Source organism: Furipterus horrens, unplaced genomic scaffold (genome assembly GCF_987537825.1).
Source record: "Furipterus horrens unplaced genomic scaffold, mFurHor1.1.pri manual_scaffold_4, whole genome shotgun sequence".
Lineage (NCBI taxonomy): Eukaryota > Metazoa > Chordata > Mammalia > Chiroptera > Furipteridae > Furipterus > Furipterus horrens.
This window is the reverse complement of record NW_028327174.1, coordinates 8,733,796-8,869,427: the sequence shown is the minus strand read 5'-3', so window position 1 is coordinate 8,869,427 and position 135,632 is coordinate 8,733,796. Positions and strand designations below refer to the sequence as shown.

The following is a 135,632-nucleotide window of genomic DNA, read 5'->3' as shown; positions in this document are numbered from 1 at the left end:
CCTTCCCCCCACCTCACTCCCCCAGGCAGGTGTCTCCTAAACTCCAAGGCGATGGGCAGCGGGCAGCTTCTCCGAGGCTGATCCCTTATCCCCTGGACGTGTCCCTAAAGCCCCCTTTCCCTGACTTCCCAGTGAGCTGAGGCAGCCCAGCCTAGGATCCCTTGTTGCTTCTTCTGTGCTAAACCCTTCCTTATTTCATTGTCCCCAGGTTTAATAAACATACCCTCACAGTCACCTGGACTCGAGCTGTGAAATCTTTCCTGTACACACCCTACAGGTGGCTCTAGGCAGGGCCGCTCAGGGCAGGACCCTGTCTGGTAACACTGTGGCTTGCCAGCTGTCAGCTAAAGACCCGTGCAAGTAAGGATGTTCGGTCTCCCCCCTCCAAGTTCACGGGTCCCTGAAGTCTACCCGGGACCCAGGGCTGAAAGCTCTGGGCTGGAGAGGACAGGAGCTCCTAAGGTAGGGCGACCAGCACAGGTAGGCATGGGCGGACCCAGCTTGCAGAATCCCACCCGTGTCCCCAAGTCGCCCGGCAGCCCGGATGTCCTGTGGCGGAGCCGCACCAAACCTGGGCATGCAGGGTGGCGATCTGCTTCTCCAGGTTGTGCTTGGCCTCCTCCTCCTCCTCCTCCAGCTGCTCCTTCGGGGGGGTTCTTCTCGTCTTCCACCTGCTTCAGCTTGGTGCTCAGGCCCAGCTTCTGCCGGGTCTCTTCCTGCAGCAGCTCCTACTCCGAGGACAAGAGGGACTCAGGGATCAGCAGGTGGCCTCTTGAGCTGAGACTTGCCCCCCGGGTTTCTGTCCAGGTTCCACATTCTCCTTCCTCATCCCTTGGCCTGACTGACTGGTCCAAGAATCTAGTCACCTGACCCGAGCAATTCTGTCTGCTGAGAATTTGAAACTTTTCAGAGACACTAGGATTCTAGGTGTCTAGATCTAAGACATCTGATGGCAGGGACCTCAGGGGACAGACACAAGCTCCTGAAGTTGGACCTGCCCTGGTTCCTGTCCTGCCTGACTTGTGTATTTTGGGCTTTTTTTCGTCCCCTGAACTGCCCTAGCTCCCTTCCAATGGACACTCTTTTCTGTGTCTGTTAGCCGGACTCAGTTTCTGGTGCTTATAACCAAAGGGATCTCAACTGCACAAGTAATCCAGCGGAATCGCAACAAATGCGCATTTAGCAGAGTGAATTTCAACGGTAAGGGCTGAAGGGGGAGGGGTTGACGGATTGCTGAATGACTCCTTTTCTCAGCGCCTGAAACGGAATGCCCAAGTGAAATCCATGCACACATGTGGATTATCCAGGAACTGATGAGGAATGACAAAGAAAGGACACATCGTTGGGGTGATCAGGCCACTGGGCGGCCATGACTCCCTTGACTTCAGGAAGAAGTGGAAGGTTCGATTGGAGGCCTCAGGGAAACATTGGCTGACAGAGAGCTGGGGGGCTGAGAAAAGTCTTCCGTAAGGTGGTATATCTAGAGGAATAAAAGGCACAGGATGCCCTTTGTGAGTGACTTCGAAGGATTTCTGGGGTGATTTTGCGTGTCCCCAGTCTCTAGCTTCCTGCCGGGGGCTCCAGTCATGGAAGCTGGTTTGGCCCTCACACATTCCAGAGACTCAGGGCCCAGGGCAGCAGCCCAAGGGCGACGGGACATTGGTCAGACGCTGCTCCCTTCTCTCCCCAGAGAAGGTGAATCTGAGGCCGTTCCAAGAAGGCTCCTCAGGTCGCAGACTCAGTCAGTCACATGCTTGACCAAAGTAAGATCATGTCTCATATGGATTCTCCCTCCCTCTGGGCTTTGCTTTCCCGGTCCCCCAGGGTGAGCTTGGCCTCCAGCGCTGCCCTCAGGGACCCCCCAGCTAACACAGGCTATTTCCGCTGCGAGGAGGTGTTACAGTTGAATGAGTAGCAGCGGGAGACATTTCTCACCCGCTGACTCAGCAGCCCTGGTTGCGGTCCCATAATAGTGCCCGGTGTTCCAACATCACGGGAAACACTGTGTGAGGGTCGGGGGAGGAAGGAATTCCGTGCGTCCTTTCCACCACCTGAGAAGGAAAGCCTTTGACACTGTTTGCATCCCAAGGCCTGGAAGGTGGGAAAGGGCCCACGCTGCCTAAGGGAAGACGCCCATTCCCACCTTTAGGTGTCCACGCCCAGTGCAGGGAAGCAGGCTGCACCTTCCCCTGTCAATCACTGTGGAACCCCCTCGCCCGCAGCCCACAGACTACAGACGTCCTCAGAACAAAGGCCCGGCTCATGTCTCCCTTGGCGCCCTTGGCCTTCTGGCCGCAGGGTCCCTGGCCACCCTAGGGCGCGCTTCCCACCCCGGTCTCTGGCTCCCCTGGCGTTTGCTCTCCCACTCCCTAGGAAACCCTGCACGCAGGCCCCTAACAGGCCCGCTGATCTGCAATACTTCACGGCACCGGCGAGAGGAACCAGGGTTTCCCGGATAACAGAGGCTCCACTTCTGTGTGGCAGGATGCATTTGAAAAGGTGGAAGCAGCTGCTGATAAGATCGATATTCTAAGGGTTGTACCGGCTCAGCATGGAGAGTGGGCTGGGGGGCAGGGCCCCACAGCGGCAAACACAAGAAGATTCTTCTGGGAGCTCTTGCAAGAGGCAGCTTGGGAGAGGATGTTTGCTGTGTGGCTGTCCCTCTCTGTCCCTCTGCCATTTCACAGCCCTCCCTCACACCTGCAAACAACGCCTTCTGATGTCAATCCCCTCATGCGCCACAGGCCCTCCTAGGACCCAGCTGCTGCGTGAGGAACGCACCTGTGCCCAGTCCAAGCCAGCTGTGCACAACTTCCCCAGGTGTCCCAGTGGGGCTCATGGGGCACCGAGGTCTCAGGGACACGACTGGATGGGAGAGTGGGAGCTCAGTGAGTGAGCAGGAGATCACGGGGGACAGGCTCAGGGGGTGGCGGCAAGCCTGGCATCCAGGGTCCAGAGGAGGCCACCAGTCAGCACACAAAGGCTCAGTGTGTCAGTCCACGTTTATTCAACTGCGGTCGACAGAACACAAGATGGGGTGAGCCAGACGGATCAAAAATATCATCTTGTCCAGCCCACAACCCCCTCCCACACAGCTGATGAGAAAACTGAGGCTCAGAGAGGCTGTGTCCCTGGCCCCAAGCTGGGAGATTTCCTTGGGCTGTTGCTGGCATCTGGTTTCACTTTTCTTTCTTTCTTAAAAAAAAAAAATCAGCCACTGTTCCAACACAGCATTTGGAGTTTCACTGGAACTTCCTTGGTCTTCCTGAACATCCTGGCCCCAAAAAGCACCAGCAACTTGTCAAATGTTCCACCCATTCTGCTGTCATTGCCACCACTGCCATCATCATCATCATCATCATCATGATCAAGAAGTCAGTGTCTACAATGAACAATACTGTAAGAACTACATATGGTGTCAGATGGGTTTAGATTTATCAGAGGATCACTGTAAGGTATATGAATGTTTAATCACTACCTTGTACCCCTGAAACCAATATCATGTGCTATGTCACTTATCACTGAGGAATAAAATGGAATGTTTTTTAAAAACAAAGTCGCTGCCTGACTAAGCCACCCAGACCTGCTAGAAGACAAAAGTGAGTTGATACTGGAAAGCAGGGCTAGAGACCCCTGCCCCTCCCCCGGGGAAAGACTCCATTCCTGCAGGACAGCAAACCACGGGGCGGGACAAGAGAGGAACCTCTGTTACTTCCATGTTCCAACAATTCCCACTCTTTTGCTTTCTCCCATTTTCAACTTTCTGGTATTTCTGGCCTTCTCATTCCTCAGTCCTCCACTCCTCTCTCTTCATTCATGACCCCAATTTCTTTTTCAATCCAAAGTAAAGTCTCTCCTGATTCCCTGACTCTCTTGTCCCTCTCTTCCCCGGTTCCAGGCTCCACGTTCCTTCCTTCTCCGTGACCCACGGCCATCTGCATGAACCTCTGCCCTGCTGGGCTCAGGTAGAGAGATACTGAATTCCCTAACAGCCAGTTCCCTAAAATTTATCTCGCCTCTTCTTTCCTCTAACAAGGTACCTCCACGTCTCTGTCCCGCATACGCACCTGCGCCCTGCGCTCTCTGGAGGTCACGGAGTCAGGCCTCCTGCAGAATCCTGTGAATCTCGGTGAGATCCTCCAACCTCCGCTCCAGCTCCTGGGCCTGCTGCCTCAGCTGCTTACCCGACTCCGCCTCTGCCCCCTGATGCAAGTGCACTGACTCCTTCACAAGGCTGACCACGTCCATCAGAAGGGAGACGCCTGCAGTGGCCACACCAAGGGCCCTGGTTCCTTTGGACATTGCCAGAGCAGTGCCCCCAAACGCTTTCTGTAGCTGCTTGCTGCTTCGGGCTGACGTTACCCCAGTGGTCATGGAAGCTTTGGCCTTGGCTGCTAAGCGAGGGTTGACCTTGGTCAGCTGGAAGGCACGGACATTCTTCACGATGTCTTCCAGGGACTGGGTGCACTTCCCTGCTAAGGGACCGATTTGGGGTGTGCTGTGACGGAGAATCTCCATGACCACGTCTCCTTTGTTGCTGTCAGTTTCCACGAGGTGACGGGCTTTGGCTTCCGCTGAGGCGTTGTCTGAGTGTTCCACAATGCCGGAGACCACACCGGTCACTGCAGCAGCTCCTCCCAGTCCTGCCCCAGTTGCCATAAGCACCAGACTGGCCCCGGCTGTCACAGGGGCCAGGGCCAGGCCAGAAATGGTAAGAATGCCAGACACAGCACCGGTGGAACTGGCCACTATGTTTGCGATGGTACAGCCCCTGTGTACCTTGTCTGCCCTCTTTGCCAGTGCGTACAGCTTTTCTATGCGCGCCTCGATCTCCCGCTTCACCTGAGGGAACTCCTTCATGAATCTCTCCTTATACAGCTGGTCTTCCTCCTGCGTGGCCATGAGTCTTTTCAGCTGGTTCCAGTCTTCATATAACACATCGTCAGCCTTATCCCTGTAAGAATGAAGGTCAAGTGATCAAGAAAGTCAGTTTGCTTATCTGTACAATGGGCTCAGTACTATCTTTATTGTTTAATTACGAAACCAGACCAGCCAGGACACTTCGGTGTTTGGACAAGTCCTCACTGAGGGAGAGAAAGCCCTCCAGCCGAAATCCCCAGGGACACAGACTGTGCGAGGATGTTTCTGGCTGGTCCCCAAGGAAGCCCTGCTTGCCTCTCACCTCCAGGAAGAAGGCTCTTGGCCCTGTCTTTTCCCAACAATCTTTTTCACAGCTCACGTTAATTGAGCACCTCCTGGGTGTCAGTCATTATGCTACACAGGTTACAGGCATTATCCTAGTCTCCTCACAGTAACGTGAGCAGAAGAGGCAGACACAGAGTGGTTAAGTAACCCTCCTCCTGCAGGTTCGTCTCTTCTCAACCGAGGGCCATTCTCTGCCAGCAAATGATAGGAAGGAAATATCGTTCGTGGGTCCTGCCTGGAGGAGGTGTGACTGTCAGAGGAAACTCGGTCAGGGGGAGATCGGGGAGACAACACAGGGCCCGTGGAGGTTACCCGGGCAAATTGGCCGCAGCGACAAATCTCCCCCAGGCTTCCCCACTCAGCAGGCCTTGCAGTTTCTCTGTGTTTGTTGGGTCCTGCAAAAACTCATTGTCAGCAGGAAAGCCTTTGCTCTCTAGATGGAAGGAAAAAAGAACAAGGTTAGAAGAAATCATGGTGCAACGTAGCTGGTACTGGGTATGAATCAGGTGCTCAAACGTTAACCTTCCTGAGCAGCTGTCACCTGGGGTACTTTTGATGGCGTCACGTGGTGTTAAGGACTGAACTCTGTTCCCCAAAATCCATATATTGAAGCATTTATCACGCGTTTGACTTATTTTAAAGGGGGTAACTAAGGCTAAATGAGGTCACATGTGTGAGGCCCTAATCCAATGTGACGAGTGTCCTTAGGGGAAGAAGGAGAGACACCAGATCTATCTCCCCCACCCCCACCCCCACCCCCACGCACAGAGGAGAAGCCGTGGGAGGACAGAGCACGAAAGCAGCCATCTGCAAACCAGGAAGGCAGCTCCCCAGCAAACACCCTGCCAGCACCTTGATCTGGCACTTCCAGCCTCCAGGACCGCGATCTAACTGCTGGGACCTACATGTGTCTGGGAATTCAGACTTGTCGGTCTTTAGAAAGAGTGTGCAGGGCCCATGAGGGGTACTGCTCACCACCTGCAGCAGGGGGCGGTGTGGGCCCGGGGTGCTCCTAACAGGGAAGGTTTCCATGTGGAAACAGCAGGTTCCAGCAGAGAGGACAGGGGACTCCCACCTCCCTGAGGGCTGCCCTGGCCTCTTCTGGGTCATGGACGAGTGGAAGGGGAGGGAGCAGTGAGCACCAGGGAGAGAACCGGGAAGGAGGTGCCCCATAGACACTGGGATGAGAACACTCCCTTTGGGCCACCTTGGAGGTCGAGGACCCTATTCGTCCCCTTCGAGGGTGTTGATTCCTGGAGGCCCCACCCTCCATTCCAGGGCACAAGCAGGAACCAGCCAGGGAGCAGGAAGCTGACTACCTGCGCTGATCTCACCTGCTCCTGAGGTCATGGTGTCAGCAGTGGGATCTCTGAGCTTGTCGCTTCAGTCACAGGTCTGTTCCCGGCAGGAAGGAGGTGCCGCTTCACCCCTGGGGAAGAGGAAACAGGGGTGGGGTGACGTGAGGCAGCTGCAGCAATGGGGAGCAGTAGGGTGCCGGGTCTCTGTGACTCCCTCCGGGAGATGTCTGCTGTGACAAGTGGACCGAACCCAAGGTGCTTCTCTGTCTGCCGGGCGCTGCCTGCTGCCTTAAGAGAAGCTACTCACCTCTCTCCTGCTCACTCCTGTTGGGCACAAGGAGAAGACCTCAGACAAGGTCACAGATATCTGAGAAGTAATAAAACCTCAGAAGCAATAAAACCAAACACAGGAGAAAGGATGGCAGGAATGTTTTGGAGACAACTTCAGTTTGGGAACATTGTGTTTACTAATCAATAATGTTAATACTGATCGTGTGTCTAAGGCAGAGCACCTGACATGTTCCCTCTTCAAATACTCACACACATTCATGGGGTGGGTGCCGGTGTGGCTCCCGTTTGAAACTGGAGGGAACCATCACGAAGTCCAGGTTTTCACCTAAACTCAGGGTAGCCCAGGTTTTCCCCGTAGTGCTGGGGCCCGCCCTTGAACCCGGCTTTCTGACCCAATTCCCGTGCTTGTGAGGACTACGCCCTACGCTTCATATGCCAAAAATGCTTATTAATGTGCCCATGTTTGTCAGTTACTCTTCTCATTCCAGAACAAGGCCTTGCGCCCTCTGCCCACGTCTCTGTCTTGATCAATTTCTGGTGCCGTCACTCCCCAAAGCCTGCACCCTCCTTGCTTCTGCAAGACCCTCATGTGCTACAGCAGTGGTCCCCACCTTTTTGTCACCAGGGACGGGTTTGGTGGAAGACAGTTTTTCCCGAGACCGGTTTTGTGGAAGACAACGTTTCCAGGTACCAGGTTTAGATGTTGGTTTCTGGAAGGACCAAGTGCATTACATTTATTGTGCACTTTATTTCTATTATTATTACATTGCGATAAATAATGAAATAATTATACAACTCCCCACGTGCTGGAGTCAGAAGGGGGGCTCACCAGAGCTGACGGGGCCAAGCGCACAGCTCAGAAAGAGGCACAGACAGAGGGATAAAGACTGGGTGGCCCTGCGAGGACTAAAATAAGCGTCGGATTCTGACTTAAAACCCGGCTACCAGAGGTGGCTTTGTTAGGATGATGACGCTGGGGTCATAAAACACGCCCTTCTCACTCCCGTCTGGGACCACCTCTGGATTCTCCATCACCCCCTGGCCCTGACGGAGGGCCCGCCAGGGGCAGGGGAGCAAAGCCCGGCCATCTGCCCGCTCAGTGTCCCCTCATGGCACCAGGGCAAGTCCCTCCGCTCAGGGCCTGAGTGCACCCACAGGGCCCAGTACTGAGCAGACAGGCTGGGAGAAACCACCCCTCAGATTCCCCAAATCTCAAAAGCAATCATTTGCCCGCTTCCCCTCAGCAGCAGCCTCGGGGTGCCAGGCCCCGAGGAACAGAGGCTCTGGCTCTCCCGCCCTCCTCCACTTCCTCTGTTTTCTCCAAGTCACCCCAACATCCACCTTCTTTCTGGGGTCCCTGGCTCAGGTCTCAGGCAGCCCAGCTCCTGATTTGTGCTGGTAGGAGTTTTGTGGACCCGTCTGGGCCATTTCTGCTCCCTTTCCACCGTTCAGGGCCACAGGGGGACGGAGGAAGCCGGCAGACACACCCGGGGTCAGACCCGGGCTCTGAGCTCAGGTTTGCCCTCATCGACACAACAGTGACCATCATCCTTGTCTCCGGGAGTTGTGAGGGTGACAAGCTTACCGAGGAGGCGTCCTCTGGCTGACTTGGAACAAGAGCCACTTGTCCTTGGCGGTGCAGGCCCACTCGCCAGCAGAGTCTGTGCACAAACCAACACCTGTTCGGAGTTCAGCAGTTCTGGGAAGTAAAAGTGAAAGCAAATGCTCAATATCTAAGGTCGCCACCAAAAATAAACACATGACCCAAATGGCACCACCCTAGGCGGGTCCCATCCTCCTTGCTGACCCCCTTAGAGGAGCAACCCCACACCTGATACCCGGGGCCTCCTCGGCCCAGCCCGTCCTCCCTCCGGCTTCTGGAGGGAAGACCTGCCGCTGACAGACTGTGGGACCCTGGGAAACCCACTCCCTCCACCCCACAGGCCTGTTCCAAGACCCCTCCTCTCTCATCCTCCCCCACTCTCCCCAAAATGCCCGCCTTGTTCACCTTCTGTCACCAGCAATTAGCACAGTCCCTGAACGTCCCAGATGCTCATTGCAATGTGTTGCGTTGCATTGTGTACCTGCTGCTGTTGAAGGCCATGCCCAGGCAGCTCCCAGACATTTGCTCACATAGGTCCTTCTGCCAGGAGCACCTGCTTCTGCCACCTGGAAAATCCATGCCCACCCTTCAAAGTCCAAATCAGGTATCACCTCCTCTGAGGAGCCCTCCAGCATCTTAGCCCACAGAGTCCATCGCCCTCTAGTACCTCTGCTCCCACGGCGCCTGGACGAGGGGCCTGAGCCCACTGCTCGGCCCCTGTGTAGACGTCACCCCTGACCACTGCTGATCGGGTCTCTCTTTAGGCTTGTCCCTGGTGGCAGGGACAGTGCCTTGGGGTCTTGGCGCCCGTCCCTGGTGGTCAGTGCTGTTTGGGAGCTTGCAGAAGTTAGGGGGAGCGGCAGAAGGGCCGCTGTTGCTTTCTCTCCTGGCTCGTTTCCTCTTGATGACAGATCTTCTCCTCTCCACAGGGAAGACTTTTATAGGAAGGCCAGTGTCAAGGTGACACAGAAAAGTCTGAAGACAGGAAGTACGCCTTGTTTCCTGCGTGGCTCCCGAGCAGAGCGGCCACCATGGACGAAGCGCTGAGGACGCGCCAGGTACTGTGCAGGCACCTCCACGCCTTTCCTATTTAATTCTCACGCCAGCTCTAGGATTAGCGACCCGACTTCACAGGTACAGGAACAGGAAGGAAAACGGCCCATGGCCTGGCCTGTAGGCCGTGCAGATGTTGGGCTTGTCTGCTTTGCCCCAGGCGGGCGCCGCTGGGAAAGGACCTCAGAGGCCAACCTGGCCCTTCATCGGGCCTGTGCATTCGGGGCAAATGTCTGTGGGGCTCCGTGGCCACTTGTCCCCAGCGTTTTAGGGAAGGCGGCCGAGTGATGGATAGTGCTGCCTAAGGCCCACACCGAGCAGTTTGCTCTCATACTCACCCCAGAGACCGGCCGGGAACGAGGCCGTGTTGCAGAAGAGGAAGCCAAGGGGAGGGGAGGGGCCGTGGCTCTCATCAGGCAGCACAGGGGAGGAGCCAAGACTCAAACCAAGTGTCACATTTGACCTTTGACATCTGTTTACGATTACTCTCGTCATGTTTTCCCTGTAACCTTCCTTCCCCCCCGATTCTTCTTCGTTTCGGAGCGTGGGTTCAGCTTGATGTCCAAACGATAGTGCTGTGAGATGCAGAAGCCAATTAAACACTCGTAGGAGCTGTGGTCCCATTATCGGAATGATCTTCTGATGAGAATGCAGAATGGACACCAGAGGGACACCAGTGGCCTCGATGGACAGTCTCCTGGAGAACAACCGGAACGGGGGCTACAAAGCCAAACTGAGGTGAGAATTAGGCATCTGTTGACTCCAGGGACATGAGCGCAGATCACCCCATGTAGGGACTCAAAAGATCCAGTGACTATTAAATGGGACTCAGCTGGACATTCAACATCACAAGAAGGGCACCCAGGATGACTACACCCTCAGAGTCGGGGTCTTAGCCAAAAACTCCGGTCAGGAAGCAGTTTCAGCCCACTGTGAAGAAAATCCCAACTCTGTGGAGAAGTAACCCCAAAACCGCTCAGAAAGGTGTCCAGCATGTGCCACCAGCATCACCTGGTGGAGGCCGGAGGAGTCGCCCAGCCAGAGGCACACAGCACCCTCACCCTACCCCATCCCATCCCAGTCTCTTGACACATGGGGAGGGACGCTTGGCTCAGACACTCTGGACATTGTAAGTTTTGTGTCCCAGTACAGGGACCCCATCTCCCTGTCGCCCTCCCTTTTACTGGGATGCTGGGAGTGGGCAGGGAGCCTAAGCTGAGCATGTGACCGAGGGGTCTTGCAGCCGTCCGAGTAGCCAGCAGAGACAGGCATCCTGGGCTACAGAGCACAGGCCCTGCCCTCCATGCCAGCAGCGCCTGATGACCTCGCGGGGAGTAGCCACTGGTCTCAGCCACTCGTCTGCCAGCGTCATCTGAGGGACAATTCTACTTGTCTTTCGCCAGGTCATAAAATTGGGCTCCTAGTGAGTAATAGTTGTCCATTTAGGAAAGATTAGGACTAAATATTAATATGACAAAACTAAAACCCATAATCTTAGTATTTTTATGTTTAAGTCAAGACAAATACAATAGTCCCTCTCTATATTGCAGCCTCACTGTATCGCGCGATTTTTAAAAATATTATATTGAATTATTTATCGCGGACTTTTCGCTATATTGCGGGATTTTGCAGTACTGTACGGTAAGTACTAAAATAAATGTAAGGTTCCTGCTTCGTGGATTTTCACCTATCGGGGGGAGGGGATCTAGAATGTAATACCTGCGATAAGTGAGGGATCACTGTCGGCAGCCGTCCATCTCGAGAGACGATGGTGTAGCTTCTTAAGAGTCTATCTGCACCGCCGAAAATGGCTGTGCAGTCCAACTCGGGAGTGACACGGTATCTGTCTCCTCCCGTGTTGAATCGACATCTTACGATGACGCTGGAGTGTCCTCTCCAGTGAAGCTGAAGCTACAGAGCCTGGGCAGGGTGATATGGAGGGTCTGCTGTTGCCCATGCAACAGACCCCCCCTCTCTTCGCAGCTGAAGGGTCCAAGGGAAAGACGGAGTCAATACAGCTTGGCTTCAGGTGCGCCGCAGGAGTTGCCGGTGTTGACTACAACGTCAAACCGCCTTAGGGACTCCGGCTCCGGATTTTCTGTCGGGGTTTACTCCCTTAGCCTTTCCCCTGAAGAGGTATGCCGCAAGGCAGCGGAGGTTTTTTGGAGTCAGAGTTTTCCTTCTCTGTACTATGTGTTTAATTTTATATTTTTTTAAAAGTTTTAATTTATTTTTAGAGAGAAGGGGAGGAAGGGAGAAAGAGAGAAACATCGATGTGTGAGAGATACATCAATCGGTTGCTTCTTACAAACCCCCAACCAGGGACCTGGCCCACAACGCAGGCATGTACCCTCACTGGGAATCAAACCAGTGACTTTTCGGTTCACAGGCATGTAGATGATCAATCCACTGAGCCACCCCAGCCAGGCCTATGTGTTTAACTTTAATGTACATATATGTTCAAGAGACCTGGGCACTGTCAGGTTGAAGCCCGCCATTCCAACCAAAAGCCTGCCCTGAGGTAGCTCACCTCCCCCTGCCCGTAGCTGCCCTACCCTCAGGCGACCATCAGGAGATGGCAACTGTCCAACCGCCACCCTGCTGGCTGTACGGGGCAGGGGGGCAGCTTAGCCTGTCCTGCGTGGCTAACCTGCCCCAAGCCTCAGGACTCCCCGCCCTGCCCCTCGCTGCCGGCATCTGCCCCGACCAGCCCGCCATGGCGCGTGCTCAGGGAACCATCTTGCTCAGCATTTGCCTGCTGGCCTTCTCTACCTCCGCCGAACCCCAAAACCTAACAGGCGCGTTCTCAGAGTTAACAGATTTTGGATTCCAATTTAAAACAGGTATTATAATTGAGTAACTTACTTAAATCAATGGTTTTAACTTGAAAGGCATTCTGCTAAGTACTAAGGATGTTGCAAAGGAGCATCCTTAGTCCGAAGGGAGGAAGCAGCCTCAAGTTCAACAGACCCCACACAGGAGGGGTGAGGAGGGGCTGTGAAAGCCACACCACCAGACACCTCCAACGCCTGCACCAGCCTCTGCTCTCCCAGCAGTCAGGCGACCCGGGAAACTGTCTGGCATCGCTGCTGTGCTCCAGTACAGCCTTAAAAATAATGGCGTCTTGTCACTGAGGAAAACAGTATAGCAGTTCCTCAAAAAAACTAAAACAGAACTACATTATGATCCAGCAATTCCACTTCTGGGTATCTACCCCCCAAAACTGAAAGCAGGGTCTTGAAGAGTTATCTGTACGTTCATGTTCACAGCAGCATGATTCACAGAAGCCAGGAGGTGGAAGCAGCCCGCGTCCACTGTGATATATACACACAATGGAATATTATTCACATAAAAAGGCAATTCTGACTCGTGCCACCACAGGGGTGGACCCCGAGGACACTATGCGTAAGTGCAATAATCCAGTCACCAAAAGACAAATGCTATATGATTCCAATTATGTGCAGAACCTGGAGTAGTCAAATTCATTGAGACGGACAGTTGCCAGGGGCCGGAAGGGGAGGGGACCTGGGGAGTTAGTGTTTAATGCGGACAGATTTCCACTTTTGCGAGAGAAAAGGGCTGTGTGGGAGGATGGAGGTGATGGTGGCACCACAGTGTGAATGAACTTCGTGCCACTAAGCTGGGCACGTAAAATGGTTCAGATGGTAAATTTTGTTACGTATCTTATCATGATTTTTAAAAATTTAAATAAATCCTTAAAAAGCCCAACCTTTGTGGAAAAAAATAACCTGAGTCCTTTACGCTTCAGAAAGCATTTTCACACACATACCCTAACGGTCTCAACAGCCCTGTGATGAGAACAGGTATTACTTGTTGCAGAGAAGAAAACTAAGGTTCCAAGGAGAAATGACTTGCCCAAAAAGTGGGGAAGCGGGCAAGGTCTGATTTCTTCTTTTGTTTTGTTTTCTGGACCATGCCATTTTCCCAGAGCGAGAAAAATCCTTAAAACCCTCAAGTATTTTAAAAACATAATTTTCTTCCTGAAACTCCCTTGTTGGCTCCGATGGGTCAGAACACGTCCACACCCTCAGTTCAAGGTTGCAATGAGGTGGTGAAGCTGGACCCCAACCCAGGGCTTGAGATGTGACAGTGTGGACGAATTTCGCAGCCCAGAAAACCCGCTGTTACTGAATGGAAGAACAATCCCCACCCCTCCAGCGCCTGGCCCCACCTGCTGCTTCCTGCCAGGGGAGGGAATGCTGGATGGGTAGCGGTCGGAGGCCTGGAAAATGTCCTGTCCAGAGGTGCGCAGCTTTCCTTAGCAACCATGCTGGTCAAATGGTGGCCCAGGGCTTGCTGCCTGAGTCCACACCTTGTGTCCAGTGGGTGATACGTGCCTTCTCTAAGGAAAAACTCCTGTCCCTCCCCCAACACCCTGCAACTGCAGGGACATCAGTCTTCCTTCATTGTCCTTGTTCTCCTGGTAAGCAAGGGGCCCGGCTTATTTATGCTCAGCTTTTGTTGAAAGAAAGAATGAGCCCTGGCTGGTGTGGCTCAGTGGACTGAGCACCTACCTTTGAACCATAAGGTCGCTGGTGTGATTCCCCGTCACGGCACAAGCCTGGGTTGCGGGCCAGGTCCCCGGTTGGAGGCATACGAGAGGCCCCCAGTCGATGTTTCTCTACCTTTCTCCCTCCCTCCCCTCTTATTAAAAAAATTTTTTTTTAAAGAAATAATGAACAAAAGCCTACTACTGCTCCAACACCCACAGGCTGACTTACCAAGTCCCTCATTCCTGCTTCCACAACAGGGGACTTGGGAGGACCTTCTGTAGGGCCAACTTTGCATTATTTGATGACCAAGGATGCCTGTGGAAGTCAGTGCCTGGGCTGTGTCTCATCTTGTGCCAGCTCAGTGTCAAGCACATAGTAGATACTCAGTAAATAATGAACCAAGGTTTGCAGGAGACACTCAGCATCCTTGCCCCGACCCGGTCTGCCGTTCCAGCTTACTCCGCACTTAGGCCTGTGCCCCAGCCACACCGCACGACTGCAGGCTTCCGAGATGCGCAAAGCAGGTGCCTGCAGCAGAAACAAAGCCCAGTCCCTTCCGGGCCGCCCACTCCGGCAGACAGACACCGCAAGACATGTGGCTCATAGCTCATGGTACTCTTTATTGTGACGCTCAGTGGAAAATATCTGTAAACCAGCTTCCTGTAGTGGTGACAACTGCAACACACGCTAAGGCACTTTTCTTCTATAAAAAAGGGGTGAGGCTGGGAGCTCCATTCACTCCTTTGTGACAGCAACTGGGACCTGAATTCAGAGCTTTGTAGGCACATGCAGCTTTTATACAGCTTCATGATTTGTTGAGTTTGTTCCTTTTAAAAAAAAAATGCCTTCTTTGCCATAGTAAGTCTAAATGCAGCATATACAAAACAGTTAGGAATACAGGTAAATTCAGCAACCAGTGTAGACCAGTGTAGGACACGCTACTCTCTTCTAAACATGGTTCCAAAGGAAAGGCAGTGATAAAGACTGGGAATTTTATCATTTATTACAAGAAGGGGAGAAGGGGAAGAAAACCTTTTTTTCCTCCTTTCCGAAACATCTGTGCAGGTGGCGGGTTTTTCAGCTATACTGAGCCAACGGCGCAGATAAAATACCCGCGGGCCCCAGTCCTGGAGCAGGTGCCAGGTTGTGTCAGAGGGCCACTGGCCCTGTCTGATGGGCTGGCTGTCAGACCTGGGACAAGTCCCTTAACCATTAAATATATTTGGTCCCCAAGAGTGTTTGGGAGAAGCCACTGCTGGCCTTTCCAGCTTGGCCCCTAGGCCCTGTCTGCTTGGCCCAACAACCTGGCTATGACAGGGCCGGCTGCCCTCGGCAAAGGAGGGAAGGGGTCATCATTGCACTTGAGACGTTTGAGAATCAGGAAAGGAACGGGGCGCTGCCCAATGGGAGTGGAGAGGAGCTACCTCCCTCCCCACCCCCAGCATTCTGTGCCCTGCACAGAGGTGGTGTCCCTGGGCCTGCTCATGCCAGACCACCCAGAGACCACGAGTGGGAGGCCGATGGGGCAGAGGGTGTGAGGTCACCGCGTGTGATTGCCAACAGCAAAGATGGGGGTGGGGAGGAGCTGGTGGCCGAGACGGGGAAGGTGACGACTCTTCTGGGGTGTTGGGCTATCAAAACTCCTTAGTCTGAATAAAAATAGATTCATAGAAAACACTCTTGCCCGTCCCTGGTGGTCTCCCTTCTTGCTTCACCAGCTTGTGCTTTGGCAAGAGAAGGCCTAAGATCCTGCAGGCCACTCCGTTCCTGAGCCGGGGGCCCAGGACCCTGACTCTTTGGTATCAGATTCTGGGGGGCGTGGGAGGGGAGCGGTAGGGGCTGCAGCAGAGAAGCCGAAGGCCCACAACAAGGCCTGGGAGGCAGAGGGGGGCGCAGGCCTGAGGTCCCCTGGCCGGGTCGGACAGGGTGGGAGTCATAGTCTCAGCAGTCCCAAGAAGGTGCGAGGTGGGGTGCCGCAAAGGTAGGAAGGGGAGGCGGAGTCATCCGTTGGTCGGTCGGTCAATCGGTCTGTCCTTCTTGGGCAGCAGGAAGAGAGGTTATTCGGCAGCTTTGGCTTCAGCCCCGTCAGCTTTGCCATCGACCTCCTCATCTGAACACTCGCCAGCGCCTTTCCGAGCCATTCGGCGCGGCACGACAAACGGCAGGTCCCCACGCCTGGGGGCAGAGGCAGAGGTCAGAGGGCCTGCCCGGGTGGCCCAAGCACAGCTCACACGTCCCACAGCGACCCCTAGAGGGGAACTGGGTGCCTAACGCCCCACGGGAGAAACAGTGCAGCAGGGCCTCTGGGGCCGCTGCCTCCAGACAGGACAGGGCAGCTCAGCTATCAGAGCAGGCCTGTGATTCAAGCTTCCGCTTTTACCCAAAACACAAGCAAAAACCTCCAGGAAATCGGGACTGATGAAAAGGGGGAAGGCACAAGAACAGGTGGAGTCGCGCCTGCAAAATGCCACTCTTCGCTCAAACTCAGTATAAAACGGGAAACTGAGAGCTACAGGAACGCAGTGTGTGAAGACCGGCATTGTTCTCCAATCACGTGTAAGGAAATTAATATTAAATACTGACTAGAATGCCTGCTCTTGTTGATTTCATGCTTTAAAAAGGGATTGTCGTGAAAAGGAGGCAAGAAATGAGCAGGGGGTCGTGGAGACCCTCTGCCTCAGCCATTTCGTGCGTCTTGAATGTAACACATCCTTCAGAAACACAAAGAAGCCTCTGGCCTGCAGGCCCGGAGTGAGGACGGCGGCTTCTGTTGGCAAACGCGCACTGGGCATGAGGACGGGCCGGGGCTGCCTCGGCATCTTCTAGTTCAAAACACCCAGCACGGACCTGTCCTCATCGGGGGAGCAGCCCACGCGCAGACAGCCCACACAGGACGGCATCAATTACCCAGAGCTTACTGTTTATCAGAAGCTCGGGCCGTAGCCGGGAGGCAAGAGCCCCGGAGGGCAGCGGCCCGGACCCAGCACTTGCTCGTCCTCACGCGCTGCGCTCCCTGACGTCTAGCTGGGGAAGGGAACCGACTGCACGGGAGCTTCGTCGCCTGAACTGTGCTTTGCAGAACGGACTCACCTCTGGAAGGAGAAATAACCGCCAAGGGGCTGGGGGGAGGCAGGGCTCACCTGAGCTTGTTCTTGAGGGAGCTGACCTCGCGGTTCATGGCGTCGGCGGTCTCGGTGGCGTCCTCCAGCTCCCGCTGCAGCTTCCGGCGGGAGGCGTTGGCCCGCTGGGCCTCCTCCTCGGCCTCCTCCAGCTGCCGCTTGAGCTGCTTCAGGCGCGTGGACGCCTTGTCGGCCTAGGGAGAGGTGTGGCCCGCGGCCCAGGTTGTGAACTCTGGGAGAGCGGGGCCCGGCCAGCCCCCCGCCTGCCTGGGGCCCCCCCGCTCTGCCTGCAAACGCACCTGGTCCTTGAACTGCTCGGCGTTCCTGCGCTCATCGTCCACCTGCAGCAACACGTCCTTCAGCCTCTTCTCGGCCCGACGCACCTGCTTGCTCGCTGCCTGGCGCTCCCTGCCCGGTACAGACAGAGCTGCTCAGGGCACACCCTCCTTCGGAGGGCTGCGCCGACGAAGCGCAGGCTGGACCGCCCATCGCGGGGCCTCGCTGGTATTTTCCCTACAGGGAGGCCTTGATGCTAAGGCGGCCCCTCTTTACCGAGCACCCACTATGAGCTTTGTCTCTCCTGGGAGGCACTTGAATCAGCCCCACTTCTCAGACGGGAAAGAGGCTCCGGGAAGGGAAGTGACACACCTCAGAGCATATATGCAGCTGGGAAAAAGGGGAAACTGAGATTGCGCACCCAGTGTGACCCGTTACCTACACACAGGTCTCTGTCTTGCTGGGCCCAGATTATCTGCCCATGTGGTTGTGAACCCCACACCTCTCTCTGATGTAGCCCTCAGAGATGGTCACCGAAACCCCCAACTTGAAAGGTGGGCTGTGGACAGCTACTCCAACTCCATAAGGACCCAGAGAATCAGAGGACAGCCCATCAGGACTGGGGCAAACAGACCCTGGGACTAGGGGACACAAAGTTGGTTCCTGACTGGACTCAGGGACAGCACTGCAGATGGATTTGAAGATCGTTTCAGGTGACAGGAGAAGGGTACCTACTTGGTCTCATTGTCCAGCTGCTCTTCCAGCTGTGCGATCTTGGCCTCCAGGGCCGTGATGGAGGCCTTGTACTTGGATTTGACGGTGCCCTCCATCTCCTGCAGCTTGACCTTGAGCTCCTTGTTCTGGCGCTCTAGCTGCTGCCTGGCATTCTCGTTCTTCTGCGCATGGCTGCGTTCAAGGTTCAAGTCAGTGTTGATCTGGTCGATCTGTGGGAAGAAGGGCTGATGACCTTGAGAAAGGCTGGGGATCCTGCTGGGGACAGAGTTGGGGCAGCAGGATCCTGCAGAGCCCCTGATAATACCAGGTCCCCCAAACTTAACAATAGCTAGGATATCCTCCCCTAAGCCATCCAGAAGCTGCTGGCTTTGCCGAGATGGTGCCCAGAACCTGCAGCCCTGAGCATGGGGCAGAGGGCGTGCCCAGGATGCCCAGCCCTGCCCACCTGCAGGTTGGCCTTCTTTAGCCGGTCGTTCACCAGCTCCGTGTTCCCCTGCTCCTCCTCCAGCTCCTCCTCCAGCTGGGCGATGCGAGCCTCCAGGCGCCGCTTCTCCTCCAACGCCAGGGCTCTGGGGAAGGCCGGAGGAGTAAGAGGGGGCCAGTCCCAGAGGTGGGGCTCCCCCACAACACCCGCCTTTACTCAGTGGCTCTCACCCTTTGCCGCTGCTGTTGGCAATCTCATCGGCCAACTCATCCCGCTCCTGCTGGGCCTGACGCTTGGCACGCTCAGCAGCTGCCAGTTCCTGCCATGAGAACCCAGAGTGTGACCCGATGGGCAGCCCACAGCCCTGAAGGCCACCTCTTCCATGCCAGGTCCTCTGCACTGCCACCTTCCTCAAGCCCCTGGCTCTCTCCTTTAACCCTTCCTGGGCCTGCCTCCTCCATCAAGTCCTCTCTCATGAGTCCCTCCAGCTCACAGGGCTGACTCCTCCCTCTGGGGGTCAAAACTAGGGCACCACGGGCTTACAAAGGCCCCACAGCTAAGTGCTGGGGGCGAGGCCTGGGGCCAGGGATGCAGAGATGAGTAAGAAACAGTCCTGGCCGAGTGGGGCATTATGGTCCTTCTTCATCACCGGATGACCAGTTACTGGGAGTGACCAGAAAGAGATGTGAGTTAGGACCTAGGCGTGATGTTCCTGAAACCCAGGTGGAAGAGAGGGGCTTCACCCCAGGGTGAGGCATCATGGACAAAACCCAAACGTGACCAAAGAGGGAAGGATCACACGGAGGCTCAGGCAGGAGGGCACAATCAACCAGGCAAGAGCGGACAAGGACATGCCTGGATGTCTGGCCCAGTGAGAAGCAGAATGCTTCCATGTGTGCCTTATGTGACAGACACGGGGGAGCAGCTCAGGCACAATGGGAGGGACCCCTCCATGCCAGGTGGCAATGACGGCAGGAGGCGGTGATTACACACAGTCTCCTCTCACTGCAGGGAGCCTTGCTACTGAATGAAGCCCTGCAGAGAATTTTCATAAAGAACCATCCCCAGCGCATCCCCGGAGGTCCCTATATTGTTTCAGCCCAGCCCAACGCTGGCCCCGGGGAGGCCCTGAGCTGACCCCGCTGGCCAGAGGGCAGTGCCCCTCAGCGCCCCTTGGCCCCGGACCACCTCCTGCAGCTGAATCATCTCGGCCTCCATGCTCTTCAGCTTCTTCTCGTTCTCCTTGGCCTGCGCCAGGATGTCCTCGCGGGAGGTGCGCGTGTCATCCAGCTCGCGCATGTAGTCCTTCATCTGGGCCTGGGGTGGGGAGGAGACACTTGGCACCACCACCCCAGCGGACACCCACCTGCCCCTGCCCCACCATCTGCCCTCTGACCCCTCCAGGGGCGACCAAGAGCAGGAGCTTGTGGCTGCTTTTCACCCTGACACCACCATTAACCAGCTGACGGGAAGGGCTAAATAGTAACCAGAGCAAAACGTCTCTTTGACCTCCACCATTAGTGCACTTTCGGCCATCAGGGTCCACAAGGCACGCTCTGGGCACGTCAGTCACCGAGCACTGCAGCTCGAGTCGATGGCTTTCCCTGTCTATGGCTCCCTGTGGAGGAGCCCGAGCTGCTGACCGGGTCCCAGCACAGCCACTGCCCCGCCGGGGCACGCCCACCAGGGGGCGGGACTCGGTTCCCTTGTTAGTCTCCCACCACGCGCTTCCCTTTCAAAGATCTTTGTCAAGTAGCTTTTCCTCTGCTTTTGCCGAAAACCCCAAATTGAAACTCCCATGTCAAAGGGTGAGACTCTTGCTGGTTCAGGCAGATGGCAGGAGGAGAATGCCACCGGCCAGCAGGACATCTGGGCCCTGTGACCTCACCAACCACAAACAGTTAAAAGCATTCTCATTGCTACTGATTCGCTGGGTAGGACGTGGCCTCTCACAGATCTTTCCACTTGGTTATTCTTCAAGTGCGGGTCAGGTCAAATTTCCCAGGTACGTGACCCTGCTCCGGGTGCTCCTCTGAACCTTCAGCCCCAGCCTCCCATCATGGCCCATTAGGCTGCACTGGGCCGCATGTGGGCCATGGCCCGTTTACTCTGCAAATGTGCCCCTAAGTGACTGTCTCCGTACTCCCTTGCATAGCTTGGTGGAGACACTCTGTTCTTTAATGCACTCAACGGCGTCGGTCTCATGCACGTTTGCTTTCACGCGTCTCCCACTCAACCTCGGGGCCTGAGCCTCCATCTGTAAGGCGGGCTGAGGGCACCAAGACCTTCCCCGGCCAGGGGAGGGCGGCAATTCCCAGCATTCTCGGCCACCCCATCGTGTCCCAGCCCCACGCTGAGCAGAGTGGGGCCGGATCTGGTTTGGTCCGGCCTGACCTCACCTGAAGCTTGCGTAGCTGTTTGATGGCTTCGTCGCGGCTCTTGTTGGCCGAGTCGATGTGGGCCTCCAGGTCCTTCAGGTCCATCTCCAGCTTCTTTCGAGCGGCCACCGCCAATGAGCGCTGCTTCCTCTCATCTTCCAGCTCTGCCTCCATCTCCCGCACCTGGGGGAGACGCCAGCCGCTCAGGAGGGACCCACACACAGATCCTGCTGCAGCTCTGAGCCCAGGAGGCTTTGGCCCAGTTCTGTGGGATCCGCGGGGCCTCCAGTGGCCAGTGAGAGTTACCGAATAGAAACCCCGGACAGGATCCCTGCCTCCCCTGCACATCCTGAGGAAAGGGCTGGAAGAAATGGTCACGGAGCCTTCGAAAATCCAGGAAGAGGAAGGGGAGAAAGGATGCCTGCCAGAAACATGAAGGTCCCCGTTCATGGGGAGCAGGAGGGACATACACACCTGTCTGACCAGCTGCTTCTTCTTCTCCTCGCTCTGCTCATCCCGGCCCTGAAGGTCCCGCTCAAACTGAGCTTTCAGGGCCTGCAGGTTCACCTCCAGTCGCAGCTTGGCATCCTCGGTGGCCTGAAGCTCGTCCTCCAGCTCCTCGAGCTGGGTCTTCATCTCTTCTACCTGCTGCTCCAAGGCCCGCTTAGACTTCTCCAGCTCATGGACCTGTCACCCAAGGGAACCCAAGTCAGGAACAGAGGGACAGGAGATCCCCGAGGTCCCTGCCTCAGTGTCCACTCACCCACTAGTCCCCTGTACTGTCCCCTCAGCCCCTCCCAGTACTCACACTCTTGCCCACGTCATCCTTAGAGCTCATGAGGTCCTCCATCTCCGTGCGGAACTGCTTGTTGAGCCGCTCCAGCTCTGCCTTCTGCTCCACGGCCTCTTCCAGGGCCCTGGCCAGTGACAGTGCCTTGGTCTCCTTCTCACGGGCCTCCGCCTCAGCCCGGTCGCGCTCCTCCGCATACTTAGCAGAGATGGTTTTCTCCTCAGCCAGGAGCTGGGAAAGATATGGGCGCCATGAAGCTCAAGCGACAAATTCCGCAGGCGCTCAGAACCTGCTGCCCGCACGCAGGCAGAACAGTGAAGGGCCCAGGGCTGGGTCTGAGGGTTGGGGACTAAGAAGAGCAAACACCAGGCTGCTGCCTAGAGAACCCAGCTGGTTCCAAGGCGCAAGCACTGTTCAGTATGTCTCTGTAACCAGACGAGGGGACATACCAGCTCTGCCACCATGCTTTAAAGTCTTTCATTTTTATCACGTAATGACTTTTTATGTCACACAGCACCCATTCCATGAGAACCCACAGGAAATACTACACGGTCACAACCTGGAAAGGCTTTGGTTCTCCTGAACAACTGGTTGGTGTTTACCTTGAAGCGTGTGACCCTGGCTGCTTAGAAGCCCAAGGCCCATGTGTGGCCTTCTCTAAGGATTTAAGTTTAAACCCCCGTGGTCCTTTCTCTGCATGGGCCTAACCCCGCCAGGCCTTGTATTCCAACCTTCCCATTCCCTTTGCTGGACCTATTTCTGAAAGGACCAGGGAGCAAATGCTTTAGACTTTGCAGGCTGTGCCTGCGGAGCAACTACCTGCCTCGGCTCTGACAGCGTGGTAACAGCCAGACAACAGCCAACGGCCGCAGCGTGGCGAAGCCCAAGACACCTTCGTCCACAGCGACAGGTGACAGCGGGCCCAAACCTGGGAGCTGAGTTCGGATTCACTCTCTTTTTCTACCCAGCTCACTGTCTGCGCCTCTGTAAGCTGCCTCAGGTCCTTTACAATAAGGACGAGGTATGAACACATAACTAAAAGTTCAAAGTAATTAAAATCACATCATTATGAAAAATGTGAAAGTGTAAAAAACAGAAAGTGGAAAACTCGCTCTAAAACCTTTCCTATGAAGGCGCCCTGTTCCCAGCACTTCCTTGCCAGGCCCCTCAGCAAGGGGACACCCACAGTGGGACCTGAGCGCCTGCCGGTAGTGATGGGACCCCAGGGCCACTCCACACCCATGGCCTTGGCCTGAGGCCGCCGTCTTTGAAGAAGAGAGGAAATGAGGAAGAGAGTGTGCACAGCACACACCTGGTCAAACTTCTTCTGCTTCTTCTCCAGGTTGGAGACGCTCTGCCGCTGGTGGTCGAGGTCCACCAGCAGGTCGTCCAGCTCCTGCTGCAGCCGCGTCTTGGTCTTCTCCAGCTTGTCGTAGGCGGCCACCTTCTCCTCGTAGCGCTGGCTCAGCCCCTCCAGGTCCTTCTGGAGCTTCCTCTTGGCTTCCTCAGCAGTCTCCAGGCACCCCACGCCATCCTCCATCTTCTTCTTCATGTCGGTCACCTGGCCAGGAGCAAGGGATAAGGGTATGACACCCACAATGGCACCTGCTCCGGGAACACACCTGCGCCTGAGGCAGCCGGGAGCTGGCCTGCTCCTCACGGACACAGACCAGGAAGCCAGCCCAGGCACGGAGACCTCCCTCTTCCACCGGGCGACGGAAACAAACTTCCTGCCGAGGGTGTCTGCGCAGTGCACGCAGCCGAGGCGCGGGTCAGCCTTGGAGGGCCTCTCTGTTGTGACCCACCCACTCCAGGCTTCTGGTTTAGAAAGACCGCGGCCGAGAGGGCAGCAACCTGCAGTCAGCTCTCCCCCGGGGGCAGGGCCGGTGCCCTCTGGGGAATGTGTCTGCTGGAGGCAGGAGGACACCAGGCACCTGCCCTGCAGCCTCCTCCTTGCACCGGGACAAAAGCTGCCACCACTCGCACATACTGACTGCTCCTGCCCAGACCGTGGAGCAGACTGAGCCTGTCCTGGGCTTAGGGCATATCTGGCCTGGAGCATTTAAGTCCCAAGACAGGATCTAGAACGGTGCTCATGGTCTATTTTTGGCCAGATCCTTTGAAAGTCCAGAGCAGACTAGGACTCCTTCACATAACATCTTGATACACATAAAATATACAGGACTATCAAGGAAGTCAATACAGAAGAATGTGGTTGTCAGGTGTCATAAAACACTGGCGCAGTAACCCATGTGCTTAGCATATCAGACAGCAGCCTCTGGAAGCGCAAGGAGCACGGTGACATCCCCAAAGCCCTGCCGTGGCTGGGACACGGTGACTGGTGGTTTCTAGTGAATAAGGGGACAGGTACTGCGACTGCCCTGGCTTGTGGTCTACATTTGTAAGGAAGGAAATGCCAGCTGCCAGCTAGAGACCCGTGCAAGAAAGAATGTTCGGTCTCCTCCCTCCAAGTTCACGGGTCCCTGAAGTCTACCCGGGACCCAGGGCTGAAAGCTCTGGGCTGGAGAGGACAGGAGCTCCTAAGGTAGGGCAACCAGCTCAGGCAGGCCTGGGTGGACCCAGCCTGCAGAATCCCACCCGTGTCCCCAAGCCGCCCGGCAGCCTGGATGTCCTGTGGCGGAGCCGCACCGAACCTGGGCGTGCAGGGTGGCGATCTGCTTCTCCAGGTTGTGCTTGGCCTCCTCCTCCTCCTCCAGCTGCTCCTTCAGGGAGTTTTTCTCGTCCTCCACCTGCTTCAGCTTGGTGCTCAGGCCCAGCTTCTGCCGGGTCTCCTCCTGCAGCAGCTCCTACTCCGAGGACAAGAAGGACTCAGGGCTCAGTAGGTGCCGTGTCAGAGTCTCGGAGTCCCCACACCCTTGGCGGGAGAGAGCAGCTGGGCCCTCTGACTCAGGGAGCCGGGCGAACCCAGAGACCCCATGGATGCAGGTCATCAGAGGAGCCCTGGGACGAACACCCAAAGGTCTGGCAGGGGATGCCATGTGGGCACCACGTCCTCCCAGGAAAGGTCCAGCTGCAGAGCCCTGCTGCCACCCTTACCTGCGTGTCCTGCAGCTGGGACTCCAGAGTGGAGAAGTCCTTGGTGAGCTTGCTGGACTTGGTGTCAGACTGGGTGAGAAGACCCGTGACATTGTCCAGCTCGACCTACACAAGGATGGGAGAGACAAAGGCCCACGAGCTCGACCATGACCACTCTGGCCCCACCTCAGCGCTTCTAGGCTAAGCTGGACCCGAGTCACAGGCTGAACCCAGCAGCCTCATTGAGGAGCCAGTTTGAAGCATGAAAAAGAGCAGGAGCCCTGGCTGTTGTGACTCCACGGATTGAGTGCCAGCCTGTGGTCCGAAGGGTTGCTGGTTCAGTTCCCAGTCAGGGCACATGCCTGGGTTGTGGGCCAGGTCCCCAGCTGGGTACGTGAGACAGGCAACCAATTGCTGTTTCTTTCACACATCATGTTTTTCTCTCTCTTTCCCTCTCCCTCCCCTCTCTCTAAAAATAAGTAAATTCTTAAAAAAAAATAATAAAAGGCACTGACATCCTAGAGAACTGGGCAAAGTGCTGAAGGGAGCACTGCCCAGGCCCGGGCCCCAGCAAAGGCCTCACCTGCAGCTTGGCGACCTTGTCGGCCAGCTCCGTGCGTGCTCGCTCTGCCTCGGTGAACTTCACCTGCGCCTCCTGTAGCTGGGCCTCCACTTTCTTCCGCTTGTGCTCTGAGTCGCCCTTGCCCTGCAGTAGGGCTTTCACCTCATTGGCCAGCTCCCCTCGCTCGCTCTCCAGGGTCTGCTTGGCCTTCTCAAGGTTGGCTTTTACCTGGTAGGAAGGGAGCAAAGGTGTGAAGAGGGGCATCGTGCCCCGTCAGGAAGCTGGTCTCTCCAGTGTCACAGGAAGAGCCACCAGGTTCACATCCAAACCGCTGCCTCTGAAGCAGAGGCGATGTTGGTCAGTTTGGGAGGTGGCCTGCTAGCAAGGGTTCTCGTCTCGGAAGGCTCACACCTGCTCTGTCCTCATCACTCAACTGGCCGTAACGCCTGCCTCGTGTCCTCCTCTCTGAGGGCCTCAGCATTCCCATCTTTAAAACAGTTCCTGCCCAGCCTCCTCAAAGGTAGAGGAACCATTCAAGGATAAGGTATCGTAATTGCTTATCCACTACAATTAGACACGTTTATTATACATAATTATACAATTATCCATTGTATGATTTTAGTGATGACATTACAGAACGAGGGAAATTATAATTGTTCATCATCAGACACCCACTCAAGCCTCTTTGAAACTTGATGTTCAAATTAATAATGTAATGTTCTTCAAAAAAAATAAAGTGGAGTTTACAGAACAACATGACTATCCCATTCTAGTCTGCACCAAGCTGGCCACAGGGTCATGGGCAAGTTCAAGGGTAAACTGTGAGTGTAAAGGAATGCTGGGCAAAAACTGCTAAAGAACAAAGAAAGGTTTCAACCTGCGCAGAACTGAGTGGAAGTTGAAAGGAGATGAACAAGGCTTGTTTCTAAACTATTTTATAGGCTGCCACATGGAAGAGCCTTTGACCTCTAGAGCTGCCACTAAGAGTGGCTGGGAGCCTGCTGAGGGTGTTCTAGAGAGGACCCAGGCTTCAGAAAAGGGACCCTAAGGCCCTGTGAAACTCAGTTTCAGGGGGGCTCCAATTCCTTGAAGCTTCCTGAGCTGTATTTGATCAAGTAACTAATAAGCCTTACTATCTAAGTGCTTTACATGCCAACTCAAACTCGATTCACAGACCTATCATGAACTCCTTTCAGATGGGGAAACTGATGCACAGACATAGCTATCTGTCAAAGTCACTCAGCCACTAAGGGCTGGAGCTGGGCTCCAACCCAGGCAGTCCGGCTCTGGAGCTGCTCTGTTCTACAGGATGGGCCCAGAGTGGCAGCTGGGCTCCAGGAGGGCCCCGCCCCTCTGGAAGGGGCAAGACCCACCCCCAGCCACCCACAACCTGAAGCCACAGAGCAAGTCCCTGGGGAAAGCCCACACACCCGTTTTGTCTGTTCCAGCTGCTCAGCCAGCTCCTCTACAGCCTGGGAGTGCTTCTGTCTCATCTCCTGGATCTGGGCCTCATGGGTCTTGGCCTCATCATCAAGGGTCTTCTTCAGGATATTTACTTCCTGTTCACGTTTGGACCTGGAGAGAAATGCCCTCAGAATAGAGGCTAGGGACCCTGGAGCGATGCTCCCCTGGGGCTCTTCCCCAGCTACAGCGAGGCCAGCAAGGTCCACTGGCCACCTCAGGCAGCTCTTCTGCCTAGGGTCCCCTCCTCAGCTGTCCACCCTATAGCCCAGGCTCAAAGACACCATGGAGGTTTCTGTACCCTTCCAGCCTTAAAGCCCATCCTATTTCACCCAGACTTCAAGCCAGGCTCTTGAATAGTTCTTTTCAGTAGAGACAAGATGCTGAGAAACTTCAGTTTCCATGCCGCCTGGTACATGACAACAAGGCCACGTGTGTGTTCAGAGGCCTAAGGCCCACCCCTCCCAGGCCATGGCCGCCTCTCCCCGTCTGTGACCTGGCCAGTCCACCCCATGGCACACCTGAGCTCCTGCTGGGCAGCCGTTGAATCCAGGGTGTCCTCCAACTCTGTTTTCAGGGCCTCCAGCTCCTCCCCAAGGTCCCGCTTCTGCTTCTCAGCTTTATTCCGAGCAGCACGCTCAGACTCCAGGTCTTCCTGGAGTTCAGAGATCTGAGATTCCAGCTCACGGATCTTCTTTAGCGCCATGTTCTTATGGCTGGCTTCTTCCTCCACTCTGCCAAAGAAACAAACTCAGGATGACGCCATTTTACCTCTAAGGAATAGAGTTCGCAGAAAAGGTTTTAGAAAGAGGCAACCAAAGCCACTTCCGGCAGCCACAGTCACGTCCCTTAGGAGCCTCGCTCGGCTGAAGTCGCATCTGAGGCACAGCGTACAGAAGAGTTAAGGGCAGCGTGGCCTGGAGAACTGGAAAACCTCAGACGGAAATCGCTTCATTTTCCAACTGAAAATTCAGTGCTTTCAACATAGAAAGAAGTTCAAATGTAAAATAAACTAATAAAAAGGAAATAAAATGTTACAGTCCACCAAGACTGCAACAAAATAAAAATACAAATGTGCCATAGATTTTGGGTGATAATGATGTATCAATGTACTTTATCCGTTGTAACCAATGTACCGCTCTGGTGCAGGATGTTGATAAAGTTGGAGGAGACTGTGGGAGAGGCGGAGGAGATTTATCAAAATTCTCCATCCTGTCCCCTCAATTTTGCTGTGAACCTAAACTGCCCTCGGGAACAGTCTACTGAAAAGAGAATAAAGGAAAGCATGACAACCATAGCAGCGCTAATGCTCCGGCTCACTGAGGCAGCGAGAACCACAGCGGGAAGCCGCAGGGGAGCACTGGCTCTGGCCCTCACCTGGCCAGGGCAGCCTGAAGTTCCTCCTCCTTCTTGGCCAGCTGCATTTTGAGCTCAGCAATCTGAGCCTGGAGCTCGGCAATCTGGTCATTGAGGTCTGTGGAGTCTCCCTCCAGCTTCCGGCGGGTCTTCTCCAGCTCCTGCCGCTGCTTTTCCTCCCTTCGGAGGCGCTCTGAGAAGGGAAGGTGGGGAAAAGCCCATAGAGCCACCAGTGGCCACAGACTTTGCCGTCTTTGTTTTTAATTCTTACATAAATACTACATACTTACTATAAAATATACATGGGGTTTAAAGGTTCAAAATACACAGATACTCATACCAACCCCGGATTAAGGAAAAGAACACCAGGAGCTGCCAGGTCCAGTGTCTCTCTGACCCCATCTGCTGCCCTGGACACATCAGCTGCCCCACGCCCCCACAGAGGGCACGGTGGTTTCCAGCATGAGCTCAGAGCTCTAGGATTTCCCCTATCCCCCTTGCACTTCTCTCAAGGGGCAGAGGCAAGGGGTCCACAGACAACCGCAGGCCTGCACGTCTATCCCAGCCTCCTCTCCACAGATCCCCAGAGCACAGGGACACGAAGACATGATCTGTCACCCCGTCCCAAGACAAGCAATGACCTTGCAATACCAGTCTAGCATTTTACAGAACGCGCAGCATGTCCACAAGCATTAGATAGTTTAAGTCCTCACAAGTGCCCTTTTGCTGTGTCCCCTTGGAGGTAGGAGAAACTAAAGCTCACAGAGGGGAAGAGGTACAAGATGACACGGCGAATAAGTGGCAGAGCTAGGTTCTAACCTAGAGCCTCTTAGGAAGTCTCAAAAGCTTGTGAAATGCATGCTGGGTAACAACAGAGAAACACGGGGGCTTTTCTCCGAACGTCCTTCACTTTGGGGAGCCCCCGCCAGCCCCACAGCACCAGTGCCTGGCGGCCCAGTCCTGAACCGGAGGTCCTGAGGGCAGCAGCTGGCTGCTATGGACCCCGAGCCTCAGCTGTGTGGGGTGAGCGGGACGCCTCCCTGCTGCTCCCGCTCCGGGCAGTGACGGCCAGACTGGCCCTGAGAGGTGTTTGCCTCAGGCTCCTGCCCATGACGCTCTTACCCTCCAGGTCGGTGATCATGGCCTCGTGCTTGTTCTTGAGCTTGGCGAGGCTCTTCGATTTCTCCTCCTCTTCCGTGAGGTTGGTGGTGAACTCGGCTATCCTGTCTTCCAGCAGCTTCTTCTCCTGCAGGGGCGTGGGGTGTGCGCACGGCTGGGTCAGAGCTCAGAGGTGGCTGAGCAGGCACTTTAGCTCTTCAAAGTACGACTCACCCAGAAATTTCCACCGAATGGAGGGACAAGGACTTAAATACTTGATTCATTAGGACTTCCTGGGTCAAAGGGGCCACTTTGTAAGGCCACTAACTCCCCTTCAAGAGCAGGATCAGCTTCCCAGACGTGGGTACCGAAGCCCTTGCTGGACCTATATTACCCCTTTGGGCCCAGGTAAGGAAGGCTTCCAGCGGCAGCGAGTGTTGGTGGGGAATTCCAGCCCCGTCTCCTCCATGCCCCGGGCTTGTCCGCGGGAAGCCTAGGACCTCCACCTCCTCAAGCCCGCGGAGCGCCTGGGCTGCTCGCCCCGCTGGAGTCCTAACCTAGTAGGCGCCCCCATGACAGCACAGCCAGCGTAATATACGCACACCATCGCCAGCAGGAGCCTCTCACTCCCTGAGTCACAGAGCTCCGCTTCAACCCTCACCCTGCCCTTGGGATCGAGGCTGGCATTCTGACTGGTGTCCTTCCTGCTCCTCTAACACGCTTGCCAGCTTCTATTTGCTCGCTTAGCTGCCAGGGACTCAACTTGGTTCTCAAAAGAAACAGCTGCCACCTTGGAGAAGGCTGAAGGAGAAGCACCCACACCTCAACCCCAAGCCCCCGAGGTGTCCGAACCCCTCCGGTGACTAACATGCGATGTCACACAGATGGTTTGGCTCTACCAAGTCCTGGGTCTCCAGAGCTTATGAAGAACTTTCTTGACAAGAAATGTCAGACCTTTCCCTTGGGCCCCACTCAGTTGTGAGAAATAGCCTTTCAAACAGGACCCTGGTGCCCAGAGGCCATGGGACACTGGGAAGGAGAACCTGCTACTGAGCAGAAGTCACAGAGCCTCAGGCAGCAGAGGTGAGAGGGCACACCGGGAGCCGGGGCCTGGCTCGCCCTCCACAGCCCACAGCCCCACACGCCGAGGGCCTCACCTTGGACAGCTTGCAGTTCTGATCCTCCAAGATGATTTGGTCTTCCTCCAGCTTCTTCAGCTTGGCCTCGGTGGTCACCTTCTCCAGCTGCAGCTTCTGGCGGGCGCTCTCCTCCTCCTCCAGCTGCTCCTCCAGTTCCTGTCACGAAGCCAGAGGGGACTGTGAGGAGCATAGGATGCTCAAGCCCAGCGGGGGGGCTGACATGTGACCCAGCCCCCGCTTGTGGGGTCGCATATTTAAAACTGGGGAAAGGAGCCCTGGTTGCTGTGGGTCAGTGAGTTGAGCACAGGCCTATGAACCAAGTGTCACTGGTTCAATTCCCAGTCAGGGCACATGCCTTGGTTGCAGGCCAGGTCCCCAGTTGGGGGCATGCGAGAGGCAACCACATATTGATGTTTCTCTCCCTCTCTTTCTCCCTCCCTTCCCCTCTCTCTAAAAATAAATAAAATCTTTTTAAAAAAAATTCACCAATTAAAAAACAACAACAACAAATATCGGGGTGTGGGGACAAGAGCCCTGGTCCAGTCACGTGGTTGCTTGTTCTGAGGTGCTTCCTTTAGAGCAAGCTTCCGGCCAGGGGCGACGGGGGCAGAAAGCAGAGCTGATCGCCCTCCGCTCCTCAGACCAGCAGGAGCAGGACCAAGGGAGGGAGTTGAAACCGACCTCGATGCTCATCTGGGCAGCGCCCATAGAGAGCTGAGAACATGGTGGGGAGACAACCTCTCAAAGGCTGCCCCCAAGTGGACAAAGGGGAGAAGAGCTGGCCTACCCAGGCACCTCCGTTTCTGGGTTCGCTCCAGTCCCTGCATCCTTGTTCCTCACGGCTCCCCGTGTCTGGAGCCCAGCCCTGCCCCTTTCTCCAGAAGAGGAAGCTGGGTTACCTGGATGTTCTGCTGCATTTTCTTCTTCTCCGCCTGCAGGTGCTGGCAGCGCTCCTCCTCCTCCTCCACCCTGGCCTCAAGGTCATGGCAAATCTCCTCCAGCTCCTGCTTCTTGGCAGTGAGGCGGGCCCGGAGCTCCTCAGCTTCAGCACACAGTTCTGTTTCTGCCTGGAGCTGCTCCTGCAGCTGCATCTTCTCTGCCATGAGCTGCAAACAACAGGTGCAAAATGCAAGGTCCTTGCAGCCTCCTCAAGCCACTCCAGGACACGTTCTCTAGCTCTGGCTTCCAGAGGGAGGTCCATGTTGACAAGGGAGTTTCCATCTTGGGAGTACATATCATGTCGTTTACCCTTTACCACTGCGCCATGGGCTGTACACAAAGACCCCAAGGACACGGGCTCAGAGAGGTGAAGTGCTGGAGCGGGCCTTGAACCTGACACTCATGAACTTGCCATCCCACCAGGCGGCCCCCCTACATCACATACTCCTGAATGAAGTCGACAGGAAAATTAACCATCTTTCTGTCTTTCTAGTGAAGCATCTCCTTAAACTCCAACATGCCTCACTTGCAGCTGGCCAGCAGGTGGCAGCACTGGGACCAGCAGCACGAACTGAGCAGGTGGCAGCACTGGGATCAGTGGCACTAACTGAGCGGAGTCCCCCGCACTCACCTGGGACTGGAGAGTCTCCATTTCCGTGAGCCTGTTCTCCGCAGCCAGCTGCTTCTCTCGGACCTTCACCAGCTCCTCCTCTTTGGCCATCATCTCCTCTTCCTGGCGGCTCACCTGCAGCAGCGGCTTGACCTAGGAAAGGAGATGGAGGCAGACACGCCCAGCTCACGACGTCTGTGCCAGACAACAGGGATGAGGCTTTTACCCCCTCACCTGTGGGAATGTGAGCTCCTGAGGGGGAGGGGTAACTAGACAGGCTGCGGGGTACAAATGGGTGCGACCCTTCTGGAAATCAGTTTGGTGCTGTGTGCCACAGGCTTCTGACTTCTAATTACATTTCAGAGAAACTGTCCCTCTGCATGCATGAAGGTATTCATGACAGCATCGTTTATAATGAAAAATAAGAAATTAGATCAGGCCCTGGCAGGTGTGGCTCAGTGGGTTGAGCAATGTTTCTTTCCCTCTTTCTCCCTTCCTTCCACTCTCTCTATAAATAAATTAAAAGAAAAAAATGATGCTCATACAGGAATTGTAAATGAAAAATGCAAACTATAAGACTTTATACAAGCCAAAGCTCAGCTATATAATATATATGGTCTACATGGCAAAGACTTACAGGGAGTAACAAAATGACAGCAATAATAAATATTGAAACAACTATTCAACGCTGACATTGGCTTGGCAATGAAGAAATTATGGGTAAATTCTTATTTTCTTCTTTGTGTATTTTGTTAGCCTAACTTTTCACAATTACTACAAATTAGTTATTATAAGCAAAAACAGACTAAACAACTTATTAAAAGGGACTTTTTAAAGGGAAGGAAAAACCGTCTAGCTGTGCACAAAGGTCCTGACTGACTGTCAAGGGTTCCTGGGAAGGCAGTGCCCGAGACATGTGTGGCCTGGCAGGTGGGGCCTTTACATCTGGAAGTTGCTGCTTGGGCCACTCCATCCCAGCTTGACAGCAGGCCATGGCCATCCAAACTGGACAAATGCCACAGCTCACAAGCCCCTAGACCCGATGGGCAGGACCATCCTGGAGTCATGCTGCTGGGCCCGGGGAAGGCAAAGGCAAAGTGTTCCTCCCAGGGACATGAGCCCTGCATAGAGGCCGGCGTAAGGCCTGCTTGTCCCCCTCCCCTGACAGAGCTGGCAGAGCACAGGCCGGGCAGCGGTGAGGGAGGCCCCTTCCAGGACCTACCTTGGTGAAGAGCCGCCACCACTGCCAGTTCCGCAGCTTGAGGTAGGCGGCACAGTTCCTCTGCAGGACCTTCATGGCCGTCAGCTGCTGCTGCCGCCTGGCAAAGGCCCTGTGGGTGAGGGGGACACGGTCAGCACCTCAGGGCAGGGGGACGGCAGACCTCTTACTCGTCAGTCCTGACCTTGCTCCTGGAAGCTTTTCTGGAGGGACGACCCCTGCCTGGACACCTCAAGACAGAAGTGGAGAGAAAGAGGCTGGTCTAGGGGCTGAGTCCCATGGGTGACCTTGCAGAGGGTGGCAACCTAAGTCACAGGACCGCTCTCTTGCACTAAGGAGCACGTGGTTCATGAGGTGAAAGAGCCTTGTACACTAACTACAGGTCCAAGCCAAGCATGATCGCTTGCCATTCAGCCAATCTACTGACCTCAGCTTCCCACCCGCATGACACCCACTAGCGGGGCTTCTGGGTAAACGAAGGCCCACTCCCAGTGCTCAGCGCTCAGGCTGCGACGTCTGTCCCTGAGCATAGGCAAAGGGGCTCAAGAAACCACTGTGCAGCTGCCTCACCCACCGTCTGGCAGCAGGTGAGCCCCTGACTCCCAAAGAAGCTGCCTGAGACTAAGGGCAGCCTCCCCCACCCCGGGAACTTGGGGTACTCTGGGGACAGCTAGGCTGAGTATCATCCCCACATGAGGGACACAGTGAGGAAGATCAGTAAGCAGGAGCCTCCAGGGCAGGCAAATCCAAACACAGTCACCTCCTGTCAACCTGGCTACCTCGAACATCAGGCAGGAAACAGGAAGCAGGGGATCAGGAAGAGCCACATGGGTCTCCCTCAGGCAGACCCCTGACTGGCATTAGGACCCCTTAGGCCACTGCTTCCTCAAGTGTCCTGTATGCCAGGAGAGCTTGGAGGGGCCTGAATGTGGAGCAGGCTGGGGGGAGGCTGGTGTCTCTGGTACTCACTTTCTGGCCAGGTAGCCCCTGCAGCAGGCCTGGAACCCGATGATGACATCGGTGATCTTCAGGTCCCTCTCCTCCTCCAGATGGGCCAGCACGCCGGCCCGAAAGAAGACCTTGCTCTGGCCAATGCGGTAGAGGTTGCTGTCGAGCTCCAACGCTTTGATCTAGACAGAGAAGAGCAGGCCATTTACTGTGTGCCACCAAGAGCCCTTGAACCACACCAAGAGCCTGCTTCAGTTGGGAGTAGGGGTGGGGATGGGGGCAAGTCAGGGTCAGTCCTGGTGCTGCTGCTTCTTGGCTGGGCAGCCCATCTCCTGGGGCTCAAGGGATCGCTAGGAAGAAGGGCAGGTAGGTGCCAGCATGGGGCAGGGTGACACATCAGACTCGAAGAGAAACACTGAACTTCAGCATTAAAGGGAACTTAAAGGTCCTCTCTTCCTTCTACCTCCTGCCTCTGCACACTGCAGTCACGCTGTTCAAACACCCACGCTGCCACCCTCCAACCAAGCATCGCCATCATGGTCACTAAGAACAGCACACACTCCAGGACAGGACAGGGCCAGATTCATATAGGTAATCCTGGGCCTTAACCTCTACGAGCCCACGTTTCCGAAGCCATAAAATGGGAATGCTTTAATTAAAAATTTTTTTAATTTAACAGAGCAAATAATAATACCCCTTCACAATGGAGCTGCTGGAATTAACTGAGAGAATGCAGAAAGTGCTGAGCACAGGCTCAAGCGTGTATTGAACACTAAGTGCATTTTAGCTGTCTTTGTCATTAAGTGGTTTCAGTACAGTGACAAGGCTCTCTTGTGAAGTGCAACGGCAAAGGTCTATCTGCTTGGGAGAGCAGGGATTTAGAACAAGCTCTAAAAAGGCAGAGCCTTGAATGGGATCTGGGGACCCTCGGTGACTACAAATGGCCCAGGCTGTCCTGGACGAGGCCCTGGGTGGAGAAGGCAAGACCAGGCAGCTTCCCTCCCTGAATGATGACGCGTCCCATCTTCCCTGCAGAGAGGGGACGGAAGGAGAACTGCCCGTGTGTTAAGGAGGGACAGCCTCACCTGGTCAGCAACCAACCAAGTCTACTGGAGGAGGGGTGGCCAGACACCAGTTGAAGCCCCCCTGCCCCATCCTCCCCACCTTCTTTCCCATCAGCCGGTAAGCATCCAAGAGCAGAGAGCTGGTTTCCTGGCCTCAGCCTCCTCATCACTCAAGGTGCGCTCTGCACACAGTAAGTGTTGAATTTTCCTTCCCCCAGGCTACCCTCCCCTCACCCCGACTTTGGAAAACATGCCGAGCAAAGAAAAGCAAAAGCAGTGGCCGCTAACCCTGGACACATCAGAAACAACAGGGCACCTGCAAAGCAGGAAAAGTGACCGGTGGGTTACACACAGTCCCAGCTCAGCTGCTCACTCACCGCAAGGCCCTGGCTCACTAGGCAGAGCCAGAGACGCCTGCCCGCCAAGCTCTGCTCTAGGGGCGGGGGAAGGGAGGAGATGCCCAAAAGCATGGGCTCTGGGGGCTCTGGGCCAGTCACGGCGCTCTGGGGCTGCTGCCCCGGCTGCAAGCTGCCTTCCTGACCACGCTGGGCATGGCTATTGGAGACGTGAGCAAGAAAGCACGAGCATGTGCCCCAAAGGAAGGAACCGTCTCAGGTCAGAGCCCTGCCATGCCACAGCTCCAGTCTCCTCCATGCAACCCTGGCCCCACGCGCCAGCCCTGACCACCCAAGGGCCAGGGAGGCTGCTGCTCAGGGAACCTGGCAGAACCAGACCTGGAGCACTGGAAGGCCAACAGAGCACGGCTGTCACCTGACCCACAGGGCACCCATCCAGTAAGACAGGCACTGGCCATGTGGGTGTGCACCAGCCAAAGGTCCTTCCAACCACGGGGGAGCTCAACTCACCATAAGCACACACGCCTGCTTCCCATCCATGAAGCCCTTCGGGATGGAATTTGGTGTCAGGATTTCATACCTAAGGAAGAAAAGAGAAACCAGGTCAGTTCATCCCTCGCTTCAATCCCACATGGCCTGGAACATACATGAGAGAGGACCATCCCAACGGTGTAGCAGACAAAGAATTCCTTTCATGTTTCCTAAGGGAAAAAAGGGTATTTGGCAAATCCCACCCTGCTCTTTTCTTAAGCTGAATGGCACAAGGAAGGCTTCGTATTTTCCAGAAAGCAAATGGAAATTTGCACTGGACCACTGAACTCACTCCAGAATGAGCTTCATGTTGGGCTTACTGAGCGCTAATCGCCCAGTATCGGGTCTGTGACCCCGGAAGGCCACTCCTCTCTTCCTGAGATGCTGCTGGGAACTGCTAACAGGCAGGATGGTCCAAGAAATAGAGGGCTGCATCATGATAGCAAGTGGCACGAAACACAGTCATCAGGCAAATAGGAGAGTGTCATTAATGTCCCTTTGCACATAGGATAAGAAGCTGCAGTGTTCTATGACTTTCATTTCTACCAAGTTCCTTTAATGCCCAAGTCTCTGGCTGGTCTTTATAAATTTCATCAACGTCTCTAACTGTAGCAAGCAGTGCCAGGCCCCAGAGTCACTAGACACGAAAGCCAACCAGATTACTTTCATATCAGTAATAATAGGAGGGAAGCCCCTTCTCATGTAGAGGGTGGAGCAGAGAAGGAACACGTGAGGAGCCGGCCAGCCCTCGGCTGTAGGTGGCAGAGGAAAAGGCTTCCCTGCAGGAGGCCCCTGCTCAGAGAGGCGGGCTGCAGGCCTTGGCTCACCGCTGCCGGAACTCCTGGAAGACCACCCGGTTGGGGAAGCCCTGGCGGCAGATCCGAATGCCCTCAAGAACCCCATTGCAGCGCAGCTGGTCCAGCACCAGGTGGGGATCCAGTTTGCCAGCCTAAGAAAAAAAAAAATGAGCGTGGTCTTGCTTCTGTGCCTAGGAGTTCACGGAGAAAGGTTGGGTGGGGCCCTCCGGACTCAACAAGGCAAAAGCCTCAGGAATCACAGCAGCCCACAGGCCTCGATGCTAAGTCATATGAGAGGCCAGGAGACAGCACGACCAAGCAGGAACACGGGCTACAAAGGCAGCCTATCTCCTGGGAGAGGCCTGCAGTGAGCCTACGGAGGGGCTTCACTGAGGGCGCTGTGTGTGCCGTGGGGGAGCAACCGTTGCTGCTGGGGAGACGGACAAGGGTGGGGCGGCCGCACCTTCTTCTCGTGGTTGGGGATGATGCAGCGGACGAAGTTGGGGTTGGTGTTCCTCAGCGTGGCCATCAGCTTGGCCAGCTGCTCCTTGTAGAGCTGCCCCACAGTGCGGAACATGCCTTTCCGCGTCTTGAAGGCCCCGGGCAGTGCTGTCTCTGACATGCCAGCCACCTGGTCCAGGCCGATGATGCGGTCCACTGCAAAACCGTGCAAAAGTGCGTGAGTACCCAGTGGTCCCGGCAGGGCGGGGCAGAGACAGACATCTGGACAGAAGAAGATGTGAGACCACAGAACAGCAGGACCCTTTCTGCTTAGAGTCCGCACACAGTCATCTCCACATGTTGAGCACACCTGACCTTGGGAGCAGGAAGCAGGTGCGGGGGAAAGACTGCAAAGCCACAAAGACTGTTCTCTCCTGGGGAGCGGTCCGTAAGCCACGTTCACATCACCTAGCTTCAGCGCACTTTACAAGCTGCCCTTCCCAAAGAGACGCAGTAAAGCCAACAATGCACTTTGGAATACTGAGCCGAGCTCATCCACCAGCCTGGCTTGGCGGAGGTGTTAGAGCTTGTCTCACAAAATTCTGTATTCCTGTGGTCACTGTTGGGAAAAACAAATCCGTATCCTGAATTCCTGCTGCCCTCCACTTAGAGCACGGGGCTAGCGGTCAGAAGCTGGGGGGCACGAGAACTACTCTGTCATCGTGTACGGGGCTCTGCTGATTCCCCACGTGGGACCTGCCCAGGCAGCGCTCTCTAAACCAGGGACTGACTAGGGCAGCACGTGGTGGCAACCAAAGAGCAGCGTGCCAAGGATGCACTTCCACAGTGACTACTCCGGAGGCAGGATTCCTCACACTCTGCACCTTGCTCTGTCCCCTCGCTCACAGATCTTTGTCATCTAAACCAAGCCTCTGACAAGTTGCCCTTGTCACCGTGACTCACGCCCAGAGCAATAAGATGAACTGCTTCTTCCAAGGCATAAACAAAACAACAAGCAAACCCAAAGCAGCCAGAGGTTTGAGGACAGTTTTAGGTAGGAGCCAATATTAAATTTGAAGCCTTCCACTGCTAGATGCAAAAGTTAAGAATTCTGTGACAGTCAGTTTCATATTCCTTTGTGGCCAGATCTTGATTTACTGGAAGACAGCAAAAAGGACAGAAACTCAAGAGAGAAGCCAGGACTGGGGAGGACCCCAATGAACCAATTAAAACGGAAGGCATTTTTGACCTTCTGCACCCAGGGCCCATTTTACTGGTCGCCAAAGGTTTCCTGGGAATGGGTTGGCTTGTCAAGGCTGCTCAGCTTGCCCAGAGGAAGATCAAATAGGCCCCATAATAACTGGCTGTTTCGTGTGGGCCTGTCCGGCCCCCAGAAGCCCGGCCCCCAAGGAGTGGGTGCTTGGTGAGTGTTTGCTGAATGACACACGAACGACATTTAGCTTTCAGGTGCACATACACATAGCAGCGTGCACAACACCTAAACCTCATGCTGGGACGCTGCAGCCATTCAAGCAGTAAGACGCTGCCTCTACCGAGCGGAGTTTGGAAGAGGAACTAGGTTTTTAAACAACTTTTTTCTTTTTAAGATCTGTAACGTGAAGTCTCCTGATTTGGCTGGTTTTCTACCAGAAGTCTGCAATGGGTCCCGTGGGGAGGAGCTTCCCACAAGCCCGGGGCAGACCAGGGCGGGATACAGTCAAGCAGGAAGTCCACAGTAAGAAAAGGTCAACAGAAGCATTTGTCGCACAGCCCTGGATGCACCACACACACGATGCCGCTCTGGGCGGCCAGTCACCTGGTTCTAGGTGAAGAATGGGAAAGCGTTCATAGAAATAGGCCCTCTGAGTGCTCTGCATCTCTGCAACAGAGAGGTTAAAGCAAAACCCAGGCAGAAGGGGGGAGAAACCGACAGAAACCGTGAGAAAACACGACTCTAAAGCCACCAGCCGACCGAGGAGAGGCAGGAGCGCAGTGAGGCATGGGACAGGAACCTGGGCAGCCAAGCTTTGGGCCACCTCTGACTTCCCACGTGTGGAAAGTGCTGTGGCTTGTCGGGACGGCAAAGCCCTGATAGGAGGTGGCACCCTTGATCACTTTGGATCGAGGAGACACTGTCATGGAAGCTTCATCAGAAGAAACCCCCCCATGGCCTGTGTCAGGTGGAGATGTGCCCCTTGTTCTGTGGCTCAGCCACTGCAAAGGTGGGGAGAGGCCCAGCTGCAGCCACAGGAAGGCAGGGGTGGAGGGCAAATGGCATACCATCCTTCCACAGCTCTGAGACGAACTTGTCAGAGGACTGGTGCAGAAGCGTGGCGATGTTGTCATTCAGGGGATCCATGTTCTTCATCAGCCACTCATCAGCTTTGTAATCCACCTGCAAGGCCCAGAGTTCCAAATCACAGGCTGCTCTGGGGTCATGAGCTCTCACTAGTGGGTCCCCGTGTGTGGAAAGTTAACACCCTCTGACCCCAGTATTTCTACCCCTAAGAAGGAAATGGAGAGTGACAGGGGCAGTGGAGCAGCAACAAGACACTCTCTGCAGTGTTACGTAGAGAGCAAGTGTTAAAAACAGTGCAGGTACCCAGCAAACCAAAGAAAACTATGTTGCAGCAGGTACACGAAAGAATATTCTTGTTTGTTTTTTTTATCTTATTTTTTAGGCATTACAACAATAAAGAAATATCCTAGGAAGATCTATACCAAAATGTTATAATATTTATTTTTAGTAATAGGACAAGTAATTTTTGCTTTCTCTTGATCTTTCAGGATGTCCAAGTTTTCTCTAATGAGCATCCATTATTCTTATCTTTTCTGAAATAGGTCCTTAAACATACAAGTAACACAAGGTGTATTCATTGCAAAAATCCCAGAACAATACAAAGAGAGCAGCAGGCCACCGGGCTCCTCTCTCTCTAACCCACACGATGCCCCAGGGGTAACTGCTGTTCTCTGGCCAGCCGTCCTCAGGTGGACTACTGTTGCTGACATGTGGGAGACTGGCTTCTTCTTCCCTTGGACCAGAGTTACATTCTGGGAGGTGACAAGCCCAAGAGCACAGCCACCTGGACACCACCAGCCTGCTGATCCTTTCAGCTCCTGCAGTGCCGCCCCCAGTTCCCCGGTGTGGATGCACACGGCCAGTGTCATCATCGTCCAGACACCCTCTAAGGGCTTCGGGTGTGCCCCAATTTTTGCATTATAAACAAGATGGCAGTAAAAGCCTCCTGTGAGTTCTCTGTGCATGTGCATTTTTAACAACATTTTTTTTAACAGGTAAAGTCAACAGTTGCTTTAGCAGCCTTAGGAACCCGAGGGCAAAGCAGGAGAGGCTGGCAGTGCGGTGCCACGTGCAGGAGCAGCGGGCAAGGACTACAGGTAGCTCAGCAGTGCCGTGAAAGCCCAGGGCTGTCCTCACTGGGTCGCCTTGGCAGTGACAAAGCAATCACTGCCAGTGGTGGCTCTCAACCAGGGCAACTGTGCCACACCCTGAGCCCCACCATAATAACTGTTTGGCAATGTCTGGAGACATTTCTGGTCTGGGGAGGGTGGGAAGAAGCCAGGGATGCTGCCGAACATCCTACAAAGGACAAGACAGTCCATGACAATAACAACTGATCCAGCCCATGACGTTGGTAGTATAGAGGTTGAGAGGCCTTGCCTGAGAGCACTGACCTGTGCCCAGCACTGGGCTTTACAAGCTCATTTAATAAATGTAACCCTGTAAGGTGGCAGTCACCCCCATTTTCCAGATGAGGCAATCAAGGCTCAGAGAAGTTAAGTAACTAGCCCAAAGTCACACAGCAGCAGAACTCTAATTTAAACTCCAGAGCCCGCGCCTTTAGCACAAATCTCATTTCCACACTGGGAAAATGCACCTAATAATAATACAAATAACATTATACCTGAGTACCTTACAGGACTGCTGAAAGCTTCTAATGAAATATTAACATGTGATGCGGCTTTGCAAGGTGGACAGTTGCATTAAGTGTTGATTACTGTGACCAGGCACACTATCAGATAAGTCACTGTCCTGTGCCCTGGGGGTGTCTGGCTCAGGGTCTTAAAATCATTTCCACCTCTCCTGAGAGAAGATCAGCTACACCTTCCAGTGTGCACCCTACTCACCTTGCCAGCATAGTGAAAGATGCAGAAATCAGCTTTGTCCTTCAGCTGCTTGGGCTTCTGGAACTTGGGGTGGGTGCCCTGCTCCTGCACCACCTTCTCTACGAAGCTCTTGTCAGTGGCTTTGGGGAACCAGCACTCCTCATCAAGCAGGGCCAGGATGCCGGGGGGTCCTGCCTGGAGGAAGCAGAGCATGGCACAGGGAGCATTGCCTGGAGACCGCACCCCACCCCACCCATGCCCTCACAGGCGGCTGAAGCCCGGGGGTTTCTGGGAGCTTTCAGAATCTGGAGAATCGCACCAGCGGGTGGGCAGCACTGCCCCACAGGAGGAAAGAAGGAGCCCAACTGGAAGCACTCAGTGTAAGAATTCTAGTTTAAAAAGAAACCCGTGACGTTTAGGCTGCGGTCAACACATCTTAACCCAATGATCCATCACAGGGATGCTCCCACAGTGTGCAGTGCCCATGCCCTGGTCGACACCCCCAGGTCCATGCGCCCTCCACAGGTGCCACAGCCCCGGCAGTCACTCTGTGACATCACCCCACACTCCGTGTCTGCACAACCATGTGGTGAGACACGACACTTAGGACAGACTCTTCAAGGAAGAGAAAGTGTGGCCGAGCCCCCGCAGCCTTCCAGACACTGAGTTTGTAAGAAAGCAGATTCAGACACCGTAGAGACAGGCTGACGAGACTCGAAGCCAGATGGAAAACTCAACTGACCACAACAACCGATCACAGAAGTAAACTGTTTCATGTTCGGATTATGGGTGAGTAATACTCTCAAAACCGGGCCTCTGACCAATTAACATTTCAGTGTCACTCTGGTGTACACATCCTCAAGCATCAAGCAGTCCAGGGTTCAGGGAAAACGTGAGTTCAGTGCATTTAACTTTAATCAAAACATAACCCAAAACCCTGGCTGATGTGGCTCAGTGGGTTGAGCATTGGCCTGTGAACCAAGTGTCGCTGGTTCGATTCCCAGTCAGGGCACATGACTAGGTTGCACGTCAGGTCCCCAGTTGAGGGCGCAAGTGAGAGGCAACCACACAGTGATGTTTCTCTCCCTCTCTTTCTCCTTTCCCCTCTCTCTAAAAACAAACAAACAAACAAACAAATAAAATCCCAGAGCCCTGGCTGAGGTGGCTCAGTGGGTTGAGCATTATTCCACAAACCAAAAGGTCACCAGCTCAATTCCCAGTCAGGACACATGCCTGGGTTCCAGGTCAGGTTCCCTGTTGGGGGTGTATAAGAGGCAACCAATCGATGTTTCTCTCCCTGTCTTTCTCCCTCCCTTCCCCTCTCTAAAAATCTTAAAGAAAAAAAAAAGACAAAACCTAGAAACAGAAACAGTTCAGGCTCTAAAAGAGCACAGCCCCCAAACCTAACCCAAACTGCACACGGCAAGAGCTTCCAATATAAAAGGGAAGGGCTTCCTAGCGACTACACCCGCCAACAGCTGGCGCGGTTGCTGTGTGTGGGACAGAAGCCCAGGTGTGTTAATCCTAAGGCAGGACAGACAGAGCCACACGCACCAGGAATAGCTCCCAACGCCCTGGGCCCGCACAGCCACACCACCGCACCAGCGCCTGGGGCTAGGACCCTGCTACATAAAAGGACTCCTGCTTCTTTCAAACAAAGAAAGGCTTGGTGCGCCCAGCCCTCAAGTAGAGAGGCTGAGTGGTCTTCTGGGCCTGCAAAGAGCAAACCCAGGCATCGGCCACACCCCACCTGTCTGTCGGCAGCTGCCCGAGGCTCCCAGGCGCCAGGTCTGAGTCCCAGAGCTTATTCCTCCAGGTGGCACCGACTGAGGAGGAACCGGACAACCACAACCAACATGCAGTGGGAGGTGAGAACGGGGTCCCTAGAGGGGTCGAGGGAGGCCAGGCCCGGTCGGATCCCAAGCAGGGCTGGCTCTTACTGGCTTTTCGATGAGGTCGATGCAGGGCTGCAGGTCCAGGCCGAAGTCGATGAAGTTCCACTCGATGCCCTCACGCTGGTACTCCTCCTGCTCCAGGATGAACATGGTGTGGTTGAAGAGCTGCTGCAGCTTCTCGTTGGTGTAGTTGATGCATAGCTGCTCGAAGGAGTTCAGCTGCAGGGAGGGAGAGCCGTGTCAGGGAGCTGCCCACCCCGGGGCCGGCCCCCCATGTGGCCCCATGGGACCCGGAGGCCCTAAGGAAGGAGTGGGACAGGGATTCAGAAAGGACCTCCTGAAGCACCTCGATGTTGCCCCCTGGAGCCTAAATGTTTAGGGGCCCTCCCTTAACACACCAGCAGCAGAGGTTCTTCACTTGCTGAGGCCCATGGACCTCTCTAGCAGCCTGGTAAAGCCCTTCTAAGAAAAATGTTTTAAAACATAAAATTAGAAAAGAAATAAGTTATATTGAAATATAATTATCAAAATATTGAGACACAGTAATACATTACTCTTCTTTATCAACAAGCATGAGCTATAGGCTTAACTTCTAAAATTTTGAAGTAGAACCCTGGCTCGTGTGGTTCAGTGGACTGAGCATCACCCCACAAACCGAAGGGTCACCGGTTTGATTCCCGGTCAGGTCACATGCCTGGGTTCCAGGCCAGGTCCCCAGTTGGGGGCGTGCAAGAGGCAGCTAATTGATGTTTCTCTCCCTCTCTCGCTCCCTAACTCTCTCTCTTAAAAATAAATAAAATTAAAAAAAAAAAAAATTTTTGAAGTAGAGATAAACACAAACCACATCACATCTCTACCACGGCTGCAACATATGAAAGCCAGATTTCCCCTGGCGGCAGAGCACAAGCACCGCCAGTGCGGCTGTGGTCTGTGCGGTTTGCCCCACTCACAATGGGAGAAAAGGCGTGGTCTCAATGAGTCTAGTGAAACACAAAGATCTATTGTTTACCCACCCAAATCCACGGTTCCTCTGGACTCTACGAGGGACCCCCAGGTTAAGAACCTCTGATTGACCAAAATTAGTTTTTTCCTATGAGGTCTCAAAGTCCTTATGGGCAGGGGCAATGTCTTGTCCCAGTGCTCAATAAATATTTCCTGGAAGAATGAATCCACAGAGAGACCTGCCCAGGAAGCCTCCCAGGGCACCCCTCTGAAAGTCCCATTCTCTCCAGCATTTCCTGCTGGCAGTGGGCAAGCCTGTTTCAGCTTAAAATACCCCCAAATGTTATCTCCTGTCTCCACACCAGGAAGATGGACAACTCGGGTGGCTACAGAACCACTAGAAAGAGGAGTCACTCACAAGAAGGCAGTGAGGAGACAAAAGAGGCAGAGAAGGGACCCGAGAGCAGGAGGGAGAGGCTCACATCGAAGATCTCGAAGCCGGCAATGTCCAGGATCCCGATGAATGAGGCGCCCTGCCGCTTGGTCTTGTCCAGCGCCTTGTTGATGCGCAGCACAAGCCAGCGGAACATGCGCTCATAGGTGGCCTTGGCCAAGGCCTCAATGGCAAAGTCAGCCTGGGGGGAGGAACACCCAGAGAACAGAGCGTCATATACAAAGAGACTAAACCTGCAGCCTTTTGCCCCAGTAATTTCACCTGCAGGTCCTCCCCCAGAGAAACAGCCCTAAAAGTGGGGGGAAAGCTTCTTGAACAAATACGTTCACTGCAACCTAACTATCCAACGATTCAGAGACAGTGGACTTAGAAACTGACATTTGCAAAGACCCTTTAAAAATAAACAGGGACATAACTAAAGTACCAACAGAAGACATGACAAGACATCTGAGATTTTCTTCAAATAATGCAGTCGGGGTGGGGGTGGAGGAGAAAAGATAACGATGAGCCGAGACTGGCCACGAGGCGGTCACTCTTAAAGCTGCCTTTGGGGTCCGCACATGAGCTCTTCACATCCCCCTCTCTACTTTACCTGCAAATGTGTGGAAATTTCCATAATAAAAAGCCAGAGTGACAGTTAAGTTTTTAAAAAAAAGAAGAAAAGAAAGGTCTTGCAGGAAATAAAAAGCTGCCCAATAACTGTCACTGGGTAGGACTACAGCAACTATTATTTCCTTCTCTAGACTTCTCTGTATTTCCCAAATCTTAAGTGTCTGTTTGTGTAGCATTTTTATAATGAACAAATAAAGGTTCTAACTATTAGCGAAATGAACAATTGGTTATAATTACGCACACTGTCTTTCAGAAACAATGTCCTTGGCTCTGGTGGGATGGCTCTGCACAGTCACCCGCAGGCTATGAGCCACCAGTGTGAGGGACGGAGGGATGGCACTTTGGAAAAAAAGACTAGCCAACTTGAACTTCAAAATATTTTTGAGAGATGAGAGTAGCGCCTTAAAAATGCCCATTGGCCTGACAGAAACTAGAAACCACCAACAGAGGGGAAACGTGGTCCTGGCTGAGAGGGACCTCAGCTCCTGGGGCAGGTGGGCACGTTCATGAGGCTCCTGCTTGTCTCTCACCACAGGCAGCAAGGCAGCAGCTGGTGGAGAGACAGCCATTGGCACAGGCCTCCAGGCTGCCGGATGCCGCCCCTGCCACCAAGGCACCAGAAACATTATGTTCCTGCTTTGATCAGACCAGGGCAGGCCTGCATCCTCGCCAACCAATCAGTCTAAACATCAAGTTGATGCAGAGAGGCCCAACGCGGCTGAAAGAGTCCCTGCCTAAGGATGCCCTGCCTAGCCCAGTCGCCTTGGGCGCGTTACTGAGCTTCTCGGGGTCAGCTTCCTTGTGTTCTTATTGGAGTAAACACCATCTTGCACCCCGAGCTGAGGTGAGCACTGAATGAGGCAACCCACGCAGCAGCGTCTATCACGGCGGATGGCCCATAGCAGCCCTCCAAGTGGCCGCTGCCATGGACCCTCGCTGAGGAGGCAGCCCAACCGCTCTGCCAGAGGGCACACGTACCTGTTCCTTAGTCTGCGCCTTCTGCACGTAATCCCGTCCCACTTTGATGCGAGGGGTGAGGATTCCTCTGGTGAAATCAGTCACGTTGATACCCAAGAGGTGGGACACTTTCTGGGCAGCTGGTATTATTTAAAGAGAAGGAAGGGAGTAAAAAAGTTTTAATTAAACCCAAGAGAACAAGTTCCTCTGCTCAGTCTGGTTGTGGAGAAGAAAGCTGTGAGGACAACTGAGCAATCATTACCAGGAGAACTGACTCAAACCTTCCTCAGCAGGGCAGACACCTAGCCCTCCCCTTCGACCCAGCACGCGTGGCAGGAAGGAATGCGTCCTAAAGGGGGCCCAGCATCAGCTCCCCTGCACACTCTAGGCCACATCTGCCCTGTGCAAGTGGATCCCAACCACACAAAGGACCAAGTGGAGGCAGCCCCACCAGGCCCCGGTGCAAAGGGACCAAACAGCACACGTCCGACAGAAATATCCTTTAATCCACACACACCTTACATTTTTTCAAAAGCCCCTAAGAAGGGCACATTAAGGCTGATAACTTAAATGCAGTCATGTGCAGCGACCCCAAGGAATAGCAGTGGCCGAGGCAGATGCAGTGGCGGCGGTGTCTTGGGGTCCTGAGGCGTTCATGGTAAAGAATGCATTAAGGGGGAGCGGCAGCAGAACTCCCCGTCTTTCTGAGACAACTGGCTTGGTCTCAGAACGAATGAGGGCAACCCTGGTCCATGTGACCAGGGCTTTCTAACCCACTCTGATGCTTCTCTATGAAGAAGGGCCACACTCATGTGTTTTACAAAAGAAACAGCGACAGCCAGCCATACACACACATGAAATTAAAAAGAGGGGCAGTCTGGGATTTCTACATGGCTTTCTCCTGCGCTGACAGACCCAGGCACCCCCCACATTTCAGTGGGAGGACCACGGTGTTACCTGTGTTGTCGGGCATGGACGCCTGGTCAGTGTTACGCTCCTTCTTGAAGGCGATGTTGCCGAGCTGAAGAACCCCCGAGATGACCCGCAGCAAGCCTTGGGATGCAATCAAAGGCAGCTCAGAACCAGGCAGTGGGGTCAAGTGAAGCCCTGGGGGCCTTGGTCTAGCCCACATGGACGGCCCAGCACCCTGGAGGGCTCACGCCTCCCTGCCAGCACCTCCAGCAAACAACAGCTCGGGCAACCCTGTGCTTAGATACAAGCTCTGTTAATCACGTCTAAATCCAGACCACGGATATGCTCTAGCCCAGGGGCCACAGTCTGTTTTTACAAATAAAGTTTTATTGGGACACAGCCAGGTCCATGCAATTACATATTATCTGCAGCTGAGCAGAGGTGGCTCCAACCTTAATGTAAGGGAATGAGCGTGCGCTCTACGAGTTTCTAAAATAAAGCCACAAGGTCCTCTTCGCCCTCCCTCTAGGGAAACGAGAAGACACAGGCAGGTTTCACATCACGATTGCTTCTGGGCCTCACCAACAGGAAGATCCCAGCCCCAGCCCCTGCCACATTCTGCTGAGACAAGGCAGGGATATTCTACTTTCAGCAAATGATGAGGATACGGCAGTGGACCCAGACCCGGGGCAGTTGAGCACCTGTCCTTTTCTCCCCACACACTCAAGGCCTTCCTCCTGGCCTCCACAGGGTTCCCCAAGAGTCAGAGACGACAGGAAGGTCTCCCGAGGCCCATCAGCTGCTCTGATAGCCAAGAGGATGTGACGAACAGCCTCTGGCCTTCCCTCCCTCACCCACAGGAGGGCCAACCCCATACCTATTTGCTCCTCTTCTGGGATGCTCATAATCCTCATGGCTTCCATGGTCTCCTGGAACAGGTCCTTGTCCTGTTGACCGGGAATGGTGACGTGCCCATTGGACAGGAAGCGGTATTTGTTGTACGGCTCCAGCAGGAGATCCGCTGTAAGGGGTGGAGGGCAAGGGCGGTCAGTGAAGTGCCAAACCAGAGGCTCTGGTGAACACTGGAACATCAGCGGTTTGGGAGACCGGGGAGTGGCCCGAAGCCCCGGGACACCCCAGGGAACTGCCGAGAAGCCGGGAATGCTGCCTTTCCTCAGCATGTGAGGCTGACCTGTATGGAGCCCACGAGAGCCTCAGAGGCCCATAAGACCTGCCCTGGCTTTTCTCTAGTGTGGTCAGAAACATAGGCCAAGTCCTCAGGACGGCCCGGAAAACAGAACTTATCTGTTCCTCCTCCCCAACCCAAGGCCAGAGTTTTCACTTCCCAACTGCAGCGTGTGGCCCGACTGCAGTGGGAGCCCCAGTGCCCAGCAGCCCACATGTTGGGCCACGGGGCCCACGACTCACTCTTCAGGTGCTCTCCGGCCCCAGACAGGAGATAGTAGAAGATGTGGAAGGTCCGCTCGTCCTTGGCTTGGCGGATAGCACGAGATTTCTCCAAAAGATCTTCACAAACATTGAGGAGTTGTACAAACTAGAAGGAACACAGCCCTCCACTTTCCTCTACTCCCATCAAAAGCCACTGAACTTCACCAGGTGCCATGAATGGCAAGAAATGGCCAAATAAAATAAAAGCAAGCTCTCTTGGCTCTATCTTTCAAGGGGTGCCGCTTTCCCAAACAACAGCACTCACACTTAGGAGTCTTGTCTATTTCAAGGGCATCAAGAGACTCCCACCAGCAAAGGCTAACAATGCTGATGTAGGGGAGAAATAAATTAGCGTTCACCCCAACTCCACCCCTCTGGGTACCACACTGGATGAGCTTCAATAGTCCCATCCCACTCTAAGCTGAACTTTATCCTGCAGGTAAAGAAAAACCTAACTCTGACTGGGTTTTCAACGAGCCCCTCCCGTGACCTCCCCGATGCCACAGATGAATGTCCTAAAAGGCCCACACACGGGAAACTGCTGGAGTCAGGAAGCAGCGCCCTCTGCATCAGTCACTTCCCTCCACAGCACTCTTATTCCAATTACCCCCAGGATACAAGTCTCAATATTGGCTCCCACGATGTAGCCGTTGACATCGAAGTTGATGCGGATGAACTTGCCCTGAGGAAAGACAATGAAGAGGTCAGCGAGGCCACGCCCTCGTGCCTGGTAGCCATGGGCCCCACACCCCACACCACATAGTACCCAGGTCTCAGAAGTGCCACACTGCTCCGAACCTGGGAGCAGGATGATGCCCAGGGGTGCCCAAGTCCTCGGCGCAGGGGAAGGACGCTCTTCACTGCCTGACCGGGCCGCGGGTTCTAAATGGTTATTGGCTACCATGGGACAATCGGGGGGACCGGCAGTGACTCCCCACTCCCTAGCTGGCTTTTTGTCACCCAGGTTGAAGAAGCTACTTATGCAGATGCACACTGGCTGGCGTACGACACTACCCAGCCTGCTCCCCACAGCAGGCCCAGGAAGCACCAAGTCTGGACCTTCCTCACTTTGAAAGCGAGAGAGCCAGTTGGAAGGTGACATGTGCCAACGCTCTGAGTAGGAGCCTCTGCCCCGCGAGCTGGGACGTGGTCAGCCACTACTCACAAATCGCGAGGAGTTGTCGTTCTTCACGGTTTTGGCATTCCCGAAGGCCTCCAGGATGGGGTTGGCCTGCAGCAGCTGCCGCTCCAGCTCGCCCTGGAAAGGAACCCAGAGGTGCAGTGAAGGCCAGGCAATGGCTTGGGCTGCCAAACCTGCTTTGTCAGGCGGAGGGCACAGGGGCAGAGCCATGTCTACACACCCAGCATGCCTGGAACAGAGGCTTCCGGTGGCCCCCCCATGTCAGCCTCGGCCTGGTCTCTGTGTCACTTAAGAGCACCCTTCCTGCCAGGCCCCCAGAGACCCTGACTGGTTTGCATGCAGCCCCCTGGCCCAACCGACCAGCAGGCCTTAGACAGAGAGGGAAAGCGCAGCTCCTCCAGCTCCACGAACCCAGTACAAGGACCCAGGTCAACCCAGGGGATGCACTGGAGGCAGCACGTGAACCAGAAAAGGGACATGGAGGCACCATTCCTTCTCTGGGACATTCCCCATCCCAGGTACGCTGGCCTCCCGCTGTCCTCCTTGCCTCAATCCCCACAGACACACCACATTTCTTCCCATTTCCTAGGACAGATCTACAAAAGACACAATCTCATCTCATCCGTATCCTACTAAACACTGCATTTTCCTTGCTGCTCCCTTGTCCTGCCACCCCCCACCCCCACCCCGAACCTGCTTCCCAGCACATCAGTTATCAGAGCTTGGGACCAACAAGGGCTTGGAACTCCTGATCCACCCCAATCAGCTCTACTTGTGGCCTCCTGATGCTTTGTGGTTGGCAAAAAGCACCCTGACGCCTCATCTCTGGAGTCTCATGATACCCAGGGTAGGCAAAGCAGAGTGGTCCCATTCCAAAGAAGAGAAAACTGAGGATAAGGGAGGGAGAATGATCTGACTGAGGTCAGGCAGCTATCAACCAGCAATGCAGGTATGGGACTTGAGTCTTCTACCAACAGGTGTCAGTCACAGCCGTTCTCCCGCCCTGCCTCGCCCCACCTGGGGGCTCTACCTGTCAGGTCAGATCAACTTCGGAAGTAGCCATTGTCCTCCCAGCAGGCCAGCTAATAACTGACCCTGGCTGAGGAAAATACAGATCTCGTTCACCTCAATACCTGAGTACCCTCTATGGGGAAAGAAGATCGTGCACAGGCCAGGTGGGTTCTGTATTTATGAGCAAGGCTGGAGTCAAGCGAGGATTTTACGGGAATAAAGGCTGTCTGTGAGTGATGAAAAGAAGACTGGCAGTAGCAGGAGCTCCCAGGAGAGTCATGAACTACAGCCTTCCGGACACACCTGACGCAGACGATGCCTGTATGCAGAGCGCTGAGGATGCAGGAAACACACCAGAGACCAGAAAGAGCCCAGCAGACCCACCTCCTCCCAGGCCTGGGGGAGTCTTCTATTCTCAGACCGTACAGCTAAGTGGAGGAGGATCAGAGCAGCCAGGGCAAGGGGCAGGAGTTCAACACCCACAGAGCAGGCTCTCTCTCCATATGTGCCTGGCACCAGCCGTCACAGTACAATGGACTGCCACTCCCTGGAACTTGGGCAGACCTGGGAAGTCAGAAAGGCAGCCCACGGGCCAGATCTGGATGAGTGCTGCTCCCCCACCCACTAAAATGTTCCTCTCAAAACACAGGCCAGGCTGCCAGGCTGGCCGAGCCACTCCCATTCCCACAGACAGATGTGAGCGTGGCCCCAACTAGAGCCTGCCACTGCCTCGGCAGGAAGGCAAACCTAAGGCCTCTCTCTGTCTTAGGACAATGCAGGGTTGCCAGACCAAACTCAGAAGCAACCATTTGGGATTCCAAAAGGCAGCTCTCTGCTGACAACGGTGATGGCTAAGATACGGGCTTTTCTTCATTGATACCTACTTGGGCACAGAGGAGACTTACTTTTTCAATAAAATTTGCATAATATGAAATTAGGAGGTACTATAGGTAGCATATTCTCAAAAGTTTTAGGATTACCTATCTGGTTTCTGAAGGGTTTCACTGGGTGGTGTTTCTGGCCATGGGCTACAACTAGTGCATTAAAAAGCAGAGGAAGGAAGGGGGATGGGGAACAAAGGTCACTGTTCAGGCTACAGAAGTCCACCTGGGAAGTCCCTTCGCTCAAGCTCTACTTTGCCAACCTGCAGCCCTGCCAAAGCCCAGCCTCCTCACAGCAAAGTGAGGTCTGGGACATCCTGGTGGGTGGTCTTGGGATGAGCAACCAAGTCACTCACTAAAGGGGGAGAGAGCGCTGCCAGAGCACATGACAGGCCTCAGAATACAAGAACCATCAACCAAGTTCAGGAGTGTCTTGTGGTCCAGCTCTGTGGAAAATCACCGTACAGCTTCAGGCAAAGAAATCAACCAAAGTGGTCAATGACCTTCACAACCAAGGGCCCGAGCAGTGATGAGAAACCAGGGACAACCTATTCAATTACCGTGGGGGGACCTGGAGTCAGGGACAGGGTGCCCAGCACACACCAGAGCCTGAGCAGGCAGATGTGACACGTTTGCTTCCACTTACCACACCCACCTCCATATGCCATCTTATCTCAGTGCCGGGGGCCTGCCTTCCCCTCGGCAGCTGGAGTCCCGTAAGTAATGCAAAAAAGTCAACATTCCTGCTCTCTAACTGTGGTCTTGTCTCGGTAGGGACTCCAAGGTCACCCGCCAGAGACCCAGGTGCATACTAGACATTCAATAAATAGTTGGGAAATGGGTTTCACAGCAAATTCAGAGATGGAAAACCACAGCTAGAGAACTCCTAACCTCACAGCCCTGCTTTGAAAATAGGCCTCCTAAAAAGAATGGAAAATGGGAGTGGGGGGTTGGGGAGAGAGGGACCAAAAAAAAAAACTTTATTAGTTTCTAAATATAACCCCCGATGCCCCATGGAAAAAGACTCAGAATGTCTTGAGAAGTTTGGCCCATGAAAAGTTACTTTTGGTTCCATTCCAGAAGACCGTACTCATTAGGACATTCTGCAGCACACACCCAGGTCTGCATGCACAGGGACACTCACCACTACTTACTGACATACGCTGCGCACGGCACCCCTGGCAGCTTGAGGGGACACCGTGGACACTTAGATTTCACAGGGGAGTTTAAGAGTGTGTGTTTGAGAGAAAGAGAGAGAGCACCACACACGCATGCTTAAGACTGATCACCCCCAACTCTGGGAAAGTCCAGCGTGGGCCTTCCGGGCACTGCTTCTGACCAGCACAGTGGGGGCAGGTCAGGGGGGCCAGCCGCCTCCATCTTGTCTGGAACCCTGAGCGCGTGGGGCTCCGCGACAGCAGATTCCTGTCCCACTGTGCCTCGGTCTGGGCTCTGCACGGGGCGTTACAGCTATCGTGCACGTGGGGAATTCCGGCAGGGCTGGAATTTCTGAGAACAGCTAGGTGATGCGGCCCACAACCATTCTGCAGGAGCTGTCATTTCAGAGTGCATGAGAAGTCACTGTGTGTGTCACACCCAGCCCCCCGCCTCACAAGACAGTCAGTGAGCCGAGTCTATGAGAACAGAGAACAGTTCTAGCCGCAGAAAGTGACAACGGTGTGGAGTGAAAAGCTGCTTAGGAAAAAATACGTAATTCAGGGGCACACGATGGTCAGAACACGCATTCCTGGTGCAGAACGTGCAGTAAACGTGCAGCTCACCTAACGAGGACACTGCTGGGTTCGACCATAATCCACCAAGAGGGAGAGGGAGAAAAGGGAAGTGAGAAGACTTTCCGACCGTCCTTTGTCTCTTCACTGGGGGGCTGTCCACCCAGAGGCACGTCAACAGCAGGGCAGAGCAGGGAGTCAAATGCAGGCCTGCCCGAGATCCTGCAAGACTCCATCAGCTTGAGAACCAAGTTTTGGAATCTCTCTTCCGACCTCAGAGGTGGAGGCCACACGGCAATTAGCTGCCAACCCCCAGTGGGCTCCAGTGTCCACAGCAGCTCAGAAGGTTGGGAGGCCAAGGGAGAAATAAGCTGACTGACTACCAATGGACCCACTCCCCAGACAGCCACACTGCAGCTTCGATGAAAGCAGGCCGAACGTCTGCTTCATTCCCCAAATGCTCTCGTTTTAAGCCGAGCCATGAAGCGTTAAATGACCTTTCTCATGGAGAGGAAGGCCCCACTCACCTGGTCCTTCTTGCTCTTATGTGAGGAGGCCACGTGGGCCAGATACTGAATGACTTTCTTGGTGTTCTCCGTCTTGCCAGCTCCAGACTCCCCCCTGCCAAGAGAGCCAAGAAGTTCTCAGAGAGGAGGCCAAATCCTTGAAGTCTGTCCCCTCCCCACTGCATACTCTACTGCCTACCATTCTTTTGGGTGTTAATGAGGGACCTAACACCTAGTGGCGGGAAAGGCGACAGGCAAGTAAATACTATTCCTGGAATCCTCACTCAGGCCATTTCCCATGGCCCACGACCTGCCCTGCCTGGCCCCTTGGCAGCCTTTGTATCCAAGTGTCGTAGGGATCAGTCTGAGGCAGCTGTTGACACAGGGGTCAAAGGCACTTACACATGTTCCTTGAAACTGCACTTGAAGGAATGTTCTGTACCACTAACTCCCTCTGCGACAGGGTTTATTTATCTCCTTGTTAGGTTCCGAGGATGAGGGCGAGAGGCCCAGTGTCCCCTGCGCAGAGCCAGCGTGCGTTCTGGAGGCACCGGCGGCGGCCGGCCCTGCTGCTGAGAAGACCCGCGTTTCCCCCTCCGCTATACACCCACTTCGCTGCCCGTCAGCTCCTCTGAGGACGGCGATTAAACCTTGGCCCGTGCAACGGAGCTCAGCCATACTGTGGGACCAGGGGAAGGGGCGGGGCTTGAGCTGGGGATAGAACTCATCAGCCTAGGTTTGGGTAAGAGTCCGCAAGGGTGTGAGCAGATGGGGACGACACATGGCCCCACCACCCTGACAGAAACACTTACGTGCACAAAATGGACTGGTCCTCTCGGTCTGAAACAAAGAAGACAGCGGGTTACCTTCGACCAGATACGAAAGCCGCCCCCTCTGGCTTCGGACAAGCTGCCCACACGTGCTGACCCTATGCCCCGCTCAGAGAGGCGACACTCCTAGGTGACAGCACCACTGGGCAGCAGCTCGTGCTCCAGGAGCTCCGACTGCCCACGCTCACTGCCCTCCCTGCCCCATGACACCAGGAATAGCTCGGACTCTCTCACCTCTGAGAAAGTCAATCTATGAAAAGCTCCACAGGAGTCCACTTTTCTGAGTGCTAAGGTGGGGCGTTCCCTGTGTGTTTATAACTGGGGGTTCAGGCTGTTGGACATCGGGCCTGCGGCAGGTATTTTAAATACTGTCCCCGTTTAAGTAAGATGCATCTGCCCCCATTTAGTAAGAAGCATTGGTTAAGGGGCTGGGTGAGGGGGGTGGCAGACAGGGCTGGTTTTGCAGTGGGACAGCCCTGGGGCAAGAGGCTGCCTTGGTCACATGCACAGGCTCCCAGAGGCCAACCCTCCTCCTGGGATGGGGGGTAATAGTATACATGTAGATAACATGCATGAAAGCACCTGTGTGGTGCCTGACGTGGGGAAAATGCTCTATCAGTAAGTTTAAAGACAATTTTGGGGGAAAAAAAAAAAAGCTCACCAGAATCATAGCTTCTGACCAGTTTTGAAACAACAGGGTCTCCAGACCTGGCTGTCAGGAACTTTCGGCACCTATCCCCAGCTCTGTGAACCTCTCCACAAGTAAGGGTATAAGTAAGGGTATAAACAACTCACTTCCCCTGGGCTCAGGAGGAACAGCAACACCCGCACTTTGAAGCTAAGTTTGACAGATATGCTTTACAACCTTCGGGCTGACCTGTGTCGGTGCTGGGTGTCTAATTTTAAGCAACAACTAAAAATACAAACTCATTCTTTTCCCCTTTCATCCCACCCCACATAACACCCCAAACCCACCTGAAGTCAAATCAGCCTGGATTGAGAACCAGGCTACTTACTAACATTTGAGCCGTGGAGAGGTATTTAATTCCCCCGTCTCAGTTTTCTTATCCATAAAGTAAATATGGTCCCAACTCGCTGGGAGGATTAGTTTGAAGAATAGAAATAACATGAAACGGGCCCACGTGGTACCCTGAAACAGGTCACTGCCTGTTTACTTCCCCATCAGGAAGCCACCCTTAGGGGTTGGTAGTGGCATTGTCAGGCCAGCAGGAGTACTGATACAGACTGTCAGCACGGCTACTGAATAGAAACCCACGCTGGCCATCTGGAAAGACACACTCACGGGCCCCCACTGGCTGCCAGGCCCTGCAGGACAGGGCCCTGGGAAGGCGGCCCATGGCTTCCTGTGTGCACGCCTCAGCTAGGTCTCCTGCCTCTTGGCAAGGTGAGCCTCCCGCATGCCTGATCTCACAGCGCACAGGGCTGGGCACTCACTACCATCTCTTTTCTGGTCCGCAGGTCACTTGGGAGGGAAAGAGGGAGTCGGGACAGAAAGGAGGAAAACTAAGCCTCATACCCGACCCAAACAGTAGCTGCCCGTCGTCCTCCGCTGCCTTCCCCCGCCCCCACTAAGAAATAACAGGGTAGGGGTATGTAGGGAACTCAACCACTCACGTTCGCACACACCACCCTCCATCCTGCTCTCCCCTGAGGAGCCGCTCAGAGCAGGCCCCAGAGACGCAGGCAACCTCGCAGCCCTGTCTCGACTTTCCCACAAGAGTCCTTCAAGGCTGCGGCCAGGGCCGAAGCGGAATCTCCATAAGACAGGCAGAAAGGCTGAGGGATGGAGGCTCGGGGTTAAAGGTCGGGGAAATCAAGCAGTTTCCACCGCCTGCCCCCTAAGAACAGTGTGGCGACTGAGAAGGATCTGGGACAAAAAAGGTTGTGATCTGGGGCCCTGGCTCCCCCACCGCATCTTCCTGGGCCGGCCCCAGCTGCAGGCATGTTTAGTCACTACTCGCAAGGGGGCAAGACTGTACCTGCACATGCTGGCACGTCGTGAAACAGCCGTGGCCGACACTACCATAAAAGGAAACTTTCCCATCCCTTCCCCAAGGAACCGTTTTCCCAGAACTGTCTAGGCCTGGTCCTTGGGATGGCTGGAATTCCTCTAATTGTGTGAGGAATCAGATGCTGAGCTGCTGAAGAACAGGAAACAGAGCCCCAACCCCCCACCCCAAGGGGGGTACATGCATGGAGGTGCACGTTCACACACACGCACACAGAGATGTAAATAAGCTGCTCACAGACACATGTGCACAGGCACACATAGGTACATGTATGAGATGCAGACACATGCAGATTCCTGCAGACACTCATTCCAATTCCAGACCAGACTCATTATGTAACCTCCGTGTACCCAACTCCCCACCCCAGCTCTTCCTCTCTTCTGACCTTTCACCTCCAATTCCTGAAGCCAAGTTAGCCTTGTCAGCACAGCCTAAAGGGAAAGACTCTGAAACTTTCATTTTTCACTTTAAAGAAGCCTTCATTCACTTTGCCAGAACATTCATTTGGGCAAATGCTTTTGCAGAGGAAAACTGATGGGAGGCCTATCTCATCTCCCCAATTCTTGTTCCCACCTTGTGGTGCCCCAAGTCCACCTGCCTAACAATGAATGGCACCACGGCCCCTTACACCAGCAAGGTCTTTTCGATCCTTACAGCAGCTTTGGGGCTGTCATCTCCTGGCCTTACAATAACCTTGGGAGGCACATAAGGCAGGCGTTGTCCCTGTTTTGCATGAGCCTCTTCTCACAGCAGGTCTGTGTTGCACCAGAGCTCTGAACTGGCTTGTGGCATGGTCAGAACTCTCCACAACCAGCAGCTCTCCACTCGACTCAGCCGACTCTGCATCCCAGTGAGGGCCCGCCTTAGCAACCCCTCCATAAGCCCCTCCCCACCCGGTCATCTCACGGGATTGGGACACCCGAGAGTCCAGCCCACTAGGTTGTTTTGGCTCAAGCCTTTATTTGGGCCCATATGGACTAACGGCTTATTTGAAAACGCCCTTCCTTCCTTCACATCAGAGGAGACAGACAGACAAATGGACAGGAACCCTGTGGCCAGGACAGGGCAATGCATCGCCCCCCAAAACAACCCTGTTCTGGGAAACAGGCTCTCTGATGGGATGAAGGCCTTTAGACTGACTTCAGAGCCCAAACCCCACTCCTGCCCAGCAACACCTCAGTGCAGATAGGGCAGGGACAAGATTATGGCCCTCTGCAGTGGTTTTCCACACTTTTAAAAGAAACAGCAGCCTTTCCTCAGATAAAATCTTCCCGAATCCCCAATGTGAAGAACAGGTGATAAAATCCAGAGCTGCCTGGGAGGTGGAGTCAGGGGTTCCTTAGAGCACACTTGACAACCACTGGTCCCTGAGTCTGGAGCAGTGACACCAAGGAGAGAGCCACTAGGCATGCACGCCAGAGCCCTGGTTCCAGTCCGCGCTGTGCACCACCCCTTGCAGTGCCTGGCCCTGGCCCCCTCGGGGAATCAGAGCGCAGACCTCACTGGCAGGGCCGCTCTGAGGACTGAAGGAGTCGGTGCCTGATACATGCAGCACAGCACAGGTGCTTAGCAATGCTGTCCTTTCCCGCCCAGGGTGGCTCCGTGGGTTGTGCACTGTTCTGCAAAGCAAAAGGTCACTGGTTCAATTCCCAGTCAGGGCACATGCCTAGGCTGCGGGTTCTGTCCCGAGTTGGGGCATGTACTAAAGGCAACCAATCGATGTTTTCCTCCCTCTCTTTCTCCCTCCTTTCCCCTCTCTCAAATAAACAAATGAATGCACACATACAATTTTTTTTAAAAAGAAAGAGAAACGCTGTTCTCAACAACCTGAGCCCTCTGACCTCCCAGCTCTCCACTGCACACCCCTCGGAATGACAGGAAAGGCTTTAAGTTACACACTCAGTGATGAGGCCCTTCCCACTCCTGATTTTATTTTAAACCCCAAATGCCCTGAGGCCTTTTGCATCTGAAGCACATATTCGAATGGACAAGTGTTTCCAGGCAGCTTAGAAGACCCTGCTCAGGTGGATGGGGAGGGACACCTGAGCACAGGTATTTCACCCCAAGTTCAGACAGACTTCTGCTACGGGCCTTATCTCTCACTTCCTGTGTAAGAGGAGCTGCCGATTCTTGTCCATAAAAGGCCACGAGGCTCACACAGGGGTGACGTCAGCCCCCACAGGAAGTACAGAGAACCAGCCTGGTTCACCAACAGTCAGGACGGGGCTGAGTCATTGGAACACTCGCTGAGATAAGGCCTCCTGAGCTTCAGCCAGAGCTGCTCTCTCAGGGGTACACCTGGAAGAGCACCCTGGCCCCAAAACCCATCTTCAGGTCAAGCTGGTTTCTGAAGAACAAGAAAAAAAGACTCAGAGGGCAGTCTCAGGTTGGGCGACATGGCTGCATGGGGTGAGACGACGGGATGACCCACGACAAACGGGCCTGAAACTTTCCACCACCAAGGAGTCTGTCTTTCATGAAAAGTGCAGAGCAGGCCCCTGGGTCACTCACTGTGTGAAGCCCGGCTGCACGTCCCCTGGGACGGCAAGCCTCAGGCTGCCCCAGGCAAACTCCTGGACTCCACAGTCCCTTCCCCCGGAGCCTCTCGTGGACAGCATCAGGGCCTCAGTGGGCCAAAGTGCAAGTACACAGGCTAAAACCAAGTATAAAGCGTGGAGAGACCTGTGGGTTTGAGCTCAGAATCTGGGGGTGGGAAGGTTCTAGAAAGCATCTGGTTGTACCATCTGCATCTAGAGGTCAGGACACTGCATCCTGAGAAACCCAGTGACTTGACCAAAGTCACACAGGCTGGGCCAAGAAGCCAGGCCTCTGGATGCCTAGTGCCTCCCCAGAGAGCTCCTGCAGGGCAGGGCACTGGGCCACCAGCAGCCCCGTCTCAGTGCTGCACAGAAAGGGTCATCCACACTCACAAAGTGTCATATGGGTCCTTGCAAGCTGTCTGCCACTTTCTCCAAAGCCAGCCCAATTCATGAGCTTGGGTTACAAGCACTTGGGAAGCAGAGGTGAGAACGAGCAGGTACAAAGTAGCACTTCATGTTAGCAGACGCTGCAGGTGGGTGCCAGGCCGCAGAGGCCAGTGTCATGGAGCCTCTGGCAGCCTGCCTGCCTCGCCGTCAGCCAGCGATAAGGCAGTCCCTGCCGGTGGCTCCCAAGCACACAACATGGTCACTGACAACGTTCTCTCCAAGACACAAAGGTAGGCCCGACCAGGGCAGCAGCCCAAGCCAGAAGCCAGCTGGACTTGGCCCAGGGCCTCCGTCCACACATGCCCCCACCACCACCTAGGGCCAAGGTGTGAATCCTGCTCAGGAGGCCCTAGACCCCAGTTACAGGAGGCAGAAAACCGGGGCCCTCCCCACCAGCCACCTTGATAATTAGAAAGAAGCCCAAGGGACCGCTCTTATAGCTTTCATTATATCGGAGCGGAAGCAAGGCCCCACACCAGCCTTCTCTCAGCCAAGAAGCACCCAGCAGCTCACACAGGTGAGCTCCCAGAGCACAGCTAAGGCTGCCAGAATCCACCGTTTATCCGCCTTTCTCAGGGGTGGGGCCAGGAGCCAGCACGTTCCCCTGTGGGGTTGCTGCTCTGACACGTTTGTCAGGGCGGAGGGAAATTCAAAAGCCACATGTGAGTGCTGACGGCCCACAGCGAACGCCACCCTGAGGTCAGCTCTGCCCTGCTCTTCCCCAGCATTCCCCTCAGAGAAAAGGAAAGGCAGGCAGGAGGCACCCTGGCAGAGCCCTGTGCAGAAAGGACTAAGCCAGGATCACAGGCTGGGCCCTCAGCGGGAGAAAGAGGAGGACAGGAGAGGACGGCAGGCCACTAACAGGGAACGAGACAGACACTGCCAGGCAAAGCTCAGGGAAACTGGGCTCAACACTGGAGCAAGCAGCCCTGCGAAGAGAACAATGGACTTTGCGAAACGCCCTTTCCATGAATTGGGGCAACCTTGCTGGAGAATACCAGGAACTAGAGTGCTGGGAGATGAACAATAATGGCACACGGAGATGCTTCCTGAAGAAGCCAGGGGTCCCGGTCACCTTGGGGAAGGAGCAATCAAATGAAATGAAAGGCTAGACTTCGCTCCCAGAGCATGGCTTCCTTCCTCGGCTTTCAGCTTAGGCCTCTGCCCCATTGTGTTTGTGCTGGCTGGAATGACATCCTGAGCCCCAATCGGCACTGTTCGTTTGCCAAAAGAGCACCTCACGTCCTCAGAATTTATTACGAAGGTGGACACTGGACCAAAACCTTGGTCAAGGCAAGAGGAATTTTTCAGAAGCCACTTACAGAATCTGTCCTTTTATCCCTGCAACTTTCAGCTCTCTTTTCTCTTCAGTTTTAGGGAATCCTCACCTGATAGCTTAATTGCAGCAAGCAGGCAGGGACGGAAAGCAACCCTTTGCCCCTAAGGCACCGCTGCCCGTCCCTGACACAGAGCAGCAGGGCCAGCACTGAGAGAACAGGAAAAACGGGCTGGGCGGCAGTGCTCCCCGCAGCAGGGGAGGCGTCCAGGAGGCTGAACGCCCCAAGCAGCTTGGCCATTAGAGGCTTCGCAGTGAGGTTTTGTTGTTTGCATTGGGGGAGCAGTAACAGACACGCTGGGCCAAGTTTTCAATCACCCCCAAAGTTTCAGGTTCCGAGAAGACACTTCTTTCTTCTCTTCTACTTCAATCGGCACAGAGCAAAGCACAGTGGGTCCGTTGGGTTAAAATAAAAACAAAACAAAAAAGCAAACTCAAAGCTGAAACGCCTGAGAAGGACCCATGAACCACAGATTCCTCTTCTAGAAAGAATGTTTTACAGAACTGAGACGGGCAGGCATGACCACTCCAGGGGCTGGGCTTCCCTTCTGGGGGCGTGACAGAGCAGCCTCCCAGGGTGGGCCCTAGGAAAGCGCTCCCAGATCCAGGCTCCATGTTTGGGAGTGCACCCCGCGCTGCTTGCCACAGAGCCCCCCTCTAGGTCCTCGCAAGTACATCCCATCCCTTCATTGATGCTAAAGAACAGTCTCTAGACCACACATGGCACTCTCCAAAAGCCCCGCCATGTTCTCTGGAGGCGTCACAGAGGCCATGTGGACCCGAAGGCCCTCTCCGGGTCTGCAGACTAGATGAGACGAGTTGGAGACCCTGTCTGCCAGTGCATGCCTGTGTATTATGTGGTCACTGCAGGGAAGGCAGCGTTGACAAGCCACTTCCTGTGCGTGCTGCTACCCAGAGCCTGAACCCCCAGAGAAGCTGTTTAAAGAGAGCAAGACGCCTGCCCGGAGGAAGCACCGGGTCACCACCTTCACTAAGCAGCGGGAGTGCGGACTAAAGGAACGCACAACTTGCAGGCAGGGACAGCTGAGTCAAGAAACTGCATTGCCAGACTCCTCGTTACCTTCTAAGGGGCACTTTCCCGCAGGACAGAAGCCGTCTTGAGTCCTCCAAGGCCCAGTCAGAGTAAGTGAACTTGCCACACCCCAGTCACAATCGGGGAAGTGACAGAGTCAGATTCTGATATAAATCCAGTCCAAGCTCCATGCTCTCTTCTCCACACCACACTTCCTGTTTGCAAGACGAGTTTTTCCCGAAAGCTAAGGCCCGGCAGACCCTCTTTGGTGACCGACCACAGAAGGCTATGTCATTATCAAAGCCCCACGCTACCCCAGCACCCTCAAGGCTAAGTGGGGTGCCTCCTCTGTGCTAGACTCTCACTCTCCTCCTAAAGTTTATTTACCTGCCTCTCAAGGCTGGCCCCTGACCTCCTCCAGGGAGGGTCACGACAAGCACACAGTGGGTGCTCAGTTAACATGTGGGACCACGTGCAGGCACAGAGCACACTCCTTGGGGTGAACCAACGCTGTCCCCACAGCACATGCGGGCGAAAGGCCCCCTCAGACCTCTCTGCAGACAGCGGCCTCTGTGTGCCGACAGCTGGCCGGGTGAGCCTCCTGGTTGGCACATTCCTGCTTAAGTGGAGTCATCGCGTCTGTGGCTTCCGCAGCCGCCCGGCCTGGCGGGCCTGTTCAGAGCCATGCTTACTGCACCTTTGAAGCACCCCCGCCTCTCACCGGCACGGCGCTTTCCCGCAGAAAGACCCTGGAAGGCAGAGAGCTCCTCAGGAGCAGCCACCCCCGGGGTAGGAAGCGTGCAGAGACGGGAAGGGGGTCTGTGCCTCCCCCAAACCACGGGCCAGAGCGGAGAGCTCCTCCGAATGCCAGTCCCCGGGGAAGGGGCCCCGGGACAGTCAGGAGACCCTAGTTTCTGCAGCTGCCCAGCTCCGGGCCTTTGGACAAGGCAGCTAACATTTCTGGGCTCATCCCTTTTCCTGTGAATGAGAAGGGTCGTACTCAGGTGTTACGGTAGCGCTGAAGTTCTACCCTCTCTGTTCCCCCAAATGTTAGGCAACCCCTGAGAGGAACGCGGACACACACAGGGCGCTTTGAGCAACTGCTTGGTGACCAACCACCTCCGGGGCGGCTTCCGCTGAGAAGCAGAGCACAGGGTTAAACAGCTCTTGGGTTGAGGCCTGGAAGGAAAGCAGACCCTCTGCCACGCCCCCAGAAATGCTGGGAGTCCATTAAAATACCATAAAGCCACTGAAAGTGACCTGCGTCCTAACTAATTAATGTGGAAGAGGGGTGGTTTTTTTCCTACTCTTTCTGGAGAGAGAACTGGGCTCAAGTCAGATTCCTTAACTAGCCGCACTCTATCCACAGAGGGCAGCCCTTGTACCAGCCGTGGGCAGGTTCCTACTCCCCCCTAGGGCTGATGTCCGCCTGGCAAGGGGCAGCTACACAGAGTTTATGCTCTTGGCCTCCTGGCCTCAGCCAGTTTGGGCTTTATGGAGAGTCCTGAGGGCTGGGGTTCAATCCCCAAGACAGGAAGACCCATTAACAGCCATGGCAACATATGAACCAAACGGGAAGGCCAAGGTCGGGAGGGAGAAACAACTACGTCACAACTCTCATTAAACCCCAGGCTGAGGATTAAAGCAACAAACAAAACGGTGCCACGCACGTCTGGGCTGCACTGTAACCGCTTGACACAAACCTGCCACCACGGTGCCTTTCCAGCCGTCCCAGGCCTCAGGGCCCACACCTTCCTCCCAGTTCCCAAGACACCTGGCTGCAGCCGTGGTGGCACCAGGTGTAGGCAGCACCTGTGACATAGCTGTGGCCACAGATCTCTGTGTACAAATACGTCTCGTCATTCCAATGAGACTGCCAGGGCCTCTAGGGCCAGGATAAAGTACTAAACCTCTTGACATTCTCGTACTTTCCATCTCTTACCTCTGTGGTCTAATGCAGGACACCATATGCTGCCGTGCCCCATCCTGTGCCCATGGCAGACCGCACTAATCTATCCCGGCATGCCCTGGCACTGAATCTCAGATCCTTGCCAACATGGGGCTACACAAGCCACTATCCATTGATGGGAGTCAGCATTCAGAGTAAAGCCAGTCTGCAATGCTTAGTCCCATGGTTCTCTCGTGAGGGCAATTCTGCCCCCCAGAGGACATCTGGTAGCGGTATATGCGGACATTTTTGGTTGCCACAACTAGAAGATGAGGGTAGTACTGGCATATAGTGGATAAAGGCCAAGATGGTGCTAAACAGCCTACAAGCACAGGACAAGCTTCCCATGCCCAAAGGAGAATTATCTGACGTCAAATGTCAAGCGCGTCAAGTTTAAGAAACCCTGACTTAGGTAGAGTAACCACATAATTTATCATCTAAACTGGGATGCTTCTGAAAGGGAAAGGGGGGACTATTAATACTAACTCCAGGACGACAGACGTAAATCAGAGCTTGCAGGCAAACGAGAACATTTAAGAGACGAAAGACAGAGGGAGGTTCCTTGGAAGGGTCAAACAACTCATTTCATAGAAGTCCCCAGACAAAGCCACCAACTACCCTATTTGCCAGACTAAATGCTAGTCTGTCGTAAGCCACAACCAGCAGAGAGGAAATCTTTTTTCTACTTCTTGTTTAAAGAAAAAGCAGAAAAAGGAACCACCTAGCCCTGCCTTTTAAGATGTGAGTGGCAGAAAACAAACCTGTTATCTTAGCATGTGCTAAGATATGCTCTCCAAAAGAGAGGCATTCGTTCTAACAGCTTATGGACCTGGAGGGGCCCTGCTGACACCCGACTTAAGGTGAGAACCAAAGGCCCCTCCTCAGGAACGTTCTTTATTGATGAACCATCTTGTCATGACAGGGGCAACTTCTGTTAATTAACTTCCTCCAAGAGCAAGAAACCTATTGCTAATTCCTTTGCAGGTCAGCTGTGCATTAACAAGAGGAACTTGGAAACGTCTCAGTTAGTCAACACGGAAGTTTAAGAACTAAACAGCAAGTCAAAAATTAACCTGAAGGTGAGTAAAAACCTCTCAGACTGAGGGTCAGAGTCTGTGGACCCAGCACCTGTGCAGACCGTTAAAAAGAAGCTCGAGGACCTTAGCTCCCCAGGCCCGCAAATGAATTTCCTATTTTGGTCTCCAGAAGATGAAAACACCACCCACGTGCCCTCATCATTTGGGGCAGCTCCTCAGTTCCTATGAAGGCCATTCCATTATGGCCAAGACTTCCTGGTTAGTACAAAGGAAAGTTCCAGCCCTCTGCATAGTTTTTTTATTTTTTAAAATGATCTCCGACCTGGAGAGCTGACTTTCGCCCCTCTATTTTTTGTTGCTGTTTTTGTTGAACAAATGAAACACAAACTCTTATCCTACACGTTGTAGGGAAATCCAGTTCCAAGAATGTCAACTCCTAGTGCCATGCTTTGCATCATAACATTGCTTTTGTCATACCAGCTTGTCTAAAAATGAAGAAAGCCCACAGGTCAAGTCCAGCATCCAAGTGTGAGAGCATCCCTGACTCAGCAGTGCAGAGCTCAGGACGACTCCAGGATGTGCTTCTTGCATTTGGCCAATTAAAAGAGCCAGGAAAGAACTGGCACGTACCCACCAGACTGCTTTAGTTATCAGCACTTTGCAACCGCCATCCTACCTTAGAACTAAAGGGCTGGTGGCTTCCTCAAGGAATTCTGATAGATGGGAACATGAGCCAAAGACTAGGCCAAATTCGTACATCATACATAATTCATCAAGCTTGGCGATCCAACACCTTCTGCACAGGACTATGTGTATAGTACAAACAGACCCACATCCTACCATTTTATCTATTTTTTTAAGATTTATTTACTTTATTGATTTTTGGAGAGAAAGAAAAAGGAACATCGATTTGTTGTTCCACTTTTTATGCATTCATTGGTTGATTCTTCTATGTGCCCTAACGAGGGATTGAACCAACTGAGCTAACCAGCCAGGGCCATGCTACCATTTTAAACCACAAAACCAGAGACAAAGCTGTTAACACAACAAGATGCATCACTATCACTGCCTAGATTACAAAGTTTAAAGAAATAAAGGATGCACATGAAATAGGACATGAAAAATCGCTGTCAATATAAGATATGAGAACACAGCCCTGCCTGAAAGTTGAACTTGACTCCAAATTACTTAAAATGCAACCATATGCCAGGTGCCTGGCTAAGTGCTGAGAATATAAGGCAACATGAGCCCTGTCCATGTCTAGGAGAGAAAAATAAATATGTAAACATCTAATTCAAATAAAGCGTAACCAGAGCTCTTAAGCCAATCTGACCCAGACAGCCTCCCTGAAGGGCACTAACGCTTCAGTCCTGTCTTCAACAAAAGAATAAGGACTTGCCAGGCATTGCAGGCGGAGGGAGCAGGTATGGTGGTTTGGGGCAGAAAGGCCTGTTAGAGAAATGTAAGGCGTTCCATGTAGTGGGAACCTGAGGAGGATGGCGGGGGCGTCACAGAGGGCACTGTGGGCTGCTGGAGGGTTGGAGAGGCCCCCCTGGGGGCAACAAGGAGCCTTTTCAAGATATTTCATGATTTCAAATTGGGATATGATCAGATTTCATTCTAGAAAGACAACTCTCTGGTGGAAACAGTGAGAGAGGACTCTATTAAGAGTGAAGGTTAAGAGGCCATAACAATTTTGCAGATAAAATATTGTGGGGCCCTGAACTAAGGCCAGGGCCAGGTGGATAAGAAGTGGCAGAAGGTCAAAACAACACAAGAGGTAAAATCTATAGCAAGTGCTGAATGGCCTGGAAAAAGGGGTGAGAAAGAGAGAGGAGAGCACAAGATGATCCAGGTCCCAGGCTTGGATGAACAGCTGAGTGGAGAAATGGCAGCTGGGAGCAAGTGGGGCTCAGAGGACAGTGCCAGCCCTCAGCCAGAAGCGATGGAGAAGCTGCCTGAGTGAAGGGGGCCTCCATCCAGAGGAATGCGCAAAGTGAGTGGACAAGACCTTGAGGAGCACCAGTGTAGGGGGAAGGGGGAGTAACAGGGAAGAAGTACATAGATGGGGAGGGCAGAGATCAGGGGAACCAGAGACGGTCACAGGAAGGAAGGACTTTCGAAAGGGAATGGTCAACGTTGTCCAATGCTGGCGAGAGGGTAAGTAAAATAAGAACTCATGAGTACAATGCATTTCTCAACACAGAAGTGAGGGTGAGCTTTGTGGGACAGTCTCAAGAAGTGGCGGGGCCAGACGAGCACTGACACTTCCTCTAAAAAAACTCTCCCGTGAGAGGACAGAGAGAGCAGAGACAAGCTAGGGTGGGGTACAGAATTCAGGACAGTCTTTGTGTCTCTTTTCTTTTTTAAGTGGGAAAAGCTCGAGCACGTTTCCAGACTGTGGGAAAGGGAGCAAGAGGTGATTCACAAGAAGGAGAGTGAATAACTGATAGAAAAAGGGGCCCAGAGTGAGGGGACTGATACAGGAGCTTTTGATAAGAATGAGAAATTGGGAAAATAAGTAAACTTTCTAGAACTTTCTATCAACATATTAACATATCCTTTGATAGCCATCAGTCTTGACTCCTACACAATGGCTTACAGACCTCCACAATGCACAGTCCCATCGCCAGTCCATCAGCCACTGATCCAGCCACCAGACCACTGTGACCAGTGAGGGGGGTCCTGCGAAGGCACCGACCAGCTGCAGGTGAAGACAGCCCCTGGGAAGGCTGTGGCACTCACCTTGCATCATACTCCTGTAGGCGGTGTCTGTGATGGCGTAGATGTGAGGGGGCATCTCATGCCTCTTCTTGCCCTTATACATTTCCACAATCTCTTCAGAGTAGATGGGCAGGTTCTTATAAGGATTGATGACCACACAGAACAGGCCTGAATAGGTCTAAAGAAAAGAGCAGCATAAGGAATGGGTTAGGAAGTCTCATTGTCAGTGACAGGCAAACAATGTGGCAAAGATCTGCTGCCTCTGAGGCCCCAAGTCAGCCTGATGTGAAAGCGCCCCAGAGGCCTGCGCTCCCTGGGCCCTGCTCCGCAGACCTGCTGCCCCGTGGGGCACCAGCACCATCTCTGCTCTTTTGGTGACAGTCCTCCCTCAATGGCATAACAGCTGCAGGCTTTGCATGTAGATGAGCATGTGCATCAGGCAAGGTCCGTGGTGAGTTTCACTGACAGAAGAAGTTACAAAACTTGATTCCAAGGACAAAAAGAGATGTTTGTCTTCGTGAGATGCACAAAGGAAAAAGGATTCAGTGGCAGGGAGAAAACTGTGTGGAAATGCAAATTATTCTGCCCTGAAGGACTCTTGGAGATATTTAAGCCTAAACTTTCCTAGCCCTGGGAAGCACTCACTGTGCTCCTCAACCAGCAAGACTCTTTGTGGGCTAGTAGATCACAGACAGATACCACACCTCCTGGAATCTTCTAAAGCAGTGGTTCTCAACCTTCCTAATGCCGTGACCCTTTAGTACAGTTCCTCATTTTGTGGGGACCCCCAACCATAAAATTATTTTCGTTGCTACTTCATAACTATAATTTTGCTACTGTTATGAATCGTAATGTAAATATCTGATATGCAGGATGTGTTTTCATTGTTACAAATTGAACATAATTAAAGCATAGTGATTAATCACAAAAACAATATGTAATTATATATGTGTTTTCCGATGGTCTTAGGCGACCCCTGCAAAAGGGTCGTTCGACCCCCAAAGGGGTCGCAACCCACAGGTTGAGAACCGCTGTTCTAGAGACTTCATGTGAAAAGCTCTTAAAAACTTAGACCACTTTCCTGTCCCCTGTGAGCCTTCCCCAAGACTCAGGTCTTCTCTTAGAGGAATCCAATCAGTCAATACCCTAATGTGAGGCATCCAAAAATACACTCAGTACTCCAAGTCTGACTTGACCAGGTTAAAATCAGAACCTGGACTCATGTGTCTGAGTTCAAGTCCCAGCAAGGGCAAGTTTCTTAATCTCTCTCTCTCTCTCCACATCTCAATCTGTAAAATGGGGACAGAAGACGGCAGGTGAAGTGAGGCCCAGACGCCATGATGCACACACACCTGCAGCCCTAGGCAGTTAATGACGGAGCTGGGAGCAGATCCGGTTTCATGCCCTCCGGTACACACCTCTTTGGTCATGGAGGCCAGTTCTCTGAGCTCCTCACATCTTTTTGCTGTTCTTGTTACGAGTGGCCTCCACGCTCACTGTCCATGGTTTTGCCCCTTGACCCAACAGTAGCCAAAGTCTGAGGGGCTGCACTATGGATCAACCCAGCCCCTTGCACCTCTGCCCTCTCTATTCCCACCAAAACTAAGGATGGACCTTGTGGCTAAACCGACAGACAGGGTCCACCCAGGAAGCAGTCATGAGGATAGAGGCCCTACCCAGCGTGGGCCAAGGGCTATAGTACTTAGATGTCCCAAGCAGAAATTAGACAGAAAGCAGAACTCCAGCAGGACCCACCAACCATACACGGGTCCGCATGCAAAAGAGCAGTGGAGTTTGGGCATGAATAAATGGGTCTGGCTGCCTCTTCTGTCTGGAGGAGGGAATGCAGAGCCCTTCATTTCCTATTTTCCTGGGATAATCAGTCATTTGCTTTCCCGCCAACTAGTCTTTACATAAGGGACTGGGAAAAGATGTGAAGCAGAGAGGCCCGAACATGGTGCTGGCAAGCTGAGACTCAGGTACTATGGGAAGACGGAAGTGCGGCCGGGACTCCTGTTCTCCCTCCCTGCGACTGGCGGGTAGGGACGAGATAGAAGGCCAGGGAGCAGCGAGGTCATCTCAGGAGCTCAGAAACAACCGAGCTTTGTTCCCGGGGTTTGCGAAAACCCACCCTCTAGGAAATCCGGGCCGATGAAAGTGAAGGACACATGGCCACCCAGTTAGGGCATGCCACAGAGCCAGATGTTTGGGAACAGCTGCTGGTGACAGCAGAAAGGGCTGCGGGTTACAAGGACAAGTCTCTCTGACAGCTGGGTGGGCAGATGGGCCCGTGCAGAGTTCTGTGGGGCCTCAAAGTTCTCTGGGCTAATTCCATCACATCAGTGGGTTTGATCAAACTGACAATGGGTGCTGGGGCGTGAACACAGCAGCTCAGGTGGGAGGAAGGAGGCTCAACTACAGGCCGCTCTCTCTGGGTGCTTGTGGAAGCGCAGACGCTGAGCAAGTGACTCTGCTCCCACACAGGCCACGCCAGGAAGCTGCTCCATTCACGGGCCACAGAGGCTCTTTGTACCCAACCACCCCCTTTCCCAAGGCCTCACCCCCCCCCCCCGAAGAAACAGACAGAGCAGCTGTGGTGCAGAATTAGCCACACCACCCATAAGGCCAGGCAAACATACTGCACAAAGGCTCTGGGTGTTGCAATGTGGAATGTCGTGTGCAGAGAGGTGGACTGCTGGAGTGGGGGACCCCCTGCCCAGGCAGCCCCACCAAGTGACTTTGATCTCCCCGCAGCTCTGCACCTGCTGGGGTCTTCATTAGGGCAACTGCAGAGACAATCAATGCCCCCTTTGGTGGTGACACTTGGGACTCCTCCTAAGTGTCACACAGGAGGTGACGGCGTAGAAGCAAAAAGGGGAGTTTGTGCCTCTAAGCCAGAGAGTTCTAGAGAAAAGGCTCAGGTCTACCCACCATGCCAGCCTGAGTGAGAAACTCCGGCTTTCAGAAGAGGAAGCAACTACCACTAATGCACTTGGAGAACTAACATCCCCGTGGGTGGCAGGGAAAGACCATGTGCACCCGCTGAGACGGGCAACCGCAGGCCGTCCGACGTGCCTCACACACAGCAAATCTCTAACAGGACCCACGGTGAACAGTGAGACCAGTACAACCCGAGCAGAGGGAGACAGGGATACTTCCTTAAAGTGCATTTGTTGCTGCAGGTCACTAATCCTGAATTTCAGTGGTTAACATCCCTGGGGCAGGGGTTTTCAATTTGGTCCAGACAATATTCTCACCAAGAAACAGAGATAACTGGGTGGAGAGTCAGGAAACCAAAATTCCAGTCTCAGCCCCTCCAACACCTCACGGTGTGAGCTACGCATAAGCCCCCTGCCCTCTCTGGGCCTTAATTCTTGACACCGGCCATATCAGAAGGTTGGGGTAGGTTGTCTATGCAGAAGGACTTTCCCAGGTAGACAGTTCTGTGTGTCTCCTTATTAATAGGTCCCTTGACTAATCAAGCTCATCCCCGAAAGGGTGGTCATCAATAGCAAGAAACAAGGACCTCATTATCATACACCAGTTTAGCAACCAGCAAGGTAATCCAGTCCTGGCACAGGGTCTAGCCCAATCAGGACTTCTGGGCAATCCAAAACAGAGGGCTCTGGCACGTTGCATGGCTCTCAGAAATACCAGTCTGGTGGGGTTAGGGTAGAACCCTGGGGAAATGTGTGAAGTCACCCTGAAACTGTATAGAAAAGAAAATGACTGGCTTTGTGGGAGCCTCTCACCATCCCTGTAATAGGATGAGCCCAGCACCTCCTTTTATGACATGTGTGATCAGGGGCAAACCCCTCAGGCTGAGACTTAGTCTTTTTCTCGACAAAATGAGAGGGTTGTAATGATCGAAATGCTTTCTTCCTCCAGTTCAAAAAAATGTTGAGAATGTTTAATTCAGCTCCAAGACCAAGAAGGCCAAGGTGAATATAACAGCATAATTAAATAAAGAGTTATTTTGGGAATAATAAAAACCAGATATTTCTTCCCTACTGAGGATAGAAACAGAAGGAACTATATTTCACGTGAACAGAAGAAATTGGGATGATATTATAGAAAGAACTTTGTGACCCCAGGGCCGTAAGAGCTGGGAGCCTATTACCAAGGGCATGGGTAATGCTCATCTCCTGGCATTTTCTACAATGGTGACGTGCCATCTTTCTGCAAATGCAGCTAGCTGGTGGGAAGAGAAGAGCCGCTCCTATCTTTTGCATGCTGTGGGCCGTTGTACATGCTGTCCCCTGTACTCTGAGCCTGGCATGGAACCAGGCTCAAGTGCTGAACGAACGAGCAGTCCAAGTCTTCCTCTTGGTAGCCTGCCCCTGCTCGAAGCACACTGCTCAGGGAAGTAAGCCACACTGACAGACGCAGGGGGCGGGGGCGGAGGGGGCCCGGTGGTGCAGGAGGAACAAGGCAGGAAACCAGGACACGGCACTCCCCTCCCTGAGAAGGAACTGAGCACACGGGCCTGAACTTTCCTACCTCCACCAAGTCTGAGGACCAAGGCCAGTGCGTGAGCTACCTCACCCACGTCATGTTCTCCTGCACCTGGCTAAAAAGGGGTTCCTGTTGTGTTTTTGGCTTTGTAGAGAAGAGATGAAAGTAATGTTACGAGAGTATTCCGTTCACTTGTTCCGATGCTGAAGCTCCTTTAAGCCCCCTTCTTTCCCAGAGGGCCAGCACCCAGGACCTGAGAGGGGTGAGGCAGACCCCGGGCCCCGGGCCCCACTTACATAGATGAGCCCTGAGTAGTAACGCTCCTTGAGGTTGTGCAGCACAGAGGCTTCATTGAGGCACGTGAGCTCCGCCATGTCCTCCACCTTGGAGAACTTGGGCGGGTTCATCTTCTGGATGTCATCCTTGTTCACCTTCACCTTCTTCCCATTCTCCACCAGCTCCACAATGGCCTCCTCGCCCACCTCTTCCTTGACGCTGGCAGGCTCAAAGCCACTCTTGTCAGAAGGCACCCATACCAGCTTCTTGGCAGCCCAGTCAGCCTGGGCCAAGGGGTTATTGATGAAGTTTTTATCCACATAGAGATACTTATCAGCAGCTTGCTGCGCCATGGTGACTTACAGCCAGGACCTAAGAGAGAGAAAAGGACAAACGTTAGATATACTGTATCTAACTCCATTAGCCACACAAGAAACCCTAACATTCACCTCTTATCTTTGCAAACTGTATTGCATTATAGGGCAGTAAAACTCTATATAACCAGGCTGCACAATTTGCGAGAATTTTCTTGCTTCTACTTTTGGGAGAAAGATGTATATCACTGAGAAAACAAGTTGATATCAGGGATGCTATAAGAACTTAATGGTCAGGTATATCCAAGGATCAATACACAATCAGACTAATCTATAAACAACTATTATGCCAAATGATGAGCATTAAGGATCTCAAAGGTAGATGCAATTACAGTCACTCTGCTACGCCTGCAAAGGCAAGAAAGTGACCACACAATTTAAGAGGTCTTCTAACAAAAACAAGTTCCTAATTAGCAAAAAATAAAAGGCTACTGACTATAATCACAAATGGTAGAAGTTTCCAGTTTAAAAAACTTTTTATTTCAAGGAGTCAACCAGAAGAAAACACCAATATGTTGCCAATAGATTTTAATTCCGTCTTAATAGCACAGGCCCTAAAAATAAGGCAAGAGAAGAAAAGAAATCGGGTTCCCGTAAACCTTATGGACAATAAGAAGGGTGCTTCCCTTTCTGGGGCGCTAATGTGAAAAGGCAGTCTTCACAATTAAGGGCCAGCAGAACTCAAGCACATGTGTGTTTGCTTTTTTTGAAACTCATTTGCAAAGTAAAGCTGATGAAATAATAATCCCCTCCACCTGTGTAGTTTTAGTGTTCATAAAATGCTTTCACACACATTTCACCATCCAGAAAGGTCGTCCTCATAACAGCCCTGAGAGGTGGGTAAGGTACGTGTTATCATCCCATTTTACGGATGAGGAAACAAAAGCTCTGGGAGGTAAGGGGCTCGTGCAGAGTTGCCCAGGAAGAACTCCAGACCCCTGGTCCTGTGGCCTTCCCGTAGTGTAACCATAGAACTGACTCCTAGTCAAAGGCTCAGGCCCGGACCAGCTCGGAGGACGGCTGCTCTGAGTGAACCAGAAGCAGGACTCAGAAACCCTGAGTCTATCTAAGACAGAGCCAGCCCATACTCTCCTGCCTAACTCACAGCACAGGCTGTCTTTTCCCCTGTGAGGTCAAGCCCCTCATCCCAGGCCCAGGAAGCCAGGAGTCACACAGGCTTTCATGCTTCCAGACTCCAAGAGGCTGGAGGCTTGGGAGGGAGAAAACAAAAGGAAAAGTCTGGGCTGCCCAGGCCTCCTTATCTGGGCTCATTAAATGGTTTCCAGATCAAGGCTAAGGGGCTCCCCTGGACTCACTCCACGAGAGGCTGTTTTCCAGGAAACCTGCTCGCTCCTCCCACAGGAGGGAAGGCAAGTTCAAGGAACAGAGCCTGGCACAGCCTCCCCAGCTCCCCCAGCCGGTGGCTGGGTTTACATTCCCCTCTCAGGGGACCAGGGGCACACACCCACATGCAAGGACCACCCCCCAAGAGAAGGCAGGGCCCAGAGTTACGAAGCAGCAAACAAGGCGTGGACAGGACAGCAGTAAACCACCTGGCCAGCCCTGGTCTTTTGTGCAGGTCTAGGCAGGTGGCAGCACCCAGGGCACCGTCAGCTTACTTCCGGCTGTGCTTGCTTCTACACGGGCCAGCCCCTCCAAGTAATCAAAGGCCTCTCTCTGCCGGTGTGAACACCAGTTGTCCTCGCGCGTCTGCCGTTTATCAGACCGCTGGCCAGCTGGCCTCTCAAAGTCTCAGGACTCGGATCCCAAAACCAGTCTCCCCATCAGGTCACTGCTCCACTCAAGAACGTGCAACAAGCCCTGCTGGGTAGTTCGGCTGGTTGGAGCATCATCCCGATGTGCCCAAGTTGAGGGTTCAATCCCCCGTCAGGGCACATGCAAGAACTACCAATGGATGCATGAAGAGGTGGAACAACAAGTTGAAGTCTCTCTCTCTCTCAAATCAATAAATAAAAGTTTTAATTAAAAAAAAAATTTTGCAATGATCACAGAGCACAGGGCCTTACAGGCGGCTGGTTCTCCATCTTTCTGCAAACCTCAAACCCATAAAAGGTAACACAATCTCCCATCAATATGCAAAAAGAGATTCACCTGAACCCTGTCCCCCCAAATCCTAAGTCTGCTGCTGGATATGAGGAGTTCCACGGACCCAGCCCAGCGAAAACACCTGAGGATATCCCATGCCCTTTATAAAAGTCCTCCAAGAGAAGGAGGGAAAGGGACAGTCATTTAGTATGCAGATACTATCAACATCAAGTTCTGTTCATTCACAACCTCACTTAACCATCAGTCACCCTGGGAAAGAGCTTTTATTATCCCCAATTTATAAATGAGGGAACAGGCTCAGGGACAGCAAGTCATTTGTCCAGTCTCCCAGCCCAGTCATGAGGCAGGATCCTAACCCAGAGCATTGGCCCCCGGGGCCTGGACTCTTCCCAGGATGCTTGTGCCTGGGGTTTCACAAAAGAAGTTAGGTTGGTGTTGGATCTGGGCCGAAGCTGTGGATAAGCTGAGTGGGCCGCAGGGAGGACAGAGGTAGGCATTCCACAGCTTTCAACAAATATTTACTAAGCAAGCAGGCAGGGAGTCTGAGAGTGCACCTTCCTGGTGTGGACCATGTGGCCTGTCAAAGAGCAGAGCACAATGAACTCGGTATTCTCCCTGCCCCGGCCTGCGAGCTGCTCCAAGCAGCCCATCAGTGATGGCCAGGTGACTCTGGCCCTCGTCACACTCCATTTCATTCCAGCAACGCCGCCCCTGGTGGGACCAACAGCAAAGAACCTGGAGGCTTGGCATCAAAGCAGCACCTGAGCTCCCCTCAGGCTGCAGACCCTGGGCACCAAGCCTGCCCTGGAAATCCGGCCCAGCCTGCTTGTTGGTGGGTCTGTGCTGCAGGGCCACAAAGAAGGCCACAGCTGGGGGGAAAAACCCACCAGGCCCACCACTCAGCCGACCTGCCTCAGCGCCTCTCTCTGAGTAGAACTTTTCATTAAACACAGCAGGGCCCTGCCGAGCCAGGCCAAGGACAGAGCTATCTGGTTTCAACAATTCTGCTGGAATGACGCAGGGGAGCAGCAGTGCCAAGATCAATAGGCCGGCTGGGCTGATGGGGAGGACCACAGAGATCACAGTAAACAGTGCGACCCAGCCCGTACGGGAACATCCACTTTCAGGGACTCGGAGGCCGCGGGGCTGCAGCTGAGCCCCACCTGCGTACGGCACAGAGACTCGCAGGCCCCGGCAGCTGCTGAGTCCTGTATGCCCAGTGGGGAAGCCAGGGATGCCGGCAGGTCACCGCTCATCTCTAAGGACGCAGGTGGAGTAGCCGCCACTCTCAAGAGCTGTGAGAAGTGAAATCGGGGGCCCTGGAGAAAGGGTACCAAGGAGGCAGTCCACTCAGTGCAGCAGCCAGCATGCGGCCACTTTTCCCCGTCCCATCCTGGGACCCTACTAAGTGGCCCCTTTAACGTTTTTTAAAAAACTGAACATAAAGTTTTTCAAAATAAAAGAAAAATATCTCCCTAAATTCCTGACCTCCTTCCCCAAAATCAGTTTTCTCTTTTTCAAATGGTCCCTTCTAAGTCCTGGTTCACAGAAACACTTGATTTTTAACTATCTTAAAAGCAAAGAGTGGAATTTCATAGTTTACATTTTCCCAGTTCTTAAGATCATTTCCCCATAGACCATAGTTTGTTAATCTTTTTTATTTTTTATTTTTAGAGAGTGGGGAAGGGAGGGAGAAAGAGGGAGAGAAACATCGATCGTTTGCCTCACACGTTCCTCAACAGGGGACCAAACCTGCATCCCAGGCATGCGCCTTGACCAAGAATTGAAATGGCAACCTCTTATGTTGTGGGACAACACCCAAAAGAGCCACAGCGGTCAGGGCTGTTAACCATTTTTATCCAAAGGCTTCATTTTACAGGTGACAATGTACAGGCTCTGAGAGGGAAGTACCTCCACTCAGTCACACAGCCAAGGGAACAAAACCTCAAATCCAGCCCTGGCTGGTGTGGTTCAGTGGACTGAGTGCCAGCCTGAGAACCAATAATCGTCAGTTCGATTCCCAGTCAGGGCACAGGCCTGGGTGGCGGGCCAGGTCCCCAGTTGGAAGCGTGCAAGAGGCAACCACATACTGATGTTTCTCTCCCTCTCTTTCTCCCTCCCTCCCCTCTCCCCAAAAATAAATAAACAAAATCTTTTAAAAAAAAGAAACAACGACAACAACAAAAAACTCTCAAATCCGGGACTCCTAACTCTAAGGCTAAGTTATTGGCCACTTTTAATGGCTACATAAGATTCCAAAGTGATTTTTTTAAAGTCACTACTCACTAGGTTTTTTGCCTCTTATCTTGTGGACCACCTTGAGATAAATTCCCAGAAAGGGAGGTACTGGATCAAAAATCATCTGGACGTTTTCATGGCCCTGAGATGTGTTTTCTGAATGTTTGCCAGTGGGTCTCATTGGTGTGCATGCCCACGTGAGCAGGATCTTCATGTGGCTGCAACCACACCGGCACTTAGGAAACTGTGTGCAGGAAAGAGCTTGGTGGCTCAGACTGGGGACCCTCGGGGCACCTGGGAATCTGCTGGGCCCGGCCAGCCAGCAAGGAGTTAAGGAGCAAGAAGGCCGCTCTCGCCCATTGGCGAGCAGATCAGGCTGAGGCAGGCCCTTCCAGGCCCTTCCCGTGCGGCTTCCTGTGGGTGCCAGTCCAACTCCAAGAAACCCAAGTCGTTGCCTTTTTAGGCCATAATCGAGAGGACACACCAGAGGCTAAATTAGGACACTCAGGAAATGATGAAACCGAAAGTAAATAGGTTAACCAAAAACCTCTGCTTTCAACCCGAAATGTAATTCCTCGATTATTTGCCTTCTCCCCTTTCCCCCCAAATATCCATTTGGACCTTTTACCCCTTCCTGTTTTCCCAAAGAATCCCCTCCCTCCCTCCTTCCCTCTGGTTCTCTTTTTACTTATTTGTGTGTTTGCCTGGAAAAGAAACTGCTAGCCCCTTAAAGACAGAATTCATTCTACTAGGACAAATCATTGGTCCAAAGCCTGTGAGTGTTTCCATTCCTAGACAACCGGGATTATGCAAAGCCCTCCTTCCATGGGCCAACTTCTAGGCTTAGAGCTCTGAAGTCAGCCCAAGTCATCTTAAAGATACCAAGTACAGAGGGTAAGCCCTGCCTTCTCACTCAAGCCTCAATCATTTCATGAGGCTTATATTATCATATTCATTTTACAGGTGAGAAAAATGAGGCTTGGACAGGTCCCAAAACCCAGGTTCAAACTCAGACCCATTCAGCTCCATTGCCCTGCTCAGTTCCCACTGAAACTGGCCATGGGAACAAAAACTATAAGCAAACCAGTAAAAGCAGCCATTAATTTGCCAATTTAAAGCTGCAGACCCCATATTCTCCTTGTGCTGGTTTATACAAAACTCCTCACACTTCCACCTTAAATTGCTAAGCTAAAAGTAAGAAGGTGAGGGACACGACCCCGAGCAAAGTGTGTAAGTTCTCTGAGCCAAGGTTCCAGTACAAAGACCGAGGTGGCTTCAACCCGGGCACCGGTGCCTTGTTTCGGCTTACTCGCTGATGTACGCGGGCGAGCCCCAGAGCACAGGTGAGCCCGTCCCTTCACTTTCTCTTCACAGCCATCGCTTTTAAGTTAACTATGAAGGAAGGGTCTATGAAAGCAGAAATTTTCAAACCCATTAGATTTACCTATTCAGTCAAGCAAATCATATTGAGGATCTATGTACCAAAATACTGTCACAAAGATAATAAAGGACCCAAGGGATGAGACACACAACTAAAGCACCAATCTTAGACTTTTATTTTTTAAGTATATTTTATTGATTATATTGTTACAATAGTTCCAATTTTTTCCCATTTGCTCCTCTCCACCCAGCACCCACCTCCCCCAGCAATCCTCCCCCAAGTCCATGCCCATGGGTCATACATACAAGCTCTCCCGCTTCACCCTTTCATATATTCTTCTTTAAAAAAAAAAAAAAAAACTTAGACTTTTTTATAGAGTGCAAAGAGCAAGTCCCTTGGCTTTCTGTCCTGTTAACTGCTGCGCCCAACACCAAGCACGGTGGGTGCCCAACAGAGAGCTCCCATGTGGATTTAGAAGAAGTACTTGCTTGGGCGCGTGCCACCTCTCTGGCTCAACTCTTCACGTCATCATCTCTGCCTCACAGGACTGTTTAATTCAACCTTAAATGTATGTAACAATGAGACAGGACACCTGTCTTTGTAGAACATTCACTGGCAGACGGAAGGCCATGTCAACAGCCAGCTCTAACACAAGACTCTGCAGGAATACAAGAACGAGCAGCTTGCTGGAGAACAGAGAGAAAGGGGTAAGTCAGTGGAAAACTTGGAAGCTTGAGGGACAGTTTCAAGGAGATGACATTTAAACCGGGTCCTGGAAGATGCATGGAACATTGATGGAGGCAGAGGGCGAGGGGGAGCGTGTACAAGAGTGTTCCGGGACAAGGGAGAAGAGGGTGCAGTTTCTTATGAACCATAAAATGTTGTGATTAGATAAGGCAGGGTTCCCGAACCTCAACACTTTGAACCTTTGGGGCCAAATAACTCTTTCTTGTGAAGGACTGCGCTGCGCATTGTAGGATATTTAGCAGTGTCTCTGGCCTGTACTCACTAATCAACAGTAGCACCCATTCCCGGATGTAACAACCAAAAATGTCTCCAGACATTGCCAAAGGTGGGAACTGGAGAATGGGGGTGCAAAATCACCCTCAGTTGAGAACCACGATTTAAATGAGCAAATGTTGCAGAGAAGCCAGACCTCAGCTTAATACTCTCCCAGCTGTGAAGTACACAAGCCAAATCATTTCAAAACAGAGAAGTCCTCAGAGCAAAAAGATTCCCAGAGCCCTCATGGATGACACCAGCAGCAAGGCGAAACTGTCCTTATCATACACTGCATTTCAAGGGATCTGCCCAGAGCCCACTACTAGACTGTCCTTTAAAGACTGCTAAATGCCCAATATTTTAAAAGAGAATCAAGCAAAGGAGGCAGAAGTGCCTCGCCAGGCAGGACATGAATCCCCAGAGCCTCCAACACAGTAGCTCAGACAGTAACTCCTACGCAAAGGTCACTAGCATCAAGGGGTCCGGGTGAGAAGGAAGAAAGGAAGGGGGAAAGGAAGGGGGAAGGGAAAGGGGAAGGGAAGGCAGAATGGAACGGGGTTGAATTTGGAGTCAGGTATTCTTGGGTCTGAATCTCCCACTCACAATTCTTGTGATCTTGAAACGCCTCAATCTTCTAGCTCTAGTCTAGAGGGAGAAAATGCCTACCATCAAAGTGGTCGTAATTCAAGTTCCTAGCAAAGAATCCAACACTGAATAGGAACTCCCCTCCCAGCTCCTCTTGTCCTCCTGACCTAATTTAATTAGTCATAATCCTTCCTAGAATGTCACCTGAGGCCTGTGGAAAGCCTCTAGAAGTTCGGTGACTCACCAGCTGACATCAGTCCACAGCATACAACATGGCACAGTACCATGGTACGGTGACTCCCAGAGGGTTTTGTGGCCAGCAAGGTTGAACACGCAGTCACAACGCACACGAAAGGTTCGGAGAAGCCTGCAGTAAGGACACCCACTGCACTTGGTCCAGTCAGGCTTAGCACCCAGGAATATCCTACAGGAAACTATTTCTCGAAGCTGACCCAGGAAAATGCAGGTCTGGGGGGATGTGCATGAGGCCAGTGGCAGAAGAGCTAGATTTGAGTCAGGCTTGGCACTGACCAGCTGTGGGACCCTGCACAAGTCACCTGCTCAGTTCAGATGCTGCATTCAAGCTCAAAAAAGGTAATAAATGCACAGGGGCCTCCTATATAAACACCAGGGCTATCAGAGCATTTATCTACAGGGAGGTGTCAGCCACTCTGCACCCAGGGCCAACTGTACAGCAGCCCCCCACCCTAAGGTGCTCATTCTCCCCAGGCTATGAAGGGGGGAGGACCCTCGAGCCACCCAGAGGCCACAGGCTGCTGAGAACTGGGAGGGCTGCAAAGGGCCCCCTCCCTCCTGACCTCAGGAATGTTATTTGCTTACAGAAGAAGCTGGGACTTGTTTCCCTTAGCAGTATTCCAACCCCAGCCTGTGCTGATGCTTAGCAGATAAGAAAACCAGACCAGAGACAGGGCCGAGAGGAATTTAGCACCAGAGCCCCAGCACCCACCCGTTTTGCCCTTCCCTCCTCGGAGGCCCATGGAGGGACTTTCCAGAACGCCTGAGAGTCCCAGAGAACACTGAGAAATGCTCCTGTTTGCCTGACTGAAGAAGGCGAGGCCTATGGTCATTTTGACTTTGCCCTGACCCCGACAAACTCCTACCATCAAACATGACACCAGGATTTTGTGCATAGGTTTCTTTCCCTCTGTGTGTGTGAGGAACTGGGAGCTGGGACAGTAGCTGAAGATGCAGCTGGAGGAGATAAGCATGCCAGGATCTTATCAGCCATGTGGAGGAATGTGGTCTCTATTCTAGGGACAAGGGGAGAACACTACAGGAGGTGGGATGTGGGGAGGGTGACATCATCGGATTTGTATTTTAAAAAGATCATCCTCCCTGACCTCAACTTAAGAGGGAAAGGTCAGCAGTTGGAAAGTACCACAGACTAGCCAGGAGGGACTTTTAATCTAAGAGAAGAGAAAAGAGTCCTATGAGTAGAATAGGGAGCAAGCGATTAAATGCCACACAGAGAGGGACAAATGAGGCAAGAATTCCCCCTTTGATCTACTACCCAAGGCTCAGGGAGACTCCTGGGAGTCACTGTCCCACGCAATCGTTTCCTCCCAAGTGAGAAGGGCCCCAGCATCCCAGGAACTTTCCTGCCATTGACCTCGGGCATCATGTGTCACACAGACCAAAGCACCCAAGTGAGTCTCCTCCACTAAGATACTACCCCTGTCCTCAAGGCCACAGATACGTGGCTTTGGGCACAGTCAGGGCACAAAGCAGTTAGAGCTTGAAGGCAGCCCCATTCAGAACGGCAGTCCTTCCCACCTGGAGAGAAAGATGCCCATGGCCTTCAAAACACAACTGTCTTTCCAGGCTGCTGCACTTATCAGCTGCCAGACACCCTCCACTCTAGCCATGGCTCCCAGAGGGTGGCCTATGCCCCCAGACGGCCCAGCAGCCTTTCCTAACACGCTCCCCCAGGCAGTGGGCCTTACACCAGAGCCACTGCTCTCTGCCAGTCTCACCGTGGCCCCTAGAACTCTTAAAGGCAGGGGCTGCCCCCCACTCCTTACGCAGGTGCTGCCTGAGCCCAGCGCAATGCACCGACACGGTCCTCAATCAGTGCTTGCTGAAATGAAGTGAATGGCTTCAAATGCTTGGGTTTACACTCACGTGTGTCATCTGGGAACCTGGCTGTCCAAGAAATCACCATTCCAAAGGTAACCCCTCCTCACCCCCTCACGTCTAATGTTGAAGGAGAGAGGGAGAGAGGCAGGCAGGTACATCAGCAGCAGGATAAGCAGCTTTCACTCAATGGGGAGAGGCCACATCGCTGGCCGGATCTGTGGATCTGCAGGAAGGTCACCAGCACTGGAGCCCTGATTTTGCTTTCAAAGCAGTTCAGTATTTGGGCAGTGAGGTCACACCTGTGTCTCACCTACCCAGTAATGAGCTTTTTCACTCAGCAGTCCAGGAGAAACTGCAAAGAGAAGCAAATAATTTCAGGGGGTGATGTCCCCTCCTGAACAGCCCGGATCCTGCCCCCAGTTTGCCAAGGCTGACAGCTGTGGCTGCCTGCCCCTTAGCAATGTTCACCGACCACACCAGGCCTGCGGTCCAGCAGAGAGCACCTCCCGGGCTTGCTCGGGCTTCCCACACCTGCACGAGGGCGACGTGAACCCTTCAGGTTCTGCAGTGAAGCTATTCCTTCCCTTTGGTTCTGCTGAGAGCACGGTTTTCCTTTGCATGCGAGCAGTTTGCTGAAACCCAACGCAGAAAAATAACCACACTGCAAAGATTTAATTATACGGCCGCTGTCTCAATGGGAAAGTGCTCACTTCCTGCATCCACATCACGACAGCTGAGAAACCCAACGCAACGTCAAGAACTAAAGACAATTTTTGAAAACTGCTCAGCCCAGAACCCAGCAGGCCTTCAGTAGCTTGCTATTCTGAACAATGTTTAAATAATATTAAAAAAAGAATAGTGAAGCCCCTTGCACCAACAGCCGTCCTGACCCTAGCCCCACTGGGCTGAGGGCTATAAGGCCTCAGTGGCTCCCGGTCCCCACTGGGTCCCCACTGCCTGACATGTAGGTGCTGAGTAACACTGATAAATTGAAGTAACTGGGTAGGTTTCAGCCTCCAAAAGGCCCAAACTCCACATTCTCTGCCATCTGTTCTTTCTTTCTTTTTTTAATCCTCACCTGAAGATATATTTATTGATTCTAGAGAGAAAGGAAAGGAGAGGGAGGGGGACAGAGACAAACATGGGTGTGAGAGGGAAACTGATTGGCTGCCTCCCCGACACGCCCAACTGGAGATCGAACCTGCAACCTTGGTATATGCCCTGACCTGGGTGCAGACCTGCAGCCTAATGGTGGGCGGGACAAGGCTCCAACCGACTGAGCCACCCGGCCAGGCCTCTGCCACCCATTGCCTAGCGTTAAGCCCAATAGTCCTGGCACCTTATTTTTCAAATGTAAGTAAGTGACTCTTGTGTGGCTATTTCCCCCTTCAGCACAAAAGGCAGCAAAAACCTGGAATGGACCGAGGCTCCTCTGTGACCATCCAGGACCACCGCATCACTGTGCTATTCTTCTCCCCCGCCCTTCCAGCTAAATCTGACTCAGCTCACTAATCTTTGTTCTGTATCTAAGACACACGTGACTGGCCAGGTGGTCAAGCACAATCTTTGTGAATTGGTCAAGTGGGCCATTCAGGTCACTCTGCAAATGAGCTTCATCATTGAAAGAAGAGACCTTCCGAATGGTGATAAACTTATTCATGACCTTTACAAGAGGCATCTTAGAAAGAACCAGACTCAGGAAGCAGCAGCCAGGCTGGCTCTAAAATTTCAGACCCATCCCCTAACAGAAGAACAATCTTGGCTGCGTTAACATGGCCCTCAAGCCTCAGTTTCTCCATTTGTAAAAAGGAGGTGCCACAGCCAGTCCCGAGGACAGCTGTGAGGAGCAGGACAGAGCACCAGCCCCATCTCTGCAATGTGGTCAGAGCAGTGCCTGCAGAACTATTGTGAGGACGGAGGAGCGATGCTTGGTGGTGCCCCAGGCCTGCCAGCTCCCCTCCCCCACAACTTTTGCCTCTTCTCTCAAGAAGTCTGTGTCGCCACTGAGCTCATAATGAGTCACTCACAGGCGCTGGCCTCACACAGCCCACTTTGGGGGTTTGAAGTCACATCCTGCCTAGCCTAACTCAACATGATTTATTCCACCCCAGGAATGTAGCTCATTTCCCAGAATTTTGTAAAGAACTTCAGTTAAAGACTTTGATTTGCAAGGGGATCCATTTATAGTTTCAGCTGGAGCGATGGGAGAAGATCCAGCTCAGCTTTATGTAGGTGGGAACCACATAAAGCTGGGGCTGAAAGAGACCCTCCCCAGAGCATCTCATCGTGGGCGTACCAACATTTTCTTTCTTATCTCAAGCCACAGGGAAAAACAAAAGTAAGAACTTTTTATCACAAATACACACAAACATATCAAACAAAATAAAATTCACAAATATATCCTATGTGCACTGATATTTTTGATTCAAATCTATTTCATTTCATTTCTAAAAATGCTGGTTGCCACCCCCTAAATTTCACAACCCAACAATGAGTCTCAATTGACAGACTGAAAAACACCCCTCTGACTCAGTGGACCAGGGTAGATGAGGTTCGGACTGGTCCAGCGACTCCCCCATCATCACGACTGTCCAAAAGCTCAGTCCAAAGCCAAAGCGAGGCTCTGTGGAAGACATGTTCCTCTCCCATTCGCTGCTCCCGTCATTTGATGACGACCACCTCAAATGTATCCTACGCGCCCTCTCTTTCCCTGCTCCCCACCCTCCCCCTTAAGAAAGAGGCTCAGGGGCTGGGAGGAATGTGTGAAAGGACCTGCCGGATATGGCTGAGGAAACATCCTTTGAGCACCTGGAGCACAGGTGGAAGATCACAAAGACAGAAAAAGCAGAGCCCAGTTTCCTCAGTATCCAGAGTGACAACAGATCAAATCTCCCACAGTCAAAATATCACCAAAGTGCCAGCCCCACGCTGAAGAGGCACCCAGAAGTGATACAAGAAAGATCAGATGGGAGAAGAAAGCCACTGTACAGGGATGAGATTGTGAAAGGTGCTCCCCACGTTTTTTATCTGCCTGGGGCAGCATAACCTAACCATGTAATGAACAAACCTTTGTGCATAACAGCCTGCTGATCTGCTTACACACACACACACACACACACACACACACACACACACACTACACACTACACAGGAAACTCAAAAGTCCTATCTCTCTAAATCAGTGGTTCTTAACACTTGCAACCATCAAGGACTCCTTTGAAGGCTGTAACCCCTTGGCACTCCATCTTAGGGGGCTCACAGACACCCTCAAGTTCAGTCTAAGGACTTTTAGGAGGCCCTGGTTACAAGTTCAAAGCAAAGAGGCTTGGCAGTAGCCTCGTCTCCACCAAGGCAACATGACCAGACGAGAGGATTCTTTCTTCATTACCCTCCAAGGGTTAAAGCGGAATCTCACGAAAGAGGGCTGAGCGCAAAGCAGCCATCAGGATAACCCGACTGTGACTGTGCAGGGGAAGCAGAGGTCATCTCCCCAGGGCAGCTCTGGATCACCCTGGACTACCCCAACAAGAAACCCAAAACTGAACGGCAGACCACCTCTCCTCCCTGTGCTCCCACCCCGTGGGCCTGTTCTCCCGGTGCCGGCCCTGCGCACATGGGGCACAGCCAACTCTCCAGAGAAGCCAAAGCCAGGGTAGACAAGAAGCATTCCAGAGCCTGCAGCCTCCCTGGGGAAAATGACCCCAATACAAGCCATTGAGTGAAAGTAAAACCCACTTATTTCATACTTTATAAAATAAATTAAACTACAGTTTCCTGGAGCAAGCTGTAGTAGAACCCTGGTCTAAAAAGGCAGCCAACTCCGCTGTCCTTGAGCAGGGAGTCTGCCCACAGGGATGACCTCACACATGCTTCACCAGGAACCTGGCCACTGCTTATTTTACCACCCGCCAGGAGTCCCTCCTTTGCCAGAGCCACAGTCTGGTTCCAATGGGGCCAAGGCTGAAGCCGCAGGTGAGAGAAGGAAGCAGCAGCAGCCCCTGCCCTGCGGAGCTGCACAATTCAGGCCACACCATCCTGTCCTGGGGCACCACCCCCAGCCCCGGATATGGCTGTGTACGCACAGGGAAGAATGTGACACAAGTCAGGCAGACCTGGATATGAGCGCTGTGGTCTCCATGCAGCGAGGGAACCTGGACATGTAACTTAAATGTTCTAAACCTCCCCTTCTTTATCTGTAGAAAGGAAATCACAAAGTCTACGGCACAGGACTGTGCTGACAAATAACCGCTAACACAGTTCCAGGTGCCTGTCACCTGAGATCTCACTAACCCCCACAGCAACCCTGAGAGGTATGTTCTATTAGTAGTATCCTACTTGGCAGAGCAGGACCTAGAGGTCTCACCAGGCTCCAGGGTCTTTGAGCCAGCGCACTTGGCCCACAGCCTGAGAGGATATGCAGGGAGGCAGCAAGCCCAGAGCATCGAGCAAGGAGGACCAGCAGGGAAGACAGGCAGACAGTGGTCAGCCATCAATCAGGGAGGGGAAGGAACTAAGGTGACCCACAGTTTTCCCGGTCACCCAGACCAAAGCAGCAGTAGCAGTCCTCCTGGCTGACGCCAAGCTCCTGGGCAACTGGTTGTTACCCTGCAAACTCTTCTTAACCTGATTTCCCTAAGGTAAGAGAGTTGGGGTGGAGAGTGCTCACCTCCCCCACCCCTCCCAGCTGTCCCCTGCGGATCCCACTAAAGAGCCAGGACCCACTGAAAAGCCAGGAATTTAATGCGCTGTAGTGACTGACTCGTGACCAGGAACAATTCGGAAAATCCCAGGTCCAGGAGCACAAAGGCTGCCTGATAAAAGTCCCGGAAGAGCTCTGAATCCTGCCCCAGCCCCTGCTCTTTGCTCAGGTCGAGATGGAGTATCACATTCTTCAGATTCTTGCCTGAAAGCCAGAAGGGAGTAGCGAGGGGGCGGGGGAGTCCACTATTTCAACCTAAGGATAATTAAAGCAGAGACTTGTTTTACTTACAGGAAACCAAGGCCATCCTTTTTCAGCCTCTCTTTAATACACTGGTCTGCCCAAGGTGTGTGGCACTACGAAGGTCTGCACACAGGGGGCTTTACAACCAGGAAGTGCCCCTGGCCCAGTGTCCCCAGTGTCCTCACTTTAAGAATACCAAGACTCCAGGGCACACAGCTAATAAGCGGCAGATCTGCAGCCTCAGCCTCAGAGGGCACTGGTCTGTCTATTCCTTCCTCTCCGATGTGAGGTTTGACGTGCCGGCCAGAAAGCCAGCAGAACTCAGTACTGGAGGAAAGAGGAGAGACAACTGGAGGTGAGAACTCACAGCGCTGATGGGGCCTTGCGAATTCCACAGTGCTCGGCAGCAAGCAATTAATCCCATAATGAGGCGTTCTTTATGAGCACTGGGAGCAGCAGAGCCACCTCCTCCTCACCCTGGCAAATGCAGAAAACAGTTGGTGGGTGGCAGGCCTGGCTCTGGGCAGCAGGCAGGCTGCGAACACAGTGCTGGTGGGCTGGGAGGCTGTGGGAGAAAAGCTAAAGCCCCACGCGGGAACCACACACCTAACTGCCCGCCCCCGCCTGCTAACCACTGACTTGTCTTGGATGGAGCAGGGAGGGCTGTATTTTTCACCTGATATCATAAGCCAGCTGGTTGCCCACCCCCACCTGCTAACCACTGGCAAGTGGAAGAACCAGGATTAGGACAGAGGTCTGACTCCGGAACCCCTGCCTATTAACATCAGTACTAGGCAAACACATCATGGTGGTTAAGCCTCAGAATCCAAAGAAATATGCCCCGAGCCTAGTGACAGTGACGCTCAACCAGGGTCTGTTTGATCCATGCTCAGGTATGACTGCATTCACCCATTTCCCAAGCATACAGTGATGTGCCTGCCACGGGCCAGGCATGCACGCACAAGGGGCCCAGGGCAACACCTCGAACAAGGTGAGACCCACGCAGGGAAGTGCGAGACGTCGCCTGCGCCTGTACGGGGAGCACTGGCACAGCAAGGGAGCTTTCCCTGGCAGCCCCCCACACTTCGGCCAGCAACTGGTACTTTATGATTATAGTCCTGCACCCGTGTTCTCCAAGTGTTACTCCTTGCTCACGTAAAAAGTGTTTATGGCTCCTCAGAGGCAAGAGCCGCCTCCAAAAATGCATGGTCCACGAGAAGTGGGTGGAAGGCGGCCTGGGTCCTGGTCCGTCCTGTGGGCCCACATACTAAAGCACCCTGAGCAGAAGAGTAATTCCAAAGCTGAAAGGATGAAAGAGGAATAGAAGACAAAGGTGCTGGTGAGCCAGGAGCAGGTGGGGGGGGGGGGGGCAGAAGGAGAGCATCTGAGGACTGACATCTATTGGGGGCGCCCCATGAACCGAGTTCATGGGAGACTTAGTGTCTCCCATACTTTAGCTCCCCAGAGGACACCGACAGATGGGTTTTAGAAACCATATTTTACAGGTGAGGAAATGGGGGCTTAAAGCAGTTAAATAAACTGGTAAATTCGACCAAGGACTGAAGGGCTCATCCCTCACACCTGGAGGGACGGATAGAATGTCCCTGAATTAGAAAAGCCTCTACTGACACACACACCCACCCCACTCCCTTTTCCCCTGTCGTGGGGTAAACTGTGTCCACCCCCCAAAAAAACATTTTCATGTTTACACCTTAGCCCCCAGGATCTCAGAATGTGACTGTATTTGGAGACAGGGTTTTTAAAGAGGTAACTGAGTTAAAACGAGACCATTAGGGTGGTCCCTGAGCCAATATGACTACTGTCCTTACAAAAGGGAACTGGGACACCGGAGGACACCAGAGATGCTCATGCACAAGGGAAGACCGTGCAAAGAGGCAGGAAGGGCACAGCCTTCTGGAAGCCAAGGACAAAGACCTCAGAGAAAACCAACCCCGCCGGCACCTTTGTTACAGAAACAGGGGTGTTCCAAAAAACCCCAGAGTTTGCAGCTGGGGGATGGGGAGAAGGAAGCAGCTTTTCAGAATGCCTCCACATGCCTGAGGCCAGTGGCTAGTGTCTTTTTTATGCAAAATGGCTTTAATGCATCCAAAGCCTCAGGTAGATGGGAGGGGGCTTGAACCGGGGGACGGTATGGAAAGCACACAGAGCCTAAGTAAGGGTCTGTGAATGGTCGGAACGGTTTGCAACGCCCACTGCGTCAGAGGACGCAGTCAGGGATATATAAGCAGCTGTGGACATTTTAGCTTTTTTTTCACGCTCACGTGCTCGGTCTGGGGCTCTCGCTCTCTCGCTCTCTTGTGTGCTCCCTCCACGTGGCTTGGTAAAGAGGCCTTCTCCATGTGACTCGGAGAGGGGGTCTCCAGGCTGCTTTAAGAGGCTCTTGCCATGCGGTTTTGAGGAGAGGAGATCCATGCGGTTTGCAGGAAGAAGGCAGTTTGCAAGGAGGCTGAGAATCCAGGCGGTCCTGCATTGAGAGCTGGAGGGCACCACAGCACAGAAAGGACCTCCCCAATCAGAATTGAGTGATTGGCAGCCGCTGGTAAAGCTGAACTGTGTTTGGAAAGTAGGGAAGCGGTTTCTCTAACTTTTCTAAAACTAGCCTGGTTTGGTAGGGGGGGAGGCAAGGATATGTGTTTAAGGGTGTTTTAAAGAACATAAGACTTAACAACAGAAATCCGCAAATAACTAAATCTATATAACTGTTAAATAAACTATTCTTTTTCTTTTCACTAAACTCTGGTATTGAGAGTTATAATTTTGGCGGCGGGCAATCGGGCCCCTAACTAAAGAGCCTGTGGGTTTGTTTTCAACTGGAGTAGCCCAGGGGTTCTGTAACACCTTGACCTTGGGCTTGTAGCCTCCCGACTGCGAGAATCAATTTCTGTGGAAGCCATGCAGTCTGTGGTACTTTGCACGATGCCCTCACCTGTCTGTCATCCTCTTTGGCACCTACCACTGCCCTGACCTGCCACGGTGAGCTCGCTCATCTGACTGATAGAATGTAAACTGCAGAGACTTTAGCTATTTTATTCAATCTGTTATCCCCAGCATTTGGTGCATATTTAACCAACTAACAAGAGTGAAAGTAGAATTTAAACCCAGCTGCTGCTTCTAAAGTCACCCCTCCCTTCCCACCCCCGGCAGCCGTCTGCTACTTTATCTCACTCTCTGTTTCTTGCACCCACCTCTCTTACTGCAATATTATAACTGGTCGATAATTAAAATTAATATAAACTCAAAGATAATCTCTAGCCTATAATCACCACCAAATAGTGTAAACAGGCAACAGTAGATAATTTTTTTCAAAGATACACAAAGACCGCACTGCAACCACCAGGGAACATCTACCAAGTGCTGAAATTCTCAGCTTATGTTCCATCTTATTACTAATTTTAAGTCAATATGTAAAAAATAGAGTGAGGTTAAGGTGTACGGTTTGTTTTTGGATTTTTCTGTACCGAATGAGGACCGTGACAGAGCTCTCCCAGTCAAACCTCGGCCCGAGTGGCCTGGCACTGAGCCACACGCCACTGCAGGTGGGAAAGGGGACTCAGAGGCTGACCAAACCTGAAATATCAACCAGACTGTGCAAGTGTCCCAGTGACCATGTCTGGGGCCTCACCCAGCCCTCTCATTCCCCAGAAGGGTGGGGTGGGAGACAATGAACTTTGGCTCCTTTCAAAGCAAATGACTTCTGCTCTCCAGGAAGATAGCAGAAGGCAGGTCAGGCTCCCTCAAGCCAGGAGCTGGGGCTGTGGAAACGGGCAGCGGGGCTGCAGAGAGGAAAGGATCCGGCAAGGAAGCCAGATGTCTGCAATGCAAAGAACTCCAGAGCAAAGACATTGATTGCATTCCAGTTTCTAGACCCCTGACCACCCATCTTCTCCCCACATGCCGTGCTCAGCCCACCCCCAAATCACTCCCTGACTACTGTAAACATTTATGTAACTGCTCAAAAGTAGCCACTAGGATTCTGAAACTTCCTCTTTACAACAAAACTAAACTGTTGCAACTTACTGCTACAATCCAGCAGGCAGAAGCCCAGGCACAGCCTAGGTGGCCTGCCAGTAGCTTTGGACATTTTGGAGGCCACCCTACCCCACCACCCCCCAGCTGCCCCGACCCTCAGTTGCCTCCTACCGATGGTCACGGAGGGGTCTCTCTCAGTAAGGCTGGGTTATTTCCCCAGGCTCCCTGTCGACAAGGGCCCTGGGAGCCTCTGCCCCCTCACGTCCTCCCAGCTTGTTTTCTGGCCCAGGCCTGGGCAGGAATACTCAGGGAGGTAGCAGGTGGTTGGAGATCTTCCTCCAATGAGCCCAGAAAGATCTCCCAGGTCCACGTTCCTAAGCTTTCTCACCACGAATGACAAAGTGGTTTTACCTGTTTTCCATCAACTCAAATTGGGCATCCAAGCGGCCACTTTCTCCTGGGCTCACCTCTATCATAACCCACTGCACCAGAGTGAAGTGGTTTTTCCCTGGTCTTGACCGGAACCCCTTGGGGACAGGGCCTGTGATGGCTCACTCATCTACATCCTAGCCACCTAGCAGTTTCTGACCCACAACAGATGCTCACGATATATTTGCTGGACGAATTAATTTCCAAAAGAGTCCATAAAACCTATGGAACTTTATGGCAATGTAAATAATGGTTCTTCTCTGTGGACCATAACACAGCCATTAAAATAATAATCGTGGCAATATGGACAGGAAGCCCAGAAAGATGCAAAGTGGGGATGGGGTGAGGGACAAATCTTGCCAGCTTTGTTATTATATTGTTTGTGCTATAAACAATGCCTCCTTTTTTAAACTTTAAAAAGGGAACTGATTCCAGTAATAACTATGTCTCTCTCAACACTCCATAAAAAAAAAATCTCACCCCAAGTCCTTCAGCTGGGAACAGCATGCTGACCACACACCCAGAGCACACAGGCTGAATTCCCAGCAGCCACTCAGGGGTTAAGGACTCCAGAGTGGAATCCAGCATTCCCACACTTCCCAGGAAATGGCACAGAGAAGGAGGCCCTACTGGCCATTTGGGCTCCTTAAAAGGCTGGGAGAGGGGCTCCTAAAGAGAGGAAATCTTTTACCAGTCCCAGTGACTCAAGAGGGCCTTGGCAACCTGACTCATCCCTGAACAAAGTACTGCCAGAGTCTCAGCAACTGAACAAGGTCCCAGCCCTGTTCCCTGGAAGTGCTGTGCCACGTCCCTAACTTGCAACCAGCTCAGATGCCACCTCCTCCAGGAAGCCTCCTGAGACCCTCCTGGGCCCCCAGCACTCTGTTACTGACAGGACACCTTAAGCTCCTGGAAACTGCTTCCTTCACCTCCATATCCCCAGCACCCAGCCCAGTGCCTAGCACAGAGTAAGCAAGCTCTGAGGAGCGGTTACTGAATAACGATGGGTAAGGTGAACGAATGAAGAAAGGAAGAAATGAATGCCAGTTTGGTGGATGCAAGTGGACTGGGGTCAAGAAGAGCCCATTGGTCAAGACGGCGGTGGGCCCACTGGCTGGCTGGCTCCCCAGTGAAGACCAGCCAGGGCCCAGCCACCACCAGCAGGCAGGCACAGCAGCCAGGATTTACACTGCCTGACTGTGGTCTTACCACCTGCCCTCACTGAAAACCAAACACATATATTTGACAAATGGCCGGCTGAGGTTAAAGGTGAAGTCCGTAGCCAAGGCAACACGTGGCAAACCTCTCCCCCTGTGGCACTACCCACTATTAGAAGGTAAGGCTCCTGAGGACAAGGATGGCCCTCTGCCCTCCATCTCCACTGAAGCCCCAGCAGGGTTGACAGAGTGCAGGCCACATAGCAGGAGCCCAGAGTCTCTGTTATTGGCTTGGCAACAAAATTTGAGGTCAATACCCTCATGCCCAATAATTGGCTCTTAAATATAAAAAAAAATAGACAAAAACTTTAAAATGGCTCCTGCCACCACCTTGCTCACCCCAGAGATTTCCAGACAAGTACCTGTGTCCGCACTTTGTGAAATGGATAGATCACTAACTGTGTCCCCCAGACTTACAGGCAAGGGTACCACTGAGACCTAAACTCCATTCACACAACTGGGGACCAGGGGCTGACTCTGAGCCAGGCACTGGGCAAGAACCTTGGATCCAGAGAGGAAAAAAAGACCCCACCTCTGACCTCCAGGTCCTCACAGTCCAGTGTGTCCTAAAATCTTCCCCCACTTCCAGACCAGTTAGATTAAGTCACGAAACTGTTCCAAATGCCTCATCTTTATGTTTATCAGACAGGAAGCTGCCTTCTCCAGCCCAGTGACTTAATGCAAAACACAGGAAACGCGCGGCGGCTTTTGAACACAGACAACTCTAAATAAAGGTACCTCTACTGCTTTGTAACCACCTTTTATCGAAATGCTTAAACCAGCTCATAACCAGCTCAGACGTAAGAAGTTGAATTGTGTTGTGTGGTAAGAAGAATGTAAAGGTTGCAGGCCTTGAAAACCTCAGCATCCAAGCCCAGAAGATCTTCTGGCAGGTCCCTCAGTCATCTTCAGTCCCTTCTTGTCAAGGGTCAGGCTTGTTGGGCAAATTTAAAATCTTTAAAACCTGAACATATATTTTCTACTATCTGATGATGTTGGTGATAACATTTTTAAAAAGGAGGAAGGGGGAAAAAAAGAACTGCACCGTTTTACATATATTTATATGTGAATTACAACGAGCCTAAACCAGCAGGAATCTCCATGTTGCAGATGAAGTACCTGAGTCTTCCGTGTAACAGGAGAAAAGGCGAGTATAGAGTCCCAGTTCTACCTGACCCCAAACTCTTGTTTTGTTCCCTCTACCGTGGGTTTCATAGTGAACATACAACAAATTGATCACCTACGGCAGCAATTTTCAACCTTTTTCATCTCATGGCACACGTAAACTACTAAAATTCTGCAGCACCCCAAGAATGTATTTTCTGCCGATCTAACCAAAACAGGTGTAATTTTGATTCATTCACACCAATGGCTACTGCTGTGTTGGGTGTTGTCATTTTTTTCATTTGACAATCTAAGGGAAAAGAGGTCAGTGCCGCTGACTAAAATAGTCAGGTATTGCATGTTTTAAAAATTCTTGCGGCACACTGATCAAAAATCACTTATCCAGGACATTAAATGACTTAGAATTACTAGAAATGAGGACTGGCTAAGGAACACTGGAGTGGCCGGCCCACCCTGCTGCCTGGCACTCCCCCATGTGAAATACTGATTTTTGAGCTGTGGGAACTTTCAGCCTAAATGGCCCTGTCCAGCTGGAAGGAGTTCAGAGAAACCCAAAACACCTCCCACCCCATTCCTTAACCCTAGTGCCCACCCCCCAAAAAGAAAAAGATTAAGGGTGTGGAAGAATAGACTCTTGAGGAAAGATTAAAGGAGCTAAGTATGTGTTACTTGGCTAAACAGCGCATAAAAGGGATGATAACAGCTCAAAAACACTTTTAAATGAGGCCACATGATTTTGAGTGAGTGAAACCAGGGGCCAGAGAGTTTTCTTCTACCAATTCACAGATGAGCTTGGGCAAAGCACTACTCCCCTAACTGGGGGAGCTAAATGACACTGTCCCTAAGATCTCTTCCAGCTCAGACATTCTCTGGTTCTCAGTCAATTCAGTAGGGAGATCTTACTGTTTTGTTGATTTTTCTTTTAAGCAGGGCATCATTTATAATGAGTTAAAACGAAAGGAAAAGAAACCTAAGACACAAGTTCCCAAAATGTAAACGTCCATGGCAGGAAGCAAGAGAGGGACCTCACCCAGAGGCCCCTGGTCCTCAGGGTAGTACCGTAGGACCCTAAGGACCAGGGATCTCCGAGAGGCACCAAGGCGATGAACTTGAGGGTGGAGGAAGATCAGTTCCACCTTCAACTTCTCCACAGGCCCAGCCCAACCTGCCCAGGCAGGAAGCCACACCCTTCAGTGGCAACTTCCGGAAGGCCTTGCAAGGCTACCTCCAGCCTCGGAGGGAAGGTCCCTCCCTAATGGAGTAGCCACCCGGGCTGAAGAAGGTAGCCACGGAAGATGCCACTGTGCGAAACGCAGGCCAGGCTGGGGAGAAGCTCGCAGGAAGGCCTTGCGCTCAGCCACAGGCCAGCCGAGAGCCCTTCCTGGGCCCACCTGCCCAGGGGCCGGGATGCTGTGTCCCGTTCCAGGTGCTGAATCACCCCAGGCTTGAGAAACTAGTCAGCAGAATGAGGGCCTGACAGTTTCCAACAGAGAAGCCGGCCTAAGTTACTTTTTAAAGAGACACGCATCACACACAAGAGGGCAGCTCCCCTCCTGCTTCCCAAGTATTTGGTACCATCAAAGCATGAGGGGCAGGTGGCGGGGGGGCGGGAGGGGGGCGGTGGCGGTAAAGGGGGGAATGTAGGCCCGCATTCAGCCTTCACGCCATGTGGCGGCAGGCCCATTTTAGACCCAGACTCATTCTGTATACTCATGTGTGACTCATGCCATTCCTCCAGGAGGCCCAGAGGCTGCCTGGCAGGGACACAGGCCTGGCCGAGACCCTAAAGGGGTCTTCCGCTGCCTTTGCCACAGAAAAGAGTCAACTCAGCAGTGAGCAGAGCTGGCAGCCTCTCCAGTACCCACACCACATGAGACTAAGACGGTCTTCACTGAGAAGGCAATGGGGGTCTTCCAGTTCAAAACACCCTTCTAATCACATGTTCCAGAATTTGGGCTTTTCCACTGTTAATACATAAAAACCACACAGCGGATGGCTGGGGGAAAACTGGGGACAGAGATGGAGTGGGAAGGGGCACGTTAGTGGTTGCAATGACCCCAAGTTTAGGGCCCCAAGAGAACAGAGACCTGGTGTAGACTTCTGGTCGGGGTGGACTCCCCAGGAAAGGACCCCAGGTGATTTGGTGCCAAGAGAACTGTGGGAAACCTGGCAAAGGTTATGCTGAAATACTTTCCAGACACATACTGTGGGGGTTCCTTTTCTCATACAGCAAAGAAAAAGCAACCATCTACCATTTTCCAGAATATGACGGGGTGGATCAGAGCAGACATTTGTTGAAGGGGTTACTCTGGTGATAATACGACATCATGGAGAAGGAAACGGTACCCAAACATGTTCCAGCCACGACAGCAAGCCAGTCCATTTTCCAAACCTTTCCCCCTTCCTTGCACACGGTAGGCACTCAACGTAAAACTTGGGGTCTAGAGCGATGCACCTCAAAGCCAAGACCTACAAGACTGGCCAGGCAACCCCTTTATTTTGTAAGTAATAAAAATAAGAAAATTTTAAGTTTTTGATGACTTAAGGGCAATATATGTAAAAAGGCATTTAGTGAAGAGTAATGCTCACCCCCCACTCCCACTTCCTGGGTCCTTTCAGAAGGCAACCGCTATTACCGAAGTCTCAGTATCTTTCCAGGCACAGAGCCGAAGTGGCACAGCATGTTTCGCTCGAAGGGACCACCATACATACTTCACGTCTGTCTAGTTTTTCCCACTTATATCCTGAAGAGCATGGCCTATCAGTACATATAGATCAGCCTCACTTCTTAACGGGCTGGATTGCGACTGTACAGCTGTGCCATGATTTATTCGACCCTTCTGACGGACAGCGAGCTTGCTTCCTGTCTCTGTCTATGACAATGCTGCAAATACTATCCTCGGAGACTTCCTTTTACACATGAGTTTATCTGTGGGGTGCATTCCTAGAATTCAGACAGAAGGCTGACTATACTTTGACACAGATACAGCCAAACTACCTTCAAAAAAGGAGTTCTTATAACTCATGCTCCCGTCAATAGGGCATGAGAGTACCTGAGAAACTGGAACATTTGGAGAAATTAAAATTACTGAATTTTTCAGTTCCTCTAATCAGTGGTCTCATAAACTGGTGTGATATCTCTGTACGCAATAACGGCATGTCTACCAAAACCAAATGTTCCCCCAGCTAGAGCTAGCAGCCAGGTCTCCAGACACTCAAGGTTCCTTCTATGCCACCCCTTGGTTATGTCCCAGATCACGAGAAACCACGTTTTAGAATTAAAACTGCAGTTAGTTTGCGCACCTCCTGCCCAGACCGGGGCGCTGAAATGAGGCTGCTCGGCACGAACATCACCAAGCGCATCCAGAGCACCGGCAGACGGGCCCCAGAATCACTTGTGTTTTTACCACCTCGGCTTCACAGTGCTGCACACACACGCACACACACGCGCGCACCTTTTCAGAACTACAAAGAGCACTGAGCTAGGAACCAGGAAAACCATGTACAGTACCTCTCCTCGTCTGTTTCCTCCCCTGACAACCCAGGAAATTAAGACTGAACATGTATATATTTTCTTAAAAGCTTAACACAGCCACTTTACATACCTTACATTGGCCCTTCACATACCATATTTATTTTAGTTCTCACATCTAATCCTGCAGGGTCCATGTCATGATTCCCACATAGGTCATGTGACTTGCCTGAAGTCATAAAGCTAGTATGTGGCAGGGTCAGAATCGGAGCCCTGCTCCAAGGCCGGCAGCCCCACAGTTCTCAGCTCTAAGAATGGGAATTCTGTAAGTGACAGGAGGGCTCCATTTTGTTGTCACCAGAAAACCTGAGCCCAGGGGCTCAGCGCACCAAGGGTTAAGGCCAAGAGGCAGTGACTCTCTGGGGCTGCACAAAGAGAAAATGCACTTCCTGCCCCTGTGGCAGAGATGCTGTTTTATGCTCAGCAAATTAGGACGTTTGTTTAATTAAGACGACACACAGATTTTGTTATTCTAAATATTTCTGGAACAGGATGCTTGAGAGGAAGCTGTTAAGGCTTGGATTTTTTTTTCCCCCTTTGCTTTGGGTTTCTTTCTCCCCCAAGAGAAGGGTAGGGCCCATCTCCGAGGAAAACAACAGCCAGCCCCTCCTCTCCTTTTGAAATAAAGATGTCAAGCTGGTAAGGGCTGTCTTAAGTACTTTACTGAAGGATTAGCTAGGAAGAGGAAGTGAAGAGAGCTCAGCTAGCCTGGTTTCTAGCAATACTCTACCAGGCTACACAACAATGCTGCATTTTTCGAGTGTGCTTTACTCCTTTTAAAAAGCTAACAGATCCTTGTTTTGTTTTTTTCTGGAGCAAGAACAGGCGAAAGGCAGGCGGTGATTAACATGCATCCTTCATCCTGCAAGAGGGATGTTGTTCCATCTCAAACCTTAGGTAACAAAGTTAAAAACAAAAAACAAACTACATAAACAGAATGCCAGGACCCTGACCCTCTAGTTCCTCTCCCCTCCTGTGCCCTTCAGACAAGCAGCCCCACAGAATGCACCTCTCGGCGGGCTGCCCTTCTCCAAGCAGAGCCCGCCAATCTGGGCACCTGGATCTGCCCACAGGCACTGCCAGGGCTTGCTGACTGTGAAGAGGAGAGCTCTTTGGTGTCACCCCGCAGCCATCTGGGGGGCACAGCGGCTCTCAAATTACACCGAGCAAGCTCTTGACACCTTTAATTACCCCTCAATTACCCACTAAACGAGTCCTCACTTTCCAAAACCCAGTGCTTGCCCTCACTTTTGCAAACCTGCAATGTGCTCCTTCCTCGAGGCAGCTTCCCTCCTGGCCCCAGACAGAAGTGGCCCCTCTCGGAATTCCTGGAGTCCTTTGTCTATGGCATGCTTGGGACACGCTTCAGAGGCTGCCTTTGTATTTCAGTCACTGGGCCACTATTTCCTCTTGAGGACGGTAACCTCCTCAAAGGCAGCGGCCGATGGCTCTCCACAGGATGGGCTGGCTCCTTTCTCCCAACCCCCATGACTCACAGTACCTTTCTGGGGTCTCTGTCATCTTTGCCTCACTAGTTAGAGTCATCTACAGACTTGTCTCAGCTCTCCCCCCAGTGCCCAAGGGCTGGGGCCAGGTCTTACTCAACCTCACATCCCCCACCACCTGGCAGAGTCCCGGGCACGGAGAAGCCAGTTAAATATTTGCTCAATTACACATCTGTGTACCCTCCCCCGCCCGACCCCTAGCAGCCTTGAATATAAACTAACTAATATTAATCGAGTGATCGGCCAAACAACCTTAGGGCAGCCTCTCTCTGTATCAAACAGGAATCACCACCAGGTGAGTTACCAGGCGGGGGCCTCAGACAGCGAAGTCAGACAGGGCCACAGTGTTGCGGGAAGGAAGGAGCTAAGGCTCTCTGCCCTTTCCAGGGGTACTCAAGTGACTTTGAAACCCCGTCAAATCGAGAAAAGAGCGCCGTGAACCGAGAAGGGGCTGGGCCTCGCCCAGGGCCCAGCGGAGGAAGCTGCCGGCCTCCGGGACCTAGGCGGGGGCTGGGTGGGGCCGCACGCAGCGGCCCTGCAGCTCACCCCGCCGCCACCTCCTGACAGCCAGCCACCTCGTCCTGGAGAAGGGACGCGAGAGGGGTCCGGTCCTGTCCTGGGCGTGGCCCCGGGGCAGGGTGGGGTGCACACCCCGGCACAGGGAAGTGGGGGGCCGGAGGGGTGCAGGAAACTCCGGATCTGACCCCAGGAGGAACGCTGTACTAGCCCAGGCCTGCCCAGTCCCGGAGGCACAGGACCCAGCTCCCCGGCCCGGCGGGGCGGCCCCCGGGGTCGGCGGAATCAGGTGCGCGCCTGGGCGGCGAAGGCGGCTGCGGGCGTTCCCGGGCCTTCCTCTCCCGGAAAGAAGTCCGAAGTCAGAGGTGGAGGGGCTACGGGAGACCGGGGACGGCTCTGCCGCCGTGTCCCCAGCTCCCACGCGCCCACTCGCGCCGCGCCGGGTCCCCGCCCCCGCCCTCCGCGCGCCGCTCGCAGCCGGGCGAATGAGGAAGTCGTGCGCGCAGGGCGGAAACGGAGCCGAGAGAAGGGCTGCGGCGGGACTGTCGGGTTCTGACTCAGGAGGACGCTCTGACAGCTGCCCAACGGTCCCCGCCTGCCCGTTACCTCCTTTCCGAAAGGGCCTAGAAACTTCCAAAGGAGCCGCCTCCCCGAGCCCCTCACCTTGTCTTCGCCCACTTGGGTGCCAAGGACAGCGGGTCCCCGGAAGGGGTTAAAAAGTTTGCCCGACTGGGGTACTGGGCGAGGCGAGGGCGGGGCGCGTGCCCCGGCAGCAGGGGGAGGTCGAGGCTCCCGGGTGCCCCGCCGCGAGAGTGAGCCGGGCAGGGGTGGGGGTTGGGGAAGATGAAGGGTTTCCGGGGAGCGCTGGCCACGAAGCCTTCCTCTGCCCCCCGAGGCCGCACTTCCAGCGGCGCCTTCCCCGAGCATCCGCGTAGGAGGTCCCGGTGCCCCTCAGCGAAGGATGCGGTGTCCCCGCCCGGCCCCGCAGCCTCCGCGCCCGCCTGCCCGCGCCGGTCACCGGCGGCGCCGAGGTGGAGAACTACACGTCGGCCCGCTTGCCCCAGACGCCGCGCGTCCCGTCCCCGCCGTCCCCGCCAGCCTGCCCCGGGCGGAGCCGGCTGATGGGGCTTGCTTACCTGAACCTGGATCTGCCCCGGGGAACAGGCGCTGCTTCTCCCGAGAAGGCTTCCTCGAGCGCTCTGGCGACTGCGGGGTGGAGCGAGCGCGCGAGGCGGGAGCTGCAGCAGGTCAACCTGGCTCTGCCTCCGGTGCCCTGCCCAGGAACGGCGGTGATCTGCGCGCCTCACCGCACCCAGCTCCGCTCCTCTGCGCTTCCCGCCCCGCCCTCTTAACCCCCCGCCCCTTCAGCGCCCCGTGCCGGCTCCATGATGCCGCCCTTTCGGATGTCTCACCCACTCCAGCCCGCGCTCGGTTTTGATGGACACACATCTTAGCCTATGAAGATGATGGGCGGAGCCTCTGCCCAGAGGGGTGGGGATTCAGTCGTTCCAACCTCCACCCTCTCCACCTTCCCTCGCGCTTCCTAGGCGGGAGCCCCGCCTCCCAGGGCGAGTCCAACGGACAGCCAGGTTCCAAGAGAGATTGACACAGAGAAAGTCCAATCAGGAGGAGGAGGTTCTCTCAGACTTCAGGGCCGGGATGTTGGTTCATTGCCTCCACCCTGGCGAGGCTGGGCTAGGAAGGTCCGGGATTCTGACACCCCGCCCCGCGAGCTCTTTTCCCGGTCCTCTGTCATCCTACCAGAAGAACAGATATTAAGTACCATATATGGAAAAAGTACTATTTTACATAATTATGATGGCTTTGGGGCGGACACGGACTCAACCCCGGATTCGTTGTGAGCGCCCTGAGTTCGATTCCTCGCCCTCTCTGTAGACTGGGCACGCTTGGCGCCTTCTTTCAGGCTCCAGACCTTCAGCGCTCAGACGGGTTCCCGCTGCCTGGAATACCCTTCCAAGCCTCTCCATATCTACGTGCTAACTCGCACACTTCCCTTTTAGGTATCTGTTACAAGATGTTTTCTTGGTTTTTTGTTCTTGTTTTTTGTAGGCAAAGAGCACTTTTGTTGTTACTGCCCACTCCAAGAAGGATTTTTTTTTTTTTTAACACTTATGTTTTAATCCATCTGGAATTTATGTTGTTTTGGAGAAAGAAATCTAATGTTATTTTTGTAACAGTCAGTTATCCACACACCATTTTCTGCGCTGGTTTAAGGTACCACCCTCATCACCTATTGAACTCCTATGTGCTTGGATCTGTTTCCCAGTTGTATCCGTTGATCTTTCTGTGTGTTCCATGATACTGCAATGATGGTAGTTTTTAAATATATTTTATATCTAAAAGGGCAAATTTCTCATTACTCTTTCCTTTTGGAATGTTCTATCAGAACTAAACTATTCTTCCAAATCAACTTCAGAAAAAGTTTATGATCTAAAAGCAGTGGTTCATAACCTTCCTAATGCCGCGACCCTTTAATACAGTTCCTCATGTTGTGGTGACCCCCAACCATAACTAAAGCATAGTGATTAATCACAAAAACAATATGTAATGATATATGTGTTTTCTGATGGTCTTAGGCAACCCCTGTGAAAGGGTCGTTCAACCCCCAAAGGGGTCACGACCCACAGGTTGAGAACCGCTGATCTAAAAGAAAAAGAAAACTGGAAAAAAGAGTTTGCAACTCTGTAACAAAGAATTACTATTAATAATATATAAAAAGCTTTTCTCGGTCCATAAGAAAATAAATAGTGCTAGGGCAATGACTAGGTTTAGGGTTAGATCCACGTGTGGAAACATGAATCTTGACCTTCATTTCATTGACAGAAATAATTTAGGATGAATCAGAGTCATAAATATAGAAAGCAAACAATAAAACTTCCAGGAGAAAGCATAGGAGAATATTTTCATGACCTTGACATAGACAAAAATTTCTCAAACAAGACCCAGAAAATATAAACCATAAAAGATTGTTAAGTTGAACTTTACTAAAATTAAGAACTTCTTTTCGCCAAAAGACACATATAAGCAAGTGAAAAATCAAACCACAGACTGATATTTGTAACATGTAGATATAACAAAGGACATGTATTGAGAACTTATCGATAACACCTACGTTAAGAAAAAGACAAACCATTTTTTTTTCCAATGGGCAAAGATTTGAATAAGCACATATAAAATACAATATCAGCCATTAAGCAAATGAAGAAGGTGCTAGACATCATTAGTTATCACAGAATGCAAATTAAAGCCACAGTGAGATAGCACAATCCCCAACCATAATGACTGAAATTCAGATACCATGTGTTGGGAAGAATGAGGAGCTACTGGAACTCTCATCAAGTGCTTGTGGAAGTATAGATTTCTACAACCACTTTGGGAAAGTGTGGCTGTATCTACTGAAATTGAATATATAATACATATATACCTCTGACCCAGCAATTCTACTTTTGAGCAATATACAATAGACATGAGTGCTTAGGCCCAACAAAAGGCATATACCAAAGTGTTCAAAGCAGCTTAACATGGCCAAAAATTAGGAGAGACATCTATAAATGGTAAAAATAAACATTAATTATGTCCATGCAATTGGCTATTACACAAAAATACAAAAGAACTAGTGTTACATGTGAAAAACAGGCTGATTCAAATGTGCATGAACTGCTAAAAGGATGGATAAAGAAAATGTGTCAAGTCCTTACTGTCAGGGCAGCCTTACTCTGAGAAATCACCCAGAGACCACTGTGGGATCAGGCAATGGGTTTATTGAGGGAAAAGGGGGAAAAGGGTGTGGAGGGGAGAGGCAACTCCCAGACCAACTCGAGGGCCCATAGGAGCAAGGGAAATGGGGAGCAAGGGAACGGGGAATGGGGAATGGGGACTCCCGGTCCTCCTAGTGGGCCCATAGGAATCCCACCCACACTTCTGCAGGCGCCTTTTTTATACTTGTCAACCACACATTTCAGTGAGGGTGAGTTTGTTTATCAACATATTCAGTAAATCATTTACATCTCATTGCTTCTCCCCACGGACCCCCCACATACCAGGTTAGTTAACACATCAGGCTAGGTCCATTACCATTTCCCCTGGGAATGGGTTCAGTCCATCAACATATCCTTTGGGAACTGCTAAGTCCATCAGCATATTCTTTGGGGAAGGCTAAGTCCAGAGCCAGGTTGATGAGCATATACCAAAAGTCCAGGTGTGCATTCTAGCTGCCTCCCTGTTCTGACACTTACAGTGGAATATTATTCAGCAATAAAAAAGAATGAAGTACTAATATAGACTACAACATGGACGACCTTTAAAAACATTATTCTTAGTGAAAGGAGCCAGCCACAAAGGGCCATATACTGTATAATTTTATACATATGAAATGTCCATAATAGACAAATCTATAGAGACAGAATATAGATTTGTGGTTGCCAGAGGCTGGGGAGAGGAAAGGATGGGAAGTCACTGCTAATGGGTATGAGGAGTATTTATGAGGCAATGAAAGTGTTCTGAATTTAGATCATGGGGATGATTACACAATGCTGTGAATATACTTTAAAAACCACTAAACTGTATATTTTAAAAGGGTGAACTTCATGGTATATGACTTATATCTCAATAAAGCTATTTTACTGGATAAATCTCATAGATATACTGTTGAGTAAGATAGTTCAGATACAAAAAGAAAAGTAGATACTATATGATTCCATTTTATGTGAAGTTTTAGAACAGGCAAAATCAATCTCTAGTGATAGAGCCAGAATGGAGGTTCCCTTTGAAAAGAGTTAGTGACCAGGAGGGAACCCAAGGGAAACTTCTAGCATTTCTAGCATGTTGAAATGTTCTATATCTTGATTTGGTTGGTGGTTACAGTAAGTCTACACCTATGTTAAAGTCATTGATTTGTACACTTAAGATTTGTGTGCTCTACTGACTGTAAATTATATGTCAAAAAAAGGGGAAATAATAATATTGGAGTAAAATGTAAACTTTGGGGAAGATAGATGAAGGGTATATGGGATTCCTTTGTACTACTCTTGCAATTTTCTGTAAGTTTGTAATTATATAAAATTAAAAGTTACAAATAACATAAAGAAAGAAAGGAAATTCAGATTATACTATATATGTATGGGTTTATATTTTTGCTAATTACTTTTCTCTTCAACATCTTGGCAACTTATCTGCCTATAAACATATTTTGGATTTCCCTGTCTTTAAAAACAAACCAGAAAAAGGACTGCTATCCAAAATATACAAAGAACTCTTAAAACTCAACACTAAGAAAACAAACAACATGATTTAAAAATGCGCCAAAGACCTTAACAGACACCTCACCAAAGAAGATATACAGATGGCAAACAAGCATATGAGAAGATACTTCGCATCACATGTCATTGGAGAAATGCAAATTCAAAAATAACAAGACACCGCTGTGTACCTTTTAGAATGGTCAAAATCCAGAACACTGACAGCATCAAATGCTGTCAAAGGAGAGGAGCAATAGGAACACTAGTGGGAGTACCGAATGGTACAGCCACTTGGGAAGAGAGTTTGGTGGTTTCTCACAAAACTAAACATACTCTCACCATATGATCAGCCCTTGTGCTTCTTGGTATTTACCCAAAGGAGTTGAAAACCTGCACAGAGATGTTTATGGCAGCTTGATTCACAGTTGCCACAAGCTGGAAGCCACTATGACATCCTTCAGTAAGTGAATGGATAAACTGTGAGACATCCAGACGATGGAAACGAGCTATCAAGCCATGAAGACGCAGAGGAACCTTAACTGCATGTTACTAAGTGAAAAAAAGCCAGTCTGAAAATGTCACATACTGTTTGTTTCTAAGTGTATGACATTCTGCCAAAGGCAAAATCACGGAGACAGTACAAAAATCAGTGGTTGCCAGAGGTTGAGGAGAGGGCGGGATGAAGAGGTGGAGCACGGAGGATTTGGGGGGGGGGGCAGTGAAATCCTCTGTATGATAGTCTCATGGTGGATCCAGTCCCCACCCAACTCCCCTCTCATCGCCAGATTTCTCCAGGGAGCAAGCAGGCTGTACCAGGCCCGCAGATACCTCATCTCGTTCTCTCACTCCCTTCCGCCTCTGACTCTCTGGGACTCTGCTCTTTAGAGGTCAGCAAGTTGAATACCTCCCTCAGGCCTTGCCTTCCTACACAGCCTCCGAAACTGCTGGACATTCCCTCCTCCAACACAGACTTTCTCAAAACTCCCCAGGGGGGCTGGTCCCCTTCCTTGTTCTCCCTTCCTTGACGGTTCCCCAGCCCCATAAGGCGGTGTTTCTTCTCATTGGTTGGTACCTGTGTTATAGCTGTAGTTAAATATTTTAAATATCATCTCTCCCAGAGGCTCAGAGTTAGTGAGTGTCTTACCAGGTGTCAGGCACTGTGCTGAGTGTTTTGCTTAAGCATCATCTCATTTAATCCTCACAATGACCCTGTGAGGTTAGATATGAATATTAGCCTCCATTTTACAGACGAGGGAGCTGAAGCTCAGGGAAATTAAGTGACTTGACAAGTTCATACATCTATTAAGTGGCAGGGCCAGAGTTCAACCCATGTGTGTGGAACTTCAGAGCCAGGAGCACCACTGCACCATGGTGCCCACACTTTTCAGCTCTCTTCTTTCTCCTCTCTTCTCCATCTGTGCCCTCTTTCTTGGGCTTCTAATTCTTTCCCTCACTTTCAACTATTATCTCCATGTGAGTGACTTCCAAATCCTTATTTCCAAACCTAGCCTCATCCTGACATTTAATGTTATTTTTAATTTTTTTTATTGTGAAAAGATCCACACATAACATAAAATTTATTGTCTCTAACCAATTTTAAGTGTACAGTTCAGTGGCCTTAAATACATTCCTCCAAAAGTCTTTTCATCTTGCAAAACGGAAACTCTGTACCCATTAAACACTAACTTTCTACTTCCCCAACCCCAACCCAGCCTCTGGAAAACCAACATTCTACTTTCTTTCCTTCTTTCTTTCTTTCTTCCTTCCTTTCTTTTTTTTTTTTTTTTCTTTCCTTTTTCTTATCCTCACCCAAGGACACTTTTTTCACCGCTTTCAGAGAAAAAGGAAGAGAGAGAGAGAAACATTGATGTGAGAGAGAAGCATCGATTGGTTGCCCCCTGGACATGCCTGGACCCAGACCAGGGACTAGGGATCGAACCCATCACTAGGTTCGTGCACTGACTGGGAATCGAACCCACAACCTTTTGTTTACTGGGAAAGTGGTCCAACCAACTGAGACACACTGGCCAGGCTCCACCATTCTACTTTCTGTCTCTATAAATTTGGCTACACCAGGTTCTTCACATAAGTGAAATCATACAATATTTGTCTTTTTCTGACTGGCTTATTTCACTTAGCATATTGTTCTCAAGATTCGTCCATGTTGTAGCATATATCAGAATTTCCTTCTTTTTTAATGCTGAACAAAATTTCATTGTATGATACACCACATTTTGCTTATCCATTCATCCATTTATGGACACTTAATGTTGCTTCCATGTTTTAGCTGTTAGGAACAACGCCATTATGAACATGAGTGTACAAATATCTCTTCAAGACTCTGCCTTCAATTCTTTTGATTGCACACCAACAAGTGAATTGCCGGATCATACAGAAATTCTTTTTTAAATTTTTTGAGAAACCACCATACTGTTTTCCATAGCAGCTGTAGCATTTTACCTTCTCACTGACAGTGCACAAGGGCTCCAGTTTCTCCACATCCTCACTCACACTGGTCTGGGGTTCTGTTCTGTTTTTGGTAGTAGCCATCCTAATTGGTACGAAGGGGTATCTCATTGTGGTTTTGATTCGTATTTCCCTAATGATTAGTGACGTTGAGCATCTTCTTGCATGCATATTGGCCATTTGTATATCTTCTTTGGAGAAGTGCCTATTCAAGCTCTGTGCCCATTTTTTGTATTTTTTTTTTATTGAATTTTAGGAGTTCTCTATATATTCTGGATATTAATCTCTTACCAGATATATGACGTGCAAGCATTTCTCCCATTCTGTGAGTTGCCTTTTTACTTTATTCATACTATATTCTGATGCACAAAAGTTTTTAATTTTCATGAAGTCCAATTTGCCTTTATTTTCTTTTGTTGCATGTGACATTCAGTCTTTTTGCTTTAATCCACATAATTTTTTTATGCTAAAATAATACATCCTAGAGTAGGCATAGAATATCTTTGGAAAGCTACACAAGAAGCAAGTTACATTGGCTATTTTCAGAAGAACTGACTGGCTGGGAAATAGTGGTAGAAGAGGGACAATTTTCACTGAAAAAAAAACAGAAACAACCACTTATATCTCTTAACTTTAGACTCATGAATATTTTATCTATTTAAATACGAATTTTTAAAAATATATAAATAATATGTGTGTGTCGGCAGCCGTCCGTCTCGAGAGACGATGGTGTAGCTTCTTAAGAGTCTCTCTGCACCGCCGAGAATGGCTGTGCAGTCCGACTCGGGAGTGACACGGTATCTGTCTCCTCCCGTGTTGAATCGACATCTTGCGATGACGCTGGAGTGTCCTCTCCAGTGAAGCTGAAGCTACAGAGCCTGGGCAGGGTGATATGGAGGGTCTGCTGTTGCCCATGCAGCAGACCCCCCCTCTCTTCGCAGCTGAAGGGTCCAAGGGAAAGACGGAGTCAATACAGCTTGGCTTCAGGTGCGCCGCAGGAGTTTCAAAAGCCTAAAGAAAAACAGCTAAATCAGTTCTATTACCGAAGATTCTTAGAGTGTTTCCCTATCATTCAGTCTAATGATGAACTCTCATCCTCCCAGCTCTTGCCAAACCTGTCTGCATGCCTGGCTTGCAGCTCTGCTCACGTTTCTAGCCTCTCCATGCCAATCAGACTCAAACCCAGAGGCCTCCCCTGTCCTTCCTCCTCCCTGGTCTGCTTGCCTTGACTCCACTCGCCACCATCTCACCCAGTCTTCCTTTCTTTCTCCTGGCACTCTCATCCAGTTATCAAATTCCAGTACTTGCCCTCCTCCCCTCCCCCCCAGACCATGACCTTAGCTTCACAATAGAGCCCCCTCACCCCATCTTTCCTGCATCCTCAGATTGATTGTTCTGAAGCCCAGCTATGAGCAGCAGCTCAGCACAGACTTACTGAGCTCTTATTGTGTGCCAGGCATGGTGCCTAGCACCTGGAACACACCTTGCCTTATTACATCCTCATCTCAGTCCTCTGATGTGGGCACTCTTATCCTCCCCCATTTCAATTTGCTCAAGACCACACTTGATCTCTCACATTCTAATAACATGAGGATTAGTATTGCTTCATTACTTTCAACAACCCTATTTTTATCATATCTTTTTCCTTGTTTTACAGAGGAGAAAACTAAAGCACAGAATGTTAAGTTACTTGATCAAGGCTGTTTGGCTAATAGATGGCGAGGCTGGGATTTGAACCCACATATGCTGGCTACACAAAAACCAAGACCTCTTCTTCAGCATTGTCTCAGTGGACTCAGGCCTGACCCTGAAAGACCCCAGAGTGCATCCTGCCTTTCTCCTGCCCAAGAATTTTCCTAGTACTTAAATGTGTAAATCTCAACCCCCGAGCCTGGTATCCTGGGCCCCAAGCAATTGCCTCCAACCTCCTGGTAAGCCCTGTCTCTCCCTGGTCCTCTGCGCAGCTCACTGCACTCTGAACCTGCCATTCCACCCTTTGGCCACTGTCACACCATGGGCTTCCATACCTTCTCTGACGATTCTGCTCACTGGACTCCTGCCCATCCTCAAGACCCCAGACGCCACAGTAAGTGACTCCTCCCTCCACCTGAACTGTGGCCTGTGTGCATTTCTCTGACAACACTGTCACGCGTCCGCCTTGTGCTGCCTGGCCAGAATCCAGACGCTGCCACTTCTGGAACCTACAGTGTCCTTGTTTGTGAAATGCGGATGATAATAATCTGCGCAGAATTGGAATGCTGTGAGAATAAAATGACTTAAAATATGTGAAGCCCTGACAACAGAGTTGGCACAGGGGACGTGCGGAGAGTGTTTGCTCTTACAATGGTGATCATGCATCTTCTTATCTTATCTCCTCTAGAGGGTTCATTTTTCATTCCCCAAATACTTCCTGATGGCTTATTAGTTGCCAGACCCTGTGCCAGTGCTGGTATTCGGTGGCAATCCGCAGTCTCTGCTCTGATGATGTCCACACAGGACATAGGACATCATCAGACAGGACAGCCTGGTAAGTGCTGCAAAGACATAAGCCCTGAACGGTGCTGTAGGGGAGGAAGCGGGGCATCCAGGTGAAAGTGGAGAAGCCCATTCCTGGCAGGAAAACGCGGTGCAAGGCCCATCAGGGAGAAGACACAGACTGCGCTGGACTTGGAGCAGCTCGGTGCCCAGGCATCCGGGTGGGAAGTGTCAAGGAGACGGGAGGGGTCACAAGGGGCGAGGGCATGTTGCAGAGAGCCCTGTCCTCGGTCTGGGTGCAGGGCCGCCTCAGCCTCACCTGGGAGCCTGTTGGAAAAGCAGGGGCTGGGGAGCCAGCCCAGACCCACTGAGTCCCTATCTGCAAGTTAACAACCCCCTCCCCAGGTGGTTCCCATCATCTTAAACTGTGACAAACACTGGGCTTAACCAGGAAGTGTCCGGGAGGTCCTGAGGAGGAATTTCCACTCCATCAGCATTAGAATCCCTGGGGAGATTTTCATTCAATCAGCGTCTCAGAGGGCAGGCCAAGCAGAGCACCCATATTTTATAAATTTGTTATTCATTCAGCAAATGACCACGGAGCACAGAACCTCGCCTTCTACTTCCCTGCAATGGCTCCTGGGGCCCCTCTGTTAGCACCACTCAACAAATATTACTCACAAATGGGGTGCAATGGCTCTGTGCCCAATTTACATTTTTCATCTAGGGCCCACCCTGGCCTCCATGCCATCACTTGGAGATCCACAGTCCCTCCCATGACTCTTGAGTCTTTGAGGGTGGTGGCTTCTGCAGGAGGCCTCTCGGATCCTCCCACCAGCTATGGGTGTCCTCCGTGCTCCACAGCACCCTCCCGCCTCCGCTTGCCGACCTCAGACAAGAAGCCAGGAGCTCCCTAAGCACAGATCACTCCTTTGTTTGTGCTTGTCTCCCCAGGCAGGACCTGGCACGGTTAAATGTTTGTAGAGTGAATAAACAAATAAATAAGCTAATAAAAATTAAGATAAGAATACAGGTGAAAACACTACAGCATTGTTCACTTGTGTTTGCCCCATGGTGTCTTCCCACAGACAAGGGTTGGAGAAGAAATAACAATGCTTCTGTTTTTGTTTTTTTTTCAAGAGCTTTATTGAGATAATACTGACAGAGTTGTGTAACCATCACCACTGTTTCCAGAACATTTTCATCACCCCGAAGAAACCCATACCCATGAGCAGCCGCTCCCCATTCCCTCCCTCTGGCAACCACTAATCTACTGCTTAGAAGATTTGCCTACCTACGCTGGACATTGCATATCAGTGGAATTACATAGAATGTGGTCTTTTGTGTCTGGCTACTTTCACTTAGCATGGTTGTTGGTTGTTTTTTTGTTTTGTTTTTTTGTTTTTAGTTGATTTTTAGAGAGAGGGACAGGGAGAAGGAGAGAAACATCAATTTGTCGTTCCACTTATTTATGCATTCATCGGTCGATTCTTTCGTGTGCCTGACTGGGGATCGAACCTGCAACCTTGCTGTATTGGGACCATGTGCCAACCAACTGAGCTACCTGGGCAGGGCCACTTAGCAAGGTTCATCTATGTTGTAGCATGTACTTCACCTCTTTCTACTGTTGAATTACATTCCATCATGCGGTGATATCACATTTCATTCACCCACTCATCAGATGACGAAAGCCCATCTGACGCAGGTCTACAGCATTTGGCTTTGCAACAGCTTTTCATGCCATCTCACTTCATCTTGACATTTGCTGTTTGAGAAATACGTGTTTTTCCCATTTTGCAGATGAGTAGACGAGGGCTGGGGTAAGCAGTTGTGACGTGCCAGAGGTCGCCAACCATGAAATGGCAGAGTCATCACTCAAAGCCCTTTTCCGTGCACAATTCTGCCTCCCTTCCCAATCCAGTGTAGGTCACATGTCTCTCTTTCCCTTGTAAGCCCGCTCCTCATGGCATCCACAGGGCCCAGTAGCCACCGGGCCTCGCATACACACAGATCTCAGTGTGTGCTCAGGGAGGCTGTTCAGCCTTTATCTCACCTGGATTGAAGCCAAAGATCTGCCCTCCTCCTAGCCTCAGTGCATAGAGGCCTTTCTGAGCCCTGCATATGGGTGGATGAGGGGATAGCTAAGGGGAGACCCTGTCCCAGGAGTCCTTGACTTGGCTGTCTGCCCCACAGGAACGGGGCCTCTCCCACCAGCCTTGGGGCCACCCAAGCCTATCTGTGCCCATTTCCTTTTACTTGCCACACCCCTTCCTCTTGAACCACAGAGAACTTTAACCACCTCTTTTATGGCTCTCATCCACTGGGACACAATTATTTTTTCGTTTAGAAGTCTGCTCCCCCAAACCTGTGAGCCACAGATGTGAAGGGTCTTAATCATCTTAGAATCATAGGAACTGAACCTGAACAGGAGCTTGGTCAGTGTTGGTAGAATGAATGGGTCTTCCCAAGTTTTAATAGTAGTACCTACTCTCATTGCATGCTCCCCACAAAACGTTTTGTCCTGACAACAGCCCTGCGATTGGTGTCTAATCTCCTTTTTGCAGAATAAGAATTGAAGACTCAGAAAGGTAATGTTTACAAGTCCAAGGCCTCAGAGCTGGGATTTAAATCTCGAGAACTATTTGTTTCCCAATATGCTGCTTTTCAGCACAGAAGGGCCCCTCTTAGGACAAGTGTGAATTTAGAATCACATATAAAATTAGGAGTAGATGAGAAAGAAAGAAAAAGAAAGAGAAAGAAAAGGAGGAAGGGAGGGAGAGAGGGGGGAGGGAGGGACGGTGAGAGAGAGAGAGAAAGAGGAAGAAAGAAAGAAAGAATGAAAGAAAAGAAAAAAGAAAAGTACAAGGTTGTCCAACGCTTACTCACCTCTGATCTCTATTATTAGATCCCGCTTCAGGTTGCAAGAGAGAAAACCAGCTCAGGGAGGCTGAGATACTACCAAAAACACACAGCTCAAGGCCACGTCTGCTTGTTTCCAAGGGCAGGCTTGCTTCAGTACACCAAAGTCACTGCATATTTATTGCATTTTGCATTGCTCAGGTAGAAGTCTTCGTTTCCACTCAAAAGCTTAAAAAGGAAATGAATAAATACAGACAGTAGAGGAATTGTAATCCTCATATATTGCTGGTAGGATTGTAAAAAGGTGAAGCCACTTTGTAAAACAGTGTGGCAGTTCCTCAAAGTACCAAACATAGTTACCATCTGATCCAGAAATTCCACTTCTAGCTGTATACCCAAGAGAAATGAAAACAAATGTCCATCCAAAAACTTGTGCATGAATTTATGTGAATGTTCACAATAGCATTATTCATAATAGCCCCACCAAATAGCAACAACTAAAATGTCCATGGACTGATGAATGAGTAAACAAAATGTGGCATAGCCATATATGAGATGTTATCTCATAATAAAAAGGAATGAAGTTCCAATGAGTGTTATAACATGAATAAACCTTGAGAACATTACGCTGAATGAAAGAAGCCAGTCACAAAAGGCCTCGTATTATATGATTCCATTGACATGACATGTCCAGCATAGGCAAATCTATAGAGACAGAAAGTAGATTAGTGGTTGCCAGGGGCTGAGAAAAAGGGAACAGGGAGAGGTTGCTAATGGGTACGGTGTTTCTCTTGGGGATGATGAAAATGTCCTGGAATTAGTTAGTGGTGATGGTTGCACAACTCTGTGACTATACAAAAACCACCAATTATGTACTTTAAAAGGGCGAATTTTATGGTATCTGAATTATACGAGTATATCAAGAAAGCTGTTATAAAAGAGAGCAAAAATAAATAAAGATGGAATGGAGTTTGCCTCTGCCACGGAAACAGGTATATGAAGGAGAGAACCACCAGCGCATGGGATGTCCCTCGCCCACCCTGTGACAAGGAGCTTGGCCTCCTCTCAGCCTGCCCGGCAGGGCACCCTCAACCATGCTTCGCAAGTTTGACTTGATGTAGGGGTGTCTCTCGGCCTCTCTTCCTTTCAAGGATGCATTTTTAACATTTGGCCTTGTATTACTTCTGTGTGGCAAAGAACTTTATGGTCATAATGAATCCCTTGCTGGGAGGTCAGGTCATGTGGTGTGAAATTTGTTCCCAGCTGGGTTATCCATCTTAGCAGCCCAGCCCAGCTGGGTGCTGATGGAGTCAGGGTCACGTCACAGGATGGCAGCGGCTTGGAGCAAATGCAACTTGGGCGCCCAGCGCCCAGCAGCTGGGATATAAAGGCAAACACACTGGCTCTGACACCCAGACATCTGAGTTTGAATCTCAGCTCCACCACACCACCTACTAGCTAGTGGTCCTAAGCAGTCTTTTTTTTAAATATTTTTTTATTTTTGCCTGGAGCCTCCATTTGCTCACCTGAAGAAATGAGGGTGACGATTCCTACCTCTCAGGACAGTGAGAGGATCCTGGCCATTCCAACTGCAGTCCACAGAGCCCAGCAGCAGCAGCAGCCTCTAGGAGCCTGTTAGAAATGCAGGATCTCAGGCCCCACCCTTGACCTGCAGAATCAGAGTCTGTCTCTTAACATCATGCCCAGGGGATTCATATGCACAGGAAAGTTTGAGAAGCACTGGTGAGAATTAGATGCGGTTATGTGGGTGAAAACCTGGCATGGCGCCTGCCACACAATCCCATCCACACACATGGATGTTACCGTGTTTAATTGTTACATAGAAAGAGGGCTGGAATGGGGTCCTAATTCTGCCACTTCTTGGCTGTGTGGTCTGCAGCTAGTCACTTGATAATCCTGGGCCTCCGTGTTTCCCCTTTCTCTGTACAAGCTTGGTTTGATGAGGCTCATCTGATAAAATGTGTGCAAAAGTGAATTACAAATGCAAGAGGCCTGTGTGCGCACCGGTTATCCTGGCTAATGCGGAGAGAGAGTGACTTGCAAGATTGTGGAGATAGGAGCAATGCCGAGGAGTCAGACGGAGGGGCAAAGATGGTCAGACAGAGGAGTAATTGAGGAAGCACTGCTCTTGCCCAAGAGAAGTGCCCCCACCTAGAGGTCATTTAACCAAAGGAAATGGTGACAAAACTGCAAGGTGCTATTGGGCAGGAGAAGGAGGTGCCAGCAACGGGAAGTGGAGGCTCCCCGCTGGGTGCTTCCTTGTAAACTGAGGGTACAGGTATCAAGCTGCTGGAGACATGAGTGCAGGGCACAGAAGCAGTCCTTCTCTAAATGCCGAGGTCCTGAGTGAAGGTGGTCTCCAGGGGCTTGCAAACTCCCCCTGTGCTCGCAGTCTCTCCATCAGTGGCTTCCCAGGGCTTCTGGGGGTCCTACGGCAGCTGACACTTACCCAGCACTTATGACGTGGCAGGCATTTTCTGAGAATATTTCCATACGGTCACAACTGTAATCCTCACGACAGCCCTAGGAGGTAGATTTCTTTAGATTTCCCATGTTGCAAATGAGGCTGCTGAAGCCCAGAGAGGCCAGTGACTTGCCCAATATCACGGAGCCAGCTTCCAGCCCAGGACAGCTGCCTCTACGGCCCCCTTTTCAGCAACTCCTATGCTGCTTGCTTTCTTTTTTCTTTACTAAGACTTTATTTTTTAGAGCACTATTAAGTTCTTAGAAAAACTGGGGGGAAGGTACAGAGTCCCCATTTATTCTTTACCCCCACATGCACAGCCTCCTCATTATCAACATCCGCCATCAGTGGTTTTGATATTGTGACTTACAAGAAATAAATGTTTTGTCACTCATATAACCAATATATATTTCTCATATATATATCTGATTTTCCTGGATCACAGTTCCTAAAACACTTGGAATTGCCTAAGTGATGAGAAGAACAAAGGAGCCTTTTGTTACATTACTGAGGTGACTTTTGAACCCCATCCTAAGGATGGGGGCTGGTTGCCAGTGGAGCCACCCAGATGATTAGAGGGTTGGGACTTTCAGTTTACTCCCTGACCTCTGGGGAGGGGAGAGCCTGCAGGTTGAATCAATCCAATCAATTGCTAATAGCTGGTGATTTAATCAATCATGCTTTTGTAATGAAGCTTCCAGAGAGCTTCCTGGTTGGGGAACAAACACATGGAGATTTGGAAAGCTGGCTTCTCCAAGAGGGCATGGAAGCTCCACACCCTTCCCCTTATGCATGTCTCCCATCTAACTGTTTCTGAGGTGTATCATTTTATAATAAACTGGTGATCTAATAAATAAATGGGTTTCCTGAGTTTGGTGAGTTGCTCTAGCAAATCAATCAAACCCAAGGAGAGGGTTGTTGGAACCTCTGATCTATAGCTGGTGTGTCAGCAGCACAGGTGGCAACCTGGAGTTTTGACTGAAGGCTGATGTGGCGGGAAGGGTCAGCCTTGTAGTACTAAGCCCACAGAGAGCGTCAGAATTGAGTTGCATTATAGGGCACCCAGATGGTGTCTGGAGCATTACTTGTTGGTATGGTAGGAACTGAGGCTCATGGAGATGAAATGGCTCCTAAGATCACACCGACAAGGGCCCACACCAGTATTGAACCCAGAATCAAGTTCTTGTCTCTGAAATTTTGTGCTGCCGCCGTAGAGAAGCCTAACTTGTTGGGTGTGACTTCCAAAGGTTGTGCTACTGCTTAGAGCTTAGTCACCTGGTAGAGGCCAGGTTCATCACTCCCGGACTAGTTAACCATCTTCTCCCCCTCTCTCCACTGTCCAATGTAATTCAACATCCACATGCTGGACACCAACTGGACACATGGCTATTCCCTCTCCCTCAGCCCGGAACACCCTACATATTAATATTACATGGTGCCCACCTTGCTTCATGCAGATCACTCCTGAATTTTCACCTACACACAATCATCCTTCAGCCCCTAATCCAAATGAGGACCGACATCTGGCTGATTCAGCAGCTACAGTTCTCCTGGAGACCTACCCCTCTCTAGGGGAGCCCCTTCCCCCTGCTTCAGTTTTCTTTATGAGTTTGTCGCCACTTAATAAATTATACACTGTGCCGGTTTATCCATTTACTCTTTGTGTCTTTACTAAAACATAAACTCCAGGAGAGCAGGAACTTACGGGGTTGGTTCCCTTCTCTACCCCCAGTGCTTAGGACAGTGCCTGGCAGGCAGCAGGTGATCAATGCACATTTGTTGAATCAATAAATGACACTGGGCCAAAGCTGTGGGGCTGTCTCCACCGGTGCAGCAAGCGCAGGAAGACAAGTGCACACTTAGTGGCCTGGAAGCACGAGAGAAGGCAGAGATCAATTCTGACTGGGTCAGGCAGAAGGCCTCTAAGTGGTCCCTGAAGGCTGGGTGCTACTTCAAAAATGGAGCTGTAAGGAGAAAGCATCCGTGTGGAGGGAAAGGCAGGGGCAAACTCAAGGGCAAAATTGTAGGAGCAGAAGGGTCGGTTGGGCACAGAGACCAGTCAGTCTGTGGGGCTGCAGCTTTGGGTTCAGGCTGATGGGCAGGCGGGAAGAAGGCTAAGGCAGATTGCAGAGGACTCTGAATGCTGGGCTAAGTTTGAAGTTTATAAGTATCTGATAGCACCCTAAGATCCATATCATCTATATCTGTATCTACTTTTGTCTACACACAAATGTACAACACATATATATACATACGCCGTGGAGCCTATTCATTTAAAATATATATGTAAAATTCAAAATTAAACACAAAATTAAAAATAGGATATATTTTAAAATATGTTTTCATAGGCTCCCGAAGTTCACAGTTTAGGCATAAAAGGTTTCGTGATGAAAACCTGCCTCCGACTCCTTCCCTCCCCAACCCCCCGCCCCCCACTCCCCAGGAAATGTACCCTCCCACAGAAGTAACCAAAGTTACCGGTGTTTTGTGTCTTGCTCAAGCAGATGCACACTTAAAGCGAGGCCGCACTAGCGTGGCGGCTGTGATTGGGGTGTAGGCCTTTCAGGCCTCTGCCCCACTAACAGGAGGCCGGCCCCAGTCACCGCTGCCAGGCAGGCGGCCCCCCCACCCCTCCTGCCCCGAAGTCCTGGGCGCCCCACCCGCGGACAGACAGGTATATTTGGTTGAGCCCGCCCGCTTCTGTCGCACGAGCCAATTGAGTGCATTATGCAAATTAACTCAATTCCCCGCCCCCGACGACAACCAATGGTTGCGGAGCTGCAACAACAGGTCCGCCAGGTTCCCATTCTGACAGAGCTCGAAGTCTGTAAGATTTCTGCCTTGGGCACAAAGAACTGGGAAACTTCGGAAGCTGGCAGAAAACGAGGACGGGCTTAAAAGGAATGCCGAATCGAGACCGATGGCACTGTATCTCAGAAACTGAGGCTTGAAGGACTGCTCGAGGTCATTTTCCTGACCTTCGGGCTGACGATCTCCCTCACAAGTCTGGGGAAATCGCTACCTGCAGACCTGGCCCAGCTCACAAAACAGGACACAGTTTGATCAGAAGGAGCAGGTCCAAGGTCTGGCCACTGAGAAATGGGGGGAAAGACCCACAGAGAATCAGCAGCCGGCTCAGATCCTGCCCCTACCGTTTGTTAGCTGTGTGACTTTGGGCAATCCGTGTCAACATTCTAAGCCCCAGTTTCCTCCCCTGGAAAACGGGAGTAATCACACTACTAGCCTCCTTGCTCCGATGACAGACTGGATGGACCTAGCCAAATGGGAAACAAGTGATTTCTATCTCTGCAAGCCAGAGTGCTTGGTAAATTAAAAGACTCACTTTGAGGTTAGAGAGACCAGAGTTTGAATCCTGATTTTCCCTGTTACTTGAGGTATATAACTTAGGCAAGTCACCTTTACCTCGCTCTCACTTCCTTTAACGCTAAAGTAAAAAAAATTCCATTGGTCATTGTCAGAATTAAATGAGTCAGGTTTATAGGACACTTGACACAGGGCCAAGTCATGTTTGGTGGCCAGAACCATAGGAACTCCTAGAACCTCAGTTTCATCATCTGTCTTCAGGATACAACAATAATGTTTTCCTTGCGGGCCTCACAGGAGTGTCATGAGCCTTAAATGTCTTGTGACACAGTTTATAAATAGAAAAATATTACACCAATGTTAATAAGTGACATTGTGAGGCAGCCAGCGCACTGGAAAAAGCATGATGTTCGCCCTGGCTCTGTGTGACCTAGGACAAATTATTTCACCTGTCGAAGGGTCAGTTTCCTCTCCTGTAACATACTACCTTTATAGGGCCATTGCAGACACTGGAAAGGTGGTATATTGAAATTACCTACTATATGTCCAGCACAAACAAACTTTAATAAATGGTACCTATTATTACAGCAAGTTTTTCTTTAAATGTCCCTGGATTCTGTTTCTGGAAATGAGGAACTGGGAGAATGAGGAAGAACAAGACTTGCTTCTCCTGTACCTCCTTCTGTATCTTTCAACTTACATTATGGGGATGCATTTTTTAGTAAATGAATTTATATTTAAAATGGAAACATATTAACTTATGTAAATGTAGTAAATAAAAACCAAAACATAGTAAGTTAAAATTTATAACTAATATTTAATCTTATGGGTAGGGACCTTGGCAGGGGTGAAAAGCCCAAAAGCAAAGCATAACTTGCTGTCTGCACATGCCAGCATTCACCATGGGAAGGCAGAGTCTAGAGTCATGGTTTTTTTTTTCTAAGATCAATGGGGAAAATTTCCAACCCCCAACCACTGAAAGGAGTGATCATTCATTGGTATAAACATTATCCAAGCCACTCTGAAGTCATGTCCTATGAAAGGATATGACCTCGACTTAGAAGTCCTTGGGATGGATTTCCCTCAGCATCACAGGTATTCAGGACTCAGTGACTCACTCCTCCCCACTGGGCTTGCCCTCCAGCCCCGATCAATGATGAGTACCTCATTTAGGAGCAACAGCCCTCCGGCACTCCATTGCCTTACATGGGTATCCAGTAGCCCAGAGCCATCCAGCCAATCCACACCCAGACTTGTCCCGTTGTCCTAGGATGCCTCTGGCTTTGGACAGCCTTCCTGTTCCTCCTCCCCTGGGGCCACAACCTGAACTGACCACTCTACCCTGGAGGCTCCCATTTAACTGGAGAAGAAAGAAAGGAAAGTCATCAAGGCCAAAGTCTACTTTCTCTCCTGTGCCCACTGTCACATCTTAGCTGCATGTGGCAGGGACCCGGCAGATCAGGTTCTGCTTCACAAATTATCAAGGCAGACAAGAGAGAGACTGACATTTGGGGCACGGGCTTTTAACTGCCTCATTCTGGAAGTGACACATATCATTTTCATACATCTCATTGGCCAGAACTAATTACGGGCCTTGCCCAAGTGAAAGGGTGCAGAACAGTGCTGGGAGTGGATGGAATATTTGGTGAGCATTGCTGTGTCTGTCAGAATCTTTCTACTTAGGCTTTCGGCCAACATTCATTGACTCTAGAGTCAGAGGACATTAGAGTGGAAGGACCTCAGGAGTCATCTAGTCCAATGAATTCCAGAAGCAATAACACATTGGGATCCCCTGAGGTTGTTGCAAGAAATGCAGATTCCTTGGTTGTATCCCAGACCCACTGAATTAGAATAGTCTAAGACAGGGGCCAGGGAATCTATATTTTTAAAACTCACCAGGAAATTTCAGCAGCAGCCAGGTTGGGAACTCACAGACAGAGGCAAATCCCTTTTTACAGATGAGGACACTGAAGCTCAGAAAGGGACAGTTACTTTCTCAAGGTCACACAGGGAGAAAATGACAGAACTTGAGCCAGAATCTAGGCTTTCTGGCCAGGGCTCTTAACACCTGTAGTTGTCACTGTAGTCTCTGCCTGCCGTAGCTTCTGATAACAGCACCTCAGTTCTCCTTTGGGGAGCCACCATGGTTCAAGTGGGGCTGACCCACTTCCCAAGTCTGGAGTAGGCACATGACTCAGACCTAATCCCAGGGTATGTTCTGAGAAGGTCTTGAAATCAAGTCTGGCAGACGGGAGGTAGCCCCAGGATGTTTGCAGGAACTGTTTAGAGGAAGACGCTCTCTTTCCACTGAGGTCGCTAATTGATTGGATGGGAGCCTGGAGCAGCTGGCTGTCTTTGCTATCATGTAGGGGGGGCCTGCCTGAAAAGAAGCCCCAGAGAGAGGAAACCGGAGTGAAGGAATAGAGAGCGGGTCTTGGCAGCAGCATCCCATAGCTGTCTCCTCACTCACGCAATGGGGATAGTCACAACACCTGAGTCAACCGAGCTGTGGTGAGGTTTAAATGACTTCATCCCAATAAAGTGCTCAGAAACAAGTGAGGACTCAATCAAGTTAGCTATTATTTCTCATACATGTTACTTTGGAGCAAGACTGGATGAGGGAAGGAAAATAATAATTCTCTCTTCTCTAGGTTCTCAGGCTCTTTCCCCAAGTTCCAACCTACAGACACTGGACTGTCCATGCTTCAAGTCACAGGTGGGCTGATGGAAAAGACGTGTCACAGCCAGCCAGCGGGGGGCCTGAGCCTCGCCCCTCCAAGTGCTGCTGTGCAACTTTGACCCAGTTTATTTACCTCTCTGTGCCAGATCTTTCTCATCCAATGAATGGGTAGATTCCCTCCTCTTTCACAGGGGGAAGTGTGGATTAAGAGAAAGAACAGAAGTGCAAGGGCCTGGCCCACAGCAGCCACCCCCCCTGCATCCAGCCCTCTCTTCCATGAAGCCATGGCCGGAGGCGAGCAGGGTGTTCCCTCATTTCTGAGTCTGTTGCTGGTTTCTAAAAGACCAGAGAAATGTTGCCTCCAAGGACCGCTGCTTCAGTCCATGTGACCAGGATGAGAGTCGTTAACAAAAGACCACCCACCATCCAAGGGTTGAGGAAGAGCTCCTGCCTTCCTGTCAGGGCCTCAGACGGGGGTCAGGAAGATGCCCAGGGCGATAAATAAAGAGCGAGCAAAAATAAAACCCAAACAGTGTTTACTCTGAGATGAAAGTGCATCGCGAGGACTTGTGGACAGAAACCACATGTTGGGGATGCTCTGGAATGTCGCAAACTGCAGTGGGAAGAAACAGCTTCTTGGGCCTGAGCAGGCTGGACTGGGCCCCAGGAGGCAGGCGCCCTGGCACCTTCCATTTTCTGAGTCCTTTATCAGTCACACCCGCCCTTCCACCGCCAGAGCCGGCCATGTTGCCAGTGACCTGCTCACTCTTCCTGCCTCTGCCCCTCCCCTCTGTAGGGCCCCTCTGCCCACCTGGCATGCCTTTGCCCATGCCACCCACCTTAGTCTCATGAATTCCAACTCATCCTTTAACTCTCTGTTTAGACATTACCTCTGGTGGCAACCCTTTGCGGCCCCCCAGGACCCCCAAATTTCCACACCCCTGCATTCATCTCTAACCCTGCAATTCTACAATGCATTGCAATTACTGTGTTACCGCTCCTCTCCCCTAGTAAGCTGCAGGCGCTTAAGGGTAGAATAGTGTGACAGGGAAGGATGGGGACTTTGGAGCCAAACCACCAAGGTTTCACTCTTGGCTTCCCAGCTGTGGGACCCTGGGTAAGTTAATTAGTTAATTAATCAATTAATTAATCTCCTATGCTTCAGAACCTCTCTCTGTAAAATGAGGATGATCAGAACAACAGTGTCTGCCGGTTGCTGTGTGTGTGTGTCTCTCCCGATCATCCATTCTGGAACTGGGGAAATGAAACCACGGGCTGGTTTCAGGGACACCACCTGGCCAAGGGTGAGACAGACATGAGCTACCACTGCACTGGTCACCTGGCCTCCAGGAGCCCATGCTCTGACTCGGGGACCATTGCAACGGTTTGGAATCTCCTGGAATTAGTGTGTGTTCAGGCCATAAGTGTCTATTTCTCTTTCCATAATGCAGTCACACGGGTAAACGGCTGGAAGCCCCTTCAGGGAACGCTGGGACAAAGACAAAGAGTATAACTTTTTGGCAGTGCAGCCGGGTCTCTTCTCCAGGGGAACCAGCCTCCCCTTCATTCAAGGTGTTTGTGTCTACAAACTGGTTCAGGTCTGGGAACCATTTGAGGGCGGTGGCTCTGTTTCAGTGACTAAACTTAGTCTCTGTTCACTTGCCTTAGAATTCTTCCACTTACACAGCTCAATTAAGAATTTAGTGAACTGCCTATCCGTTTCTTTTCTGGCGTCCCCATGATCAACCAGCCAATGCCACAAGTCTCTGCTGGTTTAAATGGAGTTCCGTGGGCTGATATAAGTAAAGCACTAGAATAGAGCCTGCCACACGGTATGCAAAATAGAAGCGTTTTATCATTGTCATTCCTGTGTACACTTCCAGTGCCTGAAAACAAGAAGCAGGTGCTCCGTAATGATTACAAAATGGGGGGACGGATGGGTCCGCCTTCCAGGTGCAGCCAGAGTCTCCTCCTCACACATAAGCAGTGTTCCCCGGTGCTTCAGGTAAGCCTGGATCCTCTGGGGCATCCCACATGGGCCTGTGTGCATGGGGCTAGGGAGACTTCTGGGAAAGGACTCACCGGAAGTTAAATGAGAGTCCAAACATGGAAGACTGATTTGCAGCCACTGGGCCAAGGCCAGAAGGGAATATTATGAACACAGAGTAGAACAGCCTGGGGTATGACTCTTAGATTATCCCCAGTAGGTTCAGTCATTTGTTTTTAAATATATTCATATATTTAAAGATTTTATTTATTTATTTTTAGAGAGAGGGGAAGTAAGGGAGAAAAAGAGCGAGAGAAATATTGATGTGAGAGAGAAACATTGATCAGTTGTCTTTTGAGCCCCAACCAGGTACTGAACTGCAACCCAGGCATGTGCCCTGACGAGGAATTGAACCTGTGACCTTTTGCCTTGCTGAACGACACCCAACCCACTGAGCCACACTGGTCAGGGCTGTAGTTATGTATTTTTATTTAACTTCTAAGGACTTCCAGCTATATAAAGTGGAGTTGACATACTTTCAGTGTGTAGCAGTCCTTGAAATTTATGCAATGATCCCTGTGAGTTTATGCAAGACCCCTTTCTTATTTATGTTTTTCTTCTTCCTTGATGCTCACTCCCACTCACCTCCCCAGACATGCAGGAATCTTGGTAAATTTTCTCTTCAGGATTTCCTACATGTGTTTTAAGCTTCCAAGACGAAACCTTGCTCCGTTGGCTACTTTGAGACCTACCTGTCCTCATTGCCGTACGTCCACGTCATTTGCTGTTTCTCACTGCTGCTCCCACTTCCCCAGCACGGACCTGCTACTTCTGGCCACTGGCCACACTGCAGTCAACAGCCCTGCCCGAGTTCTCTCGGGGACTTTTATGAGAGTCTCTCCAGGATGATTACCCGACAGTGAGATTTCTGGGTCACAAGGCGTGCCCAGATTTCACTCGGCCAATTACTGCCTGGCTGCCTTCCAGATGACTGGGCCAAGTCACAGGCCCACAGCAGTGCTCAGGGCCTCCCATCTCCCCCACACTGTCACCGGCACTGGACAGTACAGACCTCTCAAATGAGTGGTGAGTATGAAGTGGTATCTCACTGTTTTAACCGTTAACATTTGTACTGCCTGCTGGGTGGTGAGTCTGGCAGGGTGGCAGGCCCACACTGCAGGTACCTCTGTGTCCTTCGCTGTCTGCTCAGTGCCTGCCACATACCATGTGCTTCCGTTTATACTGGGGCACAGACGACGGGTGACTCCCTCCTTAGCTCCAGCTTGACTCCTGGGGAAGGGCGACTTGTGAGTGAGCGAACAGGAAGAGCTGCTCCACTGAAGTCTGAGAAAGCCACTGGCCAAGAGGAAATTCCTGAGGGACTCCCAGACGCAGCTGGAGAGAATGTAGGGGGGTGGATGTTCCCACAGAGCCAGAGAAAAGCCACTGGGTTGCAGGGACTGGAGTCTGTGCTCATCCAGAAAACAGGGGCTCTGCTGAGCTCAGGGAAGGCTCTGGCAGGAGCTGCGGCCAGAATCCCCAGACAGACTTGAATATCAAAGGGAAGCAAACCAGCTGCTGCCGGGTGGGTGGTTAGACCAAAAGGAGTTTCCCCGCTTCTTCTCGGTCTCCTTCTTCTCCTTCTTCTTCTTCTTCTCCTCCTCCTCCTCCTTCTTCTTCTTTTTCTTTTTCTTCCTCTTCTTCCTCCTCCTCTTCTTCTTCTTCTTTTTATTATTATTAAATTTGGGGATAAAACAGGAGCCACATGCCTCTGAGCTCTTCAGACCAAAAGTCTCCCAGTGGGGCTTGCACAGAATCACTGACTGTCAAGAGTCTGGGAAGTGCATTTCTGCTGGAGGCCTCAGTTTCCTCATCTGTAAAGTGGGGACAATAACAGAGCCTACCTCATTGCCCGGCAAGTAGTGAGCACTTCTGAAAGGTTTTCTCACAGGCTTGGTGGCAAGGAAGGTCAGGAGCTCAGTAAGGGGCAGGCAGCCTGGCCTTCCGCAGGTGGGAAATGTGGGCTCATGCTTTCTGTGACCTTCCTTTTCTGGCACCTGGGGGACCATCTTGTCACTTAGGTCCCCACATACCTTCATGCATCCAGTCAGCAATGCATGTGTAGCTGGTAAAATCTGAATAAGCTCTGTGGGTTGTACTAATGTCAATTCCCTGATTTTGATATTATACTATAGTTATGCAAAATGTTAACATTGGGGGAGGCTGGGTGACTCTATACTTTTTTTGAAATTAAAAGTTAAAAAACAAAAAATAGACAGTGCTGTACTCCCAGACTGCAGACCTGGGTTTCTGGGTCTAGTCTAGGTCTCTCTTTAACTTCCTGAGGCAAATGCCCTGCCATCTTTAGGACAGATTGAACCCATCTGTAAAATGGGGGATTTGGCTTTTGTCATCAAAGTTTTATGTTTAATCGTGAATCCCTTTGTTCCAAGACCCATCTTACACCAACACAGACACTGTTAGCACCCCAGTAGTGTGACTCCCAGTGGGACCTCTGACAGCACCTGTAGCACTTTGTTGGCGCGCTGTCCCTGAGCCCAGGGCATGCTGGAGGTGCTGAGAAATGAACACCCGCCGAGGGGAGCTGGTGGTTACCCAGCCATCGCGGTCGCCGCTGGGGCTGGATGACAGGGAGGTGCGTGTTCTACACTGGCCCCCAGGGGTCCCCCAGGTGCGGACAGTGGGAACTGACTGGATAGCTTTACCCACTGCCTTTCTTCCCGGCCTCTCTTACCCAGCCCCTCACCTAAGTGGCCTGGGAACACAATCCAAATAAATGGCTTGTATTCAGATCCTTGTCTCAGAATCTGCTCTTGCTTCCAACCAAGTTACTATCCTAAAATGCAAAGCAAATAACAGCTGTGGCGGGGGTGAGGGAGCAGTGAGAGCCATGTGGGAACCTTTCTGGAGGGGGAGGCCTGCACAGAAACCTTGAGCAGCAAATAGATTTTGAAAAGAAAGGAATAAATTGAAAGGCGCAACTAGAGAGGGGACCTGATGAACCAAGACACCAGGAAGTAGGACCCTGAAACAATAATTTTTTGTCCCTGTCCTCTGTGCTGACCAAGTCGCTCAGTGGCAGTTCTTCCCATATCTTTCCTTTTCACACAAGACTATGTTCCTCTTTGGGCCAAGAAAGTGACCCAAAAAGGATTGTGGTCATTTTCTTATCGGGCCTGTGGTGGAGACACACATCAGACCCTTTCCCCAGCTCCCTGGCCTCAAGCAACTTCAATAAGGGACAATCAAGCCCCGTAGGGGCCACTGCAGGGCACCTCCCAAACTCTGAGCCGGACAAAGGGGCCCCAGGCAGTGTCCAGAGGTTCAAACCTAATGCTCACAGGGCAGCGTGGCTGGGAAGGGAGTCCAGCTGCCTCTACAGAGCAGCCCTGCGCAAGAGTCTTTGTCCTTCTGAACTTCTTTCTCTTCAACAGCATCCACATACCAGGGTCACGGGACAGGACACGTGAAAGGACTTCATAAACCACAAGCCATAAACAGGCATACTGTTCAGCTGTGAGTTCTCATTCCAACGAGAGCAAAGCCCTGTCCTTACTCCACACTGTGTCCCAAAACCTGGCACAGGACCTGACGCACGGGAGGGGCTCAGTAAGCGAATGGACAAATGAATGAGAGTTTGGATATGTCTTCTAGTTCAACAGTTCAATCCAATGAAGTACCTCTAAGAACCAATTCTGGGCCAGGAGCTGGGCTCTGCACGGAGGAACATCACAAATAACAAGGTGAGATTTCTCACCCTCAAGACCTTATGGCCTAATTGGCGAACAACCTCTTTTTGAGGCCCACGTACCTACTCCTGGGTATCCTCTGCCTATCTGACTTGAACCTCAGCTCCAGGTCACTGCTCAGGGTATCTGAGGTGGCTGAACTCTAGGGCGGCCCCATGGTCCCACCTCCTCGTGCCGGCACGTTGGTGTATTCCCCTCTCCTTGAGTGTGGGGAGGGCCATGATTTGCTTCTAACCAACCAAACGTGGCAAAGAGGATGGGAATGTACGTGATTATGTGTATGTGAGTCCATTACAGAAGTTGTGACATTCTTTGAGTGAGGCGGCTCTTGTCTCCCTTGCTGGAGTTGATGAGGCAGGCAGCCATGTTGGGGAGCCCACGTGGCGAGGAACTGAGAGAGTCCTCCCACCGACAACAGCAAGAAACTGACTTCTGCCCACAACTGTATGAGCTGGGAAGTAGATCCTTCCCCCGTCAGGCCTCAGATGAGACTGCAGCCCCAGCCAACACTTTGTCACCTTGTGAGACCCTGAGCAGAAGATTGAACTAAGCCATGCCCATATTCTTGACCCATAGAAATGGTGAGATCAGAAATGCTTGCTGTGTAAGCCTCTGAGTTTGTGGTGATTTGTTATGCAGCAGTAGGTGACTAACACACCCTTCTTTCTGCCTGAAATGCCCTTGTCCCTATTTACTAGCTGGTCAGTCTTCTTTGGAGTAGGCTCTTGTTGCTTTTTGCCTTCCCAGCATCCCATTCACCCCCCCGCCCTCCCACTGTGGGCCCTTTTCTTTCCTATGGAGCTGACTCTACCCTCTGGCTCCAAGGATGGACATGTGACCCTGGAATCTGCCAATCAGAATTCTCCATTCCTCTGGACCTCAGCAATGGGCTCAGAGAAGAGCATATGGCCTGAACTGGCGCATCAGAGTTAGTGCTGGACTTTTTCTGAGTTTGCTTAACTGATGGAATATAATATTATAGCCCCAGGTGCCATTTGTGCCACTGTGCAGAGAGCACCTGCTTTGAATGGGCCAGTAGTAGGAAAACAGAGTTGAGATGTGGATGGAGACATACCCTTCACGAAATTGCTCACTTGAGCACCTGGATCCAACCATGCCTGAACCTAGCCATCTATCTCTGGACATTCTGCTGATGTGAGTCAACAAATTCCATTGTTTCTTTAAGACAATTGAATAGGATTTCTTTTTTATTTTTATTTTTAACGTTTTATTTATTTTTGGAGAGCGGGGAAGGGAGGGAGAAAGAGAGGGAGAGAAACATCAATGTGTGATTGCCTCTCATGCACCCCCCAACTGGAGACCTGGCCTGTAACCCAGGCATATGCCCTGACTGGGAATCAAACTGGCAACCCTTTGGCTTGCACTTTGGCACTCAATCCACTGAGTCACACCAGCCAGGGCTGCCTGGGTCTCTTTTATGCCATTGAAGTACCCAATGAGTTCCAGGAGCATCCTGATAATCAGTATTTTGAAATGTGCATCTGATAGGTTGCTTATCTCCATTTCATTCAGTTCTTTTTCTGGAGTTTTTTCTGTTCTTTCATTTGGCAGCCTCCCTGTGTTTGTTTCTGTGTATTGGGTAGAGTTGCTTTGACTCCTGGTCTTAGTAGTGTATCCCATGGTAGAAAAGTACACCTGTTAACAGGACAACCCGTGTCATGGCTCATTTGCTCTGTGTGGGGGAGGGCTCACAGAGGGCACAATGCCTGGCCTCTGGAGTTGTGCCTGGGAGGAAGCTATCTCCTCAGCACTGGCCCTTCACTTGCTCCCCATGTGCCCCTGGTGCCCTTCCAGCTGTTGTTCTGGTGCTGAATCCCAGAGGACGTGGGTCTGCGTGAGTCCTGAGTCTGTTGTGGGATCTTTAAGAGGAGTTTCTTGAGAATCCTGCCTTTTCTTCCATCGGCCCAACCCCCACTGCTTTTTACAGCCAGAATTATGGGGACTTATCTTCCTGGCACTGGAACTCTGGGCTGGGTGGTCTGGACTGAGGCTGGGATCCCTTGCTCCAAGGTATCCCTCCCATTTTTTATCCACTGCACGTGGATGTGAGATCACCCATGTCCATGTCCACGCCTCTCTGCCCCTCCTACCCATTTTTCATACACTCATCTCTACAGATAAAGTTAAATAACCTCCCTCCTCCAGGAAGCCTGCCCTGAATACCCCCAGTGGCTTTTGCCTGCTACAGCCCTGTCCCCACTTAGCATTTCATTTGATCCTCTCCTGTTGTTCCTCAGCATCTTAGGTGAGTGGTGACACTCCAACAAGACCTAAAGCATTTTTAAAGAGCTTTCTCTCATGCCAGGCACATAGTAGGTACCAAAACCAAACCAAAAATAACTTTTGAGTCGAAATGCAATGGTGAATAGCAGTGGCTAAAAGAAAGGAGGTTCATGAGTCTACACTGAGCACTGGAGTGTGTCTGGAACTTCCAAATAGGCTGTCCCAGAGCTCCAGAGATAGCAATTCAGTTAAGGGAACAGATGCAAACAGTGTAAACCATACTGTCATGAAACTAGAAAGGGAATTTACTAGAACAGTGGTTCTCGAACTTGAACGAGCATCAGAATCCCTGGAGGGCTTGTTAAACACAGATAGCTGGGCTCCACCCCACAGTTTCTGGTTCAGTAGGTCTCAGAGGGGCCTAATTTGTATCTCTAACAAGTTGCCAGTATTGCTAACAAGTTTCTAACTGTAGGTCCGGGGGCCACATTTTGCGAACCACCGGATTAAATAATATTAAGACAATTATAGACCCAGTAAGGGAAACTGAGAGTCAAGCACGGAGGTTAAGCAACAGGAAGCCACCCCAAGCCACACTAAGAGACAGCTCAAGGGAAGAAGACTCACGTTTAGGCGGCCACCCCAGGTGCTGGGCACCTGCCACTCTACTGTTCATCACTCTTGTTAGAACATGGATTCGGCTGGCTCCCATATGTACCCTCGTCTGCAACTCAAGTCTTCTGGTTGTTGTCACTCTGGCATCAAGCCTCTGAGAGCTCCTTCCAGGTGAGTGCAGGGATAAGAGCAACAGGTATTTCAGGGAGCTCAGCCACATTTGGAAAAACCAAAGCTCAGAGAGGGGAGGGTCATTTGCCTAAGGTCACCCAGCAAGTAAATATTCTAGTCTGGATTTGAATTCGGGTTGGCCTGCAGTCAAAGCCCAGGCTCTTTCCACAATAAAGCGCGAATGGGTGGGTTAAAGTCCCCCGTGCCTTTCCCAGAGGCATAAATTGAGACCCTTAACAATTTCTGGATTGATTGGGGGAGAGCAGGCTGGGGCATTCCCAAGAGTCTGGCACAAGTCAAGTTCCCAGGAGACCTGCTTCTATGTCTTAGCAGAGCTGACCACTTCCCCTTTGGGCCCAGCCAGTTTCCTCCAGGTTCCAGTGGTGGGGCTGATACCAACCAGTGGCCATGACAGTAATAATTATTGGTCCATTTGACAGGGTGCCTAGATGTAGAGAAAACCTGAAAGAAAGTCTGCGGGGTCCAGGAAGCTCAGGTATTTTCTCCAGGCCTCACCTGTCCCTTCTGTCTCTGTTTCTGTTCGTCTCTGTGTCTCTCTCTTTTTCTTGCACTCTTACCCCTCCTCTGTGTCCCAACTCGAGTTCTCTCTGCTGTTGCTCTGACCCTTGCCCTTTCCTCTATGCATCTGATCCCCTCTGTTCTGGTTACCTCTGGCTCTGGCTCTGTCCTGTCTTTCTCTTCTTTCCTGTCTCTGTCCCTCTGCCTCCCTCCCCCTTTCTCTGGCCTCCCTCCCCTGGGAGTTCATGCACAGAGACCCCGTGGCCTCTCTGAGAGAAGAGGCTCCCCAGGCGCCCAGCAGGAAGTGCAGTTTCCCCTTTGACCCTGTCAGCTGGCCATGGGGATGCAGCCTTCCTCCCACGCCATCCACTCAGGCAGGATGTGCATGATCCATGGGGCTCAGGATAGCAAGTCTCACTTTCGAGGGGCTCAGAGAGTAAGGGGCTGGTGGTGGCCGAGTGAGCAGGGGAGGAGAACCCCATTTTCAATGAGCAACTCCTGGGTGTTGGCACTGGGCCAAGTCTAAGAGGCAAGACTTCAAAGACCAGTCTTTCCCGGAAGACAGAAGGACATATAAGGGCAAGGAGCTGCGGCAGGGGTGGGGTGGGGGGTTGGGTGGGTGGCAAGAACTGAAGCTTGGGAGACCAGAGAGGTCTCTGCAGAGGCGGGGGCTTCCGGGCAGTCCAGGAGGATAACCACGCCCACAAATGTGCAGGGCTCTGAACAATTTTTTTGACTTGATATATTTTCACAGTCACTGGATGACCATTAAGACAGGCAGCATGGTTGGTATGTTAGAAAGCGTGCAGGGGTCAGAGGCAGAGGTCTGAGTTCCAATTACGTTTCCACCTTGCTCTGGGCATGACCTTGGATGATTCACGTCACCTCTCCTGGCCTGTTTCTTTGAGTATGAAGTAGGTATAAAAGCCCTGCTTATCGTGCTGCTGCCTAGAGAGTGGATAGGGATTAAAGGAGCTAGCGATAGAAAAGTAAACCTATTGTTGCTATAACAAATGACCGTGAACTTGGCTTAAACCACACACATTTATTATCTTACAGTTCTGGAGGTCTGAAGTCCAACAGAGGTCTCCCTGTAGAGATCTTACCAGGGTGCAAAGCAAAATGCTGAGCACTCTGGAGGGCTGCTCAGGGGATTAAGATGTGGGCTCTAACTGCAGAGGAATGTGTCACCTGTTGAGAGGAGGAGGTGACATACCCAAATGCAGAGAGGAGAATGGGGGACCAGGAGAAAGGAATGTCAGGTACGGCCTCTTGGTTGCTGATTCGGACCCTGATGTGGGAGGGCTGGTTTTAGGCTCCGAGTCCAACTCTATTGCTTCCCAGGTGTGCATTCCGGAGCGAGTGAGACTCTGTCTTTCTCGTCTGTAAAATGGGATCAACGGTATTCACGATTTCATACACTGAGTTGTCGTGAGGACTAAGATAATGTTTGCAAAGCATTAAGCAGGTGCCTGGTGAGCTCAGTAAAAGCAGTTGTTGCCATTATTACTATCAAGGTTCTTATCAGGTGTCAGGGATAATACAACCGGCTGACTAAGGCTGGATGGAGAGGAGGAGGACCACTGAACGGGGAATCACAAGACCAAGGCTGGAGTTCCTGGTTGCTCTCCAGTGACTGAGGAATCATGAGCAAGTGAGTTCTTTACTCAATGCCTTGGTTTCTTCATCTTGAAACTGGATTTAATAAAGCCTGAGGACCTCTGGGTTTTTGAGGCTAAAATTGAATTAGGTGAGAGTGCATTTTGCAGGTTGTAAAGAGCCGTCCAGATGTAAGAGCGGGACTTCATCATTTTCTGCAGAATGGGGCGGCCGGTGAGTCTCTGGGATAGGGCGTTGAAGGAATGCTCTAGTGAGTGCTAGATAAACAATTTCGATCAGAGGGACCCAACAACACTCCGGTGCACAGGGGTATTGTCATCTGAGGCTCAGAGAGCCTGGGTGATGGGTTTGCAGAGTGTGGTTCGGGGTCTGGGTCAGGACCAGGACTACGTGACCCAGCATGTCTGCCTCTCCTCCACCTGCCCCACCCCAGGTCTAGGGTAATTGAGCAATCCTGGGGCAGGCCTGAGCACCCCCTCCCCCCAGGCCGGATGCAGCTCATTCTAAAACCTTACTGCTAGGAGGGCTTTCGAGGTCAGCTACCCCGGTGGGTTTTCTTTCTTTAAAAAATTTTTTTTTACTTATTTACTTTCAGAGAGAAGGGAAGAGAAGGAGAAAGAGAAGAAGAGAAACGTCAATGTGTGAGAGATACATCTCTTGCATGCACCCAACTGGGGACCAGGCCCGCAGCCCAGGCACGTGCCCGGACTGGGAATCAAACCAGTGACCTTTCAGTTTGCAGGCCAGCACTCAATCCACTGAGCCACACCAGCCAGGGCCTCCTGTGGGTTTTCAATGTCTTTATTACTAGCAAACACTCCAAAGGACACCCTGCCTGGAAGCCCAGTGGACAGGGCTTGTGAGCGGGGACGCTCATCATCGTGGCCTCTGAGGTCCCTCCCGACCTGGTCTCTGCCGACCTGTTCAGCCCCCTGCCTTCCGGTTCCCCACCCCATGCCCACCAAGGCCTTGGCAAGCAGAGCCTGCTTTTCCTCAAGCACGTATTGTTTATGCCCTTTTCCAGAACCTCACTTCTCCTCCCTCCTCTGAGGCTTAAGGGGATGGGAGGGGGCTCTGACGTCCCACTACTGGCTCCTGCACTTAACTGCTGGGCGCCCTTGGATAAGCTCCTCACCCTCTCTGGCTTCAGCGCTCCATCTGTGAGGTGGGTATGTGAGAACAGTACAATCGCAGGGTTGGGAGCAATACCAGGCCCCCAGGGCACACTCTCCCAGTTCTCACCCTAGTTCACACAAGCTGAGGCCCGAGCACAGGTGCCGCCCTTCACAGAGGCCTCTGATACCCCGCATTTCACTCTGCTGCCCTGCCCTCACTCGCCCCTTCCTCAGGGCCAGGCTAGGCCGGGCATCATGGGGAGACAGGCAGAGGCCTCTGCTGGGCAGCTCTGAGGCAGGGTGGGAAGTCCCAGGAACTCACTTACTCTCTAACATTCTAGGGCTCCCTGGGGCCTCCTGCCTGGGGATCTGCAGAGGTCAGGCCTTAGCCTGCCAGCCCCTAGGTGGCCCCCTGAAGACACAAGGAGCCCTTTGCCAGCACCCCCGGTGGGCGCTGGCAGCCAAAGGAGCCCAGAAGCCTGGGCGGGGTGTCTGGGTTCCGACTTAAGGTGGCTCCTCTGGGGCAGCCTGTGCTGAGCAAGAAGAATGGCCCCTGGCCTCCTGACTCAGGAATGCAGAGCATTCTCACCACCACTGAGAGGAGGGGCCGGGCCTCCTCTCCAGGCTCTAGAAGGATCCAAATTGTTTGCTAAAACCACAGCCCAGGAGAGGTCTGAGGGGAATAGGAGGTCTGGGGCTTGGGGGCAGAGATCCCAGCTCTGATTACCCTGGGAGGGGGGCAGAGCCCGCCCTTAAAAGGGAAGTTACCCTGGGGTGGGAGGATGGAGGGGAGGCAGGGAGAGAACCTCCCCTCCCACACCACAACCTGGCTCTGGAAGAGAGGGGTCCACCCCTGCAGGCACCCCACCTCCCAGCCAAGGCCCCTTCTCATCCCAGCTTCCTACCCCGGAGCCGCCACGGAGACGTCCTCTGCTCTTTCCCCAGGCCTTATTTGTCAGATGCCTCATCCCAGGGGCCCTGTTGGCTGTAACTGCATTTGCCAGGCACCCTGGGGAGGGAAGTGCACCCCATGAGGTCAGGGGCTGTGCCTCATCTTCGGCCATGTCCCCAGGCCCAGCCTGGCCACACAGCTGGACTGATGAGCAGGATTTGGCACAGTGTGGCCCGGCTTTTCCAGCACCTCTAGCCCCCCCCCCCCCCCCCCCCCGAGCCCTCCCCTTGCGTTCAGTGCCCCAGGCCTTACCCCGTGCTCCTCTCCTCCCCCCAGGTCCCCAGCTCAGCTGTGGCTGTCTCCCTTCCCCCACTGCTGTGTTTGCTCAGCTGCTAGCGGGACCTGCACTCCACCCCCACCCCACCCACAGCCAAGGTTAGTGAGCCGGCCTCCCTGGAGAACTGGGCTGACACAGGTCCCAATGCAGGGGCACCAGAGCTTCTAGATTATTCCTAGGCTGGCTCTCCTCTGCCTTCCATGACCCCAATCTGAGTGATCTTCCAAATACAGACCTGGAGGCCAATTTCCATGGGCTCCTGTGCCATTCAGGCTTCCTCTAGAGACACAGTACCAGCAGGATACACATATATTGAATGATTGATTGGTTGACTGATAGTAGGAAATTGGCTTATGCAAGTGTGGGGGCCGGCTTGGTGAGTCTGAAATCTTCAGGGCAGACCATCAGGGAAGGGCAGGCATGCTCATCCCCAGATCCTTTACCTAATCACAGTTCCTTTTGCCATATAAGGTAAGGTATCCATAGATTTCAGGGAGTAGGAAGTGGGCATGCTGGGAGGCCATTATCCTGCTTACCACAGCTCCCCACCAGCCCCCATCGCCCCTCCCCCATTTATTCATTCTCTCATTTTTCTGAGCACGGCTCACCTACTGGGCTAAGCCTGAGTGACGTAACCTGCGACTGAGCCCTGGAGAGAAGCCACAATAGAGAGGCAGCCACAGAAACAGGTGATTGTAATACAGAAAGACGAGTCACATAATAATGGTCGAGGTTCAAAGGACTTCGTTGACATGACGGGGTAAGATCTGAGAAGAGAGGAAGGGAAGACTGGCTTATGTGGAGGGAAGAGGTGCCTTGTGAGGCCTCTCGTCCAGGAGACCCTCACCTGGGGTCCGTGGCGACATGGGCTGTGCCGGGGCACGAGGGGAAGCCATGGCCTGAGGAGGTCTGCTCTCTGCAGATTTATTCCAATTCTTTATGGCAGGAGGAGAGGGATTGTGTTATGTCAAAACAAACGCACATCTGCTGGGCAGTGGAATGCAAAATTCACAAGGTTTCTTAAGAAAACAGTGAGGAGGTAGCTGGCCGGGTTGGTCAGCTGGTTATAGAGGTCAGCTGGTAAGAGCGTCGTCCTGCTATGGCAAGGTTGCAGCTTTGATCCCCAGTCAGGACACATGCAGGAATCAACCAATGAATGCATGAATTCTCCCTTTCTCTCTCTCTAAAATGAATCAATAAATTAAAACCAAAAACCAAAAAAAAAAAACAACAAGGACCTGAAGGAACTGCTGAATAAGCCTCTGGTTCAGTTCCCCAACCCGCCTTCCCCTTCCCCTGCC

At 51.9% G+C, this 135,632-nt stretch overlaps 2 protein-coding genes across 6 annotated transcripts; both read right to left on the bottom strand.

Annotated features, from left to right (window-relative positions):
• Positions 1-2,984: 2,984 nt before the first annotated feature.
• LOC150011084 (apolipoprotein L3-like) lies at positions 2,985-9,393 on the bottom strand. Of its 5 annotated transcripts, XM_090272511.1 has the most exons (7): positions 8,803-9,392; positions 8,380-8,493; positions 6,811-6,870; positions 6,540-6,634; positions 5,518-5,638; positions 4,068-4,954; positions 2,985-3,382 (listed from the first exon to the last, which is right to left on the bottom strand). In XM_090272511.1, the coding sequence occupies exons 4-6, from the start codon at positions 6,553-6,555 to the stop codon at positions 4,099-4,101; spliced, it is 993 nt and encodes a 330-aa protein (XP_090128637.1). In that variant the 5' UTR covers positions 6,556-6,634; positions 6,811-6,870; positions 8,380-8,493; positions 8,803-9,392; the 3' UTR covers positions 2,985-3,382; positions 4,068-4,098. The 5 variants fall into 5 exon arrangements, with proteins under 5 accessions (XP_090128637.1, XP_090128638.1, XP_090128639.1 ...); XM_090272512.1 differs by lacking the exon at positions 6,811-6,870 and having other exon boundaries at positions 2,985-3,195; positions 8,803-9,393; XM_090272513.1 differs by lacking the exon at positions 6,811-6,870 and having other exon boundaries at positions 2,985-3,191; positions 8,803-9,393.
• A 5,171-nt stretch (positions 9,394-14,564) lies between these two features.
• Positions 14,565-100,824, bottom strand: MYH9 (myosin heavy chain 9). The gene is made up of 41 exons (XM_090272515.1): positions 100,651-100,824; positions 72,535-72,886; positions 67,805-67,961; positions 54,671-54,698; positions 53,880-53,973; positions 49,755-49,847; positions 49,208-49,271; positions 48,569-48,667; positions 48,018-48,161; positions 47,186-47,281; positions 46,250-46,368; positions 44,688-44,840; positions 43,309-43,482; positions 41,390-41,563; positions 39,524-39,638; positions 37,266-37,459; positions 36,833-36,954; positions 35,985-36,054; positions 34,076-34,236; positions 33,110-33,218; positions 31,909-32,040; positions 31,238-31,444; positions 30,357-30,494; positions 29,224-29,347; positions 28,123-28,294; positions 27,267-27,479; positions 26,715-26,859; positions 25,306-25,512; positions 24,744-24,848; positions 24,341-24,493; positions 22,999-23,247; positions 21,705-21,917; positions 21,371-21,583; positions 20,918-21,079; positions 19,707-19,835; positions 18,749-18,837; positions 18,540-18,663; positions 18,095-18,303; positions 17,383-17,491; positions 17,105-17,277; positions 14,565-16,139 (listed from the first exon to the last, which is right to left on the bottom strand). The coding sequence occupies exons 2-41, from the start codon at positions 72,865-72,867 to the stop codon at positions 16,022-16,024; spliced, it is 5,883 nt and encodes a 1,960-aa protein (XP_090128641.1). The 5' UTR covers positions 72,868-72,886; positions 100,651-100,824; the 3' UTR covers positions 14,565-16,021.
• Positions 100,825-135,632: the final 34,808 nt, after the last annotated feature.

Bases quoted from the DNA above. Each gene is read 5' to 3' on its own strand.
- LOC150011084 (XM_090272512.1), bottom strand. The intron at 4,955-5,517 runs GTAACCTCCACG...TCATTCTTACAG, and splicing joins GCTGCGGCCAATTTGCCCGG to GGATAAGGCTGACGATGTGT.
- MYH9 (XM_090272515.1), bottom strand. From the start codon at position 72,867: ATGGCGCAGCAAGCTGCTGATAAGTATCTCTATGTGGATAAAAACTTC. The intron at 18,838-19,706 runs GTGGTCCGGGGC...TTCTCATGGCAG, and splicing joins AGATGATTCAGCTGCAGGAG to GAACTGGCAGCTGCTGAGCG. The intron at 17,492-18,094 runs GTAGGTACCCTT...TGTACCGGGCAG, and splicing joins CAGCTGGACAATGAGACCAA to GGAGCGCCAGGCAGCGAGCA.